The sequence below is a fragment of the Mauremys mutica genome, chromosome 2 (genome assembly GCF_020497125.1).
Source record: "Mauremys mutica isolate MM-2020 ecotype Southern chromosome 2, ASM2049712v1, whole genome shotgun sequence".
Taxonomy (NCBI): domain Eukaryota; kingdom Metazoa; phylum Chordata; order Testudines; family Geoemydidae; genus Mauremys; species Mauremys mutica.
The window spans coordinates 102,174,112-102,316,584 of NC_059073.1; the positions used below are offsets into that span (position 1 = coordinate 102,174,112).

General features: G+C 43.0%; 2 protein-coding genes across 4 annotated transcripts; one reads left to right on the plus strand and one right to left on the minus strand.

Moving 5' to 3' along the window:
- Window positions 1-16,203: 16,203 nt before the first annotated feature.
- LOC123363888 (cytochrome b5) lies at window positions 16,204-46,048 on the minus strand. Of its 3 annotated transcripts, none has more exons than XM_045005422.1 (6): window positions 45,810-46,048; window positions 29,577-29,705; window positions 24,110-24,139; window positions 18,665-18,699; window positions 18,147-18,302; window positions 16,204-17,550 (listed from the first exon to the last, which is right to left on the minus strand). In XM_045005422.1, the coding sequence occupies exons 1-5, from the start codon at window positions 45,945-45,947 to the stop codon at window positions 18,194-18,196; spliced, it is 441 nt and encodes a 146-aa protein (XP_044861357.1). In that variant the 5' UTR covers window positions 45,948-46,048; the 3' UTR covers window positions 16,204-17,550; window positions 18,147-18,193. The 3 variants fall into 3 exon arrangements, with proteins under 3 accessions (XP_044861357.1, XP_044861356.1, XP_044861358.1); XM_045005421.1 differs by having other exon boundaries at window positions 18,225-18,302; window positions 45,810-46,039; XM_045005423.1 differs by lacking the exon at window positions 18,147-18,302 and having other exon boundaries at window positions 45,810-46,025.
- Window positions 46,049-50,182: 4,134 nt separating this feature from the next.
- On the plus strand, window positions 50,183-121,387 carry C2H18orf63 (chromosome 2 C18orf63 homolog). The gene is made up of 16 exons (XM_045002838.1): window positions 50,183-50,304; window positions 50,777-50,892; window positions 54,139-54,308; window positions 55,089-55,167; window positions 56,492-56,548; window positions 59,905-60,016; window positions 62,563-62,604; window positions 63,507-63,583; window positions 79,510-79,619; window positions 79,731-79,827; window positions 79,945-80,030; window positions 82,777-82,960; window positions 85,200-86,279; window positions 89,384-89,496; window positions 93,705-93,800; window positions 120,942-121,387. The coding sequence occupies exons 3-15, from the start codon at window positions 54,175-54,177 to the stop codon at window positions 93,775-93,777; spliced, it is 2,244 nt and encodes a 747-aa protein (XP_044858773.1). The 5' UTR covers window positions 50,183-50,304; window positions 50,777-50,892; window positions 54,139-54,174; the 3' UTR covers window positions 93,778-93,800; window positions 120,942-121,387.
- The last annotated feature ends 21,086 nt before the right edge of the window (window positions 121,388-142,473 follow it).

Genomic DNA, 142,473 nt, shown 5'->3' on the forward strand with positions numbered 1-142,473 from the left:
CTGTTTTCAAGTCAAAAGGGCCTGATGGAAATACACTGTAGATACTTAAGGAACTGGCTGAAAAGACCTGAGCCATTAGCAATTATCCTTCAGAACAGTACAGGAGAAATCCCAGAGGACTGGAAAAGGGCAAATAGAATACCTATCTATAAAAAGGGGAATAAAGATAACACAGGGAATTATAGACCAGTCATCTCAACTTCAGTACCTGGAAAAATAATGGAACAAATAATCAATAAAATAATTTGTAAGCACCTAGAACATGATAAGGTGATAAGTACCAGTCAACATGAATTTGTCAAAAAAAAAAAATTAATTCAAACCAACCCAGTATTCTTCTTTGACAGGGTAACAAGCCTTGTGGATTGGCGAGAAGCAACAAATGTGATATATCTTTAGTAAGGCTTTTGCTACTGTCTCACATAACCGTCTCAGGAGCAAACTAGGGAAATATAGCTTAGATGAACCTACTAAAGGTGGGTGCACAACTGATTGAAAAACCGTACTCAAAGAATAGCTATCAATGGTTCACAGTCAAGCTGGAAGAGTATATCAAGTGGAGTCCTGCAAGGATCCGTCCTGAGTCCAGTTCTGGTCGATATCTTAACAAATGATTTGGATAATGGCATAGAGAGTACACTTACAGAATTTGTGATGATACCACCCTGAGAGGGGTTACAAGCTCTTTGGAGAACAGGATTAGAATTCAAGATGATCTTATCAAACTGGAGAAATGGTCTGAAATAAATAGGATAAAAGTCAATAAAGAGAAATGCAAAGTACTACACTTAGGAAGGAACGATCATTTTACACAAATACAAAACAGGAAATGACTGCCTAGGAAGGAGTACTGCAAAAAAGGATCTGTGGGTTATAGCAGATGACAAACTAAATATGAGCCAACAATGTAATACTATTGCAAACATTATTCTGGGATATATTAGCAGGTATGTTGTAAGCAAGACATGAGAAGTAATTCTTCCACTCTGCTCAGCACTGATAAAGCCTCAGCTCGAGTACGGTGTCCAGTTCTAGGCACCACACTTTGGGAAAGATGTGGATAAATTGGAGAAAGTCCAGGGGAGAGCAATAAAAATGATTAAAGGTATAGAAAATATGACCTATGAGCAAAGATTGAAAAAATTTGGTTTGTTTAGTCTGGAGAAGAGAAGACTGAGGGGGGGGACATGATAACAGTCTTCAGAGATTCTGTGTCCTGCGTTGTGCAGGAGGTCAGACTAGATGATCATAATGGTCCCTTCTGACCTTAAAGGCTATGAATCTATGATTCTAAGTATATTAAAGATTGTTATAAAGAGAAGGGTGATAAATTGTTCTCCTTATCCACTGAGGACAGGACAAGAAGCAATGGGCTTCAATTGCAGCAAGGGAGATTTAGGTTAGACATTAGGAAAACCTTCCTAACTGTCAGGGTAGTTAAGCACTGGAACAAATTACCTAGGAAGGTTGTGGAATCTCTGTCATTGGAGGTTTTTCAGAACAAGCTAGACAAACACCTGTCAGGGATGGTTTAGATAATACTTAGTCCTGCCTCAGTGCAAGGGACTGGACTTTATGACTTATTGTGTGCCCGTCCAGTCCTACATTTCTATGATTCTATGGCTATATTGGGACAAAGCATCTGGAAAGGCCCAGGTTTAGATGCTGAGGTGCTGGGGGGCAAGATGTGGTATGTGGCAATGCTTTAGCAATGGGACTCTTTTCCAGGAGCGCTCAACATGAGCCCATGCCTGACTGTGTTTAGATCATACTGGAACACAAGCCTTTTTGAGAACCAGTGCCCAAAGCAATTGACATCAACCAAACACAAAGAAATCAACCACAGCTCTCACACACTTTGGGAAACCAAAAAGTAACAATTTTTTTTATGGATTCTGATACTTAGATACCAAAATAATAGGTGCCCTGGAAATCAGGATGTATAATGCAGTGTATTGCTAAAGACTTCAAAAGTTCTGGAACTGAATTAGTCACATTATTCAGGAGGATGGTATTAATAATATCAATGGCATCTGCAATAGCATAAATTATTGGCAAAGACCTGATTGAAGGCAGGGAAAGGATCTATAAAACCTTCTGACAGTGTCCTCATCTATTTTCTGTTCTGGGTTTATTATATTTATAAAAAGCTACAACACAACTTAGTCATGAATTCCCAAACCAGCTGGGTTTACAAACCATCTCTGATGTGTTTCTAAAACCTTGAGAGTGAGCTGCCTTTTGTTCCATTGCACATGTTTTTTTTTATTATTTTAGCATAGGCTGATATTTTTCATTTCAGCTAACGTGCTATAAAGAGGCATGGATCACAAAAGTAGTCAGTGATGTAAGGGTTGCCAGATTCACTCTTGTTGGTTAATGAGTGGGTGCCTTAAAAAGGCGGGATAGTTCAGTGGTTAGGACACTAGGTTAAGACTCAAAAGAGGGTTCAATTCCCTGTTCTGACCCAAACTTCCTCTCTTTTGTTGAGGAAGTTGCTTAGAGTATGACTACTCAGCCAAAAAAAATCCCTGTGATAGCAAGTCTCAGAGCCCGGATCAATTGCCCCTGGTTTGTGGGGCTCATGTTGCAGGACTAAAAATAGCAGCATAGTTGTTCAGGCCCGGGTTGTCTGGCTTTGCGGTGTTGCTGTTCCTGGGAGGTGCTTACATGGTGTCAGAGGGTTTAGTGGGGTGAATGTGGAGGCAAGCTGTATAGTAATCCTCTTTAGGCTGTTCTGACTCGGGATGACCTTAAGATGAGGTGGATGATTAGGAGGCAGAGAATGACCTTATTTAAAATGACAAAGGGCAGACCAGCAAGATACACTGTGAAGTTATTCACCAAAATAGCTCTCCCAGAAGTGTTGAGAAGTCAGGGCTGGCTCTAGACCCCAGCGCACCAAGCGCGCGCTTGAGGCGGCATTTTGCCGGGAGGATGGCAGGCGGCTCTGGTGGACCTTCCGCAGTCATGCCTGCAGGAGGTCCACCGGAGCTGCGGGACCAGTGGACCCGGTGGACCTCCCGCAGGCATGACTGCGGAGGGTCCGCTGGTTCCGCGGCTCCAGTGGATCTCCCACAGGCGTGCCTGCGGATGCTCCACCGGAGCCGCGGGACCAGCAGACCCTCCACAGGCACATCTGCAAGAGGTCCCCCGGAGCCGCGGGACCGGCATGCTTGGGGCGGCCAAATTCCTAGAGCCGCCCCTGTGAGGAGTGGAAGGGGGTTGCAAGCTATATCAGTGGGGAAGACTGTGCATCTATTCCTCATAATCTCCAAACAAAAACTGATCAATTTCTCAGCCTTAGATTTTTGCTTTATCACACTTACAGAAAAAAAAACTATGGCTCTGAAATGATGACCAGAAGCATTCACTGTTACCAGCCTGCAAGGATGCATGTTACAGGGCATTTACAGGGGAGCTTTACTCTTTGTAGCTTTATGGACATGCAATGCCCATGTGTCTACCTCACATGAAGAGAGAACACGAACCAAACTTCTTTTCCCGTAATCAGGGCCGGCTCCAGGCACCAGCCCAGCAAGCAGGTTCTTGGGGTGACCAACGAAGAGGGGTGGCACATCCGACTCTTCGGTGGCAATTCGGTGGCTGGTCCCTCACTCCCTGTCGGAGGGAAGGACCAGGCACCAAATTGCTGCCGAAGACTGGAGCGGCAGCGGTAGAACTGATTGCGGCTTTTTTTTCCTGCTTGGGGCAGCAAAAAACTTCAGAGCCGGCCCTGCCTGTAATCACACTCTCAATAAACTATTGCATTTCACACAAAATAATGGTTTCCTCATTCAAATCTGCCGTGGAAGGGGGGATGGAGTAAAGGCTGTAACTAGGGTTGCCAACTTTCTACTCACACAAAACTGAACACCCTTGCCCCACCTCCTTCCTCTCCCCCTCCTCTGAGGCCCTGCCCCTTCTCCAAGGCCCCATCCCCCACTCATTCCATCACCCCCTTCCTTCTATCGCTCACTCTCCCCACCCACACACTCGCTCATTTTCACCAGGCTGGCTTAGGGGGTTGGGGTGCAGGAGGGAGTGACGGCTCATGCTGGTGGTGCAAGCTATGCTGTGGGGCCAGGCAGGAGGGATTTGGTGTCCAGGAGGGAGCTCTGGGATGGGGCTGATTGGTTCAGAGTGCGAGAGGGGGCTCTGGGCTGGGGCTTGGGGTGTGTGTGGGTGTGAGGGCTCCAGCTGGGGGTTCAAACTCTGGGCTGGGGCTGGGAATGAGGAGTTTGGGGTGCAGGAGGGTGCTCGAGGCTGGGACCGAGGAGTTTGGAGGGTGGGAGGGGGGATCAGAGGGTGAACATGCTGCTGTTTCCAGGAGCTGCGCAGAGCCACAGCAGGCAGGGAGCCTGCCTTAGCCCTGCTGTGCTGCTGACTGGAATTTTACTGGCCCAGTCAGCAGTGCTAACCAGAGCTGCCAGGGTCCCTTTTCAACTGGGCGGTCCGGTCAAAAACCAGACACCTAGCAACCCTAATTGTGACTGCCATTTTGAGGTGGTAAATGGGGACTGGGGAGGGAAGGGGGAGTGGACAGTGCTCCATGGGCAAGATAGCTGAAGGAAGGGGAAACGGAAATGGGTACTTAGGCATGTGCCTTCCATGCCATGGACCTGAAAACAGTCAGTAGTTGGGGCTTTAGCATGAGATGGAGGCTGATTGCCTAGCCAGAATAGCCACCATTTTAGAAAGGCATACCAGGGGGCCAAACGGACAGTATGGGCTACCCAAGGGAGGGAAGCGGGGACCTGGGACTTGGAAAGACTTCTAGCTTTCCTCTGCCTACCATGGCTGCAGCCATGAAGCATGGCAGTAAAGCACAGTAACAATTCATTAAAACTTAAATATTCAATTCTTTTAAATGTGTAAAAAGACTGGCATGCTGAGGTTCCCTCCATAGGATCTGCCTTCTCAGTCATGGACTGGGTTGCTGACTGGGAATCAGCATTGGTTACTGCAGAGCAGAAATCAGGCTTGCCTTCTACCTGGCTGTCATCAGGGTCCTCAGTCCCAAAGAGATCCTGGCTTTCCAGGAAGATCTCTTCAGTGTCCTCCTTGTGTTCCTTCTCTAATGAGTCTTGCTGGTCATCCTTGGGCAGAAGCTGGGGGAAGAGGAGACAGAGAGCAGCCAGCAGGCTCCACAAGCTTCCTGGGTTGAGCAACCATGTAGTTATGTAAAAGCCTATCCAAATCCTCAAAAAATGGCAGGTTACATGTCCCCTGCCAGATTTTTTCCTGTTATCCCACATTTTAATGTAGGTGCTCCTGAGCTGTTTGCTCTTTTTCCAGCACCATTTGGTGTCCCAATCATGGCCCCTTGTGGACATCTACCTACCAATGTCCACAAAAAGGTCTTTATTCCAGTGGCTGGCCACAAAAACTTACTGCACCAATGCTTCATCCCAGATGGTGATCAGCTCCAGGGTTTCAGCGCAGCTTCAAGCGGCTGCTCAAGGCACGCTGAAAGACTTTGGAGTATTATTGCAGCTACTGTGATAAACTGCAGTTCAAGAGCATATGGACAAAATCTGGCTATGTACCTACTTTATAAATGGGGGAGGAGACATCAACTGGATCCCAGAGCAGGGGAGGACGCACAGGTCAGACAGGTCAGTAACAGTTGCCTGCAAAGCATTGTGGGATAGCCATTGGAAGAGTACCAAAGTAGTTTTCAGCAGCATTGCACGCACGTGAAGAATATAGACTGGATTATCTTACTTCAAGACAAAGTTAGTTCATTTGAAACAGGATCCAGAGTCAGTGCACTACAATGAATTGTTCTGTGTACACACAACCATTTCAAACTGTATTAACTCAGTTTAGTCTGGTTTAAACACCCCGTGTAGACAAGCCCTCAGTCTAGTTTCCAACTGACATTCACCCACATCATAAGAACACTAAACCATGTATATTTGGCAGTGTCTACTTCTGAGCAACCCAGGACAGGAATAGCAGGCATGTTGCAAGACAAGAATGAGGCATTAGCAGAACTGAGTGGAAAAAGCTCACAGATTAACTAACTCTACTTAGGCACCTATGCAGGAACAGATTTAGAGGCAGGCGACCCAGGCTTGAGGTGCTGTATGGTATTCTAAACTTTAACAAATGGAAGATGTTTCTTGCCTGGAATGCCATTTAGTCTAGGGCCAGCCCTGCACTTAAGTCCCAGTTTTGGCTCCACCGCGATCCAGAAATCTCCTACCATACCCCTGTAGGCACCTAGGTTTTCAGGGTAAAAGTTTCCTTGATGCCTAAGTTTCTGCCTCAGGGCACATGCATTGCTGCCTCCTTCTAGGTATCTGAACACTTACCTTTCACCTAAGCTCCAGAGCAATTCACAAACTAGGGGAAGATAGGCATTCATCCACCTAAGTAGCGTGTAGGGCCCGATCTGGGAGGTGTGCTCAGAAGCCATGTAGCAGATCAAGTCCCATTCAAAAATCTGGCCACTATCACTGGAGGAGTTGGTGGTGCCACCCACTTTATAACTTTTAGACCAGTAGGTAGAGCACTCACCTGGGATGTGGGAGAGCCCAGGTCAATTCCTCTCTGTCTGCTGGAGAAGGAGAAAGGAGTTGTACCACGGTCTCCCACCTCTTAGAAGAGCACTTTAACCACAGAGCTATTCTGGTTTGGGGCTCCCGCATTCTCTCCTTTTGAAGCTGTTCCACTGTGGACAAACAATTAAAAGGTCACTGGAGCAAGGAGACTGGACCCTGAGTCTCCCACCTCCCAAGTAGGTGCCCCAGCTGCTGAACTACATTCTCTCTCTCTCTCTCTCTGTAACTCAATGACTATTAAGTATTTTTCCACAGTGGAACTATCATCATTATATAAGTGAGTGGCACCAATACCTCCGCCTCCAGCCATTTTGTGTGGAGTGAGGCAAGCATTTAACTCATTCCTGCAAGAGAGACCTAAGCCACTTGGCTCCTGGCAATGGATCACTTATGGGTAACTAAGCGGAAATAGGTGCCTAGGTCTGGGCAGCAGGGGGGCACCTATCTCCAAGACAGGGAGAGGGGCTTAGGACTTAGGTCATTGGCATCTCCCACTGGCTAGTTTAGGCAGCTATTTACCTAATGTTCTTGCCTTTGTGCATCGCATTCTATGGCACCTCTCTCTTCCTGTGTATTGTAGTGTGTGCCTGGACCCCTAACTCAGGCTTTATGGATCTCAGTGGAATTCCAGTGATTTTCTAGGCACCTAAAAATTACACCCTGGGACACTGAACATTGCAATGTCTCAATCCCTTTGTGGATCCAGGCCTAAGGCTCCAATCCTGAAAATACTTAAGCACAAGCTTAACTTGAAGCCAATGGGAATACTCACATGTGTAAAATTAAGCATGTGTATAATTGTTTTCAGGATTGGGGCCTAAAACAGAGATTAGTTTTATAGGTGATTATAAATCAAAATAAACAAACTGATTATACAGAGCTGCCTCAAAACATGCACCTGTAGATAGAAGTCCTATGGGCATATTTCTTACCATCCCACAGTACTGGCATTCCAGAATTAGTGGATGCCTCCAGTAACAAAGAGGCAATTACAATCTTGATCCAAAGCTCACTGAAGTCAGTGGAAAGCTTCCTACTGACTTAATAGGATTTGGATCATGCTCCCTATGTAGCATTACTCCAGACTGTCTGTGTTGACTCAGAACCCCCCAACAAAGCAAAGCATGAATTAAATGGAGTCAATTTATGTTCAAAGACATATGCTCAACAATTCTTTGTCTCATCGTTTCCTTGTGCTCCACCTCTCAGCCTGTGACACCTGGTGTCTTTAGCTTTATACTTAGATTGTAAGATCTCTGAGCACAATGGGGTTCCAGTCCAGGACCAGGGCTTCTAGGTGCTACAGTAGTTCAAATAATTGGGATGCTTGAAGGGAGAGTTCCTGCTTGCAACCTCCACCTTTGTGACAGGGTCAGCCAGCTCCCATCGGAATGGACTCTGCACCCTTCATGCTCTCTCAACAAGCTTCAGGAGACAATAATCAAAATACAAGTAAACAAAAATGTTTGAGGGGGTGTGAGGAAGAGAAGTTGGCTTGGAATCCCAGTAGGGTTGTTACCCAGTTGTGACAGAGTGCTCTTCAGTTGTGGGGAAGGAATGTGGGCTTTCATTAAGGTTCTGCAGTGACACCAGACAGCAGCAGCAAAAGCAGGAGCTCAGCCTTGGCCTCTCACTCAGATTTATGTGAACTTTACTGTCCTTACGACGTCTGTGGTAAAGACAGACTACCCAGGAATAGCAGTGCATAGCATTCTTGTGGTTCCTTTCTTCGTTAGAGTTGTAGACGGTGCTGGCTGAGCCTAAAAATCTAAACACTTTCACTTCTGCTCCCAGTTTAATATACTGAATGAATTACTGCTGCTTTATTATGCTAAAAATGTCTGCCTTTCTTTGTTCCTCTCCTTCCACTTCCAATCTCCTAATAAAATAAATCTTCTAGAGAATATAAGGCACTCTCTTCTCCCAAGATCTCAATTAACAATGAAGAGTCATTGGGCTCACCTTGCCTCTCTATCCCACATCTTGATATAAGTATATGCATTTTAATTATAGAACCCCTCTTTGCCAACTATTATATGTAAAGGCTCCTGCAGATCCAGACAAATGCTGCCCCTCTGTCTTCTGATGCTTTCAAGATGTTTGAGTTTGCTTTCCTTTGCATATACACGTTTGACATGCAGGGCTAGCTCAACCCATTAGGCAATTTAGGCAGTCGCCTAAGGCACTAACATTTAGGGGGCAGTGACCGCGGTGGCTGGATCTTCGGCCACCCCACTCGTCGGTGGTATTTCGGGGGCGGGACCTTCTGCCACCTCTGTCGGGGGTGGCATTTCAGGGGTGGGACCCTCCACCGCCTAGGGCACCAGCTCCTGTTGACATGGTTACACACTGATGCTCCTTCAAGAGAGTTGCACTCCATCACATCGCTTCAGAGTGACACTGAGATCTTACTACTACTGTAGTGGTATTCAGATCTGCCTGTGAGACATCCCACACCAGCATGCTTGCAAGAGGGAGGGGATTGATTCAGACTCCTGACATTTGCATGATTGAAACCCACCCCACCTTTAGACTGCATGAATAATTCACCTGGAGGATTCTAACCTATAGCTAGTTACACCACTGGCCACGCTGTGAGACAGCAGCTGTTTTGAATGAGCAGACCAGCCCTGAAAAGCATTGACAATGTAAGCATACATTTCAGATGTGCTTTTTTATTGTGGGTTTACAGAATTTCTCCCTATTCTTAATCTTGAATACATTAAAATAATCCTCCAAGGAATAGGGTATTAAACAGATAATGTGCCAATTACAGTCATAATCACAATACCCTTCTACTCACCAATGTGTCAGGTCTAACACACAGGGACCAACCCCACTCCGACTTTTATAGCCTGTGCACCTCCACCAGTCAGTGGGGGCTGTGTTGGATTTGATCCAAAAGATTTAATAGTGCAAAGAAATATTTTGCTACCCTCTGTTCAAAACTTCAAAATTAAAATAAAAAATAGAAACACTGATAAGACTGATCTTTATGGTTCAATTAATTTCCCTGCCATCCGCTTTCCATGGGAATCACAAGTGATCAGCAACACTGTAAATTAGGCCTAAAGTGAGAGAACACTGAAATGGAGCTTCTGAAATTCAGGTTGACCAACATAATAAATACACTGCTGTAATTCTATTTTAACAAAGAAGGCAAGAACTGGTTCAACCTCTATCCCACAGAAGACATTTTGTTCCTTTGTCAGTAACTATTTGGGCAAGAGAAGTATTCTGTGTTTCATTTTATAATCTGTGGTTCCACCCTTCTCAGTCCTGAGTGCCAGATTTTGGCAAAATTACAAAATCCAAACCCAAGTTCACCACACAACACAAGATATTAGAGACTTAAGAAAATAAAAAAGAAATGAAACCTACTCTTTCTTACCTAATATTTTGAGCTGGGATTTTCAAAGGCACAAAAAAGATTTAGGTGCCCAATGCCACCAGAGAGAAATCTCTCCCTTAGTTGCTTAGCTCTAGTGTTCACCAAATTTAGCTGTATTTAAAAAAAATTACATATATTTACATACCCCACACATGCACTCATATGTCTTTCATCCTGAAGGATTGACTTTAAATTGAGTTTAAAACTATGGATTGTATCCCCACTGAAGTCAATTGGAGTTTTGCATAAAGTAATGAATGACTAGACCATTAAAATCAATAACTATTTCATAGTCAAGCCTTAGAAGTGGTTTCGTTCCGAAACTCCCTTGTCCCCCTTTTTAAATTACTTCTCGCGCCCTCCAATTCTTTTGAGATGCTTGGTCTCTGAAAAAAGATACTTTGCAGGGAGGTGTATAAGCAAAATTGCTTCAACCAATTTTGAGTTAAGCAAGTGAGAGACAGAACAAACTACATGGCTCAAGCAAAGAAACGACACAAGGGATAATATTAATTCTGGAGGCAGGGACTGTTGTTATTCCGGGCACAGTCTCAAACGGTGAACTCTGTATTTTATTATTTGGATGTCCCTAGAGGCTAATGGTTCTAATCTACTTATGTTTTCCATCTGTAGAAGAAAAGTTGGGAAAGATTAAGAAACTCAAGTCTTATTACAGTCAAATTATTAAATGGAGGATTAAGAACAGGTCTGGCCAGTGCTCAGAGTGAACAGAAAATTCTACATTAAATTCCTATTGTGAACTGAGTAGCAAATACTTCTCATGAATAAAAAGAGTTTTGGCTGTTTCACCAACACAAGGAGAGGGTCATTCAAAGCCTGAATGTGTAACATAATAGGAATGAAAATGAATGTAATATAATATGGAAGGATAGAGATCACTTAATGTAAGGGTCTTAAAACAGGCCTATTTCTGCAGTGCTCAAAAGCAGCCAGACTTGCTTCAGGTCTTGTCTGTGCTAGAAACATGAGCGTTACCCCTTCACTTTAGCTTCTGAAACTCCTTTAAATTCAAGATACAGCTCCCCATAATACACCAATAATTCATTTGCACTGGACTACTGATTTAATAATCTTCAACCCTAATCCCTGGAACAAAAGACTAGTAGAAAGTACTGTGAACTGGAAGGTAATGGCCTTGTTTGTCAAATCCAAGAAGTGACTGCCATTTATTTATGTCTCATCTTCAAGAGGGCATTTTATAACATTCAGAAAATAGTCTGATAGTATTTTTATCCCCTTCTGTTTTTCCTGAACTACTGTATCATATTTTGCAGAACTTTGACCCTTAGTCCCTCACTCTTCTACAGTAGAACCTCAAATATGCGAACACCAGAGTTACAGACTGACTGGTCAATCTGACACCATGTGAAATCGGAAGTAACCAATCAGGCAGCAGCGGAGACAAAAACAGAAAAACCCGCAAACTTTGTACTGTGCCACTATTGCATCTTAAAGGTAGGCACATCTGGGCTGCCTGTTCCCACCCCTACTCCTGTGCACAGGGTACCCACTTATAGCTAGGAGTTGAAGACACAGATTTGCAGGCAAAGCTGTGAGCCCCCACTGCCAGCCCAAAGAAGCTGGAGCAGGAGTAGCACTGGAGTCTGCACTGCTTTCCCGTAAGCTATGGGTGCTATTTTCACCTCCCGCTCCTCTGGCTAGGAAGGGGGGGGGGAAAAGCTATTTTCACCACCTCCCCTCTCACACTCCCCACCCATGCAGGGAGGGGGACAAGTTTGCCCAACCCAGGAAAGAAGCTACCTGCAAAGAAACTGCCTAGCTGCCTCTGGTACCTGGCATGGATCGTGAACTTCTGGAGCTGCATTTTGTTCAGAGTTACGGACAACCTCCATTCCCGAGATGTCCATAACTCTGAGGTTCTACTGTATTTTCTTAGCCTTTGACCCAGTTGGAGAAAAACTACAGTAAAATCTCAAAAGGCACTATTAATGAAATAGGATCCTAACTAAAGACACTGAAATAAAAGGAGAAATAACATGCATAGGAGTCAAAAGGGAAATTTAATGAGAATCTCAACATGTCAGATAGCAAGGAAAGAAAAAATGGGTAGTACAGTGAACTCAATTGACTTTCAACTTAAGAGGGTTTAGCTATGCTAGTTTTGTTCCAATTACCGGAATAATAAAGTACAACTAGGAGTCACAAAATTCATGTTAGCACAGATGTGCCTAGATTTTAACAAGACTACTTAATTGTTAGAACCTCTAATTAGTAACTAAGACTGAGTGCCTTTCCAGAAAGCACAAGAGGAAGATGGAGATTAGCAGCAAAGTGGACTAGATCATGCCTCTGGATCTGTGCATGGTGATATCCTACACACACAGCTCTCCTTCTCACAAAAGAGGGACTCTGGTTGCATTGATCCCTCCCCAACACTATGCAAAGTCCTGTCTGTATATGCTGGGATTCATGCAGAGGAGGAGGAGGGTAAAACAAGTTGTTCTGGCTTTATGCCATCCTAGGATTCCCATACACAAGAGGAAACCTCAGTTCTTTTAGGACAGTTCCTGGCCACTTTGCAGTACCTGAGCGATGCAAAGGGGCCAGACAAGAGGGTAACGATATGGTACAAAAATCTCCAAATTCACCACTTCAGATTAAAATTGCAAGCAGAGCAAATTGTGAGGAATAATGCATTCGATGAAAAAAAAATGGAGCTGTCAGGGCAGCAGGCCAGTCCTGTAAACAAACGCAAAAATGTTACCTTTGATTTTTAGCTGTGCACCACTGAAAAGTTCCTGCAAGCAAAAATTAGTACCAACTATTAAAATCAAACTGTCAGAAGACTAGGGAAGGGATTTTCAGAAGGGCTTAAAGGGTTCAGATGCTCAACTATGATTTCCATTAAAGATCAGCTTCCCTTCATTCTCCTGCACTTTTTTACAGATAGAATCATAGGACTGGAAGGGACCTTGAGAGGTCATCTAGTCCAGTCTCCTGGTGTTTATCTAACCTGTTCTTAAAAATCTCCAATGATGGAGATTCCACAACCTCCGTAGGCAATTTATTCCAGTGCTTAACCACCCTGACAGGAAGTTTTTCCTAATTTCCAACCTAAACTTTGCTGTAATTTAAGCCCATTGTTTCTTGTCCTATCCTCAGAGGTTAAGAAAAATGTTTCTCCCTTCTCCTTGTGACAACCTTTTACGTACTTGAAAACTTATGTCCCCTCCTCAGTCTTCTCTTCTCCAGACTAAACAAACCCAGTTTTTTCAATCTTCCCTCATAGGTCATTTTTTTTAGACTTTTAATCATTTTTGTCACTCTTCTCTGGACTTGCTGCAATTTGTCCACATCCTTCCTGAAATGTGGTGCCCGAACTGAACACAATACTCCAATTGAGGCTTAATCAGCATCGATGGTCTAAAGATACAGTAAATACTATCACATTTGCTCTTGATTCCAGACTGAACATGTCCTACTTTATTCACCTGCAATTTTACTTCCTTGGTTATTTCTATGATAGCAGAGTAGTCATTTCTTATCAGGCAGTTTCTAAAAGTCAGAATTTAATTAAGATTACCACTGTTTTTCTTCCATACACACTTTAAATATAGATTCAAAAAGAAAGACAGGTAAAAGTTCTGACACATCATCTATACCAGGATACCCCAAAACACTTCTATTATTCTGTTTACTTTTTGTATCTCACCTTGTACAACAAAAAATATCAACTCTGCTTCTACAGAGGGACAATTTATACTCCATATCACAGACACGGAATTTTCACAGAACAGTGCAAAGAAGAGTTAAAATGCATCAAAACTTAATGCCACCATTTTCATTTGTTCTAAGTTTTCTAAAATATTTAGTTTAGTGTGTGTAAAGTGTGACTTGTTCCCCCTAAATTTGCACATAGAACTTAGCTCAGACACAGTAAATATTTGAGTTAGTAATATTTGGCACTTAAAAAAATGTTGATTGCCTAATTTAGACTCCCTTCATAGCATTATCCCAATCAAGCTGAACTACCAGGGACACAGACTATAGGCCTGGGCTCCTGCGTATATGCGACAGTAGAGGGCAAGCACTGTAGTCCTTCCCTTGGCACCAATGAAACGGGGTAACTTACAGTAGCAGATCTCCAAATGTTTCTTTTCCCAAAGCCCTTTCATACAGGTTTTTCTGGCTGAGCAGGGGCATGGTGTAGGAATTTAAGGTTGACAGCTTTTGGAGAGGCACATCTCACACACACACTAAATGTATCCACAACTTCTGGGATACATTTGGCAAGGTCACAGAGCTAGGGCCATGGCAGTGAGAGCTCGATCCTCTGGCCCTAGGGCCACAGAAGTTCTGTGCCCCCACTACAGCCCAGGGCTGGAGGAACTCACTGTCCCTGCCACAGGGAGCTCACACACTCTATTGTCTTTTAAAGACTTACAGTATGCCTACACAGCAACATAAGCCAGGCTTGAGCCTGGGCTCAAGCCTAACCCTTCCTGTGTTCACACACCAATTGTGCTTAAGGCTCAGGCCCTGCAGGGCTGGAGGGTCTGAGCCTGTTAAGCTGTGATCTAGAGTCCAAGCCCTATTGCTTTCTTACATACACAGTCCCGGCTTGACTTGGGTCCCAAAAATCCTCCTCCTCACTCTGGCACAGAGCTTTCCCAGAGCAGGGAGCAATGCTGACAGGAAGAAAGCAACTCCCGGCTGCCAGGCCATTCGTGGGGGGAGGATCCCTGCCCTGGCTGTTCTGAGCCATGAGTTCTGCTGCTCCTCTCGTTCCTGCAGGGCAAGCGCTTGGTCCTGATCCACTCTGGCCATTGCTCCCAGACATTCCCAGGAGCAATTGTGCAAGCACAGCTGGGCAGCGTGAACGATCAGGTCATGGAGTAGGAGCTAACCCCAAAACCTCACCACATTGAGGAACTAGCGCCATCACCATCATGCAAGGCTGCAGGTTGTTTTGGGGCTGACCCCCCTTTACTACCCGGGCACCCCTACACAAACAGCCCAGGAAGGGCAGGGGGGACCCAGGGGCCAGAGAGCAGAATGGGACCAAGTAGCTATCCTGCAGGGTGGGGCAATGGCAGAGTTCCCAGCTCAGCACAGCCAGGGGAGGGATGACCCCAAGCAGCCTGGCTGCTCCCCCTCTGCAAGGCAGCCAGTTGGTCCCACTCCTCTCTGGCCCCCACTGCCTTTCCTGGGGCTGCATGTGCAGGTGTGACCAGGCAGTGTGCACTGTGAAGGCAGGTGAGTGGGGGCCAGCCCCAAAATTTCCCCACAGCCTCCCAGTGGCAGCTCCAGTTCCTCCTTGCTGCTGTGCCGCTTGGCCAGAACTGGAAGCAAAGTTGACAGGCAGGAGGTGGCTCCCAACTGCCAGAGCATCGGGGTCATGTCTCCAGCAGCTGTTGTGAGCCAGTAGGTCTGCTGCTCACACTCCCTTTAGGGCAGCTGCTTGGTCCCTCTTCCGCTGTCTCCCTAGGGAGTGCTGGAGCACACTGCACCCCAAGGCCTAATGATTCATGGTAGCCAGCAACAGCCAGGCTGGAGTGTGTCTTTTTCCTGTGAAACTTACAATTTGCATCCAACTTAAAACCAGACAAAAATAAATTAAAAAAACAGAAACACCTTTAGTGCACATCCCATTTTAAAAATGAATAGCAAAGTTTCATTGTAATAGTTTGACAGCCCTGGATACAGATGTTCTAATTATCCTCAGAACAAGTGCACATAGGCATTTTCCTGCCCATGTGACTCAGTCTAGTGGAGAATCCAATCCTCAGATTAGATGGCAATTCAGTATAAAGTCGTCTCAAACTGCATTCACTCTACTGAGAAAGCCACCAAAATAGCTAATTATGCAGTTTACGTACTCACGTGCTCCTTATTGGCACCTGAGTCCCATCAATAGCACCATCAGTTAGAAAACATTTTCCCACAATGCAATCCATTTGTAGGGCTGGAGTGACGACACTGCGGGGTGCAGGGCACTAGACACTCTTGGATAGGGTCATTTTGATTCAGGTCAGTACACTGCAGTATGGACACCAGAGCCCCAGATTCAAGCACAGGTGAGAAAATCCTTAACCTAGGTTAACCAGTGTGGACACTCAAGCCCTGGATTCTGACATGAATCAGCGACTCAAGCCCACTAATCCTACTCTTACATTGCTGTGTAGACATACCCATAGAAAAATCCATCTGATGAGTTGGAATTAATAGATTTGAGAGACAGAAAATCCAATTTTATAGGAATATGGGAAGATACACCAGGGATTTGCTTTTATTCATGAATATTGTGCATACAAATACATAGAAAATATAGTAGCAGAAGTTAAAAACATTGCCCCAGAAAACGAAAACAGCAAGATTCCTATCCCAAGGAGTTATTTCATGATAAGTACAAGTTGTATGTTACCTTTTTTCCTTAGTACTAAGGAGCACAGTAAACTGAGTCATTAGTGCAGATTTAGATAACTAGTTTTACTCACTAGGAACCATAGCTTTAAATTGAAGATTTCCTAAAGATTTGACTCAAGTTGTAGGATAAGTTATAGTCATGTCAGTACAGAGCTCTGGTTGCTAAAAAGCAATATTTTGCTCCACTTAGAAAAATTACCTGTTGTGGAAATTACATAAAATATTTTCCCCCAAAAAGGCAGAACCAATAAAAGAGCTTTTGATTTGTATGTGGTTTTTTTTTTTCAAAATAGATAGGGAAATAATTGGGACATTTCATATAAACATTAACCTAAGTTTCATTTTCACTATGCTTCAGGTGATGGTTTTCTAAAGAGCAACTGAATTAAGCAATCTGGCTTTTTTATGGTAGCACTCTGTACCAGTCCTAGGTACCAAGATGTCAGGAAGCTTTTAAGTAGGCCATTGTACAGCCTGACATGTAGGTCCACACATTGTACAGGCTACACACTATGTATGTTTACAAGCTTTACAGACCCTTAGACCTACTACTACAGAGCTTTCTCCCTTTTATTTTTAAATAAAAGGTTAAAAAATGGAATTTGTTTCTTTATGTAGAAAGAAAAAACAATTGATTTGAAAGCAGTGCTAGAGTGCAAGCAAAGAATACAAGATTATGGGTAAAAGGTAAAATGAACAGTGTTTTCATGGACACATGCCCACCAGTTTTCATAGTTATTTAGGGCTGACGGATTCATATTAAATTCAGACAGAGCCTTAATAAACGTTAAAAGAAGCAATGTTACAAGTTTCAGGCTGGTACATACATGTCTGTTGTAATACAGAAATCAGCGTTATCTCAAATGGTTCATTAGAGAATAAAACAGTGTTATACAAAAGATTCACACTACCTTTAGCGCTTAAACAGTGAGTAAAAGGTAGCATTAAGAAGAAAGTGCACAGCAGAAAGTTATCTGGAAAAGTTCAATTTTAAAAATTTCTTTTCAGCTATTATTCTTTTGTCAGGAAGTGTAGTGGGTTAAGATGGCTTCTGTTTTCTTTCCCAAATCAGTCTCTCCTTGTATTGGTTCTCAGTAGGACGCTTACTCTGACATGTAGAAATGATACATCAGGGCCACAATAATTGCTGCTATTGCTGGGATCACCCAACTGGTCCACCAACTAGAAGGAATCAGTGAGAATTATTTTCATGCAATGTCTAACAGCTGCTAAATTACAAATGTGATATTTTATTGCTTATAAAGTTTACTTCGTAATCTCTTCCTTTTCCACCCTTCAAATGAGGATAAGAGCCTTTGACTGGGGGAGTATTTAGGTTAGTCTAGTACTAAATGCTGGTGATATGCTCTTGCCAGCCAACATGATAGTGTCCACGGTTAAACTTTGAAATAAAGTTTTTATAATTTTGCTGACTGGAGAACAAGAAGATTCCAGTCAAACTTAAAGCCATGGCTTGTCGCCACAGAACTGTGCCATCCATTGAAGAGCAGACACAGGTGAGCTTTCCCAATAAAACTTTTGGTACTTCAATTCCTCTATTGGAAGTGATGTGGAAGGTTCTTGAGTCACAGGATTCCTCTACGTAATGAACAGTATTAATGCATTAAGTTCTGGCTGGATTGTGTTGAAATGCCCGGAACATTTGTGCACATTTTTAAATTCTACTGTATGTGCTGCTCTACATTTAGCCCGAATCCTCTTTATATTTAACTTAGATGCAGCAACAATAGCAAAGACTTTTCTGAGCTGATACTTATCAATAAGGCATCCAGAGTAGCTAGCGACAGCAGCAGCACTAGTAAGATCACCAAGCATCTCCTGCATTAGTAGCATACCAGCTCTTCTCTAGAACAAGGTAACCTCTTAACTTCAAGATGAAGTGTAAAATCTTCATGGTAAGATGACAAGATGCCCTGGAGAGTTTTGAGAACAAACCTGGGATTTACATATGGCAACAGCCTTCACATGTCATCCATTCCTAGGGTCTGATTCCACAGGAAGTTATTCCTATGTGGATGCTCTTTATTCTAGAATGAGTGTGTCCACACAAGGGAGTTCATCAGGAATGCCTTTTTGCTTTAAATTCACTCCTTATCTTACTACAAATTAACTTCCTAGCATTGATAAGCCCCTAATATCCACCATCTTATTTGCTAGTAGTTTGAACTGAACAGTATTCCCCCCCCCCGCCCCCCCCCCACTTCATTGAATTAGGGAAGGGCAACCATGAAGCACCATTCTGTTTTAATTTATGACATTACAAGCCATACTATACCTGGAATTAGAGTCCACAGTGGTAATAAGTGTTTCCTGAAAAACAAAGTCATAACTAAGATACTGAACATAAGTGGCAATTTCCCCTCACCTCCCCGCAGAGAACTGGCTAAAGGAAATGGATTCATCATAACACTTTTATTTGTACCTTTTCCCAACAACTAGCCAAAGCAAGCCACAAATGCAGCTTTCATGCCTGGATGAAGGCAGCCTTATAGTTAAAAGCTTCAGTAGTAATTTGCTAATCAGATAACATTCTGATTCCATGTTTCCTGCTCATTTATAACAAAATGGTTACCTAAAATTGTTGCCAAGTAGTTTTTTTTAATGTCCCTCTCTTACTTGTTAGCGGTTGCACTAATGTCTGTAGTTAAGGTTATATCAAGACTCTGAACTGTTTAGATATTCTTTGGGGTCTAAACTTTCCATGCTTGTTTCAGTCTCAGGTAAACATTTCAAAGGTTGAATTATTGCAATAGAAAAACAAAATCATTTTAGGTCCAAGGCTTCTTGGTTGCCAATAATTCAAGCTAAATACTCCAAATTTGTATGTAAATATTCTGTATTGAGAATGAGGGTGGAGTGATTAATTTACATCATACTGAAGCTTTGTAAAACTAATTTGAAGTTTTGTGCTACTGCAACTTTAAAGTTTGTTTTATATATATAAAATTAAAATGCCACTGCTGTTCGGATATCTTCTTCAAACTTAAAGAAACTGCTACAGGCAAAAACAAAATATTGAACATTTAGACTCTGATCAATAGTTAAGCAGGTATATAGCTTTACTAACATGAGTAACTCTATTAACAGCAATGGAACTACCAATGTGCTTGAAGTTAAGCATGTGCATAAGTATTCACATCAAGGGTTAACACTGTATTCAACAACTTCATTAGTTACATTAGATTGGTGTCATGTCAAAAGCATATTGCTTTAGTGTTAGATATTTAGACTTCCAATACATTAAAATTACTGTGATTTTGAAATCCGGAGCCTAAAGTTAGGCTCCTATAACTCCTGGATAGGCATTAAGGGTGGGATTTTCAAAACACTTGAGACTTTGGAGCACAAATCTCAGTGAATTCAAACAGCAACTCCTAATGGAGAATATAGTCTGGTCAAAACATTTCAGTTTTCTTGATTTATGGAAGTGCAACACATCAGAAGATAGTGTTGGTTATAAAGATAGCACAGGCTATTTGCTTAATAATTTAGTGTTGTTCTCACAGGAAAAAAACAACAATGAGCTCCTGGACTTGTCGTTCAGCACAGATCTAAAACGTGAAACTTAGCAGAAAATCTATGGAAAACTGAAATTCCACTAACAATTAGGAAACAAGTACAAATTGCTAAAGGAGGTGTTTTAGGACTATATATTGGGAAGAAAGTAAAGAACTAGCAACATGGAAATAAAAACTTTAGCTTTTTAAAAATTGATGAAAAACTTTTCTTTATATCATGATTTTTTATCCACTCTTCAGAGTGGAATTAAAGACAGGTTATCAGCAACTGAAAAAAGTCACTAGTGAATATACTCAAGCATTTACCAATATTTTACAAAGCCCATTGATGTTACAAGGGATATCACAATGCATAGTCTTCCTTGTTCAACTAAAACACAGAATGCTGGGACTGTTCACAAAAGGAATACCAATTCTTATTGAAAGAGTGAACTATCTCTGTGTAAATCCTTCAGAAACAGAGCCTGGTCCCACACACCTGCATGCACATCTTCATAGAATATCAGGGTTGGAAGGGACCTCAGGAGGTCATCTAGTCCAACCCCCTGCTCAAAGCAGGACCAATCCCCAACTAAATCATCCCAGCCAGGGCTTTGTCAAGCTTGACCTTAAAAACCTCTAAGGAAGGAGATTCCCTAGGTAACCCATTCCAGTGCTTCACCACCCTCCTAGTGAAAAAGTTTTTCCTACTTCCCCCACTGCAACTTGAGACCATTACTCCTTGTTCTGTCATCTGGTACCACTGAGAACAGTCTAGATCCATCCTCTTTGGAACCTCCCTTTCAGGTAGTTGAAAGCAGCTATCAAATCCCCCCGCATTCTTCTCTTCTGCAGTCTAAATAATCCCAGTTCCCTCAGCCTCTCCTCATAAGTCATATACTCCAGCCCTCTAATCATTTTTCTTGCCCTCCAATTTTTCCACATCCTTCTTGTAGTGTGGGGCCCAAAACTGGACACTACTCCAGATGAGGCTTCACCAATGCCGAATAGAGGGGAAATGATCACATCCCTTGATCTGCTGGCAATGCTCCTACTTATACAGCCCAAAATGCCGTTAGCCTTCTTGGCAACAAGGGCACACTGTTGACTCGTATCAAGCTTCTCGTCCACTGTAACCCCTAGGTCCTTTTCTGCGTAACTGCTGCTTAGCCACTTGGTCCCTAGTCTGTAGCAGTGCATGGAAGTCTTCCATCCTACGTGCAAGACTCTGGACTTGTCCTTGTTGAACCTCATCAATTTCTTTTGGTCCCATCCTCTAATTTGTCTAGGTCCCTCTGTATCTTATCCTTACCCTCCAGCGTATCTATTACTCCTCCCAGTTTAGTGTCATCTGCAAACTTGCTGAGGGTGCAATCCACCCCTTCATCCTGATCATTAATAAAGATGTTGAACAAAAGTGGCCCCAGGACCGACCCTTGGGGCACTCCACTTGATACTGGCTGCCAACTAGACACGGAGCCATTGATCACTACTCGTTGTGCCAGACGATCTAGCCAGCTTTATGTCCACCTTATAGTCCATTCATCCAGCCCATACTTCTTGAACTTGCTGGCAAGAATACTGTGGGAGACTGTATCAAAAGCTTTGCTAAAGTCAAGGAATAACACGCCTACTGCTTTCCCTTCATCCACAGAGCCAGTTATCTCATCATAGAAGGCAATTAGGTTAGTCAGGCATGACTTGCCCTTGGTGAACCTATGCTGACTGTTCCTGATCACTTTCCTCTCTTTTAAGTGCTTCAAAATTGATTCCTTGAGGACCTGCTCCATGATTTTTCCAGGGACTGAGGTGAGGCTGACTGGCCTGTAGTTTTTAAGTGTTTATATTCTTTAATGATATTTTTCAAATGTGCTGCTGCCCTGTTAACCCACCCCTTAACAGTTCCTCCAGCCAAACAGCAGGAGCAATTGTGAGAACTCACTCATCCACCATCCCATTTATCTCAGGGACTTCTGGACTTCAAGATAATCAGTTAAAGTCAGAATTTTTTTTTTTTTAAAAACAAGATACTAAACACACAAAACTGCAATGCTAAGGTTACACATTTAAACAGAAAGTCAGAAAATAAAGTTAATGTTCTCATTAAAATCTGCTCAATGTAGCAGTTAGTTTACTAATTAAACTACTAGTAGCTGAAAGCTTGAGCAGTTGCACAGGGGTAATTCGTAAAGCCATGTGTCTAAAAGCCATTGAGAACTTAAAAATTGGATGGCCATGAATCCCAGTGATGATTGAAAACTGGTGATATTCTAAACAAAAAGATCTCAGCTATGCTTGTTAACTGTTTCCACCACTTAACACCAACTCAGACATTTTAGACTTCAGGAGTGATATTTAGGATTACTGTGTACACTGGTTGTTTTCTGTGTGGGTGGTTGTGCTGATTTGTCTATGGGTTGTGTTGTACTAGGAGAGTTGTATAGATTTGTACGGGTGGTGAATGAGGGGTCTATGATGCTGTGAGTGTTTAGATTGTTTTGTCTGCTGATTGTTGTGTGGGTGGTTGCATTGATTTTTGTCTTGAAGGGTTGTAATGGGAGACATGTTGCTTTGTGCAGGAGGCAGTTGGGCCAAGTAACCCACTAGCTGTACAGTCTCCCCCACACAACCACTGAAATTGCTATATGCAAATTAAGTGTACATTAACTCAGCTATCGCTCTAGGACAGCATTGCTAAAGTGGGGGGCCACAAAGCCCCAGGTGCCCCATGGGGCTGAAGGCCCAAGGCCTCCCCCATGCCAGGCAGCTGAAGCCCAGAACCCCAAGCTTGCACCCCATTTTCCCCAGCTGAAGCCCTGAGTTTTTATAGCATGTTGGGAGGGCCTCAAAGAAAAAGGTTGAGAACCCCTGCTCTAGGAATATTGACATGACATAGGTACATGCCTTACTGTAGCTATGCACCAGGTGGGTGTAATCTGTAAAGTCAAAGTGACGGAAAACTTAAAAACTGGAGGGTAACAGATCACAAAACCCAGTGATATTCTGAACACAAAAAAGCCCTCCATTATGCTTGCTGTTCCAGAGCTTCACACTGACTCTAGAGACATCATAGGCTTCAGAGTGACACAAAGTGACAATCCTGGAATCTTGTATAGAATACATAGTTTAGTTGTTAAACATATAGACAGTGGGTGAGTCAATGTTACTAGTTTACTTTTAAAATATTTTTAGAGAGTAATAGGAAATGTATACTTTTTTCAAAGCAAATTATTTGGGGGGCTCTCAAAGTTAGTGCTCTCTTTATAATTGCACCAAGACATCCCTGACTGGGTGGGTAAGTCTCCAGGAAACTAAGTTTTGGAAGTGATAATTAGCAAGCAAGACTACATAGTTTAATTGCCTAGTGGGCATTCTGCTGCACTTTCTACAGGTGTACTAGCATCAGAATCCAAACAAGCATCAGAATCCAAACAAATCCCAGAATTTGCTGCTGACTTCCAACTTGCTGGCACCACTTCTACTAATTACCGTGGCTTTATTTTAATTGTAGATACACCCAAAAATTATGGATGCATGTCCTGTAAATACAGAAGTAGCACCAAAAAAAATCCATGGTAGTAGTATTCTGTGTTTACCTAACCTAAAATGTTTCAGGTGTTGATAGAGAAGGTGTAATTAGCTCAGACCTGATGCAATTTTATTCGTTTCACCTTAATTGTGTACAGGTGTGGTAACTGTCATGCTTGTAATATTTGTGAGTTGTGCCCATTTTGCCAAGAGCTACACTGCAAAAGTTGAGGTAATTAGAAACCTGTCAGCTCTATCCACAACTGTTCATAGAAAACTGAAACAAAGACAACTTATTAACCTGCGCCTAAAAGTTTGACTTTTACACTTAACACTGAAGATTATTTTTATTTAAAAACTAGAAAGAATAGTTAATTTGTGCATTTGATGGTACTTTCTATACAGTGAAACTATGAGAGATTGGAATTAATTTTCTATTTTGTTTGGTGAGAGGGGGGATTTTAGCAAGAACAGAAGAAAACATTTTTAGACAATAGGAAATGTTTACCATAAAGCCACGCAGATTGACAGGGGGTCTCTCAGCAAGTACAGTACTTTAAACTACCTTAAGGTTTTATTTTTAAAGTAAACTTGACCTTCGTGTCCTTTTGTCTCTCGGTCTGTACACTGTGTGCAAAAAACCTCAGTGTCCAGATGAAACACTGGATTTGAGATTTCAGAGTGATGACACTTACCGTTGGTTTCTGAACTTTGTCTCTATCATCCTGCAAGAAAATAAGGGGAAAATGATTAGACAAGAATGAAGTGTACAAAAGAGGATTTCTGAGAAGGTCACTAGTTTCAGTTAACAATGCTGTGCCACTAATTTTTTTTCCACAGTATAGACTTAAGATCATGAAGCTGTATTCCACTGCCATAAGTTATCTAGTAGGTTGTGGGTCTGAGGACAGAATAGGCCCACTGCTCCTCCTGCATCTCGTAAGAGGCAACTAAAAGGGGGCTGCCGGGAGAGGGATGGGCTCCATCAGGTTAGAAATTTGCCCAAGACACAACATGTGATGAGCAAGTCAACCATGTCCATATCGGATTGATTGCATCCCAGTTTAATGACCGCTCCATCAGTCTCCCACCAGAGCGGATGCAACAAGTATACTACTGGTGTAACCCCAACAAAGAGGATCCGTGGAAGAGATAACATCACCATAGCCACATGGAATGTAGGGACATTCAGACAAATAGGGAGGTTGAAAGAACTCACATACAAAATGGAAAAATACACCTGGCACCTCCTAGGAATCTCTGAGGTCAGATGGAAGAACTTTGGAGAGGCACATAGAAGAAGGCTATGTACTTTATTACAGTGGAAAGGACAAACATGTCAACAGCACAGGATTTCTTGTGCATAAAGATATCAAGAATTCATTATTAGGATGCCGCCCAATGTCCAGCAGGCTTATTTCCATCCATCTAAAGGCAGTGGTACAAGTCTACACCCCTACAGCAGACTGACAATGAGCAAACTGAAGATTTTTACAATCAGCTTCAAAGACATCATGGATATACACAAGAAAGATATCCTGATTGTATAGTGAGATTAGAATGGTAAAGTAGGTACTGACACACAGGCAGATAGGGCCACAATAATCTTGCCATTCTGTAATGCGATAACCAATGAGAGAGGATTGAGGCTTTTGGAGTTTGTCAGCTATAACAATCTGGATCTTGCAAACACATTAGGAGCACATAAAGCATGCAGACGATCAACATGGCACACAGCTAATAGTCTAAATCACAGCCAGATCAACTACATCGTGGTGCAAAACCGATTTTGTTCTGGGATTAACAGAGCTAAAACAAGGAACTTTCCTGGTGCTGATATTGGAAGTGATCACGACCTTGTGATGCTAAATTTTTGGCTGCATCTAAGGAAAATTGTCAGGCCGAAATTCACCAGAACCAAGTTTGACTTGGAAAGACTCAGAGACCGAAACACTGCAGAGTCATTCCAAGCAATGATGGGCAGAAAATTTTGCCCCACTTCTAGCTCTAGAGGAAGACAGAAACAATGACCAACATTTTCAACACTAATGAATGAGGCAGCAATGGACATCCTTGGGAAACATCGCAAGACGACAAAACCATGGGTCACAAATTAAACACTACAGATGTGTGACATTAGACGAGAACTTAAGAGAGACAAGAACAGCACCGAGGGAGCTGATAAATACAGAGCGACTAGCAGAAAGATAAAAAAAGTAATGAAGGTGGCCAAGGAGATATGGATTGAAAAATGATCAATGCTCTAAAATTGGAGTGTATCAATAATAAAAATAGCAAATGAGCCTTCCAGGTTGTAAAAGCACCAAAGAGTCTAACAGACGTATTGGAGCATGAGTTTTCGTGGGTGAATACCCACTTCGTCGGATGCTTCGTATTCACCCACGAAAACTCATGCTCCAATACGTCTGTTAGTCTATAAGGTGCCACAGGACTCTTTGCTGCTTTTACAGATCCAGACTAACACAGCTACCCCTCTGATACTTGACACCAGATTGTAAAGGATCTGACAAAGGAAAGATGGACCAAAGCTAACGCAATTCAAGACAAAAAAAGGGAACGATCTTACAGAAGAAAGGAACATCATGAATAGGTGGACAAACTACTGCTCTGATCAATACAACCACCAGACAAATGGAGATCCTAGTGTCCTAGATAGCCCAGAGTCAGAGGAGGATGACTTTCCAGTACTGTGTGAAGAAGTGCAAACAGCTGTGAAATCACTCAAGAACGGAAAGGCTACATGTATTGACACTATCCCAGCCAAACAGATGAAATTCAGAGGAGAAATAGTAATAGATGTACTCACCAAGATCTGCAGCAAGAACTGGCAGACCAATGAGTGGACTCTACATGGACAAGTCACTAATAATCACTCTGCCAAAGAAAGACAATCTGCAACTGTGTCAAAATTACCGGACCATAAGCTTAATTAGCCATCCCAGCAAAGTGATGTTGAAAGTCGTATTGAACAAACTGAAGCCACAAACGGAGAGTATCACTGAAGAACAAGCTGGCCTTTGTGCTGGAAGAAGTACCACAGAACAGATTTTCAACCTTCATGTTCTATGTGAGAAGTACTTACAACACCAGCAGGACATCTACCATGTCTTTGACAACTTCAAGAAGGCATTTGACAGAGTATGGCATGAAGCTCTCTGGGCAACCACGAAGTAGTACAATATTAGTCCTAAGCTTATTCTTACCATTAAACAACTATCTGCCAAGGCCAGCAGTGCAGTTCTCGTCAATAGCACAATAGGAAAGTGGTTTCGCACCACTGGTGGAGTCCGGCAAGGCTGCCTTCTTTCACCCACACTGTAACATTTCCTTGGACACAATGACTGATGCCCTAGATGATCACATATGCACAGTCAGCATTGAGGGCGAACAATCTCAAATCTTCGGTTCGCTGATGACATTGACGACCTGGCAGGAAGCGAAGATGAACTAGCCAACCTTGTGAAATGATTGGATGAAACCTCTGCAAAATACGGCATGGAAATCAGTGCAGAGAAAACCAAGCTGCCAACAAACAAACGTGACTGGATTAGCTCACATATCCCCATCAGTGGACAAGAGCTAGAGACTGTAAAACAGTTCAAGTATTTGGGGGCAATCATCACTGATGAAGGATCAAAGGCAGAAATTCTGGCAAGAACTGTGCAAACAGCAGCAGCGGCAAAGCTAAAGCAAATTACAGGAATAAGAACATCTCCCTAGAATCCAAACTGAAACTGCTACATGCAATGGTCATCTCCATTTTTCTGTATGAATGTGAGACATGGACCCTTATGGAAGAACTTGAATGGAAAATACAGGTAGTAGAGATGAGATACTTTGGTAAAATCCTGGGCATCTCCTACTTCGACCACGTCACTAAGAGGTCTGTAACATCATCACTCAATGCACTGGGTCATATGAAGACCTCCTGACGACCATGAAGTGCAAGCGGAAGTGCTACAGCCATGTAACAAGATCATCTTCCAAGGGACAGTACACGGGAAGAGAAGAAAAGGTAGACAGAAGAGATGAATTGACAACATAAAAGAGTGGACAGGAATGGACTTCGTGGCGACTCAAGCACTGACACACAATCTTCAGGGGTGGAGACAATTAGTTGATTTCTCATCAATGATGGTGCCCCAATGACCAATGCAGCTATGGGAGTGATGACAACAACATCATTTGCTTATAAATAATTCCAAGAAGGTTTCCTTATTTAACTGAATGCAACTCTCCAATGCATTTCAAAATTCTATGCACCATCAGATTTACGTTTCCTATGTTTCTAAAAGATACATGTCTTTAGTCTACTGCATAACAAACTGAATTACCCTGATTTGATAGCTCCTTCCACCATTCACACACGTACAATAGATAAATGCAAACTAATCAAGGTCGATGTGCTTTGTGGCATTCTGTTGCAATGGCCCTGAATTATACAGCACCCTAAGGCAACAGATGAAAAGTTTGTGGCAGATTCAGGTACGTTTTTAAAAGGCAGTTTATAAAAGCATAAATTATGAACCACACATAGTATGATGCCAATGTTTCCTGTTTGTTATACCTCAGATAACTGTGTGCATAACAAAATCATAGAAGTTGTCAAGATGACAGAAGCTGGAGATTGGGAGTGAAGTGAGGGACAGCTGGGTCTTTTACATGAGGTGTGAAGCAGCTTAGGGTTAGCACCATGGGCTGCATATGTCTACTACAATACCCAAAAATAAAATAGTTAATGTTGATATTGTCATCTTTGTTTCAGAATAACCCATGATGACTGTCAGCTCACCTTAGATTTGTTCTTCCAAATTTTCTCCGGCCTCATGTATCATTTTAGTAGTAGTAGTAGTATTATCACAGCAACTAGGAGCCCTAGTTATGGACCAGGATGTCACTGTACAAGGTGATGTACAAGTAGAAGCAAAACAAAAAAGAAAGGTTCTCCAGAGACGGGTACAGACAAAAGGAGGATTACAAGGAAACTGGTCAACACAATAGGCAGTGGCATCAACACACCAGCGAACCTAGACACTGTCCAATTTTTCTGGGCATCAGAGCAAAGGAGTGTTAGGATAGGCCATGAAGGGCCTTGAAAGTAGCTTATGTTTGATGTGAAAAAGAAAAGGGAGTCAGTGAGGGATAAAAACAGGGTGAGATGGTCAAAGAGACGGTGGGCTAGGAACATGACCTTTGCAGCAGCATTCTGAATGGATGTGAATGGGACATGACCGCATGTGTCTGGGCCAGAGAAAAAGATTTTTTTTCAGTAACTGAGACATGAGTTGATAAGAGTCTGGAGGAATTTTAGCTGAGTGGATAAACAGGAATGGTTGTATCTTAGCGATGTCCTGCAAAAGAATCAGCAAAACTTAAACATAGCCTGGATGCAAGGAACCCATGAAAGATCTAAATCAAAGGTGATGCCCAGGTTATATTTTCCCTGGTGATCAAAAAAGAAGCTGGAGGCGAAGATTTATAACTCTGTTTTAACCATTTTATTATTTATACTCTCCTCATGTTTTCAATATTACCTTGACTCTAAAAGGGCTAGAAATATACTTTTTTAAAATAATGAAGCATAGATTCTGAAATTCACTTCTATTCCAACAAATAAATGGCAGATATGGACTACACAGGACCCTGTCCAATGTCAGCTTACATATCCTGTGCAAGATGTTAATGATCATTTTGAATACTTCCTTCAGTACAGTAGATGACTACTTCTTACAAAAGGTTTACACAAATTCACAGATATACTATTTTAAAGATTATTATCTTATCTTTAGGGAGATCATGATGTACAGATTGGAGAGTGCAGTATGATTTAGTGCTCTGTAGCATTATTTGTCAACCTAAGTTAAAACCCCAGCTGTAATGCATTTCAAAGAGGAGAGATAAACCGTACCCTTACTATGATTTGATACATTATCTGAGCACTTCAGAGTGCTCAACTCTCAGCTTCTACCTGAGCAGGAAAAAGCAGTCTGGCTTCACCCAAAGTTAGCTGGTGTGGTGAAATAATAAGGTATGGCTAGCATAGACGGTTACCAGCTCTATTTTTAGTGTGCTTATCATAGAAATGTCTAAACACTGAAAACTGTAGTGACATTAATATTTCTACACCAATAGTGTACTCACAGGATGAAGCTCCCCTATAATGAATGTCTCAGACAGAGTTCTGGCATCTGTGGAATGGCCAACATCTTCAAAGCTTTCAGTAGCATCTCCTCCAGCTTGCTCCCTTAGGACTTCTTCACCACCTGGATGCTGTGAGAGAATACAAATCTCAGATCTCATGCACTGTTACTAGTATTTTCCAGAAGTCACAGGAGGTGGAAGGATTTTTCAGCTGTCAAACCAGACCTTGATTATGAAAAAAAATGTGCTGGGCATGTTCTAAAAGACATTCAATTTTCTTCAATATTTTAAAGAGCCCCATGGGTTACACACTGAGTGAAAATAAAATCCCTTCCCTTATTTTTTCCCAATTACCTTTTGCAAAACTGATTTCTTCCCTACATTTAAATTATAATTTCTTCATTCAAAACTTCCACCTGGATGACTACAATTGCTAGAAGCAGCATCTGACATTCCTGACAGAACTAGTCAAGGCATAACAGAAAGTTAAATACATATGCAAATTAACTTTAAACAATACTACAACACTTTTCCTACATAGGGATTATTTACACTTCTGACAGTTGAAACAAATCCTAATGTACTACACACTATGGACTTCAATAATGAGGGCAACAAATGATTTTTTACTTTATTAAGCTTTATCTATCTTTAAAGTCTCTCTAGTATCTGTAAACCAAAACTAGACACCTTGCTTTTGAAAATGTTACCTCAAACTCTTATAGCTACACAATGTAACGCAAAGGAATGCTGGCATTCAAAATGCTTCCATCTTCTCAATTCTCCCTGCCAATGTGGTTTCACAACCAGATTTTCTTTATGAAAAAAATCTGCTACTGCTGTGCACAAGACCTATCAAATGTACTAATCCTGAAAAAGAGAAAAGAGTATGCTCTTCTCTGCCTTAGTTATTTCTGATAACTATAAGCAGTACAAGTCAGACCAGTGAGATTTCAGCTGACAGTGTCCAAGAACAGCAAGGTAGAATTAATCTGAAATGCACAGTTGATAACACTGTTTTAAAAGCAAAATCAGCGCTCAGGTAAGATGCCCTCAGGTTACTGGAGAATGAAGTCTTCTACTTAGTCACAAGAGAGGAGCAGAGCCAAAAGCAATGCAAGTTTCCTCTGACTTTTCATTTAAACTATTCTGGATGTACCACAGGGATGGAAAGAGAATGTGAACTGTTCTCTCAACATCCATTCAACACTTCTCTGCAGATATGGCCAACTGGACTTATATGTAATTGGTAATTAAGTTACACTGAACCCAAATCATAAACCAGTATCTATGACTAGGACCCTACCAAATTTATGAACGTGAAAAATGCATCGTGGACCGTTAAATTTGTTCTTCCCCACAAAATCTGGTCTTTTGTACTTTTACCTTATATTATACAGATTTCACCTGGGAAATCAGCATTTTTCAAACTGGGGGTGCTGACCCAAAAGTGGTTTGTGGGGGAATTGCAAGGTTATTGTAAGGGGGTCAGGATACTGCCACCCTGACTTCTGCAGTGCCTTCAGAGCTGGGTGGCAAGAGAACAGTGGCTGCTGGCCAGGAGCCCAGCTCTGAAGGCAGCAGTGCAGAAGAAAGGGTAGCGACAACATACCATACCATCCTTACTTCTGTGCCGTCGCTGCCTTCAGAGCTGCTCTCCAGCTGCCCAGCTCTGAAGGCAGTGCTGCCACTAACAGCAGTACAGAAGGGTGACAATACGAAGACCCCCCCTACAATAACCTTCTGACCACCCCACAACCCCCTTTTGGGATAGGACCCCTACAGTTACAACACTGAAATTTCAGATTTAAATATCTGAAATCATTACATTTACAATTTTTAAAACCCTATGAAACCGTAAAATTGACCAAAATGGCCCATGAATTTGGTAGGGCCCTATCTGTGACACAACATACTACTTCCTCATCCCACTCCCCTCAGAGACAGCCAGACACACACTCTTGAGGGTTCTCTAGGTTTCCTCAACAAGTGCTTACCAGATGGTAGAGATAAATCATGCTGTGAATCAAGTTGTGGGATGGAACTCAGCCATAATAAGAATAAGAGAACACCATGCTTTCCAATTCAGAAAGATTTTCTTCAACACCTAAAAGTATTCAATCTAATGTAAGTGATAAGTGTTTGCTGCTCTAGACTTAGAATTGGGGAAATTGCACCCCAGCAGTGAAGCAGCATAAATGATTAGATGCTAAAACAGCTTCTTAATTTAATAATCTACTGTTTAAACACTAGCACCTTGCATCACTGCAGTTAAAACATTTATTTTAATAGAGCCACAGAATAGGTTTTTAATACTTTATCCAATGGTGGGAGATATAGTAAGAGATACTATAAGCATGTGTACAGATGTAACATTCGAAACAATGTTAAAAGAACATTCAAATTGCAAAGTCAAGCACTCAGATGTTAGACAATGCCAGAATTAAGGTTGCCTGTGCAACCTTAAGTCACCTATTTTTTGCATATGCATGATGAGACATCTAATCATATGATCACAGTATGAGACACGTAAGACCAGATCTACCCAAGTGTTTGGCACTCATTGCAACCAAAGTCAGTTGGACCTAAACTCTGAAGATGTGCTATAAAATATTACGTGCTCTGAAAAAAATTAGGCGTTAAAAGTCTCAATTTGGGCTCTCTAAACTAGTGGACATTGATAATTTCAGCCTTAATCTCTTTAGGCCTTAGTTTCCCAACTGTAAAATGGAGATACCACCACCTAATTTCACAGAGATGTTGTGAAGATTAATTAATGTTCGCACAGTAGTCAGATCTTATGATCAGAGCATCAGAGAAATGCCTATGAAGAAATTATATTTGAATTCAGCAAAGTTTAGGTGATGTACATTAATTAAAGCTGGAGGCCAAACACTGAATAGAAAAGATGAAAAATATGGCATAACTAGCCAATCACAGAATGAGGCAAGGAGGGTGTGAGGAAAAAATAGTATATAATCATATACCGTAATGCAAACACACTAGGGAGCCAAATCAAAGTTACATAGGCAATCTAACCTTGAAGTGTTCGACTTGGCAAGCATAATGTTTTTAATGTATATTTGGGGATATAATTGTATATTATATAATGAAATATGAATTAACAACAATTACTGGCAGACAAGTTCCTTCCTGATGTCTGAGCTAAAATGGACAGAAAGGCCCTATAGCTTAAGCACAGCAGAAAAAAAGCTCTGTTTATACACTTTAGCAGCTCTGAGCTGTGTGTACCAGCATTATAGTCTACTGCCCATCTTCCGAAGTTAAGAAAATAATCCTGGCTCACACTTATCACAAGGAAACAGTTGCTGCTACCAGAGTTTCAAATAAGGTGGCAGTGCCAAAATACCCATAAATTGTACTAATTCTCATTATTTTAAATACATTTATTGTATAACTGTAGAAGTTCTTTAAAGAAGTCAGATCTGTGCTCATCCACAATGACTAAGCAAAAGAAGAAGCTAAAAAAGTGCAAAGAGTAAAGATTATGCATAGTAACTGAGCCAAAAAAGGTTAAACGAGGGTATGCAGAAGAGAGATTACACAAGGCAGATGTGGCACTCATTACAAATCCTGGCCATGAATCAGTTTTGATAACTATGTGGTGAAATGCCAGGACAAAGGTCTTAAATGAGCACTAAACTTGACTACCTTTGAAATCTACAGTATGTTTAACAAACTGAATCAACATAACCTGTTGGACAGCAAAGTTACTTGCATAACTGAGGGCTTGGCTACACTTGAGAGTTGCAGCACTGGGAGTTACAGTGGTGGTCGTACAGCTGTGTAGGGAAAGCGCTGGTGTGTGGCCACACTCACAGCTACCAGCGCTGCAGTGTGGCCACATTTGCAGCATTTGCAGCGCTGTTGGGAGTGATGCATTATGGGCAGCTATCCCAGCGTTCAAGTGGCAGCAACATGCTTTTCAAAAGAGGGGGTGGGGTGTTGTGTGACAGGGAGCAGGAGAGAGAGAGAGAGTGTGGATTTTTGGAGCCGACACTGTGTATCAGCTCCCTGCCTTGCAAAATCAGAAATTTTTCCTGACCCCTTACGCTTAACTGCAAACAGCCTACAGACCAGATAAGCAGCTGCTCCAATGGACTCCCTTTCTCCGCCCCGCCCCCGCTGTTTCTCTCGTCAAGCAAACACTCACTCATCCCCCTGCCTGCCTCATTCACAGGGTTTCTCTCATTTGATTGTTCACTGAGTTACAGATTGATCACAGCAAACAGGAGCTGTGTTTGTTTTTTAGATAAGCAGCTCCCGGAGCCCTGCATTCACAACAAAACAAAGAGAGGCTGCATAACAAAACAAAGAGAGTAATTAGTTAAAAGCATTCTGGGATCTCCCCTAATACTCTGGAGGCCAATAACAGCGCTGTGTGTGGCCACACCCGACGAGCAGCGCTGCATCACCAGCGATGCACTCGTTACACCCCAAGCAGACCAGGTGTACAGCCAGCGCTGCAGCCAGGGAGTTGCAGCACTGGATGTGCCTTGCAGGTGTGGACAGTTACTAAGTTGCAGCGCTGGAAAGCCTCCACCAGCGCTGCAACTCTCAAGTGTAGCCAAGCCCTGAGTATTCAGAAAGGGTTAATCCAGCTTTAAAAAAAGCTTTGAGTATTTTTACATCTACTATGCTTGGAAATAAATAGCCCCAAACAGAAAAGAAAACCACTTCAGAACTTCTTAGGCCCTAAAAGTAGGATCTCTTATCTACAGCAAGTAACTTAGGCCTTGTCTACATTTAAAAGGGTTTACCACTACAGATACAATGGTAAAGCCCTCCCTAGCAGAGACGCAGCTGATGCTAGCCAAAGAGCCCTTTTGCTGGTATGGCTTGAGCCAGTTCCCCAAATGTAATAAATTAAACCAGCAAATGGATCTTTTTGCCAGTATAATTGCATCTACTCCCAATTAGGGTTGTAATTTCTTTTTTTTCACATTACTGACAGCTATGCTGGTAAAACTTAAGGGTAAATTAAACCTCAGATAATCATACATACTTGCCAGCCATACAGCAGACAAAATACATAAGCCAGTGATTTATTTGTGCCTTGAACTGCTAAACATTTATTAAATACAAATGTTTCAAAACTTTACATGTCAGTGAAGCTCTTGCCATTTATCTTACTCATTAAATAAACAAAGTCACGTACCTACAAACATCCTCACTGAAGTGCTCAGTTCTCTGTAGAAGACAAAAAAGAAACATAATACTGCACTACACCCTCTTAACAAAAAAATGAGGGTGACAATTGTAAGGCCTTTTCCATTGGAAAGTCATTAAAAGTCAACTTTCCAAGTTGTGTTACGGTTCTCTTTTAGTTTACTTTAATAGCTTAATGTAACACCAGGAAGTTAATTGAGTCCTGCTTTATAGTAAATGATTTCAGTCTGATTATCTGACACTTTTCAGCAACTCAAGTGTAAACAAATGCTGCAGAGAGTTTTTTCCATTAATGGAGAATCTTGGAATTTCTTAATACATACTTTGGCCAGGTCTACATTAGAAAAGTTTTATCAGGAGAGCTATACCAAACCCTTGTAGTGTAGACACAGCTATACACAAATGCTTTTCCTGATATTGCTTATGCCAGTTCCCTAAGCAAAATAAGTTACATCAGCAAAAGCACTTTTATGATGCTATAACTGCATCTACTCTAGGGTTTTGGCAGTACAGAAACACTGCAAAATAGAAAAATCACACACCTGACACTACAATATCAGCAAAGTTTTCTACTTTAGACTTGGCCTTAAATTCCAGAAAACTCAATAATTTTAACAAAAGCATACAGTGATTAGAAATTTTTTATCAAATAATGTGAATTTCTGAAATATTGTTATCAACTTAGTCAACTGTCTGTATTACTTAATATTCTGAAACCCTCCAAGTGGTACAAGTCATTAATACTTTTCTATGTCAGAGTTCAAAGTTTCATGAAGTTAGCCACCCTAATTAAGCAACTTTTCCATACACCATGGGTTAAGGCAATATCCATGAATCTTCAGATCTGGGTCCAGCACTGAAGACGTGTTAGCAAGCTTGCAAAATTTGGATCCACAGTAGGGAAAAGGTCACTATCAGAATATTTGGGTCTCCACTATAGGGAATAAGGAGCAGGAAGCAGCACTGGCAGGGAGTCAGAATATCACAAACTCTTGAATTTTATAATAGCAGGCCCTTTGATTGCATTTGGGACAGATCTAGACTTAATCCACCGCCACTCACTTCAAAAGGATTGAAGGACTGCTCCCAGAATGACCGATTCCTCTCCCCCCTCACGGTATACTGTATAGCGTGCTTTTCCAAATAAAGTAGCTGACACTAAACTTATCTGATGAGTTCTATACTCAGCTAAGTTTTCAAAAGCCTGGAAGAATGACTTCCATTTTGTCTTTGTACTTTTAAACTATTACAGCTAGGCAGGGAGCCAAAGGAGAAACTGGATTTTTTTTTTTTTTTTAAATAATCCACCTATCAGCTGAGTCACCATGGACAAGTCAGTTCACCTCTGTGCCCTTTCCCCCATCTGTTAAAGGAGGAGGATAGTATTTACTCTTCTTTATAAAGCACTAAGAACTATTAGAAATAAGAGCTAAATATTACTTCTTTTAATTGAATCTGCAGACGTTTAGTAAGTCCCCACAAATGCTTTTCATGCTTCTTAGCTGCAGTTCTCATAGCTAGGACTTTGGAGTCTTCTCATACCATGCCCCATGCTTCATCAATATTTTAGTTATGTAATACAACTGAATGGTTCTACGGTCAATGTTAAGATAGCATGCACATGTTACATTCACAGACTGTTACATTTAAGCAGCACATGCCCCAAAGATACTTTACCAGTGTTCTTTTCTGTGCAGGTGGAACTAAACTGTACTTTTACATTACTGAATGATGCTATGAGTCCTGTAATATTGTCACTTAGGCCTTGGCTACACTTGCAAATTTGCAGCGCTGCAGCAGGGTGTGAAAACACACCCTTCTCCAGCGCTGCAAATTGCAGCGCTGCAAAGCGCCAGTGTGGTCAAAGCCCCAGCGCTGGGAGCGCAGCGCTGTACGTTATTCCCCACAGGGAGGTGGAGTACGGACATCTCCCAGCACTGGCGCTTTGACTACACTTAGCGCTTCAAAGCGCTGCCGCGGCAGCGCTTTGAAGTGCAAGTGTAGCCATAGCCTTAGGCTACCTCATACTTGGAGCTGGGTGGGGGGTGATTCCCAGCTTAAACAGACATACCAGTGATAGCTCTGCTTGCACTAGCATGTGAAAAATCACAGTGTAACTGGAGTAGTACAGGCTAGCTGCCCAAAGTATGTACCTGTCCAGGCCCTCTGCCTATGTACTCAGACAGCTAACCCACGCCACTGCCCATTCTACACCAGCTTCAGTGCTATTTTTGAGCAAGCTAGCTCAAGCGGAGCTAATATGGGTACATCTAAATGTACTGGGAATCATACCCAAGCTCCACTGTAGACAAATAGATTCATTCTGTCCATACCAATAAAATGAATAGTCATGTGGTGAGTTCTACTGTGTTGCGACATAGTACACAGTAGTCTCCTTCAGGGGCGGCTCTAGAAATCAGGCTGCCCCAAGCAGCGCGGTGCGCTGCGCCACCCTTCCCCGGTCCTGCGGCGGGTCCCCTCTTCCCGCGGCTCCGGTTAAGCTCCCGCAGGCATGACTGCGGCAGGTCAACCGGAGCCCGGGACGAGCAGACCTGCCGCAGGCATGACTGCGGCGGGTGCCGTGGTCCCGCGGCTCCGGTGGACCTGCCGCAGTCTTGCCTGCGGGCGGCCCAGCCGCGCCGCGGGACGCGCGCCCCCTCCGCTGTCTTGCCTGCGGCAGGTCCACTCGTCCCGGGGCTCCGGTGGACCTCCCGCAGGCATGACTGCGGCAGGTCCGCCAGCCCAGCCTCCCGCCCTCCCCGACGCCCCCTACATTTTGCCGCCCTAGGCACCAGCTTGTTTTGCTGGTGCCTAGAGCCGCCCCTGGTCTCCTTCCTGCATCCCGGTAACATTTTACTTTTTGTCTGTCATCTCCCCAAATCCCATTTTTGAGATAGCTGACTAGCCTCATCAGATGAATTTCCCCCAAAGTGACACAACAGCTAGAGCAGATAAGACAGTCACACAAAATACATTTTTTACCTTTGAAAATTATATTGCTAAAACAAACTTTTGGGATGCAAGTCCCTGGAGGTGATAATCAGATAATACGAACAGGAGACTGAAGATTAGACAAACATTAAAACAAGTGTAGTAGAGTGTTTCTACTATGGATCACATTTAGAGTCTTTGAAGGGAGAGGCACAATTCAGATTCAGAGTCTGCTCAACTGTTTCTCTGCCGAATCTGTCTCTCCAAGGGTCTGATCCAGTTCCCACTGAAGTTAATGGAAAAGCTCCAATTAACTTCAACAGGAGCTGAATAAGGCCACAATATGTTTCAGTCTCTCTTTTACAGGGAAAAAGTACTCTTCAGTTAATCACACCAGACTTGCAGATTGATAAGGGGATCACTATGCTTAGATATGGAAAAAGTCAAAAACCTGATAGGCATCCTTTAAAGACTGCTATTTATCACTTACCATATTTACAGAGTCTGTGCTACTCCCTATACTTTAAATGTAAAAATCACAAATATCTTAATTTAAAGAGCACTAGGTTCTCAAACTGGGGTCATGACGACACTGTTTCCTAAAGGCGAGACCTGAAACTATGGGAGAGGCATCTCAAATATCTTTTGTAATAGGGCCATAGTACTGAACAGGCTGAGAACCACTTAAGTGCAATATATGCATGTTTAAAAGCCTCAATTGTATCTATCACTTTTTTCAGCGAAAAATCTACATTGAGAATCCTGTCTCATACCCAGGATTTGCAGAGCAATAGCTCTCCACAAGCTGGAGTCTTTGCTGACCTTCTCTCATGGACAAGAGATAAACTTGTTCAATAAACCTGTTCATATTTCTGAGAATTCTCTATCATCCTAAACAGTTTTTGTTTTTTGTTTTTTTAAACAAAGCTGTTGGGTCTTCCTTGTCAATCTCCTCTAAGACCCAAAACGTAACCTATCCACCACCTCAAGGAGCCATAAGCAGTGTGGATTGATTTAAATCAACATGATTTATAAATCATAATTAAAATTGATTCTATCAGCAAGCAGGAAATCTTGATTTAAATAATAGATCTGAATCATGTTTTGCAGTTGTACTTTTTAGTTATTTTGCTAAAGAAAGGCTGATTCTCACTGGTTGATAACTATCAAAACATGTTGATATGCAACTAACTATATAGCAAGGGTTCTCAAACTGGGGGTCGTGACCCCTCGGGGGGGTGTCACAAAGTTATTACTTGGGGAGTCACAAGCTGTCAGCCTCCACCCCCCGCATTTATAATAGTGTTAAATATAAAAAAAATGTGGGTTTAATTTATAACGGGGATGGGGGGTTGCACTCAGGCTTGCTGTGCGAAAGGGGTCACCAATACAAAAGTTTGAGAACCACTGAACTATAGCCTTTACACTAAATATGGTGCTTTTTGCTAAGAGGATACACTACACATTTATTTAAGCAATTATATAGCTTAATGTACATTTATTCACATCTTAATTTTTATATTTTTATTATATTAGAAAATGGTGACTAATACATGCTTTATTTACTATTCATATTTCACTTGTGTCAAGATCTATTTTGGATGAAAACTCAAATTTAATTAATACAAAAAATTGCATTGTATTTTCTATTAAATAAAAACTATCATACATGTATTGGATATATAAAAAGTTTACTAAATCATGTTTTGCATTTGAAACATTCAATAGACAAAGGAAGTATTATCTGAGTTAATGTATTGAATTGATTGTTTCTTATTATCATGTCCTTCAGTGTTTTAGAACTAGAAGATCTCATCCCCTCACACCTTGAATCTATGGCTGTGGCTACACTTAGCACTTCAAAGCGCTGCCGCGGCAGCGCTTTGAAGCGCTAAGTGTAGTCAAAGCGCCAGCGCTGGGAGAGAGCTCTCCCAGCGCTGTCCGTACTCCACCTCCCTGTGGGGAATAACGTACAGCGCTGGGAGCCGCGCTCCCAGCGCTGGGGCTTTGACCACACTGGCACTTTGCAGCGCCGCAATTTGCAGCGCTGGAGAGGGTGTGTTTTCACACCCTGCTGCAGCGCTGCAAATTTGTAAGTGTAGCCAAGCCCTATGAATGAAAACTAAAAGGAAAACAAGCTTTCCAGCTTTTTTCAACTCCCAATTGGTTTTTTAACTTTGCATGAACTAGGCATTGAACTGAACTGAAATGCAGAAAATATTCTCTGCGCCTGCAGAAAAGGCTACGCTGTCAAAAACTAGTTTAGGGTACTTCGACGAACTTCGGTTCTAGATACATAGCCATAAATTTCCACCCCTTGAGTAGTTTTACTTTCTTTAAAACTTGACAGCAAATGTGTACTATTTATTTTAAATGATTTTAATAGAGAAGTTCAGGCTTCAACATAGGCTGTCAATTTAAAATTTAATTGTAAACAAGTTTTTTTAAAAGTGTGTATTGAACTTAAATTAACAAAGCTGATTTCAATAAACTGATTTTAGAAAAGAAATCTTTATCCACCCTACACATCAAGCATACAATGTTGTCCACTCCCAGTAATTCACAAGTGTTTGTAAGAAATTATGATCTTTTATTTAGGGCGTGGAACAGACTATGGTCTTTTCCCAGACTCCCTCTTTGACCTTAGGCAAGCTAACCTCTGTTCCAGCTTCCTCACTTTCACAATGGAATTATTTACTTAACTCACAGGAGATACCTAGCGGTTTCCACTTGTGTATTGGGTACTACTAGATTTGTATTAAAAACAGTTCCATTACCTTCCAATTGATTCATGCATTGCTTTTAAGCAAATTCACTCCCACAAGGAATTGCTGTATATAAGGTTTAGGCAATTCTCTCTCCTGTTAGCATGAAACAATTTATTATTTCAAGTTTCTGTTATGTAAGAGTACAGACAACCAAAACAAATTTAATAAATCTTATGTTGCAGAAATGTATTCTCCTGAACTACACCAGGTTTGATTTTGTAGACATGCCAGAAAACAATAAAATATTACTGGTTTTCAACATATTAAGAGTAATGCAGTAAATACTTTTTAAAATGTGTGTGGAGGAGGGTGAAGAAAGGAAGCTAATGGCTTGTGCTACACTATTACAGGTTCAAACCTGCAACAAATTCAATGGATATGAAGGAGCCCTCAGTATTTTTGAAGAGTAAATCCTGAACGGCCATCAAGATTTTGCTATGGTAGGATGTAACCTGAGTTTGAGTAACAGTGTTACTACAATGGCCCAGACAACTGAAAGATCAGGTGTGGCACATCCAATGAAAGCATCCACAGCTTTCCAGCATGTGGTAAAAATACCACAGAGCCAGGATAGTCCAATGCCCTATCATCTATCTATGTGATGTAATGCCTTCACAGAATCGACTGGAAGGGAGCTCGAGAAGTCAAGTCCAGCCTCCTGCACTATGGTAAGATCAAGTAACTCTAGATAGGTGTTTGTCCAACCTGGTCTTAAAAGCTTCCAATGATAGCGATTCCACAACCTCCCTTGTAAGCTTATTCCAGTGATTAGGAGGAACCATATCAGGGTACATAGTCTAGAGCATGTTAAGACATCAGATGAGCTGCACACAGAGAGGCCCAAAAGCAGCCAAGAAGAAATACAAATGCCACCAGCCTTATTAAATGATGCCTACTAAGGCATGATATTTTCCCCCAGCCTCATTAACCACACACAACTGTACACTCCAATACTGAATTTAGAACAATTAGTTCATATGTCCATTTCTTTCACTTGAATTTGTTTTTATTTACCACCTCAACCAGTAGTACCACTAAGGACAGCACTAAAGTCAATAAAGCTCAGTTTCAGAAACATCCATTCAAAGCTGTTGAAATACAACCTCAGAATTTTCAGACTGTGGTCCCAAACTTTTCGCTTTTTAATGACCCCGTAGAGCAGTGCTTCTCAATCTTTTGTACTGGTGATCCCTTTCACATAGCTAGCCTCTGAGTGCGACCCTCTTCCCTCCCACCCATATATTAAAAACTTTTATATATTTAACACCATTATAAATGCTGGATGCAAAGCGGGGGTTTGAGGTGGAGGCTGATGGCTCGCGACCAACCATGTAATAACTTTGCGACCACCTGAGGGGTCCCGACCCCCAGTTTGAGAACCCCTGCTGTAGAGGAAAATCTTTACTCTCGTTCAGGTTGCTGCATAAAATGCTCTCATAAAAGGCTTCTGTTTCTGTTACAAATAAACATTGCAGTAATTCTCCAGTCTCCTTCCCCACCAATAGGACAAATGCAGGATTTGAAACAATTACAGGCATATGTGAATGTAGTATCCTCCCAGGTAGGAGTAGTTCCCTTCACCTAGAACAGTGGTTCTCAAACTTTTGTACCGGTGATCCCTGTCACATAGCAAGCCTCTGAGTGTGCTGCCTCCCTCCCCCCCCACAAATAAATTAAAACCACCTTTTAATATATTTTACACCATTATAAATGCTGGAGGCAAAGTAGGGTTTGGGGTGGAGGCTGACAGCTTGTGACCCCCCCATGTAATACCCTTGCGACCCCCTGAGGGGTCCCTACCGCCAGTTTGAGAACTTCTGCCCTAGAATGATGTTGAAGTATTGAAGAGATATGGACACACTGCTGCAGTGGCGGGGCTACCAAGCTTTCAATCTTCATGATCAAACTGTGTTCTCATTACAGCGTTACCCAAATAAGCTTCCATACTAACAGAGTTGCAGTATCTTATAAAAACAGAGTTCCCAGACATGTGCAAGATGACTATTGTACTACATATGAACCAAGTGCTTAAAAAAACTGAAAGCATAAGGGAAACACCTATTACAAACAGCAGATTCAGTTCTGTAGAAAAGATGTCACTGTATTAAAAACTATTAAAAATTTTATTATTCGAAAAATGTGTACATATTATGAGGGTATCATCAAATTTTGCACATTAAAAATATTATATACAAAGATAAATAGCTGCCTATGAAATCCTCTCAGTTACACCAATGTAAGAGCAGAATTTGACCCTGAGCAACTGAAGTGTTCCTTTGCTGCCTGAATAACATTTCTAGTTGATCTTACAAATTCTGGTTATGGACAAGTTATTCTTTGAGACACACTATTCCTACACAGCTTACTCATCTTTTCTATGGATATTAAAACTGGAATCATTTCATTGTAAACAGAAAATAAGACATGTTAGTTTGAAAATGTTACAGAGGTTGTTCCCTTTAACATTTACAAATTGCATTACACACACACTGGGAAGACAGAATGATTTAAGCTGTTGTTTCTGAGCAAACATTTCATTTGTTGCCCGAAGTTCACTGGCTATATCTCTCAAAAGTTTTTCTAGCATTGCTACCTGCCAGGTGAAAATTGGCTTAGTCAGAAAGAATCACTAATTTCACTAGCTGCATGAAATCTCTCCCACTTACAGGATTTCATCATCAGTTACACATGGACCTTGTCTGCATAAGCAAGCATGATGGCCATCATTTACCAAATGTGCAGTTCCACTGGTGACAGCAACAGCAGGAGCTATAGTATAGACAGGTCTCATGTTCTCACCACAACATCTAACCCTACTCAGATTTATGCTACTTTAATCCAACCCCCCATCCCCAATGAGGCAAAGATTTATAGATTAACAAAGCTTGGGTTTCATCATCATCTAGATTGTACAGCAGATAATTTTTTCCCCTCTAATCTTTTAGTTGATAGTAATTTTAGGTAAAAAGAACGAGGAGTACTTGTGGCATCTTAGAGACTAATAAATTTGTTTGGGCATAAGCTTTCATGGGCTAAAACCCACTTCACTGGATGCATGCAGTGGAAAACAGTAAGGGAAAAAAATTAGCATGAAAATTAGGCTTGAATAAAGACTGGGAGTGGATGGGTCATTACACAAAGTAAAAACTATTTCCCCATACTACTTTTTTCTCCCTACTATTACTCACACCTTCTTGTCAACTGTCGGAAATGGGCCATCCTGATTATCACTACAATAGTTTTTTTCCTCCTGCTGATAATAGCCCGCCTTAATTGATTAGTCTTGTTATAGCTGGTATGGCAACACCTATTTTTTCATATTCTGTGTATATGTATCTTCCTACTGTATTTTCCACTGCATGCATCCGATGAAGTGGGTTTTAGCCCACAAAAACTTATGCCCAAATAAATTTGTTAGGCTAAGGTGCCAGAAGTACTCTTCATTCTTTTTGCTGATACAGACTAACATGGCCACCACTCTGAAACCTGTCACCAAGTTATTTTAGGGGTTACCTGCAACAGCAGATAACCCCTTTTTCACACAGAATATGACTCAGTACTCTGTTAAAGATTACTAATAAATACATGGAACTCAATCCTGCACTTTTGTAATCCTGAGCATTTTACTTTGTAAGCTTCACATACTTTTATATAATCTTTAAGTGTGTTTTAAGCCCCCATGTTTCAAACCATACGAATCTGAATTCTCTATGGCTGTCTACACTAGTATCAAGTATCAGAGGGGTAGCCGTGTTAGTCTGGATCGGTAAAAGCAGCAAAGGCATCTTATAGACTAACAGACGTATTGGAGGATGAGCTTTCGTGGGTGAACACCCACTTTGTCAAATACATGTCACTAGTCACATACACACTCACCAGTAATTCATCACTGATGCATACAGTAGTGCTGACTATTACTGTCGACATATGACTTGAGCATTTCACATATATAGTGGTGAAGACAACAGCGTTCTGTCTGCACTACAGCTTCTACCAGTAAAGCTGCACTGTAATTAAAGCTATAGGTACCTTTGTATAGACAAAATCTTAGAGTAATCTGCTTATGTCCTGAAGCACAAGTATTTAAAGCACATTTAAATACCAAAGCAGGATTTTGAAATAATTGGAGGCCTCAGTTCTACAGGCCCATACATATTCTGAGCCAAAGTCTATTCAAACTTACAGTAAATTTGGAATAACTCCCTAGAATTAACTGAACTCACACCTGTGCTTATTTTGAATAGCAGAGCAAAATTTTGGCCATCATATAGAAGTTGTATTCTTGGTTCATTCACTATGAAGTATTCAAGATGAATGCATCGCCAAATTAGATAATTTCATTTTAAAATCATCATGATGAAGACAATTTTTTCAAAAAATTTGTTAGGGAATTTGTACAGTGCACACTTGCTCTCTTTATTGCTGTTTTATTAAGTTACTGGAAACAATGTCATTAATTATGCACCAGCACATTCATTCACTAAATAAGTCAGGGGCGCTGAAAAAAGAAAGGTGACCATGCAGTTAAAGATCATTCTATCACAAGCCTACAAGCTTAACTGTTGAAGCGAGTGAGTGAGCACTTAACTTTATCATATTCACATTACCTTAAATGTAGCTTTTCTATGCTGTTTTAAGGAAGGGGGGGGGGTAGAGAAGGCACCAATAAAATGCACAGAGTGAAGGCAAGTTAAATTATATCCTAAGCCCTGGACACCAAGTTTTCAACACGTCAGGCTTTCAGGAGAAGGACTGGGACGTTTTGGGGACCCGTGTGTTGAAACCGGCAGGGTCCCGCGCGTCGGAGAGCCTGCGCTGAACTGCACAAAGAACGAGGCAGGGTCCTGTTTCTGACCTCGATCCCCGGCGAGCAGCCAAACCTACAGCCCTTCCCCTCTCAGGGGACAAAGGTGCTTTCTAGCAAACGCTGCACAAGAACCAGCTGCCATTTCCAAGCCCTGCTAACTCGGCCAGACCAGCCGTCTCCAAAGCGGCGCCTCCCCACGTCTAACTCCTCCGCCTCCACACACCGCGTTAACGCTTCACACTGGTTTGAGGGGATATCCCCGCGTGTTCCCAACGGGGGGCCGCACCCTTCCCCCTACGCGGGGACGCACCCTCTTTGCTCAGGCTCTGACCCCAGAGGCCTACGCGGGCGCGGGACGTTACGATACAGGTGGGCAGGAGTTTTGCGCCCCGTCCCCGGCTTGCCAGTGCCCAGCCCGCTGGGGCAGCGGGTGCGGCGCTTGGCGCCGGGACCCCTCCCCCCAGCGCTCCACCCGCCGCCAGGGGATTTAAACTCCCCCGCAGCCCGAGCCCAGCGCGCCCGGGACCCGGCACTCGCCTCCTCCAGGAACTTGGTGAGGTCGTAGATGCGGTGGTGCAGCAGGATCCAGGTGCTCTGGCTGTGGTTGTGCGCCTGGATCTCCTCGAGCCGGTAGTAACGGCCCCGCCACGCCTCGCGGGCACCCGCCGCCGCCATCTCCCCCGCTGAGCAGCGCGCGACCCTCCTCTGGTAACAGCGGCTCTCCACCGAGGGCCTCCCCACCCGTCTCGGGGCAGTCTTATCACCGCGCGCGCAAGCTGATTGGATGTCAGGCAGCGCCCGGCCTATCAGAGCCCGACTCTTCCGCCTTTCCACGCCGGCCCCTCATTGGTTGAATGATGAATGAGAGGCTTTTCCCAGTATTACAGCCTGTTTTTTGCCTTAATTCTAAGAAACTGTTGCGTCGCGGCTTGGTTACATCAGGGGAGGGGGGGGGAAGGACACAGTCTCGTGCCCTCCGGCCAATCCTCCCCACCACACGGCCGCTATTAGCCTCGGGATCACGTGACGCTGCAAGCGCTGAACACCGCCCCAAGCAGTACCTGAGGCTGAGCCCCGCCCCCTTCCCAGTGAGTCCTGCCCACGCGACTGTGTCCATCTCTGTCCCTTTTCTCCCTTCCTCCAATGACCGCTCCGCAGCCCACCCCCCGGCCCTGAGAGCTTCTGCTTCGTAGGGGAACAGCTCTCTGCATCCCATGTGCTGTTAATGTGGCCGATGCCTCCAGGAACCACCCCCCCCCCCACACACACACACAGGCGGTCTTCTCTTGTCACTTGCTCGTGGTGAAACCTCACTCCTCAGGCTGCTTAGGAGCTAAAGATAGCTCCCCTTCAAGCTCCCTTTTCCATAGGCCTTGCTGCTCTCTCATCTTCCAAGGCCATGTCTCAATTATCCTTGTGTACCAGTTCAGTACAGCGCATTCATAAATTCCCCTGAAGTATGAGACTAGGGGATGCCAGAGAAGGCAAGCGGTGGTGTAAGGCAGGAATTCCTCAGTTAAATCTGTAAGTAAGAAATCTCACATTAAAAATGGAGAACAACTGAGCATAACTTCAGAAGAAGTGAAAGAAACAGAATAAATAGTTCAGTGTAGGGGGCAGCAACCTATTGCCAGTTCAGAAACAAATGGATGTTACCACCAAATAAGCATGGTGTGCAGACAGCTACTGCCTAAGATGAAGTCTTATTCAGGGCCCCTACATTGATGGTGAAACTGGTTGAAAATGAGGGTAAAATTGCATGGAAATATTTTTGTCTGTTTTTCATCAAATTTTTCCAACCAGCTGTAACTGTTTAGCTTAGCAAAACTTAAATCTTTAGCCATACAAATACATTTCATTACGCTGAATTGTGAATTCTGTACTGGTGATTTGATCATCTCCTTAAATGTAATTTTCCTTTCCTCCAAACCAGTAAACACGTTCTGACCCTTGTTTTGCCATTTACAACTGTAGCCGGATTGTCACAGCTACGCAAATCAGTGAAGTCAAAACGCTTCAGTATCAATTAGCAGTAAACGCTTAAGTGAAATGAGGAAATGCAGTAATCATAAAATATTGCAACAGATATGTGTAATTCCCCTCCTACTACTAGGTAAGCTCATTTTGCTAATTTATTCAGGCAACTTCCATTAATTAAATTCAACCTATACTTCTGCAACACTATGGATGACGTCACCTCCCACTTATTATCTAGACCTGGCCTTAAGACAGTGTTTCCCAAACTTTAACAACCTGAGAACCCCTTTCACTAAAATGTCAAGTCTTGCGAACCCCCTCCTAAAAATGAATATTTCCAGGGATTTTCTCCTTTACCTGAGTATAAATTATAAAAGCAGTGATCTTGGAAATATGAAGTTTGTTTTTATGACATGATTATTACACACTATGATTAATTATTATTTATCATTGCAGTATTTTTATTACATTATGAAAATGGCAACACTCTTCCAAGATCTCACTTTAGTAGCTTGTATCACTTTGAATAAGCCTTTTATAAGACAAGGCTCCTATGTTTCATCAAGGAGTATTCGATGTGAAACAGCATGAAGGTATTTAAGAAGCCAACTCAAAGAGTTCCTCCTACACAAGCATTCAGGTCTTGAGCAGTCCAGGCAAATAACGCATGTTACAACAAAGCTTAAACTTGTTCTTCACAATAATTTAAAAAACAATACAAGCTGCCTATTTAATTTTAAAAACAGCAAAAAATATCCACCTCTCTTTCCATGTCTTATAAGGAGTCTTGAAGTTTAAATCTCATCAGTGTGATAGATATGCTTGCTTTGATCCGCTCAGCTCTTGGAAGTCCACGGGCTCTGGGCTGCTAGCCCCTTGCTGCCTGGGGTCCCTAGGGACCGCTCTGTCCGCCATTAGGGAATTTTCCCAAGAACCCCCTATAACATTTCAGGAACCCCAGTTTGGGAACCACTGCCTTAAGGGAATCCGGCAATTGTTAGTTTCATAGTTTCACCCACCCGGTGGTGACTTAGAAGTCCTCGGGGAGCCCCACAGGTCGCACGGTGGGCATAGTGCAGGCAGCAATTCGTTTCATTTCAATCTAACACAGAATGTGTCCCGTGGCCCTTCAGAACTATTTGGGGGCAGGGCCGGCTCCAGACCCCAGCGCGCCAAGCGCGTGCTTGGGGCGGCATGCCGCGGGGGGCACTCTGCCTGTCACCGGGAGGGCGGCAGGCGGCTCCGGTGGACCTCCCACAGGCATGCCTGCAGAGGGTCCGCTGGTCCCGCGGCTTCGGTGGACCTCCCGCAGGCGTGTCTGCGGTGGGTCCGCTCAGTGATGAGCTGCCAAAATACTAACAACCGGTTCCCTTCTCACCCCATGAGGGGTCATGCCCCCCCACCCCGGACTCCTGCCCCATCCAAACCCCCATGTTCCTTGACAGCCCCCCGCCCGGGACCCGTGCTCTATCCACCCCCCTTCCCTGTCCCCTGACTGCCCCTTGCCACCCCATCCAACCCCTACTCCTTCCTGACTGCCCCCCCGGGACCCTTGGCCCCGTTCAATCCCCCTGTTCCCTGCCCTCTGACTGCCCTGACACTAATCCACCGCCCCCAACTCTCCTGCCCTCTATCCCACACCTGCTCCCTTACCTTACAGTGCTGCCTGGAGATGGGGGCCCAACTGGGCTGGGGCCGGGACCGGAACCACCCGGCGGAGGTCGGGGCCTGGCAGGAGCCGCGCCGCCCGGCTGAGGTCAGGGCCAGACCCGGGGGCCGGCAGGAACTGCGCCGTCCGGCCGGACCTGAGCAGGAGCCGTGCCGCCGGGCAGGAACCACGCCACCCAGCCGGACCCGGGGGCCGGACCCGGCGGCCGGGCAGGAACCGCGCCGCCCGGCTGAGGTCGCAGCTGGACCCTGGGGGTAGGAGCCACGCCGCCCGACCCCAGAGTCCTGCCACGACCTCGCCGAGCGGCGCGCCGCCTCCTGCCCTCCTCCCGCTGGCACCCCCTCCCCCCGGCCCCAGCTCACCTCGTGAAAGCCGTTGCTTCCTTCTCAGCCCTCCCAGGCTTCCCGCGCGAACAGCTGATTCGCGGGAAGCTGGGGAGGGGGAGGAGAAGCCGGAGGAACTTCAGCAGAGGAGGCGGAGTGAGGTGAGCGGGGGCTGGGGGAAGGGTAAGGGGCTGCTAGAGCTTTAGTTAAATTTAAAAGCCCTTTTGGAACTAGTTGTCCCTCCAGGAACAACCGGTTCTAAGCGGGCTTCTAAATTTAACAACCGGTTCGCGCGAACCGGCTGCAGCTCACCACTGGGTCCACTGGTCCCGCGGCTCCAGTGGACCTCCCGCAGGCATGCCTGCGGATGCTCCACTGGAGCCGCGGGACCAGCAGACCCTCCGCAGGCACGTCTGCAGGACCGGCGACCGCCAGAGCGCCCCCCGTGTCGTGCCGCCCTGCTTGGGGCAGCGAAATTCCTAGAGCCGCCCCTGTTTCGGGGGGAGAGAGGGGCTTTAATGTGACTTCTCTCCTGCCAGACATGCCGTGTGGCATAGGACGGCTTGGCCTGTCGGGGCGCTGTGTGGTCTCTGCTGTCCTGATACCTGGCCTTGGGCGAGGAGAGGGGAAGCTGAAATCTTGGCGGGAGAGCGGCGAGGCGGAGCTTCGTAAGCGCCACTACAATCATCTGGGGAGCCAGGTGACACCTGCAGCAACTTGCTGTTAGCACGCAGGGTCTGCAGGAGGCTGGTGTTCTCGTCATGTGCTGGGCTACATCTGCGGCGCATGTTTGGACTCCCCTGTACAGCTCCCCATTAGGTATATGCTTTGCATAGGGAGGGATCTCAGCGGCTCGTGCCAACACCCCTGCGTCTCTCGCAGCCACACCCTAGATGCTGCTTAGCTGCCAGCGCAAGATGGGCTGCCGGCGCCCGCGTGCGCAGCCGCCTCGCGCACCTGCTCCGAGCCGCGCGAGCTGAAGGCGGCAGGTGGCCGCGGGAGGAAAGGCGTGAAGCGAGTTGAGGGGGCAGCGCGCGGTTTGCACGCCGAGTCGCCCCCTCCCGTGAGAGCGCCGTGCTGAGGCGGGGAGAGGCCGGGTCCAGGCGGGGCAGCCCTGGCCTGGTTCCGTCCCTGCCCCGCCATTTGACACCCCACCCCGCCATTCACTTGTCACTCCCGGGCATGGGCGCGGGCTTGGTCCTACTCCCCTTTGCCTACCTCAGCCCCTCAGCTTTATTGCGGGAATAAAGTACTCCACAGAGCTAACCCCACCCACATTGTGCAGAAAGAGGAGGCTCAATAGCGATCTGATAAATCTCTCAGCAGCCCCCCCCGCCCCCATCCCCATTCCTCATGCTCTAAATCCAAAGCAAAGCGTCCCAAACGCTGCTCCTGTGGGCTGGAGGTTGCTCTGGGCGGTGGCCAGCTAGGGGCAGTTTTCTCCAATGTAGGAGGATCTGGGGAAAGAAATAGATGGTGTGAAATCATATAGTTGGGGCAAACTAAACAGTTGTTTGAACTGTATTTATTTGAAGGGCATCCGCAACCTGCCTTCCATCACTGAACCCTGCTGACAGTCTGTAAACAGCCTGTGCCACGTTGGAGGTCCAGTGGGGCAGAGCTTTCCTCTTTGCAAGTGACTCATGAACAAGTGAGTGTTGCGGGGGAGGGTAGGGAGTGTGTCTTATCTGCAGTTTGTGGGGTTGGCCTATTGGACCGTGCTTCTCTTCATATTTGGTATTTATATGGATTATGTGGCTACCTGCAGTTATATTAGGGTACTTTTTTTTTTACTGTGATCCAACCACTAACTGACAGGGGATTGGAAAAAAAATCTCTATTGGCAAGATATACCATAATTGTCTAGTATGGGGTTACCTGTACCTTTCTTTGAAGTATTTGATACCAAGAGAGACAGATTACTGGACTAGCTGGGCCACTGGTCTGATCCAGTAGGGTAAGTTCTATTAAAATGTTCAACCACAAATCATCTTCTAAGACTTAAAGTGCAGTTTTCATACTGACATCACTTTGCATAAAACAGAAAACTGAGTATCAGGGTGACTATGTGACCAAACTTGGTTTTTCCTATCTGAAATTGTTTTGGCTCTTTGGTCCACTGATGGGGAAGTAGGGAAAAAGAGAAGGGACCTTGTGAGTGCGTCCACCAGCCTGGGATCCCTCTTCTTCTGATTTTTGAACACTTGGGTTGGCAATACTGTTTACTTATTCAGCTCATGTGTGACTCTGCTGAGGTCTTGTCTACTCTACCCTGCAGTTCGCACTATGGGAGTGTGACTAGCATTTCACACCAAAGTGCTGTGTTGTAATTCCTGCATGTGGACACTATGGGCACAAACTAAAAGGTTGCTGCTACACATGAATGTAATCCTCTTCAAACAGCTTCAAAGAAACTGTTAGTTCAGACTTGCAGCATCCACTTGTGGGAGCTACAGCACAGCATTTGGTGCACACTCCTATTCAGACCCCTGTAATCCAAACTTCAGGACAATTTAGATGTGCCCTTAGTTTCAGCTTTCAGTCTGGTTGAGATTGTATGATGTGTAGCTCCACATCTTACCCTGCATGTTATTTGCATGGGATTATTTAATTGATAAACTGCTGGTCTCTCAGTTTTTGGGCCACAGATTTAATCATACTTAAACTCTTTTTAGATAAATGTGGTTGGATTTTAAGCAAGGTATACATTAGAGTAAAATTACAAATGTAACATTAATCTGTAACATTTATTCCTTAATAAATGTTTGTCCAGATTTCTTAAAGTCATAATTTACAAATCTTTTCAGATGAATTGTAACTTTGCAGAATTTTAACACGGGACTTGCATTATTATTGTTACTATTTCTTCTGCTCTGATAAAGCCATTTCATCCTTCATGATCATTTGGGGAGTGGGAGGCAAGTATGAGGACAGCTATAATTATCAGGCAATACCTGGAGGAGGGGTTGGATATAAGTAGTCTTTCTTAGTTAACTATTTCTTTTTTCTGTAATATTTCTGTTAACTGAATACGTTTTCTTTGAGCAGTGAAATAGCTGTTCATTAACTTTTTGTGTCATAAGTGTTCTAGTTCCAAACAGCCTTCAGACTTTATCTGGTCTGCAGTGCAATAATTAAAGGCATAAGGGCAAATCTTCATATAATGTACATTGTTATAGCTTTCATTGATTTTAGTGAAACCAGTGATAGTGTATACCAGCTGAGGCTAATATTCCTAATCATCCATTCCTATGGGAAAACTGGCACAAGGGAGCTGAAGAGGAGGAATTCTCAGCATGGATCTCCTTGCTTTAATATTGGCCTTCAGCGCTTAAGAAACTCCAGCTGCATGTGTCTTTTAGCAGCAATATAATAAGGATAAAACTCATCTTTGCCAGAGACATAGCTCTCTCAGGAGTAATGTGAGACTGTGGAATAAATTCCTAATGATCATCACAAATCTCACCACCTTCCATTCCTTGTGCAGGGCACACTTTATTGATCGTGCCTTCTGTAACATAAACATAGCTGCATGTATATTAAAAAAAATCCCTACCAAAACAAAACACTGCACTGTGCATACTTCTCCTTCTGGGTAGAGGATGGAAACAAATAATATGTGACAGATGCTGAATGTACTAGAAAATGCTCAGGTACTTGATGAACATGGTATAAGAAACTAGATAGAATATAATATTCCCCTATAGTTTGAAAAGGGGGACCAACTTTGCTGGAGGACACAGAAATGTAATAAAGCCCCTAGGATATATTACATTTCCAGCACGGTGCGTGAGGAGGAATCTTTATGTGCGTCTAGTTGTGTGGCTTGCAATCTCTTCCTCAGCCTGCCTATTACCATTGCTTGACTCAGATCCCTACTGGGATTCTGGGGTAAGAAAAAAGAGTACAGTGCAGAGGCAAATGACTCCCCTTTCCATGCAGGATGGGAAGATCCTGACAGAGAGAGGTCTTCACTCATGGATCACAGGGGCTTGATTGGTCTAAAATGTTGACACAACAGAGTAATTTAAGGACAATGTCATTCTTGCCTTAACTCTGAGGCTTCTTGCTTTTGTGAACATAAGATGGGCCCATAACATTGTTTTAACATCGTCTGTGAGGTTTATGCTTACTGTGTTATAAAATGCATGAAATGTGATAAGTTGTCCAAGTTGACTAAACTATTATATGTTATAAACTCCCACCTAATGTTAATAGGAATATAGTTGTATTGATGAATTTGTTTGTGTAACCCTTCTGCCCGTCAGAGTTGGCAGCAACAAGTATCAGTATCTAGGGGTTCCGTTTCAATAACACAACGCAAAACCGGCTCTAGCCCCCACCCAGTGCCCTGGGACAATTGCATACCACTCCCCTGGGTGCCTCTAAGAGGCAATACTTCCCCTCTTGCAAGTACAGAGTCTGAGTGTAGCAAAAGCCTTTTAATAAAGGAGGGAAACAACGTAGCATTATGTTGGGAAAACACCGCAAACAGGATTTATAATATGAAGCATGAGCAAAAGACCCACCACCAAGTAAGTTTGGCTCAGTTGAGGCCGAGTCTCGCCATCATAAAATACCAAGTACAGTTCTACTGTCCTTGATTCACATAACCAGGATAATACACTTTTTTACTCCTGCCCCAATAACACAGAGACTGGGGATCCCACAGCAGCCAAAGTGACCTTTTGGGCAAACAGCCCCATCATGCAAGGTGGGGTAGGTGTGCCCATACAAATGAGATCAGCTCCTGAAGTCCTTTTCCACAACTCACCACCAGATGTCAGGGTAGAGCTCATTCTGATACTGCTTACATCTGCATTATTTCATAATTACACAATATCCTAATAATAGCTCCTCTTTTTGATAATGAAGTCCTATTTTTCTTTTATTAAAGACTAAGCTGCTGAGCTGGGACAGTTAACAAAATAAGATGAATGACACAAGACACCAGTCGCTGTTCTTCGTCAGTCTGCCTGAGTTACAAAAACTCTGTGCCGTTAAGGTTACACTGAGTTCTAAATTGGCAGAAAATGAGATTAGGAATACACAGATGAAGATTTGCAGGTAAAGGCAAATAAGGATTGGCATTCTCAGAAGTTATTTTATTTTATTTTTTGTTAAAGTATTTCATTAGTAGTTAACTGTAACAAGATCAGTAAAGTTCCTAGCAGTTATGACATACTTATTAAAGAATACATTTTTTGCCCCTGTGCCAGTTCTGGTAAGGTACATGACAATTGTTTAAAAAAAAAAAGGCAACAAAATCCTTTATAGCTTGTAAAGGTGTTCAGTTTTAAGTCACTTGTTATGAGTGGACCACTGAATTAGTAAGGGAATAATAAATGATTATAAAAGAATAAAACAGAATAAAAAGAATAAAAGTTAGTCCATAGTCCTATGCAAAGCTGTAACTCTTTGAATGTATCACCTGAGATATTACAGTGTTTTACAGAGGTTGAGTTGAGGAATAAAGTGGTAGTTCTCTCCCAAAAAACACACTCACATTCCCAACATACTCCAGTTACCATGCCTACCTACTCTTGTTTTGTTTCACATTTACCTTCCCACCTTCTGGGAGAGAGTGAGTGCCAATTCTGAATGTGGATTTTGTTTCTTCTCACAAAGGTCTCCAAACAATTATCAAATAACTTTGTGACTGACCAGTCTGGGTGGGATGTGAATCAGTAACTTGAGCTATCCAACACTTTCCACTGAACTACTGGAAAATGTAGTTAAGCTTTAGAAAAATATAACTAAAATAAAGGTAACCTAATGCTGAGATGTCAATCCCAATTTAGAGGAAATTCAGTTCAGAATTAATTTTGAAAAGTTTTATCTTTGTAGGCAATTGTTATTTCTTCATCAAGACGTCCTTTCCTCACCTGTCCCTGGAACACTGAATCAAATTTCAGTTGTAATGGCGGTCAGTAATAAAATCTCTGATACTTACAGTATTTCTATCTGTATATTCCAGCTCGTTTTGTTAGCAGAACTACTATAAGTAAATTGATATCATTTACATATAAATTGTTGTTAATGCAAAATACGTAAATTAACACCAATAATGTATGTGGCATATTATTTCTTCCATGGAAGAAATGGCCCTTTGAAAGGACAGTGGTGAGTAATGTGTATCTTCACTTCATAAAGAGAAGTACAGTGAAATGTGCCTTAAGCATTGAGGAGGAGTGAAATCCTGGCCCTACTGAAGTCAATGGTAAAACTGTTGACTTCAGTAGGTCCAGGATTTTACCCAAAATGTTTGGTGATGCTTTGGGAATGTCTTTTACATAATAAGGGCAATCTCTTAACTTTCACTGTAAACTAAATTACACAATTATTTAATGTTATATACTACTATATATTTTATGTATTTTTAAAATATTGTGCCTGGTGTTTTTAAACTATCATTCACTTCACATATTAATGAGATAGTTCTTATAAAAAAAAGATGCTGTTGGGCCAGGCCTGAAGTCTAACACTGAAAAATGACTTTATTTAATTTATGTATTCATTTTTTAATGTATAAAAAAACTCTCATATCAAGATGAATATACAAAATCTAATAAAACATATGATTGTTGCTCCTAAACAGCAAAAATTCAAATGGACATAGCTGAAAACTTTTCCATGTAATTTAAATCATGTATTTTTCCTATATAAATACCAGTTTACATCTGTCACTTAAAAATATCCTCTCCTCCTTCCCCAGCATCATGAGCAAGAGCCTCAGAAACTGTGGTAGGGGGAATATAATGGGACCCTGCATGTCATGAGTTGCACAGAGCTGTACAAAAATCTAGAGTCAGCCCTGTCTGAAGACATTTTCATCCAACTGCATTAATTAAATATTTTATGTTGGTCATTGGTTAGGGACAAAGAAAAATAGCTCTTCCCCGCTGACCTTGAGAACAGAGTTATCAGACAGGGAAAAGACCAACAGCAGCCATCCTGTGTCCATTATGGATCTTTTCAGTCACCAGCCCACTTCAGGACAGTTGGTAGTTTCAAAGCAATTTTATTAGAAATTTCTGCCATAGTGGGGCCTGGTCCATGACTAGGGCTTCTAGGCTGTATAATAATACAAAACCCCCACCAATAATAACAACAAATTAAGACAGGTAGATATCAATGACTTGGCTCTGGAAGAATGGTTAGTACAGAATGTGGTAAGGCTGCACAAGTAATTGTTGAATACTCCTTTTAAGTTCAAAAGGTTCAGATAATTCTTTTTTGTTTTTGTTTAGATATCTTTTTACAAAACAGGAAAATGTCAGGCTTATGTAGAGAAACATGGAGCTACAGTAAGTGATTCTTCACACTGTTACACTTATTCATTGTTGCCAGTACTTGTGATCCCAGTAATAAAAACTGATGTTTTTCATAGTGCTTGCAATTCCCATTCCAACAGAAAATCTCCCCCCTACTTAAATTTTGCACAAAATGCGTATGCTGTGTATTATAGGATTGACTTACAGTACCAAATAATGCAAAGTATAGAAAACTTTGTGAAGCCCTGTCCGTGACCTGTTTTTGTTTTGTTTGCAATGTATATTATGATTCTGTTGTGCTACGTTGCCTGTGATACAACATTTGCATTTGTATGGCTGAGTGTGGACTTTCAGAAACTGCTAAGTATGAAGCCAGTAGTTATAATCAAAACCAGTTTGTAATCATGCATTTGCATCTTCATAGTGGCCTACCTTTCTTTGTTGCTAGATGTATGACCTTGCATTTGACTGTATAAAAAGACCTTTTGTTCAGATGAGCCCGCCTTACTAAGGGTATGTCTACACTACGAAATTAGGTCGATTTAATAGAAGTCAATTTTTTAGAAATTGGATTTGATACAGTCGATTGTGTGTGTCCCCACTAAGCGCATTAAGTCGGCAGTGTGCATCCACAGTACTGAGGCTAGCGTCGACTTTTAGAGCGTTGCACTGTGGTAACTATCCCACAGTTCCCACAGTCTCCACCCCCCATTGGAGTTCTGGGTTGAGCTCCCAATGCCTGATGGGGCAAAAACATTGTCGTGGGTGGTTCTGTGTACATGTTGTCAAGCCCCCCTCTCTCCCTCCCTCCGTGAAAGCAATGGCAAAAAAATCATTTCTCGCCTTTTTTCCTGGGTTACCCGTGCAGACGACATACCACGGCAAGCATGGAGCCCGCTCAGCTCACTGTCAGCGTATGTCTCCTGGGTGCTGCTGGCAGATGCGGTACTGCTGTGCTACGTAGCAGCATCCCCTTGCCTTGCCTTGCGAATGGCAGATGGTGTAATATGACTGCTAACCGTCATCATCGTCCCATGGGTGCTCCTGGTTGAACTCGGTGAGGTTGGTCGGGGGCGCCTGTACAAAAATGGGAATGACTCTACGTCATTGTCTTCTTTAAGTTTCGTCTAATGGAGATTCAATCCTGCCTGGAATATCATGCCAGCTGGAGGCTTCTGCCTCAGGCTGCTCTCCCAGTCGGCAGCACCGCACGGTTGCACCTACCCCACCCTACCCCTTGCTCCCATGGCTCATGAAGCGTGGACATTAGTAAGGAGCAGTTCAACGATAGGCTGAGCAAGTGCAGAATGGTGGTAGAATGTGCCTTTGGATGTTTAAAAGCTCGCTGGCGCAGTTTACTGACTCGGTTAGACCTCAGTGAAACCAATATTCCCATCGTTATTACTGCTTGCTGTGTGCTCCACAATATCTGTGAGAGTAAGGGGGAGACATTTATGGCAGGGTGGGAGGTTGAGGCAAATCGCCTGGCCGCTGATTACGCACAGCCAGACACCAGGGCAGTTAGAAGAGCACAGCAGGGCACGCTGCGCATCAGAGAAGCTTTGGAAACCAGTTTCATGACTGGCCAGGCTACGGTGTGAAAGTTCTGTTTGTTTCTCCTTGATGAAAACCCGCCCCCTTATTTCACTCTACTTCCCTGTAAGCCAACCGCCCTCCTCTCCCCCCTTTGATCACTGCTTGCAGAGGCAATAAAGTCATTGTTGTTTCATGCATTCTTTAATAATTCGTCACACCAATGGGTGGGGGGTAACTGCCAAGGTAGCCCGGGAGGGGTGGGAAGCACAGGGGTGGGGTAGTTGTAGGGGCACCCCCAGATTGGCATGCAGCTCATCATAGAAGTGGCATGTCTGGGGCTCTCACCTGGAGCGGCCATTTGCCTCTCTGGTTCTTTGGTAGGCTTGCCTGAGCTCCTTAAGTTTCACGCGGCACTGCTGCAGGTCCCTGTTATAACCTCTGTCCTTCATGCCCTTGGAGATATTGCTCCACAATATCTGTGAGAGTAAGGGGGAGACATTTATGGCAGGGTGGGAGGTTGAGGCAAATCGCCTGGCCGCTGATTATGCGCAGCCAGACACCAGGGCGATTAGAAGAGCATAGAAGAGCTGTGCATCAGAGAAGCTTTGAAAACTAGTTTCCAGCATTTTGTCTTTTGGAACAGAGTTTGGATAGCACGGATTCGTCTCCCCATACAGCGATCAGATGCAGTACCTCCTGTTCGGTCCATGCTGGAGCTCTTTTGTGATTCTGGGACTGCATGGTCACCTGTGCTGATCAGCTCACCACGCTGGCCAAACAGGAAATGAAACTCAAAAGTTTGTGGGGCTTTTCCTGTCAACCTGGCCAATGTATCTGAGTTGAGAGTGCTGTCCAGACCAGTCACAATGGAGCACTCTGGGATGGCCAATACCGTCAAATTGCATCCACACTACTCCAAATTCAACCCAGTAGGGTTGATTTCAGCGCTAATCCCCTCGTTGGGGAGGAGTACAGAAATCGATTTTAAGAGCCCTTTAAGTCGACAAAAATGGCTTCATTGTGTGGATGGGTGCAGGGTTAAATCGATCTAACGCTGCTAAATTCGACCTAAACTCATAGTGTAGACCAGGGCTAAGTGATCTATGTCAAATTGTATAACTAATCTGACCCCATCATTATTTACCACTCTACCATTTTTTGTGTCATTTGAACATTTTATTAGAAATTATTTTATATTGTCTTCCAGATCATCGATAAAGGTATTGAATAGCATTGGACTGAGAACAGATAGGACCTCACTAGAAACATCCTCTTTGAGAGCTATCAGCTAACCAGTTTTTAATGTGTTTAGTATAGGCTACATTGATTTTTGTCTAGAGCTATTTTTAACAGATTGTCATGTGGGACTGAGTCACGTGCTTTACTGATATATAGGTATATTATGTCAACACAATTATCTTAATCAACCAAACCTGTGGTCTCATCAAAAAACATCCTTGATCTCAGGCTAGACCAGCAGCTGGGTTTGATGTATGTGCATGTTGGGAATCACTGGTTAGAGTTTGGAATGAGGTATAAACAGTATCCATTGAAAAGTACTATATATAACTCATTCAGTCATTGCTTTCCCCACAACCTTCTGATCCTCCAAAAACCCAGAATGCATTAGAATGCACCCTTAATGTTGGTGTCCAGTAAAATGCCAAATCCCAAGGGTCTCAAATCTGTTGCAGTTCCCAACTAAATAAAGGGTACAGGGGCTCAGCATCTTTCAGGATCTGGCCCAAAATGACAGTATGATTATCTTTTATAAAATCTTGATTTAATTGCTTTAAAATCTACTTATTATATAATTATTTAAACCTTTTTTTCCCCTTGGTTAATATTACTAGATTGAGGCTCCAGAGAGAGTTGGCCCAGCCATCCTTCAACCATGTCTCTGTTACACGCTTATAACCCGACTTGCCCCCAGCTGGAATAAGGCTGGTCATCTGTTGGTACAAGGTATTTTACTCAACTGGGTCAGAGCCTGTCCCTTTGACTTTCAGTACTTTATTATTTTTAATTATATTTGCCATGCATATGCTGCCTAGTCTTTGATTATTAGTTTTACATTTTTGTTTGTGTGTATTTCTATGATTGTTTCTTTATCTCAATTCAATTTTTAATGAATAATATAAAAGGGCAAGTAATTCAAATTTTCTCTCTCTCCTCCCCTTTGTGTAATTGATTTAATAACCATGTAAATTGACCATAGCATATTCAGTTAATAATTTCAAAATCAAATTTTGCAGTACAGCAAATAATTTATGAAAATACAGTAAATAGGTTTCAAAATCAGCTGTTCATAATCAACACTTCTGTTTCACAGAAGTTGCACACTTCACTTACATAGGATGACAGTGACATGCTTTACGACCATGTCTTTCCACCAAGTTTCATGAGGCTAGATCTTGTTATTCTTACCACCTAACAATGTTTCCCCTACTAACTGAACAAGGGGAGAAGAGTGGCAAATTAGCAAATGTAGAAGACCAGACACCAGTGGATGTGGTTCTAACACAACCACATGCTATTCATCCCTTACAGAAATTGTATGGATTTATTCTACAGTATAAATTAGGATAAAAATCCATTTTTCTGTTTTAGTTCCAGTCTCACTGTCATCAGAATCTTTTATTTTATTTTGAATCATTTTTTCTTCATTGACTATTTTCAGAACAGATTTACATCCATTTAAAAGCAAGTCAGTGTATTCAAGAAAAAGAATTAAAACCAGCGGGCCAGATCCTCAGATGGCGTGAAATTGGTTTACTCTTATTGAACTAAATTTTTAGTGTTTGTTCTGGGGTGTATAGCCTATCTGCCCAAAGGATGATATTGCTACAGTAGTTATTTTATATTTCAAAGTTACACTGTATCTTGTTATGTATAGGTATGCTAATAAAGAAGAGTGTTCAGGACAGCTCTTTCCTCCTTCCACAGTGTACTGCATGTGACCTAAGCAGAATGTTTCCACAAGCTTTCCATGGCCAAGGGGCATGGCCAGCTGGTTGGTATGAGGGAGAGTGGAGACAAAGTACACACTAGCCCTTCTTCAACCAGTATGAAAAGCACTATCCAGCACCTTTACCCGCAACTCCCCTGGGTACTTTCTGAGACATTCTACCCATCCGTTGTCAGTGGCCCCTCCTTATTGGAATCAAGGCCACTATTTGGTTCTTAATTTCATAGTATCACTTAGACTAAAACTTTTTCTTGTGAAACACACATGGTAGCTCTGGGGTTGCTTCTAATCTATCAGCTGGTTTGGGTTGGTGGAAGAAGACAAAGCAATGTTTCTATCCAGCTCTCCTTTTGAGCCTGAGGATTTTGTTCCAGACATTTAAGAACAACAAGATGTGAGTAATGTGGCTTTTTAGGCTGCAACTTTAGTAACTTAATTCATCTGGGAATTATCAGCAATAACTCATACAGTGCAGGTTATCATTCTTTCTCACTCATTTCCACGTGTTTGTGGAGGGCTGCCATCAGCCCCCACCCCTCCAACCTTGATTTCAACCATTGCTGGGACCCCACTACCTTTCCCTCATATGAGGGTTAAGGGGCTGGGGAAAGGGAGTTGTCTCCTCACTGTACCAGACATTAGGAGCCCCAGTCCTGTTCCCCAACTTCTTTAGGGGATACCTTCCCCTAAGTCCACTTCCAACTCCAGTTAATTAGAGAACCAGACTCCCTGTGGAATAATTACCTGCACTGGACACTGCTACCAACCACATTGCAACAACTTTAACCTTACTTTCTGGCTGACCCAATCAGGTCCTGAAGGTGTGTGGAAGGTGAAAAATCCCACACTATTCCAGCCAATCTGATGATAAGGGAAAAAATCCTTCCCAGTCCTGAAAAAGGCAACTAGCACAGTGCCCACAACAGACCACAAAAACCCAGTTCTCCACTTGTCCAATGGGTGGGAACTGCTGATCCATGAGAGAGGGTTCTGTTTGGCAGAATAGAGCATATATACCTTTTCCCTCCCCTGCAGGAGGACAGTGGCTTACCTTACCCCCTCTGGCCAGCCCTAGCTTAGGTAATGCCTCCCTTTGCCTACCCACCTCAGTTTGAAGGAGGGGAACAACCTTAAATGAGCCACACCCTTTTCTTCCCACGTATCCAGACAAAGTGCCGTCCCCCGCCCAAACACACACACATATGGTGGTAGAAGTTGCATTATTATCTGTTACCTAATGAAAAGCAATTCTGTGTACAAATTCCTTACTGAGAGATAAACATCATTTATATAGTTGTTGTGCTTTCATGCATATTTCTGTGTTGATTTACATGCCACTTCTAATTCAATGAAAACTTCACTGATACAATTTTTTTCTTTTCTGTGAGAGGAACAAACTACACAGGAACCCTGTCATACAAAATAAACTATGCACTTTATACATTTCTGCTACATAAAATACTTCTGAGATAAAAGTCTTAACGTATACTAGGTTTTTGCATACATTTTATAAAAATAATACATACTTATTTTATTTATTAAGGAAGCAATTTTTTGTCTCATATGGGAAGGCAAAATGCTGTTGGTAAGTACAATACTGTGTTAATATTGTAAGTATATTAGAAATTAGTTAGACTGTACTAAAGCTTCTATGGTCTTAGTATATCAGCCCAATATCTTTTCATTTTGCAATCTACAAATAACTTCAATCATATGATACCTGCTGGCAGATTCTTCTTTAAATTATATGGACACTTTTCAAATTAATTGCACCTCTATAAGAGAGAGAGGAGTATTTTTATACTATTAATCTTAACCTATGACCATAGATTGACATATATGGTTGGAAGAACCTGGTTATAACAGTTAATTTTAGGCAAATGTAGTTCAGACTGCACAAGTGGTATGGAGGTTTGATGAACGTGGGTAAAGTAAAATGAATAACTATGATTAACTGCCTTAAATTTACAGTTCTCAAATCATCAGGCCACAGTGGGGTTGTTCCTTAGTATGTTATGAATAAATATATAGAAAATATATTTATTTTATTTCTATACCTCAAATATAATTTTTAAGAACTAAATTTTAAAACATTGGCACTTAAATTTGCACCTGGAAAATATTTTCAGGAGCAGGTAATTGCCTGTGCAAATTGGTATTTGTGCATTCAAGTGACCATTTGGACATACAACTGTGAGCTTTGTGCAATTATGTATGTTCACATACATTTTACAAGTGAAATTTAGTCATTGATATTAGGAATTAGCCAGACAATGCTTATTTTGATTTACAAAAATTGAAATATAATTCTTTATACGTGAAGAGTAATTCTTCTTACCTTTTGGTACTGCTACACTGAGCATAATGGTTGGAGGGTTGTTTTTTGTGTGTGTTTGGTTTTTTAAATAAGCATCTTGGCTTTACCTTTTCACTTAATAGACAATTATATAGATATACAGAGTGTTTTTGGTTTTGATTTTATTTCAGTCATGGACCTCAATGTATCAGAGACCCAACTTTGCATCAGTGTAGAGGTTTGCACAATTCGACTACCGCCAACCAAGGTACAGAACAGTTCTAATTTCTATGGCTAATTTTGTTCCTCCTACTTGCACTTTTTTATTGGCTGTATTTTATCTTGGATGCTTTATTTGAAAAGGACATGGTGGATCAAAATGTTTACTCCCAATTGCCATTGGACATGCACTATGTTAATTCCTTATCCTCATCTTGTACTAAATATATATGCCATATATTATTGGATATGGCTGTACTCACGAAAGTCTGACAGTCATTCCAATCAGAATGTCAGAGCTGTGAGATTTCCCTACAGTTACTGTTTGAAGAGAATTTCAGGGAAAATAATAACAGAGCATGGGAAAAGGGAAGCGCGTGCTGGTAGAACTATTTCCCCAAAGATAGTAGATTTTTCACATGAAACGTACATCCATTTGGGACTGTCAGGCAATGATGTTACAGAACAGTCCTCCTCTGGAGAAGAAGATGAATTAGTAGCAATAGAGGCAGATGAAGCCACTGAGATTTAAGCACTGTATCATTCACACACACCAAAAACCCTGTTTGACACCAGGGTTTTTGACCCCTTCCTTGTAGTCTCCACAGAACAGAAGGACATCTACACACAGTGCATGATGATTACAATGGATGGACGTCTTTATGCCACTAGGTCGACTTATACCATAATATTCTCCCGCATTCCCCAGGAGATAATCCTTCTTTCACTTTCATCCTATAACTTAGAGTAACATCTTATATTCAAAACCATCTATCAACTTTTAGCCATCAGAGCTATCAAAGAAGTTCTGTCTGAACAGCGCTTCTTTGAAACCTGCTCCATTTTCTTTGTGATACCCCAAAAAAGTTGGGAGCAGTTTGGGTCATGCTGGACATGAGCATGGTTAGCAAATATATCAGAAACCATACTTCAGTATTAAGAAATGAGCATCGGCTCTGATAGCCACCATATCACCTTAACTGATCTGGTACAATGAGTACTAAATTTCTGATTACTTCTTTGCTTACAAAAGCAAGCATTTTCAATCTATTTCTATCCTTTAGAATATCTTTGGCTCTCAGGAGAAAGAAATTCCACTTTCCCCCCTAGCTAGACAACATACTAATCAAAGACAACTTTAGGGTAGCCTTGAAAATGACACAGGCAGTGATGATGTAGTTAACATGATGTAGTTTCATTATCAAAAATCACTATAATCCCATTGTGGTCCATAATTTGCTAGTCTGAAGATAGACACAGCAATGGAAAGGGCTTTTCTGTCACTGGATGGACACAACCCATGACAAACAACAGAGTCAGAAAAGAATGTTTCTCCAGGTCTAAGAATGTCTATGGCTTTAGCTCCAGCATGTCTTCTCTCAGAATATCTGGGCATCTCTCTTGATATTTCCAAGAGGCAAAGGCATATAGCTTCTTGGTACCCTTGTTGGGATCTTTTGCTACCTTGGTTATTGTGGTGCAATACTGTCACTAAGTTGTCTAACATTAGAATATGTTAGTTTCTGAGTAGAATTTAAAAGTACTGCAGGGATAGAAAGGATGTTCTTCTTCGAGTGATTGCTCCTATGCATTCCAGTTAGGTGTGCGCGCGCTGCGTGCACGGCTCTTCGGAAGATTTTTACACTAGCAACTCTGGCGGATCGGCTGGGCGCCCCCTGGAGTGGCGCCGCTATAGCGCTAGATATATACCCCAGCCGGCCCATCCGCTCCTCAGTTCCTTCTTACCGCCCGTGATGGCCGTTGGAACAGTGGAGTGCTCCTTTGACCTCCACATCCCTAGCTTATCTCTGGTTCTTGTTGTATTTAGTGTATATAGTTATTTAAAATAGTTAGTTTAGTTAGTTCGTTAGTGGATTAAGGGGAATCGGGGGGGCTTAGCCCCTCTTTTCCCGAACCGGTGCGGGCTCATGCCCAAGGCACCGGGGTTTAAGCCCTGTTTGGCTTGCCAGCGGCCCATGCCGATTGGAGACCCTCACGACTCCTGCCTGCGCTGCTTAGGAGAGTCCCATCGTGCAGATAAGTGCCCTATTTGCAAGTCGTTTAAGCCGAGGACAAAGAAAGAGAGAGACTTTCAGTTAAAGCAGCTCTTGATGGAGTCGGCACTTAGCCCTACGGTGCCGGCACCAGCAGCTCAGCAGTCCTCTTCAGTGCGGAGCGCACCAGCGGTCCCGAGCCGGTCCGGTACCGAGACTTTGAAAAAGCAACAGCCGGCACCGGCGTCCCGGCACCGTTCCCTCTCTCCTGTGAGGAAGCATAAGGCGGCGCAGATGGCGCCCAAGCCTCCTGCACCGGGACCGCTCGCCCAGCCACCACCAGCACCCCCGGCACCGACTGTGGTGGTGCACAAACCGTGCACAGTACCGTCGACTCCGGCACCGCAAGAGCCGTTGAGTCCGGTACCGCCCTGCTCCCCGGTGCAAGCCGTGGTCGAGCTGCCTCTCCCGTCGACACCCGAAACTTTCTCGACGTCGAGAGAGCTGATAGAGCTCACAGAGCCACCGTGTCTCCAGCCCCTGGCACCGCCGGTGCGGGCTGTGAAGTCAGTGGGCAAACCGGCCATCATGAGGCCTCCTTCCCCTGACAGATGGGATAGAAGGCATTCCAGGTCCCGGTCCCGATCCCGGAGACGTTCGCCTTCTCGCCGATCCAGATCCCGGCACCGGTCACAATCCCAGTACCGTTCTCCATCTCGGCGCCAGTCGCAGTCCCGGTACCGCTCCACATCACGGTACCGGTCGCACTCCCGGAGACGATCCCGGTCCCGGTCACCCGACCATCGGTACCGACGAAGGTCCGGATCCCGGTACCTCTCGCGGTACCGGTCATCTCGCAGCCGCTCCCACCGACATCAGTCGAGATCTCGGTCGACCTCCCGGCACCGGCACGGTCGATGGTCCCGTTCTCGCTCCCGGCACCGCGACGACCGGCACCGTCCAGGGACAGACCGGCGGCATCGACGGCACAGTCCCACAGTGCCTCTGCCCCCCCGTGGCCTTCCCGCCAGCCTTCAGTCTCCTCCCAAGCGGGCAGTGTGGGCGATCTCCGCGCCGACCCCAAGAGCAGGACCACGGCCCCCAACAATGGGGCTTCTGGACCCCCTGGGCCTATCACGAGGCTCAAGGGTTCCCCTTCACTCAGCAGCCCAGGACTTCCGACCACAGGGCGCCAGAAGCCACGGTCAGTGGACCTCTTCCATCACCGTTGGTGGAGGAACCGCCGCCACCTGTAGTGGGAGAGCATCCCACAGACGCGGAGGCCTCGCAGCGCATGGACGAGCCCCCACCGGAAGCCCTGACCCAGGGCCTGTCATCGTCTTCCTCACCAGATGAGGCGGTGGCGGGGGCATCGGCATCGGGCCCTCCACCAATTGACCTCCGGGCCCACCAGGACCTGCTTCGACGGGTGGCCCAGAATATTAACCTCCCTGTTGAGGAGGTTGCTAAGGACGATGACCCGGTGACCAGCATAATTGGAGCTGAGGCCCCGCTGCTCCATCAGTCTGACCCCATCATTATTTACCACTCTACCATTTTTTGTGTCATTTGAACATTTTATTAGAAATTATTTTATATTGTCTTCCAGATCATCGATAAAGGTATTGAATAGCATTGGACTGAGAACAGATAGGACCTCACTAGAAACATCCTCTTTGAGAGCTATCAGCTAACCAGTTTTTAATGTGTTTAGTATAGGCTACATTGATTTTTGTCTAGAGCTATTTTTAACAGATTGTCATGTGGGACTGAGTCACGTGCTTTACTGATATATAGGTATATTATGTCAACACAATTATCTTAATCAACCAAACCTGTGGTCTCATCAAAAAACATCCTTGATCTCAGGCTAGACCAGCAGCTGGGTTTGATGTATGTGCATGTTGGGAATCACTGGTTAGAGTTTGGAATGAGGTATAAACAGTATCCATTGAAAAGTACTATATATAACTCATTCAGTCATTGCTTTCCCCACAACCTTCTGATCCTCCAAAAACCCAGAATGCATTAGAATGCACCCTTAATGTTGGTGTCCAGTAAAATGCCAAATCCCAAGGGTCTCAAATCTGTTGCAGTTCCCAACTAAATAAAGGGTACAGGGGCTCAGCATCTTTCAGGATCTGGCCCAAAATGACAGTATGATTATCTTTTATAAAATCTTGATTTAATTGCTTTAAAATCTACTTATTATATAATTATTTAAACCTTTTTTTCCCCTTGGTTAATATTACTAGATTGAGGCTCCAGAGAGAGTTGGCCCAGCCATCCTTCAACCATGTCTCTGTTACACGCTTATAACCCGACTTGCCCCCAGCTGGAATAAGGCTGGTCATCTGTTGGTACAAGGTATTTTACTCAACTGGGTCAGAGCCTGTCCCTTTGACTTTCAGTACTTTATTATTTTTAATTATATTTGCCATGCATATGCTGCCTAGTCTTTGATTATTAGTTTTACATTTTTGTTTGTGTGTATTTCTATGATTGTTTCTTTATCCCAATTCAATTTTTAATGAATAATATAAAAGGGCAAGTAATTCAAATTTTCTCTCTCTCCTCCCCTTTGTGTAATTGATTTAATAACCATGTAAATTGACCATAGCATATTCAGTTAATAATTTCAAAATCAAATTTTGCAGTACAGCAAATAATTTATGAAAATACAGTAAATAGGTTTCAAAATCAGCTGTTCATAATCAACACTTCTGTTTCACAGAAGTTGCACACTTCACTTACATAGGATGACAGTGACATGCTTTACGACCATGTCTTTCCACCAAGTTTCATGAGGCTAGATCTTGTTATTCTTACCACCTAACAATGTTTCCCCTACTAACTGAACAAGGGGAGAAGAGTGGCAAATTAGCAAATGTAGAAGACCAGACACCAGTGGATGTGGTTCTAACACAACCACATGCTATTCATCCCTTACAGAAATTGTATGGATTTATTCTACAGTATAAATTAGGATAAAAATCCATTTTTCTGTTTTAGTTCCAGTCTCACTGTCATCAGAATCTTTTATTTTATTTTGAATCATTTTTTCTTCATTGACTATTTTCAGAACAGATTTACATCCATTTAAAAGCAAGTCAGTGTATTCAAGAAAAAGAATTAAAACCAGCGGGCCAGATCCTCAGATGGCGTGAAATTGGTTTACTCTTATTGAACTAAATTTTTAGTGTTTGTTCTGGGGTGTATAGCCTATCTGCCCAAAGGATGATATTGCTACAGTAGTTATTTTATATTTCAAAGTTACACTGTATCTTGTTATGTATAGGTATGCTAATAAAGAAGAGTGTTCAGGACAGCTCTTTCCTCCTTCCACAGTGTACTGCATGTGACCTAAGCAGAATGTTTCCACAAGCTTTCCATGGCCAAGGGGCATGGCCAGCTGGTTGGTATGAGGGAGAGTGGAGACAAAGTACACACTAGCCCTTCTTCAACCAGTATGAAAAGCACTATCCAGCACCTTTACCCGCAACTCCCCTGGGTACTTTCTGAGACATTCTACCCATCCGTTGTCAGTGGCCCCTCCTTATTGGAATCAAGGCCACTATTTGGTTCTTAATTTCATAGTATCACTTAGACTAAAACTTTTTCTTGTGAAACACACATGGTAGCTCTGGGGTTGCTTCTAATCTATCAGCTGGTTCGGGCTGGTGGAAGAAGACAAAGCAATGTTTCTATCCAGCTCTCCTTTTGAGCCTGAGGATTTTGTTCCAGACATTTAAGAACAACAAGATGTGAGTAATGTGGCTTTTTAGGCTGCAACGTTAGTAACTTAATTCATCTGGGAATTATCAGCAATAACTCATACAGTGCAGGTTATCATTCTTTCTCACTCATTTCCACGTGTTTGTGGAGGGCTGCCATCAGCCCCCACCCCTCCAACCTTGATTTCAACCATTGCTGGGACCCCACTACCTTTCCCTCATATGAGGGTTAAGGGGCTGGGGAAAGGGAGTTGTCTCCTCACTGTACCAGACATTAGGAGCCCCAGTCCTGTTCCCCAACTTCTTTAGGGGATACCTTCCCCTAAGTCCACTTCCAACTCCAGTTAATTAGAGAACCAGACTCCCTGTGGAATAATTACCTGCACTGGACACTGCTACCAACCACATTGCAACAACTTTAACCTTACTTTCTGGCTGACCCAATCAGGTCCTGAAGGTGTGTGGAAGGTGAAAAATCCCACACTATTCCAGCCAATCTGATGATAAGGGAAAAAATCCTTCCCAGTCCTGAAAAAGGCAACTAGCACAGTGCCCACAACAGACCACAAAAACCCAGTTCTCCACTTGTCCAATGGGTGGGAACTGCTGATCCATGAGAGAGGGTTCTGTTTGGCAGAATAGAGCATATATACCTTTTCCCTCCCCTGCAGGAGGACAGTGGCTTACCTTACCCCCTCTGGCCAGCCCTAGCTTAGGTAATGCCTCCCTTTGCCTACCCACCTCAGTTTGAAGGAGGGGAACAACCTTAAATGAGCCACACCCTTTTCTTCCCACTTATCCAGACAAAGTGCCGTCCCCCGCCCTAAACACACACACATATGGTGGTAGAAGTTGCATTATTATCTGTTACCTAATGAAAAGCAATTCTGTGTACAAATTCCTTACTGAGAGATAAACATCATTTATATAGTTGTTGTGCTTTCATGCATATTTCTGTGTTGATTTACATGCCACTTCTAATTCAATGAAAACTTCACTGATACAATTTTTTTCTTTTCTGTGAGAGGAACAAACTACACAGGAACCCTGTCATACAAAATAAACTATGCACTTTATACATTTCTGCTACATAAAATACTTCTGAGATAAAAGTCTTAACGTATACTAGGTTTTTGCATACATTTTATAAAAATAATACATACTTATTTTATTTATTAAGGAAGCAATTTTTTGTCTCATATGGGAAGGCAAAATGCTGTTGGTAAGTACAATACTGTGTTAATATTGTAAGTATATTAGAAATTAGTTAGACTGTACTAAAGCTTCTATGGTCTTAGTATATCAGCCCAATATCTTTTCATTTTGCAATCTACAAATAACTTCAATCATATGATACCTGCTGGCAGATTCTTCTTTAAATTATATGGACACTTTTCAAATTAATTGCACCTCTATAAGAGAGAGAGGAGTATTTTTATACTATTAATCTTAACCTATGACCATAGATTGACATATATGGTTGGAAGAACCTGGTTATAACAGTTAATTTTAGGCAAATGTAGTTCAGACTGCACAAGTGGTATGGAGGTTTGATGAACGTGGGTAAAGTAAAATGAATAACTATGATTAACTGCCTTAAATTTACAGTTCTCAAATCATCAGGCCACAGTGGGGTTGTTCCTTAGTATGTTATGAATAAATATATAGAAAATATATTTATTTTATTTCTATACCTCAAATATAATTTTTAAGAACTAAATTTTAAAACATTGGCACTTAAATTTGCACCTGGAAAATATTTTCAGGAGCAGGTAATTGCCTGTGCAAATTGGTATTTGTGCATTCAAGTGACCATTTGGACATACAACTGTGAGCTTTGTGCAATTATGTATGTTCACATACATTTTACAAGTGAAATTTAGTCATTGATATTAGGAATTAGCCAGACAATGCTTATTTTGATTTACAAAAATTGAAATATAATTCTTTATACGTGAAGAGTAATTCTTCTTACCTTTTGGTACTGCTACACTGAGCATAATGGTTGGAGGGTTGTTTTTTGTGTGTGTTTGGTTTTTTAAATAAGCATCTTGGCTTTACCTTTTCACTTAATAGACAATTATATAGATATACAGAGTGTTTTTGGTTTTGATTTTATTTCAGTCATGGACCTCAATGTATCAGAGACCCAACTTTGCATCAGTGTAGAGGTTTGCACAATTCGACTACCGCCAACCAAGGTACAGAACAGTTCTAATTTCTATGGCTAATTTTGTTCCTCCTACTTGCACTTTTTTATTGGCTGTATTTTATCTTGGATGCTTTATTTGAAAAGGACATGGTGGATCAAAATGTTTACTCCCAATTGCCATTGGACATGCACTATGTTAATTCCTTATCCTCATCTTGTACTAAATATATATGCCATATATTATTGGATATGGCTGTACTCACGAAAGTCTGACAGTCATTCCAATCAGAATGTCAGAGCTGTGAGATTTCCCTACAGTTACTGTTTGAAGAGAATTTCAGGGAAAATAATAACAGAGCATGGGAAAAGGGAAGCGCGTGCTGGTAGAACTATTTCCCCAAAGATAGTAGATTTTTCACATGAAACGTACATCCATTTGGGACTGTCAGGCAATGATGTTACAGAACAGTCCTCCTCTGGAGAAGAAGATGAATTAGTAGCAATAGAGGCAGATGAAGCCACTGAGATTTAAGCACTGTATCATTCACACACACCAAAAACCCTGTTTGACACCAGGGTTTTTGACCCCTTCCTTGTAGTCTCCACAGAACAGAAGGACATCTACACACAGTGCATGATGATTACAATGGATGGACGTCTTTATGCCACTAGGTCGACTTATACCATAATATTCTCCCGCATTCCCCAGGAGATAATCCTTCTTTCACTTTCATCCTATAACTTAGAGTAACATCTTATATTCAAAACCATCTATCAACTTTTAGCCATCAGAGCTATCAAAGAAGTTCTGTCTGAACAGCGCTTCTTTGAAACCTGCTCCATTTTCTTTGTGATACCCCAAAAAAGTTGGGAGCAGTTTGGGTCATGCTGGACATGAGCATGGTTAGCAAATATATCAGAAACCATACTTCAGTATTAAGAAATGAGCATCGGCTCTGATAGCCACCATATCACCTTAACTGATCTGGTACAATGAGTACTAAATTTCTGATTACTTCTTTGCTTACAAAAGCAAGCATTTTCAATCTATTTCTATCCTTTAGAATATCTTTGGCTCTCAGGAGAAAGAAATTCCACTTTCCCCCCTAGCTAGACAACATACTAATCAAAGACAACTTTAGGGTAGCCTTGAAAATGACACAGGCAGTGATGATGTAGTTAACATGATGTAGTTTCATTATCAAAAATCACTATAATCCCATTGTGGTCCATAATTTGCTAGTCTGAAGATAGACACAGCAATGGAAAGGGCTTTTCTGTCACTGGATGGACACAACCCATGACAAACAACAGAGTCAGAAAAGAATGTTTCTCCAGGTTTAAGAATGTCTATGGCTTTAGCTCCAGCATGTCTTCTCTCAGAATATCTGGGCATCTCTCTTGATTTTTCCAAGAGGCAAAGGCATATAGCTTCTTGGTAGCCTTGTTGGGATCTTTTGCTACCTTGGTTATTGTGGTGCAATACTGTCACTAAGTTGTCTAACATTAGAATATGTTAGTTTCTGAGTAGAATTTAAAAGTACTGCAGGGATAGAAAGGATGTTCTTCTTCGAGTGATTGCTCCTATGCATTCCAGTTAGGTGTGCGCGCGCTGCGTGCACGGCTCTTCGGAAGATTTTTACACTAGCAACTCTGGCGGATCGGCTGGGCGCCCCCTGGAGTGGCGCCGCTATAGCGCTAGATATATACCCCAGCCGGCCCATCCGCTCCTCAGTTCCTTCTTACCGCCCGTGATGGCCGTTGGAACAGTGGAGTGCTCCTTTGACCTCCACATCCCTAGCTTATCTCTGGTTCTTGTTGTATTTAGTGTATATAGTTATTTAAAATAGTTAGTTTAGTTAGTTCGTTAGTGGATTAAGGGGAATCGGGGGGGCTTAGCCCCTCTTTTCCCGAACCGGTGCGGGCTCATGCCCAAGGCACCGGGGTTTAAGCCCTGTTTGGCTTGCCAGCGGCCCATGCCGATTGGAGACCCTCACGACTCCTGCCTGCGCTGCTTAGGAGAGTCCCATCGTGCAGATAAGTGCCCTATTTGCAAGTCGTTTAAGCCGAGGACAAAGAAAGAGAGAGACTTTCAGTTAAAGCAGCTCTTGATGGAGTCGGCACTTAGCCCTACGGTGCCGGCACCAGCAGCTCAGCAGTCCTCTTCAGTGCGGAGCGCACCAGCGGTCCCGAGCCGGTCCGGTACCGAGACTTTGAAAAAGCAACAGCCGGCACCGGCGTCCCGGCACCGTTCCCTCTCTCCTGTGAGGAAGCATAAGGCGGCGCAGATGGCGCCCAAGCCTCCTGCACCGGGACCGCTCGCCCAGCCACCACCAGCACCCCCGGCACCGACTGTGGTGGTGCACAAACCGTGCACAGTACCGTCGACTCCGGCACCGCAAGAGCCGTTGAGTCCGGTACCGCCCTGCTCCCCGGTGCAAGCCGTGGTCGAGCTGCCTCTCCCGTCGACACCCGAAACTTTCTCGACGTCGAGAGAGCTGATAGAGCTCACAGAGCCACCGTGTCTCCAGCCCCTGGCACCGCCGGTGCGGGCTGTGAAGTCAGTGGGCAAACCGGCCATCATGAGGCCTCCTTCCCCTGACAGATGGGATAGAAGGCATTCCAGGTCCCGGTCCCGATCCCGGAGACGTTCGCCTTCTCGCCGATCCAGATCCCGGCACCGGTCACAATCCCAGTACCGTTCTCCATCTCGGCGCCAGTCGCAGTCCCGGTACCGCTCCACATCACGGTACCGGTCGCACTCCCGGAGACGATCCCGGTCCCGGTCACCCGACCATCGGTACCGACGAAGGTCCGGATCCCGGTACCTCTCGCGGTACCGGTCATCTCGCAGCCGCTCCCACCGACATCAGTCGAGATCTCGGTCGACCTCCCGGCACCGGCACGGTCGATGGTCCCGTTCTCGCTCCCGGCACCGCGACGACCGGCACCGTCCAGGGACAGACCGGCGGCATCGACGGCACAGTCCCACAGTGCCTCTGCCCCCCCGTGGCCTTCCCGCCAGCCTTCAGTCTCCTCCCAAGCGGGCAGTGTGGGCGATCTCCGCGCCGACCCCCAAGAGCAGGACCACGGCCCCCAACAATGGGGCTTCTGGACCCCCTGGGCCTATCACGAGGCTCAAGGGTTCCCCTTCACTCAGCAGCCCAGGACTTCCGACCACAGGGCGCCAGAAGCCACGGTCAGTGGACCTCTTCCATCACCGTTGGTGGAGGAACCGCCGCCACCTGTAGTGGGAGAGCATCCCACAGACGCGGAGGCCTCGCAGCGCATGGACGAGCCCCCACCGGAAGCCCTGACCCAGGGCCTGTCATCGTCTTCCTCACCAGATGAGGCGGTGGCGGGGGCATCGGCATCGGGCCCTCCACCAATTGACCTCCGGGACCACCAGGACCTGCTTCGACGGGTGGCCCAGAACATTAACCTCCCTGTTGAGGAGGTTGTTGAGGACGATGACCCGGTGACCAGCATAATTGGAGCTGAGGCCCCGCTGCGGGTGGCCTTGCCCTTCATTCGGACCATACAAAGAAATGCCAATACGGTGTGGCAGTCACCGGCTTCCATCCCTCCCACCGCTCGAGGGGTGGAAAGGAAATACTCAGTTCCACCGAATGGGTATGAGTATTTATACACGCACCCAGCTCCGGACTCCTTAGTAGTGCAGTCCGTTAATGACCGGGAGCGGCATGGGCAACCAGCTCCAGTGCCAAAATCAAAAGAGGCGCGAAGGATGGATCTGTTGGGCCGGAAGGTCTATTCGGCCGGTGGCCTCCAGCTAAGGATTGCCAATCAACTGGCTCTCCTCGGTCGCTACACGTACGATACCTTGGTGTCACTCTCAAAGTTTACGGAGCTGGTACCAACAGACTCCCGACCTGAATTCTCAGCCCTTATTGAAGAGGGCAAGAAAGCCTCCCGGTCCTCCCTCCAGGCCTCTCTGGACTCAGCAGACTCAGGAGCCAGAACTCTGGCCTCGGGAGTGACCATGAGAAGAATCTCCTGGCTGCAGGCCTCCACCTTGCCGCCCGAGGTCCAGCACACCATTCAGGACCTACCATTCGACACCAAGGGCCTCTTCTCTGAGAAAACGGACTCGAGGCTTCAGACTCTCAAAGATGGCCGAATCGCCATCCGCACCCTGGGCATGCACACGCCGGCTACCCAGCGGAGATCCTTCCGGCAGCAGCCGTACCGCCAGTTCAATCAGGTCAGGCCACGGCCTGATAATAGGCGCAGAGGCAGGGTGAACCGCCGTAGACCGTCGGGCAACCGGGGTAATCAGTCCCAACGCCCTCCAAGCCCCCTCAGGGGCCTAAGCAAGCCTTTTGATGGGACGCCCAAGGACGGCCCATCAGTGTATTCACCGGATCCTTCCCCGTTATTTTTCGACCGTCTTTCCCACTTCCTCCTGGCGTGGTCCCAGATAACAACGGACAACTGGGTACTTCGCACGGTGGAGTCTGGTTACCGCCTTCAGTTTGTTTCGCCCCCTCCCTCCCAGCTACCCTCCCCGTCCCTCTTCAGGGACCCCTCTCACGAGCAATTCCTCTTGCAAGAGGTCGAGACTCTGTTGAGTTTGGGTGCCATAGAGGAGGTGCCAAACGACATGCGAGGCAGGGGATTTTATTCCCGATATTTCCTAATCCCCAAGGCGAAGGGAGGTCTATGACCTATACTAGACCTCCGAGAGCTCAACAGATACCTACTCAAGCTCAAGTTTCGCATGGTAACCCTGGGGACCATTATTCCTTCCCTGGATCCGGGAGACTGGTTTGCCGCCCTCGACATGAAGGACGCGTATTTCCATATCGCGATTTACCCTCCTCATCGACGCTACCTGCGTTTCGTCGTCAACAACATGCACTACCAGTTTACGGTGCTACCCTTCGGCCTCTCCACCGCGCCGAGGGTCTTCACCAAGTGCATGGCAGTGGTTGCCGCAGCCCTCCGCCGGCGTCGCATACATGTGTACCCGTATCTCGACCACTGGCTGGTCCGCAGACCATCCCGCCAACTGGTAGCATGTCAACTAACCGAGATCCTAGCCCTGTTTCAGCGCCTAGGACTTATGATAAACGCCGAGAAGTCCACTTTAGCTCCATCACAGAGGGTGGAGTTCATCGGAGCGGTCCTGGACTCCAATTTGGCCAGGGCCTGCCTCCCTCGACCTCGGCACCAGACTATGGTTTCCTTCGCCCGGGACCTACAATCCTTTCCCACAACAACGGTGTGGTCCTGCCTCCGACTCCTGGGCCACATGGCGTCATGCACGTTCGTGACCATGTACGCGAGGCTGCGTCTTCGCACATTCCAAACTTAGCTTGCATCGGTGTACCGCCCGCACCGCGACTCCATAGACATGGTAGTCACAGTCACGAAACCGACCCTCGACTCGCTCAACTGGTGGCTGGACCCAGAGGTCGTGTGTGCCGGAGTCCCATTCCGCCCTCCTCGCCCGTCGGTCACCCTGACCACGGATGCCTCGGCATTGGGGTGGGGGGCACACCTCGGCGACCTTCACACCCAGGGTCTCTGGTCGCCCCGAGAGCTCTCCCTCCATATCAATGTCAGGGAGCTGCGGGCAATCCGCTTGGCGTGTCAAACCTTCCACGCCCATCTCCAAGGGCGCTGTGTGGCTGTTTTCACGGACAACACGACGGCGATGTTTTACGTCAACAGGCAGGGCGGGGCTCGCTCCTCCCTGCTTTGCACGGAAGCGATGCTCCTTTGGGACTTCTGCATAACCCACTCTATTCACCTGGTAGCGTCGTTTCTTCCAGGAGTGCAGAACACGCTGGCCGACCATCTCAGCAGGTCGTTCCTCTCCCACGAGTGGTCCCTTCATCCCGATGTGGTGCACACAATTTTCCAAAGGTGGGGGTTTCCCCAGATAGACCTGTTTGCCTCCAAAGAGAACAGGAAATGCCACCAGTTCTGTTCTTACCAGGGTCGCTCCCACGGCTCCCTGTCGGACGCATTCCTGTGCCCCTGGACGGGTCACCTGTTATATGCTTTCCCTCCGTTTCCCCTCGTGCTCCGCCTGCTACTCAAGCTCCGGAGGGACAGGGCCTGCCTCATACTCATCGCTCCGGCCTGGCCGAGACAGCACTGGTACACCCTGCTGCTCGAGCTCTATGTACGGGATCCCATTCCCCTCCCATTATGGCCGGACCTGATAACGCAGGACTTCGGCAGGCTCCGCCACCCGGACCTGCAGTCCCTCCATCTTACAGCTTGGTACCTACGTGGCTGACCCGCGCAGAGCGTGATTGTTCGGCTGCGGTGCAGCAAGTCCTGATGGAAAGCAGGAAGCCTTCCACTCGCTCAACCTACCTCGCAAAATGGAAGCATTTCGCACTCTGGTGCGATCAGAGAGGCCTTAATCCTTTCGTAGTCCCTATTCCTACGATCCTGGACTACCTCTGGTCCCTTAAGGAGCAAGGACTCGCGGTCTCCCCCTTGAAAGTACACCTAGCAGCCATGTCCGCCTTTCGACCGGCCGTAGGAGAACGGTCCATCTTTTCCAATCAGATGGTTTCCCGCTTCCTTAAGGGTCTAGATCGCCTGTACCCGCCGATACGGCGTCCTACCCCGTCCTGGGATTTGAACCTAGTTCTAGCCAAGCTTATGGGAGCCCCCTTCAAGCCCTTGGCCACGTGTTCCCTGCTCTATCTGTCATAGAAAACGGCTTTTCTCGTCGCTATAACTTCAGCGAGACGAGTTTCCGAGCTTCGTGCCCTAACGGCTGGTCCACCGTATACCATGTTCCATGGAGACAAGGTGCAGCTTCGCCCACACCCGGCCTTCCTCCCTAAGGTGGTGTCGGCCTTCCATGTGAACCAGGACATTTTCCTCCCGGTCTTTTTCCCGAAGCCGCACGCCTCAAGTCGTGAACAACAGCTTCACACCCTTGACGTCCGCAGGGCGCTCGCATTTTACATAGAGCAAACGAAACCCTTCCGGCGTTTGCCCCAGCTATTCGTAGCAGTTGCTGATCGCATGCAAGGCAAGCCAGTCTCCTCTCAGAGGATTTCCTCCTGGGTAACATCATGTATCCGGACATGTTACGAGCTTGCTCGTGTGCCAGCTAGCCGCCTCACCGCTCACTCTACGAGAGCGCAAGCCTCGTCTGCCACCTTCCTGGCCCATGTCCCCATCCAGGACATCTGTAGAGCGGCCACCTGGTCTTCTGTCCACACCTACGCGTTGGTGCAACAATCTAGAGACGATGCAGCCTTCGGCTCAGCAGTCTTACACTCTGCCATGTCTCACTCCGAGCCCACCGCCTAGGTAAGGCTTGGGAATCACCTAACTGGAATGCATAGGAGCAATCACTCGAAGAAGAAAAGACGGTTACTCACCGTTGTAACTGTTGTTCTTCGAGATGTGTTGCTCCTATCCATTCCAGACCCGCCCTCCATCCCCACTGTCGGAGTAGCCGGCAAGAAGGAACTGAGGAGCGGACGGGTCGGCTGGGGTATATATCTAGCGCTATAGCGGCGCCACTCCAGGGGGCGCCCAGCCGACCCGCCGGAGTTGCTAGGGTAAAAATCTTCCGAAGAGCCGTGCACGCGGCGTGCGCACACCTAACTGGAATGGATAGGAGCAACACATCTTGAAGAACAACAGTTACAATGGTGAGTAACCGTCTTTTCTTAATCTGAGGACATTTATGTTGTCCTCCTGGATCTAGTATCCTTGCATGTTAAAGTACCTCCAGTATGACCTATCAGCCTTTAAGTCGTTTACATCTTTAGCCAGTTCCTGAAAGTATAGGTTTTTAAAATTTGAAACAGACTCCACCATGTTATAATGTGAATATAATTCTAAAATTAGCAGTTTGCAATGACTGATAAGTGAATATTCATGTATAAGTTTCAGTAGTACATTTGAATGCACGTTAGTATGCTGCAAAACTTCTGTTAGTCTATAAGGTGCCACAGGATTCTTTGCTGCTTCTACAGAACCAGACTAACACGGCTACCCCTCTGATACTAGATGTTTTGCATGTTCCTTTTTCACTTTGTATAAATGAAGCAGTATTTGAAAATAACAAAACACTTTTTTCTATTTAAAGCTGGAAGACTTTGACATTTCAGCAAACATCTTAGAAATATTTGACAACAATAAAAATACAGTCATTCAGAGACACTCCATTTTAAGTAACTGGTGCTATGTCTTGCCAAGGTAAAATTCTATTTAATTTCCAAGAAAAACAAACAGTTTACCAAATAACTGTGTTTTCAGCTATGCTGTGGGTTGTATCTAGCATTCTGTCTTTGCTTTACCCCTGTACAGCATGAAAATGGGTCAGATCATAAGTATTAGCCATATAATTCCACCAGAGTCTCCTTTTCATTCATACAAAGACTTTCAGATGCACTGGAAGAATCTGGTAGGAAAGAACATGATTACATATGATTTTTTTTCCTTTTGTGTCTTTTTTGAATGTTTTTGTATTAATCACTTTGTTTAAAATAGCATTCCATTTATATGTGTATTTTATTTTTAGTATGGGTATATCCTTCCAGAGGATCATGGAGAGACAAAAATATATTGCAGTGTTTACTTCAAACTGATAGGAGAACGGCTCTTTACATATCCTTTATAAATATTTTCTTTTGTGTTGTACTGTCTTCTCCTTTACCATGCTAGCCAAGATCCAAACTCTAATCCAAATAGAGGGCCAAATTCACTGCAGTTGTAATTCCATTGAAGTGAATGAGGCTATGCCACCAGAAAATATAGTCCAAAATATTTAATTCAGTCCTTCTGTGTTATTAATGAATAATGTCAAATCTGGGCTTCCCTATTTTGCCGGAGATGTTTCTTAAAGGATCTTGAGATATTGATTAGAACTCTTGTAGGCGCTGGGATGCCAAATCTTAGAGAGAATAATTTTTCTTCAGCCTGTTTGTTCAGGCATATGGGTTAAATAGGCTTTAACAACAAAGACAAAAAAAGCCCATTGAATAAAAATTAGGTTTTAGTAAATCTTAATCTGAATAAAATTACTTCACCACACAGGCCCTGATCCTGCTAACATTTACTCTCATGCTTAAAGTTCAGCACTGTCCGAAATAGATTGCGGTCCGTTAAGCTTGGTATTGAGTGAGGAAAAACAGGCAGGACCAGAATAACAGTGAAAAGCCAAGTGGCTGCGTTTATTGGGGGATAATTACAACTTGGGCCGGGGGAGTAGGCAACTTTGGCTGGGATGGTATCAAAAGTACAAACACACCCCAAAACACAGTAATAATACACTTTATACTGCTCACCACACCACACCAAATAGGCAGACACACCAATCACACAAGATGGGAATCGGGTTCGTCAGGGCGGTGCCCGGTGCAACACAGAAAAGAGACCCACGGGCCACTGCCTCAGCCGCCCTTGCTTTCACACTAAGGGTAAACCCAGAGTGTGGTGCGGCTGCAGCTGGGCAGATTCCACTCACTCAGACTGCGGGGACGGGAACCCCTTGGTCTGCTAATCTCCAGGTGGAGACAGCTCCCAGATTCATGCACTCTGGACAAAGACAGAGCAGTGATTCACACACATGAAACAGTTTGCAATTAACAATTCACTAACAACTAGAACAACTATACAAGCTAGCTAAGCAATTGTGCAATTCTGAGCTCATTAATACAATCCTGATATCCTGAATAGAGGCTTGGTACAGAGTTAGGGAGGGGAAAAATAAGAGGCTAGATGAGCTAACTGTCAGATATCAAAAAGCAAATACCGCACTCCAGGCGCAGCTGACCAGCAGAACAGACACCGGAAGCATGACGAGCTGACAGGGATCGGGTCCAAACGACAACGAATCCAAACGATATGACACGAGCGTGCTTTACCGGGAGGAGACCCTGGCCGAAAGGTTGATCAGGTCCTTCAGCTAACACGTGGATGCTCCACACAAATTTTGGGGGGAAAAATTTTATTGAGAGTTTTATTGAGAGGTCTCACTCCCTCGTGTCGGTATCTGATTGGATCCCTGGTCCCTCCTCCCTCCAGGCTTCGAGCTGTTGCCACCCCACGTTAGCAGGATTTGCACACGGCACACTGGAGTTGACAAGTAAACAAGCTTGACCCTTAGATGACTGGGTCCAAAAAGAGCGGGAAAGTGAGTCGCTGGGCAGGATTAACCTGACCTCCAGATGACCGGCCCCAAAAAACAGGTTGCCGGGCAGAATCAGGCCTTCACACACAGAACTAGCCTGATCTTTAGATGGCCCAGCAGGAGAGAGAAAACAACAGGAGAACATACACAGCCAGTGTTGCTGGGCAGGATTGAGTCTCTGCCCTCTCCTATATACAAGAACCTAGTCCAAGATGGAGGCAGTCCTGTCCTTTTAACAGGACAAGATGGCCGTGGACCGACAATTGGCCATTCAAAGCCATATCTTCATATCGGATTGTGACAAGCACATTTTAAGTGTTTTCACAATTGAGGCCTAAGTCTGGTTTCACCCCAATAATATCTGTGAAGTTACTTGTTCTTCACAATCAACAAGAGTCTTCCAGGAAAAACAGGCTAGACGACCTATGACTTTATAATCTTAAAAACAAGCAGAAAACCCCCCTTTTTATAAAAATAAATCTTTTCAGGCCTCCTTGATAGAGAAACAAGAAATGGCCCTTACAGAATATTTTTCTTTGCAGGTCATCCTTTACCAGAGGCATTATCAATTAGTTTAGGCCTCATTTTTCCTTTGCTTTGCAATTTGTGCAATCCAGTGAAGAATATCCTCCATATTCTAGGTTTACTTTTTTAAATGCACCTGTGCGTCATTGAAATACTGAAAAAATAATACTTGTTTCAGACATTTTATGCCAGTAGAGTGTGTTCACATTAATTAGGAAATTCTGATTTCAGAACCATGCTCACAAAGAAAGAAATCAGACTAAAAACCAAGATTCATATTGAGTTGTGCTTTTAATGAGAAAATAATTTAAAATATCCAGAGAAGGAAATGAAGAAAACCGGGAGGATATTACAAATAAAGCACTAGTTTCTATCACTTTTACTCATGTTGAATAATACCTTATTCTGCAGGAAATCCCATTGATTTTGGTGGGACTGCTCAAGCAATAAAGTACTTCTCAATGGGAATGAAAATGGCTTAATTTAGCTTAATAAGAGTAAAACTTTCAAATCTCTAAAACCATTAAAACTACTAAAATTTTGGTCCCTTTAAAAATAGTAAAGCTGCTTTTTTTATTTTAAATTCTTTTGAAGAAATTTTAGTGTGTATTTAAGCTTTTACTCAAGAAAAGGATAAACAGTTTCATTATACAAAATGCTAAAAGCCATCTTACATAGCCCTTAACACTTGTTCAGGTACCCTTTAAGTTGCATAAGAAGCCAACCAGTCCAATATTTTAATAGAATAGATTTAGAAGGTGTGTTAAACTCTTTTCTTTCTGACCTAAAGTCTAAACTTCCTCATCTATGTGGATTTCCAGTAAAAATGACAAGTAAAGCATTGTATGCCACAAAGGAACTCATCAAACATCCCATGCATGTAAGAAGTATTATGTTTATATTAATATTTATATTGATGGGCACAGTGTTGTTCATGATAATATGTGCTCTTTCCCATGTGAATTTTCAGAAGAGTATAAAAGTATTTCTCACCATGAATAATTGTTAATACTTGTGTTTTTCTAGTTAAATGGGTTGCCTGACATATTACAGTTCACATCATAACTGTATAATAAGATATGGAAGTGATATGTAGCCAAATTAACAGTTCTGTTGGAATCTAAGGTTTCCTTTTCCTGAATTTTTTTTATCTTAACTCTGCTACCATAATATCACAATAATATTTTTCTCCTTGTTTTGAAAAGGAAAATTAGAGAAAATAAGTGGTCTGGACTTATTATCACAAACATTTAAATGGTTCCAGTCAGGCTGAAGTTCACACTTCAGAGGTGAAGAGGATGGGAAGGAGCAGAATTTACAACTATTTTAGAATAATCGGTTATATGAAATACAAATTTCAGCCTTTGCCGAGCAGTAGCACACATGCTGATTATCTTGTCAGTGAAAGAAGAAAAACTTAATTTTTTTAAAAACGAAGAGTAGAATTTGAAGAATGCAGTAGAAATTGCAGAGTTTTGAAAATGTTAAGATCTGGTGTTAAGATCTCCTGTTTCTCTCTTTCCAGCAGCTGCAGCCCCTAATGGAGCAAGTTAGGATGACTCCTTATTTCCTATAGTTTTCACAGACATCCAGGCATTTCTTTGCTATGAAAAGTCTAGATGTTTGTAGAAGTAACTAGAGACAAGGATAGTCAGCCAGCTCTGTGTGGACCACTAGAAATTGCTGTGCAGTCCACAGTTTTAGAAGTACTCCTCTAAGATAATGACTGAGGATTAGGTCTTCCCCTTTTGAGAAATGTAGCAATCCAAAAAGTGCCTCATCAACCAAATGTAGCTCATAATGAGCAGAAAAAGGGGAGACTGGATCCAGTGAGTTTTGTCCCTCATCCCTCAAAACCCACAATCAGAGTTCTTTGAGATTTCAGGTGGTTTGTCAGCTTGGTGTGAGACAGAGGGCATAGCCATAGCCATAGTATTACCATCTGTGATAACTGTGCAATTGAGGAGAATGTCCTAATGCAGTGTTTCCCAAACTTGGGGCGCCACTTGTGTCGGGAAAGCCCCTGGCGGGCCGGGCCGGTTTGTTTACCTGCCGCGTCCGCAGGTCCGGCCGATCGCGGCTCCCACTGGCTGCAGTTCACCACTCCAGGCCAATGGGAGCTGCTGGAAGCAGCGTGGGCCGAGAGACATACTGGCCACCACTTCCAGCAGCTCTCATTGGCCTGGAGCGGCAAACTGCAGCCAGTGGGAGCCGCGATCGGCCGGTCCTGTGGACACCACAAGTAAACAAAACAGCCCAGCCCTCCAGGTGCTTTCCCTACACATGCGGCGTCCCAAGTTTGGGAAACACTGTCCTAATGGAAGATAATTGTAATCAGAGCAAAACTAATTTTGAATGATAGCAGCTACTACTCATTTAAAGAGAGGGTTGATTGAACATATCTGCTGATTAGGGAGTCAAAGGCATCTAGGTTTCCTGTGGCACAATAGGAGCACTGAGGAGCAGCACAGAGGAGTTTGCCCTGCATGCAGATGCCATAATATCCTGAAGGGTGGAACTGGATCTCTCCCTATGGGCTCTAGACCCTTTTCCTCAAAGAGGATATTGTAGCAGAAACTCAGTGTGGCAAGTCGCACAGAATTTTCAGAGTAATTCTTCCCTTTCATTGGATTTTTTCCATGAGATGGAATAAAATGATCTGATATAACAGATATGAAAGGGGCACATTACTGAAATGGTTTCTCCACTTGTATTTGTAACAGAAAAAATTCCCTTGTTTATTGTTGCTATGTGATGTTAAAAGGTTGCTGGGTTCCATTTCAGTGGTGGGTGAAGTAATCTCCGTATATAGCTTGTGGCATGCTTTTTTATTCTTGCTTGAAAGGATATATATTGTGCAACATATTTGCCATCTTGACAATCAGATATTTGCATACATATTACTTTTCATTTATCAAGCTGAAAAAGTCTTTCCTTAAATGTTTTAATAGCAAGCATACAATGTTCTTAATTCTAGGTTGTTATTAAAAACAGAATTGTAAAATAACCAACACAAAAATGTGTACAGTGTATGTTGTATACAGACTAAGTTATTGTAGCATTGTAAACTAACTCTCTTCATTCAGTTGAATCAGTTTGGCAGCAGCTGTGTGTTTCAGGGAGTAAGTGCCAAGCCTGCAAATCTGACTGGCAAACCGATATGCAAGGTATCTCTGACTCAAGCACCTCCAAGGAGAGAGACTTTGCAGCAGACTTCTTCAAAAGGCAGTTCAAGAATTAGCCACAGGATGGAGCTTTTGATCAATCAGCCAAAACAATGTATTTTCTCAAATCTCATTCCGTGTCCAGAGGATTCTGTTGCTGAGGCCATGAAGAAAACAGTACATAGTAGACAGCAGCAGCAGACTCCAGGAGCATCAGGGGTACCAGGTCACTCAAATGAATCCTTAAGAATGTCTAAGAATTCATCTGTGGATTCTCAAAGGAACAATGCCACTAGAATTATACCTATTTTCAAAGGAAAGTTGTTGCAAATGGATGTAAAGGCCACAAGAGCCAATGAAGGAAAGAAAAAAGTGAGTGTTTTACAGCATTCTCCAAAAGTAGTTAGAGATGTCACCATGTCTAAATTAACTGTATGCAACCCAAATGTAAACCAGGTATACAAACCTGTCCAAATTGTGTCATTCAAAAATCCTACTAATGGCACTGTTGCTCAGAGAATGACTGGGAAAACAAGTGTAAAAAGTGGTAGACCTATATGTGACCAGAAAAAAGAAACTAGTAAGCAGCTGACAAATTCTGCTTTTTCTAATAGCCCATCTTCAGGTAGGAATTCAAGTAGAGGCAAACCTGAGAAGCCTTCTTCATTATCGGCTCATGACAAATCAGTGCTTCAGATATCAAATGCCAATCTAGGTTTGAAAAAACCTGCACTACTCAGTTCTACTACAAAAAAGGGGGGAAAGTTATCAAATCAAAACACCACAAAAATACTCGGGGAAAGTCACAGTTCAAAGAAGGTACATATACAGATTTCTGAGTCAGACAAAGAAACCAGCATATCTCAGCATCAAACAAAGAGCCCAACTGAAGGAGCAGGGTTAAATATTCTCAGATTGGTTTTAAACAGTACAGTGCACAGAGCCAAAAGAGAAGAACATCAACAATCATTAATACCATCAAAGGAGTATATCACCAAGACAACCAATCACCATTCACAAGTCAGCTATGAGCAGGTACAGTAAATAATAGGTTTCACCTATACTAGCTCTCACCAATTCTGTGTGTGTGTATGCGCTGAGGTAAGTAGACTATTCATTGCATTTGATGCTGTATCTTAGTTCTGCCAGGTAGATTGTGTGTTTCTAATATTTGCTGTAATTTGTATTAAAATCTTTAACCATTGCCTTCTTTTACAGTAAAATACTATAATTTGTTTTATCATCTGAGCTGTATGCTCTTGTAATTGTGACTTTCTGAAAGGAAGAGTAATTCCTTTAAATTTCATTACAGATTTTTATTTAATGGGACTAGCAAAACTTATAAACAATAATATGCTTCCATTTTGTATGTGTCAGTCTGTCTTCACATAAAGTTGTGTACTACAACCAGCTATTGGATGTATATCAGATCAGCTCAAGTATGTGATTGTATCACCTAGTAGCTGTAGACTGCAGAATATGTAAGCCCAGTGCTTTTACACAAGCTTGAAACTTTAGCAGGTACAGTTATTACAACACATTCATTGAAAACCTTTGCATGTATAATAGCTGTTTAGATTACAAGTTAGTAAAAATTAGGGCTGTCCATTAATTGCAATTAACTCATGAGATTAACAAAAAATGAATTGCAATTAAAAAAATGCATCGTGATCAATCGCAGTTTTAATCACACTGTTAAACAATACTAAGTGAAATGTATTAAATATTTTTGGATGTCTTTCTACATTTTCTAAGATATTGATTTCAATTACAACACAGAATACAAAGTGTACATTTCCCCCCCTTATATTATTATTTTGATTACAAATATTTGCACTGTAAAAATGATAAACAAAAGAAATAGTATTTTTCAATTCACCTCATACAAGTACTGTAGTGCAATCTCTTTATCATGAAAATGCAATTTACAAATGTAAATTTTTGTTACATAACTGCATTAAAAAACAAAACAACGTAAAACTTCAGAGCCTACAAGTCCACTTAGTCCTACTTCTTGTTCAGCCAATTGCTAAGACAAACAAGTTTGTTTACATTTACAGGAGATAATGCTGTCCACTTCTTATTTACAAAGTCACCTGAAAGTGAGGAACAGGCATTTGCAGGACACTTTAGCAACTGGCATTGCAAGATATTTACATGCCAGGTAAGCTAAACAATCATATGCCTCTTCATCTTTCCGCCACTGTTCCAGAGGACATGCTTCCATGCTGACTACACTCGTTAAAAAAATGCATTAATTAAATATAGGACTGAACTCCTTTGGGGAGAATTATATGTTTCCTGATGTTTTACCCACATTATGCCATATATTTCATGTTATAGCAGTCTCAGATGATGACCCAGTACATGTTGTTCATGTTTTAAGAACACTTTCACTGCGGATTTGACAAAATGCAGAGAAGGTACCAATGTGAAATTTCTTAAATATGGCTACAACACTTGACCCAAGGTTTAAGAATCTGAAATGCCTTTCAAAATCTGAGGGCTACCAAGTGTGGAGCATACTTTCAGAAGTCTTAAAAGCCCAACACTGTGACATGGAAACTACAGAGCCTGGACCACCAAAAAGGAAAATCAACCTTCTGCTGGTGGCATCTGACTCATAATGAAAATGAACATGCATCGGTCCACACTGCTTTGTATCGTTATCTAGCAGAACCTGTCATCAGCGTGGACATATGTCCTCTGGAATGGTGGTTGAAGCATGAAGGGACATATAAATCTTTAGCACATCTGGCATATATATATCTTGCGACGCCGGCTATAACAGTGCCATACAAACGCCTGTTCTCACGTTCAGATGACATTGTAAACAAGAAGTGGACAGCATTATATTCGGATATAACGCGGTAAAGCAGCGCTCGGGGGGGCGGGGCTGCGCACTCCGGCAGATTAAAGCAGGTTCGATATAACGGTTTCACCTATAATGTGGTAAGATTTTTTGGCTCCCGAGGACAGCATTATATTGGGGTAGAGGTGTACTTGTATTAGATTCATTTTAAAATACTATTTCTTTTGTTTTTTACAGTGAAAGTATTTGTAATAAAAAAAATATAAAGTGAGCAGTGTACACTTTGTATTCTGTGTTGTAATTGAAATCAAAATATTTAAAAATGTAGAAAACATCCAAAAATATTTAAATAACTGGTATTCCATTATTGTTTAACAGTACAATTAATCACGATTAATTTTTTTAATCGCTTGACCACCCTAGTATAAATGCAAGTTGTTAACAGCATTTGAACTTTGTGCTAAATGGCACACTAAGAATAATTTAAATAGAGTATGATACCTCCTCTTGAGTTTTAATGAAACAAGCAGTGGTAAACTGAGTTCAGTGCAATAACAGTGATGAATTTAGCACCAAGTTTTTTCAGACTTTCAAGAACATAAGTTGTGTTTTGAATCTCTTAATTTGGCTTTTAATTTGTGTCTACAAAGGCTTTTAACTTTAAGAAAATTATCCAGACATTTTTGTTGCACTTTCTTTACAAGATATACTGTAGAACCTTTTATTGCTGCTATTTAAGAATGCTCTTCACCAAAAGAAAATGAAAATATGTTTTATCCTAAAAACTCCAGGGAGTGCGGCACAGGGTGTGAAGTGGTATTTTCCTTCCCATGATTTTCTTAATCTAAAAATATGAATGTGGTAGACTGTAATTATTTTCAGCCTGACTTTATTATTGTTGGGGTTTGTTTGTTATAATGTGTGGGGTGGGGGTTGATGAAGGGGGTTGAGCAGAGAGGGGCTCTTGCATATTTTCTGTTAGCACAGTTCTTCATTTATGTCTACTGACTTTTAAATACCAAAGTCTCTAAAATGTTAAGCAGTAGGCTATTAATGCCTCACAGACACAGGTTAGCTGCTAGAGTGAGAATGTACATCAGTAAGAAAGGGTATATATTGATAGTGGTCTGTTCTTTGGACAGTGAGTGATAGATTTATCTGCATAATTCACATTGGTGTTAGTGTTGTTAGAAGTTACACGTGAGGGTGGATTGTAATGGTGAGATTCAGTGGCCAAAAAAAGTCGATCAGAAGTCCTTTCATGATAACCATTACAATAGTACTGGAGTTTTAGCTAATTAGGATATATCAATTTTTGTATTTTAAGATGTTGACAGTGAATGATCCCTTGCACTGTGGAGCAGTGACCTCAAAACAGATTTACTCAAAGATGGAGACCCATTTGAAAACAACTTCAAAGAAAAGTTGTGGCAAAAGAAGGCAGGTAAAAAACTCACCAACGTCCAGACACTCAGTGATGAAAAAGACAATATGTACTTTTTGATTTTAGAATAGATTCCCAAAACAGGGAATACAAGAAATCCCTTACGGCCTGGATAATGTAAAACTTTTATTTCATTCCTGTATTTTCAGAATCTTTTTGCCAACTTTTAAAACTTTGAAAACATACTCCTTCAGAAATTAAATATGTAGTAATGCTAATAAGGTTAACAATATTATTTAATGTAAATATTTTTGGGGGAGTTATGAAAATAATTTTTCTGATTCCACATAAAAATCTTGTTAGGACATTCACAGTACCATACAACTTATTTCTGGGATTTATTAATCCACTTTATAATGGTTATATAAATAAGAATCTTCTGACTGCATGAAAGCTTTTCCTATTTGATGAAGTGTATTCAATCAATTTAGAACATCCATTTCTGCACTGTGGCAAACCCAGGACAAATGGCTACAAAGGGAGGAGTAGTAATTAGTCCCAGGGGGGTTAAAAGGCCTCTCCCTATCCACTGAGGAGAGATAGCCATGGGGAAATAAGGTTCAGCTGGAAAAGGAGTTACCTGGGAATTAATTAGGTTCAGCTGGCCCCAGCTGCTGGAGACCCTTTTAAACCCTCCCTGGCATGGAAGCAGAGGGGAGAGTGAGAGAAGCAGCCAGCAAGTTAGGTACAGTAAGGTGCTGAATCCAGGGCCGGCTCCAGAGCCCAGCGGGGCAAGCACCCGCCTGGGGCGGCCCTTTCCCGGGGGGGGCGGCAGGCTGGGCCGGGCCGGCGGACCTGCCGCAGTCATGCCTGCGGGAGGTCCACCGGAGCCCCGGGAGCAGCGGACCTGCCGCAGGCATGACTGCGGAGGGGACGCTCGGCCGGCGGCTCCAGTGGACCTCCCGCAGGCATGACTGCGGACGGTTCGCTGGTCCCGCGGCTCGGCTGGACCTCCCGCAGGCATGCCTGCGGCAGCTCAACCGGAGCCGCCGGACCAGCGAACCGCCCGCAGCTGCGGGAGGTCCAGCCGAGCTGCGCGACCAGCGGACCCTCGGCAGTCATGCCCCCAGGAGGTCCGCTGCTCCCGCGGCTCGGGGGCGCCTCCCGGGCATGACTGCTTGGGGCGGCCAAATTTGTAGAGCCGCCCCTGGCTGAATCCTTCCAGCAAGGAAGCACTCTGTCCCCAGAAGGGGTGAAACCCAGCACAAGGGAGAGAGGGATGGACTGACTGACTGATGGACGGACGGATGGACGGAGGGATCAGCCAGACCCTGTGTGACCTGGAAGGATTTTGCTTTGCCCAAGCTATCTCCAAGGCTAAAAAGGACTGAGCCTGCTGAGGAGAAGCAGGTACTTTGCCACAGCACATGTATTTTACTTTGTTTAATCATAATTCAAAGAAACTTGCAGAAAATGTAAACTCTGTTTATTTCAAATACCAACATGTAATTACAGTGAAGACTGATTAATTTTATAGTTCCATACAGTCATTTCTGTTTGCAGATAATCCAAGTATGTTACAGATTGCCAACATCTCCTTAATCCAAAGTATTGAGACATTTAAATTGAGGTGCATAGCTATCAGCTTCATTGATCATGTTGTCAAGTATCAGAGGGGTAGCCGTGTTAGTCTGGATCTGTAAAAGCAGCAAAGAGTCCTGTGGCACCTTATAGACTAACAGACATTTTGAAGCATGAGCTTTTGTGCATGCATCCAACAAAGTGGGTATTCACCCACAAAAGCTCATGTGCCAAAATGTCTGTTAGTCTATAAGGTGCCACAGGACTCTTTTTGCTGCTTTTATTGATCATGTCAGCGCTTCATAAGTATCCACGTAGCACTAATGAGGTATATAGTAAATGCTTTATTACATTAGGCCCTGGTATATTTAGTCCAATATTCCATCTTCAGTGGTGACTAGTAGCTAATGCTCGAGTGGAAGGTGCATGAATTCCTGAAATGGCCCATCAAGACAGTTTTTTCTTCCTGCCCCAACCTGTTAGTAGGTGCCTTATGCCCTGCAACACAAGATTTGTATCATTTATTATTTGTATTGTTTGTTTTAATGTAGCTATGGATGATCTCATTAGTTATATAAATCTTTTTTTTTTTTTTTAAATTTAATACTGCTAAACTTTTGGATTCAGTAATATCCTGTGACAATAAATTCTATAGGCTAGGTATGCATTGTGTAAAACATAAAAAAAAGTGTTTCCTTTTACAGGTTTTAATTCTTTCTATCTTTGTTTCACTTTTAATCCATTTACTCTTGTAGTATCAGAAAGGATCAATAGGAGCACCCAAATAACTTCCAGATACCATTCATAATTTTATGTACTTTATATCCCCTTTTATTTGTCTCCTCTCTGAATAAAACTGTCCTAACCTTTTCTCTCGCTTCTGATGGAAGTCTTTCTATGACTTGTAACCATATTGTTGCCTATCTCTGAACCTCTTCTATTTCTGCTACATCCTTTTTTTATATCTAATAACCCAAAGGGAAAAAGTATTAAATATAAAGGAATACCATCCATTTATATTGTGGTAAATATTTTCAGTAGTATTTTCCATTCTTTTTATGTTTTAACTCATAGTTTTCATTATGAGTACTTGCAAACTGGTGGGCAGTTTCACCACCAGGGAACATAAATAAGGTCCAAACCTCAATCCTTGTAAGACACTTCTATAATAAACACGAACAATTAAATGGACTTAAAATCACTGGAGAATAATTCCTCAAATGCTTCCTGCCAGCCAGGAGAAAAGGCACACCTTCTTAGCTCCCCTTTGACCCAGCTTTTCCCCCAACTCCCTTTCATACTCCACCCGGATGCAGCCATGTGACCAGCTGGGCCCTGAAGAGGTTGCAATGCCTTTACCTTTTCACACCACCATGGCACATAACTATAAATGCTCAAGAAAAAGACACAATTATTTATTTCAGAACCTAGAAATGTGTAGGAGTATTTCAAATTATTCCTTGTAATTTACATTTGTCAACAGTAAATGTCATCTGCCATCTTGCTGCTCATTCACTTAGTTTTGTTGGGTCCCTGTGGAGTTCATCGTAGTGTTTTCAAGTCTTGACTATTCTAAATATTTTTGCAACATCTGCACATATTGCCCCTTATTAATTATCTGGAAAAAAAGTGAAAAATTATATTGCCACTAGTCCTATTGTGTTACCCAGGGTTTTCAGAACCCTCAACACTGGTAACTTAACTATTTCACTCCAGGCGGTGTCAGGAATAAATCAATAGGAACACAGTGATTCTGCCTGATCAAGGATTAAATGCAAGTAAGCATGCTCTTGTCCAAGCAGTTTATTAGATTTAACCACACACAGACATAAGCAATAGGTTTAGAACATCTCAGATATTTAGCTATATTCTGAGACATTATTGAGTAATGACATGTCAGCGCTGGCCAAACACCTCTCTGCTGGGGAGTAAAGATGTCAGGAAAAAATGTATCTCCCGGGATAGCTCCAGAGAACAGCTCCCAAGTACACTCAGTTATAAAAAGTTTAGATAATCAACTTCTACAAAACACAGAAGTCATAATGATGCTTACTGGATCATCACTTTTCCTAACTTTTAATATCTGAGGCATCTAGACTGCAGGTTGTCCATCCACATATCTTCTTTCATTCTTAGTTATTTACTTTTCCTTTTTCCCCCCTCCCATTCTGAGTAATAAAACTGCCAGTAGTTATGATCTTGCTTCTGAAAGCCTGTCTCCAAATTAACCCTTAACTATGTGGTGTTCTATTTCATTAATTATAGCGGCAGAATGCACTTAATATGCCCTCAATCCAGGGCAACATACGTATCCCTGGGAAATCACTTTTAACCTAAGCACCCATCCTCTGAAAGTTAGGCCCCTTTAAGGTATCAGAAGTTGGGTGTTCAGAAGTCACTAGTTGCTCTTGGAATGCTTGGCCATTACTTTTGATCCAACATTTTTAAAGGATATTTTCAGCAGTTTTGGTTTTAATTTAATCTTCTGTTACATACGGTACATTATCCCCACATTTTGAACATTGTTTAATTGATCTACAAAATGTATGCTTATTTTCTATTTCCTGTACTGTTCAACCAAATTTCTTATATGCAGAAATGACATTTGTTTGTTAGTTTAACTGTTGGCTTAGTGTTACTCAGCACTGAGTGCATTAATTTAACTCGCTTTATTACTTGTTAGCAGGAAGAAGGAGGTTATTCAAAGTCAAAGAAATCCAAAACAAGTAAGCCTGCTATCTAGAATGTGGATGTAGAGGAGCATAGAAAGAAAAATCAGGTATGTCTGTATTACATACCTGAAAGATTCTTCTCTTTAATGCTCTATATGCCATCTCCTATTCTTAAAATCACAATTACTTTACAAACTGTCTGTCCAAAGATCGCCTTACACCAGGGGTGGGCAAACTTTTTGGCCTGAGGGCCACATCGAGGAATAGAAATTGTATGGCAGGCCATGGATGCTCATAAAATTGGGGTTGGGGTGTGGGAGGGGTGAGGGATCTGGGGTGGGGCTGGGGATGAGAAGTTTGGGGTGCAGACGGTGCTCTGTGCTGGAATTGAGGGGTTTAGAAAGTGGGATTTGGGATGGGGCAAGGGCTTGGGGTGTAGGGAGAGGCTCAGGGGTGAAGGCTCCAAGCGGCGCTTACCTCAAGCGACTCCCGTAAGCGGTGGCATGTCCCTTCTCCGGCTCGTACATGTGGAGCGGCCCCCGACCCTGCTAGCCCTGGAGCAGGGCCATGCGACTGCTTCTGGGAGCCGCATGGTATGGCCCCCGATCCTGGGCCCTGGAACGGGGCCATGCTGTGGCTTCCGGGAGTCGCATGGTGCGCCCCCGCTGCCCCGGCTGGAGCGCCGGAGTGGAGCAAGCCCCAGACCCTGCTCCCCAGCGGGAGTTCACTTAAAACAGCTAGTGGGCCATACTTTGCCCACCCTTGCCCTATATAAGAACCTGAATGCTAAGGTAAAATACTAACATACAACAAAGCCAGAATTCTTGGTTTCTTTCAAACACTTGCAGATAAGTGGTCTTTTCATTTTGCTTGTCTGGCCTTTTCTGGCAAACAAGCTGTACATTCAATTATAAAAGATTCCTGCCCTTAAAAGTGCTCAGACTTGGCTTAAACTCGCATATGATTGGATAATTTATCTTTTTTTTTCTCCAAACCAAATGAAACCTAGTTTCTGTGAGTTGCTGAGTGTAGTTTTTAACCTAAGTTATAGTTAAAATCACAGGACTGTATTCAGCTGAAGTTTTGTGCATTATTTCCTGTAAGGGTGAGCATGATGGCTTGGCACTTGGGCAGCAATAAGACCTAATAAAAGGACAAACTGGCCTGCCATGCAAAATATTAAAGATTATACAGTTCTTCAATCAGAAGACTGAGATACCAGTGCTCAGAATGTGGGGGGTTTATGTTAGTATTAGTCTTTGAGGGAAGAATATTCTTGTGCATTAAGGATGCAAAGAGCATGCTAGAAAAAGGACAGTTTTACTCATGCAGCCAGTTAAGTTATCAATCAAAACTTACAAGAGGGAGCAGACTCTGTGATTAATAATCATAGAAGTAAATGAGTCCAAAATAAAAATATCAAAGTAATAAACAAAAAAAGGGAAATGAATCACATAGATCATGGCTGGACCAAAAGTACAGTGTATACATCAGGGATAGGCAACCTATGGCACAGGTTCCGAAGGTGGCACGTGAACTGATTTTCAGTGGCACTCACACTGGCCGGGTCCTGGCCACCAGTCCAGGAGGCTCTGCATTTTAATTTAATTTTAAATGAAGCTTCTTAAACATTTTATAAACCTTATTTACTTTACATACAACAATAGTTTAGTTTTCTATTATAGACTTATAGAAAGAGACCTTCTAAAAACATTAAAATGTATTACTGGCACGTGAAACCTTAAATTAGAGTGAATAAATGAAGATTTGGCACATCACTTCTGAAAGGTTGCCGAACCCTGGTATACGTCATACAAACAAATGGGGAATCACAGAGTCTTAAAGACAAAAACACTTAAAGAATGTTTCCTTTTTAATTCAGTTTCTGGTTTCAGCATAAGTGATGATAGATAGCCAGGCATTCAATCTCTGTCAAGCAGTGCATTTCATGCCTCTTTGTTCCCTGAGGTGGATGCATTCCCTGAAATGACATGAACATCAACTCTTTATTCTGCCTGGGGAAAGCCCATTCCCTAGATGAGCACACCCTGTGTATGTAGTGCCTTTAGACCTCAGGTCCTCTCCCAGCCCAGTCTTTAGATGTGATATTTGATTAGTCGTTTGCCCCTGAGAAGGAACAGAGTAGTTCAGCTTCAAAAGCCGGCAACTGAGGCATGTCCCCATCAAAAAGAAAATCTGTCCTAAGAAGATTCAACATCCTTGTCTGTAGTGCTGAAGTCTGTGAGTGGCCCTGAGGCGTCAGTACCAAAGATGTTTGCTCTGAGATGTGAGATTAGCATTGTCAAAACTTTGTACTGAAGCTGATTTAAACTTTTTATTATGTGTGTACCAGTAGGGCCCAGCTTTCCCAAGCAGGATCAGGGCCACATTGTGATAAGTGCTGTATAAACACACAAAAGAACAATCTTTGTCCCAAATTGTTTAAAATATAATGATTTCTAAGGATCCTGTTAGTGTGGGTTCTTCCTCAGTGCTGGGAGCTGCTTAAAGAAGCCTACTGACAAATTAATCCTTATCAGTGTAGTGATGCCAGAGTGTCTGGCCCTAAAAAGTCTTGGTCTACAACTTCTTTTTATAGTGTACTGTCCTGTTGTGCCATTGTTGTACCCATATTCAGCACTTACAAATGCTTGTTTGCATTTGACATTTGTTCTCTTGAGATTTACTCCTGAGCCTTTAAAGTTGATCATGTGGCAATATATTGTGATGAGATGTTTTTAAAATAAAATAATTGTTGTCTTCAGGAGGAGGTTGGCTTCACAACTTATCACTATATAAACATTTTTATTTACAATTTCATTACAGAAAGGGGATAGTTTTTCTGCTGATTAGGAGCCAACATCCATAACCTCCAGTATCTGTCACAGAAAATCAGACGTTTGATTTTCTTCTCACTTTTTTTGTTTTTGGAAATCGGGAGTATCTCCACTAAAGTCAATAGAGTTACACTGGTGTAAGACCAGTGTGAGAGGAGCATCAAGTACAGTGTTTAATAAATCTTGTCCACTACATATAATATCACCTTCTCTTGAGAGCAGGATTCAGGCCTTTCCTTGGGACAATAGGAGAAGTTAAAGATTAAGAGTTAAATTTAACTAACGTTGTTGACTTTTTATAGTTTACCTAAAACCTGTATGACCAAAATTTTTAATAATGGTTTATAGACCATTTCAGCCACTTTCAATTCATTTTCTAAGGTACAAATTAAATTGGGAGCTATTCAGTATTCCACTTAGTCTTTTATACAAGGAAGTGAATTGCAATGGTTTTCTGAGTCATATAACTGATGCTGAAAAGAAAATTGGGCTTGTAGGGTAGGTCAGGAGAGGTGCAGAAGGTTCTTAACAGAAGGAGGGGAAAGAGTTACAAGTATAAAAGGAGTTAGAGCAATAACTATATTAAAAATAGCAGAACACACGTTCCCAAACTGCTGTGAATTACACTTGATTCTCAAAGCACTTTCTGTTCTGCAGAAATCTGCCTTTTCACATGGAGCTGGTTTTCTTCCTTAGTTTTAGTTGCTGAATTTCATTTAAAGAAGCTTAAAATATATTAAATACTTCCAAAATATTACTTTTCCATTGAAGCAATTGCTACAGATACCATAGGTCTATGTGATGATGAAGGGGATTCACATGATCACAAATAGAAAGGGAATTAATCTCATCAGTAAGGCATGTTTTAGTCACAGGTATTTTTAGTAAGTCACAGACCGATCATGAGCAGTAAACAAAAATTCACGGCCCGTGACCTGTCCATGACTTTTACTATATATTCCTGACTAAAACTAGGCGTGGGGGAGGGCGGTGGCGCATGGCCCAAGACCCCTGCTGGTGGTGGAGTGGGTTGGCAGGGCCGGCAGGCTCCCTACCTGATTCCACACCTTCCCCTCCACCCCCACCCCCAGCAGTAGCAGCAGAGTTTGGATGTGGGAAGGGGCAGGGGGTTGGAGCACAGGATGGGGTGAGGTGGCTCTGGGGGGTGCTTACCTGGGCAGCTCCATGGAAGCGGTGACATCCCCCTCGCTCAGCTGCTAGATGGAGGCATGGCCAGGCAGTTCTGCATGCTGCCTCTATCCAGAGCACTGGCTTCGCAGCTCCCATTGGCCAATTACTTACTGCTAAATTTGATTATCCAGTCCATCTGCCCATCAACACAGGATTTTTCTGATTTAACATTACATATGTAATTACTAAAATACATTAGTTTTCCCCTTTGATGCCATTTTTGCAGTGTCTTGTTGATACTGTTAGCCCTTTTGACCTAACTGGCTAGCCAAATTCAGGGTGTTCCAGGTTATTCCAGTCATGGTGACCAACATTTTCAAAGTAATTTAAGGGAAATTTGGGTTGGGAAGCCCTGGAGGGAAGCCTGCACCGCACTCACCTTGTAGCAGCGGCTCCTTGTCTCACAGGGCTGATCCGGCTCCTCACTCCATCCCCTTCACTCTGGCTACAGTATGCACTACTGCAAAACAGCCTGTTGTATGCCTTTCCATTAAGCATTTGCATCTTCAGAAACATTATTGCCAATATATAAGGTGGGATCTTTAATCTGAATGAGTACTATTTCCATTTTGAATTCTGTAAAAATAATTGCACGCTGGATGCATCTATTCTTCCTTCCCACACTGACCTAAAGTTTTAGCAAATTAAATCTATATTTAATTAAAGGATTGTTTATTTTGATGCTTTTAAACCTTTACTATTGGTCTAAATCTTCTTTTAGAAGTGTATGCAGGGGGACAAAGCTGTCTATATTAAACTTTCATTGCAAAGTGCATCATTTTTGGAGTGCAGGCAGAGAAGATTAAAGTAACTTGCTCTTTTCTGAGAGCATTATGGCCCTCAGACAGTTTCTGGTTTGAAAGCTGAGGAAGGGAGGAGGAGAAAGTGCCTCAAACTTATTACAATAACTGATCAAATCTCAGTGTCACAATGAAGTGAGGCCCCAGCCCATCAATAGCCCTCCCCACCTATTTCTGACTCCAATCCAGAAGACCTAGGCCCTCCAGATCTGAGTCAAACCCAGTTTCACTCTCCTTTCTGACCTTTTCCCCCCAAGCCCCTTCTCCCTCCTTGCCCACAGGGGAAGGCGTCAGACACCTCCACCCCCAGTGCGCCCTGCTTTCCCCAGCTCCACTCCTCTTGGGCTGTCCATCTCTCTCTCTCATATACCCACAATTCCTACCTCAGCAAATAGCAAGCCAGCATCATTCCAGTTTCACAAGGTATGTGCCAGTGGAGTCACTTAATGTTGAGCTATGTGATCCCAGATGTCACACCAATGACCTCCCATTCCAGTGACAACTGACACTCTCTAGCCACAGCATGCAGGCAGAGCCCTGCCCATGTATTCTCCTGCAATGACCCCTTTCTGGCCCTGGCACCACCAGATGACCTGTCCTGAGTTCCCCTTTCTACATTGTGGAGAGAAAATTATTAAATCAGGAGGTTTTTGTTACACACCAGGAGACTGGGTCAGTCTGGTTCCAATTAGGAGAAATTGGTGAGAGTCAGGTATTTTATTTAAGCAACTTTGTTTATTTACAAAGACAAAGTTCTGTTTACCTGACCACAGAAGGAATCAAACAGCAGGCAACAGCGTCCTTGCTCAAAGATCCAGACCTCTTTCAGTCTGCAGGCCAATCCAAAACCTCTGTCTAGGCTTCTCTTCTGTCTGGGCCCAATTACCAGCACTTCTGTTGTTGTCTGCTTGGCTTACTGGCTGCCTCTGTTCTGCTTTTCCCTCACACGCATACACACCTCTACCCAAACAGTGCCCAGCAAAAGCCCTCCACCTCCATTGTTCAAATTCCTGGTGAACTCACAAATGCCATGGTCTTAGGTGGAAGGTTTCTTAACTGTCTCTCACAACTGCAGCTGTTGCATTCAACCCATAATGACAAGGTTTAACCCAACCCACAAGAAAACCGGAAAAAAGTGCTATACAATTGACCATTACAAGGTACTGAAGAGTGGTTTCTTCATCTCCCTTCTCCCACTTTTCTGTATAGCCAAGTGTGCCACCACCCTACCTGGTCTTCTCCTGGTCTGGTGAGCCTGAGTACAATGCTGTTCCACAACCAGTGAACCTCCATACAGCAACACAACAACTGGTTGTAACCTTTATGTGGGACTGTTAATCGTTAATTAAATATGCACTCAAAACCAGATCTACAGAGTAAAATAAAAATTAATATAGATACCCATCCACCTTAGGTGTACAAGAGCATAGAACTTCTTTATTCTCATTTTACATAATGAGAAATTGTAATTAGTACATTATAGATGTTGACTTCGTAAATAGAATCCAAACTAATATTGGAGCAGAAATAGTGACATTTTCTTGTAAGTTGACTGTGTAGTTCTCTTTTGTAAATTGGACTTCTGTTTTGTGTTTTTTGGAGTTTGAATCCTCAGAAGAGGATTAAAATTAAGGATTTCAGCTCTAATGGTGTTATGTTCTGAGGTGCAATTCAGACCAGTGACAGGTTGTGTCATCACTTGTCCTAGCCCTGAGTGCCTTAAAATGCTCTGCTACTGTAGCTCCATGTCTGGATGTTCCCAGACAGCATACAAGCATGCACTGAGTATCTGTGTTGAGCAGCCATGCTTCAGTAATTCTGACTACAGCAGCCTGCTTGTTACACCACAGTCAACTTCTGGTCTCCCCCAGCCTTTGATATTATTAAAGTGACCCCAACACACCCCCACTCCCAAATTTCCCCAAAACTATCTGTCCAGCCCTCTCCTGGAACATTCAGAGGAGTAATAAGTTCCATTGCTCCTTTAAAGAAAGCACAGAAGTTTTTGCTTTAACTGGAGTTAATAATCACTTCAAGTCAACACAATACTCAAACTGTGGTTCTCAAACTTATTTGATCACACCCCTCTCTGTGTTTGTAGTAGTTTACATCCTCCACTCACCACACAAGTTCATATACTGATGAAAAAATCAACATACAATTTTCACTAAATATTAAAAACAGGAAGGTATTGATTCAAAGAGAATCAATGATCCATAGTAATAAGAGCAAAAACAAAACTGAGATTGTGGTCGATGCTTACAATTAAATGTGCACATTACATCATAGCAAAGAGATTAACATACAGATGGCAATGACTTTGTATAATGGTATGCAAGTGTAACAAAAATCTGTCAAAATGCACAGCACCATCTAGAGTAAAATGTACAGCACCATCTGTAAATACATGACACAGTAAATGCATGGTCCATCCCAAACCGCTCAACAGGCTGCAGTGTCACACAAATGACTTTTCCACATCAAGAGTTAGCAGCAGATAAATAGAGAAGGAGGACCTGATATGTCTGGAGGAATCATCTTTGCTAGTTATTCATTGCTGTGGGTAAAATGTATGCAGTAAGTTTTTTGTTCCCCCCCCAAGGCTTCTCTCACACTCCACAATACATTCAGTGCCCTCCACCCTTCCCTCCCCAGTTTGAGAACCTCTGAAAAAGTAAAGCAAGTTTATTAACCAAAAGAGAGCGGTTTTAAATGAGTTTAAGTACAAGGGATAAAGGCAAAAATGGCTACAAGCAAATAAAAGTAAAATATGCTTGCTGCTTTGAGTGCTTGCAAATGTTCATTCCACTGTAGGTGTGTGCGCACACTGAGCTCAATCACCAGAAATTTTCCAGTTGTACTCATTAGGTCAGTTCTGGTGCCCCTTAGAGCCATGTGCTCACAGCACCAGTAGAAGGGGCCCGACCAATCCCACGCCCCTCAGTTTCTTCTTACCGCCCAGGACTATTGGTGGAACTGCTCTCCTTGCTATGGCAAGCTGTTCTCAGTGGTCTTCGTTTGTCTTCATTTCTTCATATTGTATATACTTATAATTGTTAGTTTAGTTAGATAGTTGGCGCTTCTCTGTCAGTGGAGTTTCATCCATTCACAGTACTGAGGGATGTCTCAGTCGCCAGGCTTTAAGCGACCTGCATTCTGTTTGCCTAAAGTGCTTGGGTGAGTCTCACTTTGGAGATCACTGTCAGATCTCCTGAGAGTTTAAATCTTGTACAAAAAATGACTGGGAGGCCAGGTTAAAGTTCCTATTTGTGGAAGTGGCACTCAGACCTTCCTCCAAGCCAAGCCAGTCAGACTTGGAACCAAGTATCTCAGCATCAGTGCAGAGTGCTCCTTCCACCGTTCAGGATTCCTGGCACCAAGTAAGAAGCATAAGAAGCAGCTGGCCAAGAGGGGACATTCCCCAACTCCAAGGAAGTCCAGGCAAGAGGAACAGAATGGAGTGCGAGCTAAGTCAGACCATTCCTCTGCCTCAGCATCACAGGCAGCACTATTGACTCCAGCACGTACGCACGCACCGTTGACTCCAGTCCCGGATGAGCTGTCAGCATCAGAAGGACAGTGCAGCACCAGCACCAACAGGGTGCCGTCTGCTCCAGAGACCTGCTGGCATTCTCAGTACTGCTGTCACTGGCAGTACAAGTGGTGGTGGCAGCATTGATGGGCAGGAGGGAGCATGTAGCCTCCAGCTGCTGTCTGGTTCTGGATTCGGTAGTACTTTCTACAGGGAAACCGTCCTTGCTGGCCATGGTGCAAGCCTCCCCTCTCCAGCACTGATTTCCAGCACTGGTAGGAACTGCACCGCCATGGTCCCTGGAGGAGGGCTCATCATCAGATTCAGAGGTTGGGTCGCACTCCTCTCATCTGAGGAGTCACACTTGTTATCCCTCCAGTCATCCCTACCTGCTGTGGACCCTGGCATGGGAGTGCCGTCAAGTGCTTGGCTGAGCGATCACTAGCCTATGCCAATGTAGTGGCCCTTTTAGAACCTGTGGGAATTGCCCCTAATGCCAGGACCCCATTTGAGATGCTATTACTTGGTGGCCTCCAAGAAAAGGTTGCCTCCTTCCTATTCGGCAGCGCCTGATCTGGACCTCGGGGAATAGAGGTGCAGTGCAGGTGGGGCAATGGGGGAAGAGGCTGAGGGGGAGCTGGGCCTCATTGTGGAGCATAGGCGGGGCCACGGTTCGGGCGCTAGTGGCACACCCACTTCTCAGGAGCTTCAGGCAGCTGTGCTCCAAAAGCAGCAGGCCAGCGCACCTCCAAAGGGAGGTGTGCCACATCCGGCAATTCTTGCCCCATTTTTGGAGGCTTAGCCTCCCCAAGCTTCTTATACCCACCACCAATGCACGACCCCCTCCTACCCTCTTTTGGCGTTGGCCAGAAAAAGAACTGAGGGGACATGGGGTCAACCGGACCCTTTATACCGGCGCTATGAGTGTCCAGCACCAAACAAGGTGCTGGTTTCCCTTGTCTTCCTAAGTGAAAGATAACTTGGGCTTCTGTGCCCCTCTCTTTTATAGTCCAGCGAACTTTTGAAATATATCCTCAAAATTTAGTGCTCCTGCTGTGAGGAAAGGTGCCATGGCATCTGATGGAGAAGGTTTCCTGCTGGTTTCTTCCCCACTGGTGCTTTCTAGAATGTGCATTGATCTGTCCTGCAACCTCCGATATGCCAATGAATGGCCACTTGACTGTGATTGCCAGTTGTCTGTGGTTACACCTGGATGGAGGCTCTGGCCTTTTCGGTGTGTGGAAAAAACCTGTCCCCCACTTCCCAGACTTATCTGGATCAAACACATTTTAAGAACGTCATATAGAGGGAATTCATAACTTCACACATACAACTAACACATGCATTTTACAATGATATTAATAACCAGTGTGTTATTAGCTTTCATATATGTACAAACAATATTACAGAAGTATGTAGGGTGTGAATACAGAGGTGGCTAGGGTCAAAAATGGGCATTGTGATCTCTGCTCTGTTTTCTTTAGTGTCAGTGGTACCTGGTACAAGATAAAAAAAATGAACATTAAATACCTTTCAATACAACTGAGTCACTGTTCAAATTTCCCCTCTTGACAGTTCAAGTCAATAAGCCTCAGAAATGGATTTGCACATTTAGTTAATTATATCGGGGTAAGTCCCATTATTTGTATCTAAAACTTGTCACTTTCAGAGATTAAGTATTAAAATACCTGCTAGCAAATTTAAGCTTTCTCCCAAACCATTTGTCAGTTTAGTCACAATCCTTGTGACAATTAATTTTTGCTCTTTGTCCAACCCCCCAGGCCTCTTTCCTTCTTTACTAAACTTACTATATGTTAAATAAGTTATTTTCTCTGTCTAGATAATGGCTTGAAACAAAATCACCATTATCTTTCTTGGGGGACTAATCAGATTCTATGTTTGATGCCAGAATCCTTAACTCTCATGGTTTCTAATGAGTTTCACTTCTTTGGAATGTCCATCACTAAGTAAAAGATTTATCTAAGTCCAGTTGTTGATAGCCTTCTCCAGCAAATCACAAGAGAGATGGATATCTGCCAGAGACATTTGTGTAATTGTATCAGAATAAATGTTACTAAGGTGAGATACTATATGGATTATTACATTCCGTCTCCCCTAATATGCTTTTTAATACTTTGACCACTTATGTATGAAATAGAAGAAAATAAGAAACTAGTGTCACAATGCTAGCTCCTATAACTTTTTGAGGCATTGTAGCTCAACATTTACGTGAGTGAACGCACTCTTTCACCTTGGGACTGATTCTGTTGGAGTCTAATGTGAACATTTTGGTATATATCATTTTAGTATAGCTTTGTCAGGGTGGTGTTTTTTTTTAAAGACATTTTTGATTTTGTGAGGATTCTATTTAATTGGCATTTTAATTTGTTTAGGCACAGGACAGAACAGATGTCATTGTTGGCATTTGTCTCATCGTGTGGAGAGGAACTTTTCTGCCAGAACCATAAGAAAGTTTGTTTGTTTGTTTCCTTGTTTGTTTTCCACCTCATTTTTTTTTCTTTTTTAATGATAAAGAGTCATCAACATAGTTTCAATTTATCTATGCCAGTTCCCAAAGGTAACTAGGCACTTGAACAGAATCTGACTTACACACAAATTAAAAAAACTAGGGCCCAAGTAAGTTCACAGAACTGGGAGTGAAATCACATTTGTGACTGCTGAACATTACAATGCAAAAGAACTTTTCAGATACTGCAGAAGAGTCATCCCTACACAGTTCTGACTACATTTGGTAGTGTAGGTTTCCGCAGTGAAACAATTAGACAAGATGGGGTGCAGAGTGGTTACGTTTCCTTTCTGCTAAATTATCAGTTATTGTTATATCTGACTTAGTTGCTGAGAGTTGTTACCCCATAAATGTTCTTTGTTTCCATGCACTTACATTCCAATTGATTGCCTTAGAAATTATTTTTGTATTTTAAAAAGTGCATGTTCTCATTTTGTGTGTTCTATTATGTTACTCTAAATCCAGACCAATAAAAGTTATTGTAGATCCAATTTGCTCAGTTTAAAATAAATTATAGAATAATCCACCATTGGTAAATTGTCATAAATATTTATCAGCCCGGGGGGAAGAACTATTAGCCCACCTGTGATTTAGTTTGTCTAGCATGATAACTTCATAAATTCATGATGCTTATTATTCATGGTTCTGTTTTCCTCTTGGTGTTCACAAATGTAAGCCAATGTGACTACTCACATACTTAAAATTAAGCACATGCTCAAGTACCTTGCTGGACTGGGGAACAGCGTTTTACAAATTATCCTCAAAGTACTACAATTAATAGGTATTCTTTAAATAAATTAGAATAATAAAATTAATACATTACAGAAATTTGACATCTTAATTACATGATAGGAAGCCCAGATTTTCTCCCATTGAAGTCAATGGGAGTTATGCCATTTATTTCATTGGGAGGAGACCCAGTCCAACTTTGATTGTGTACTTAATACTTGGTTTTAAAAAACAGTCAAATTACGTACTGGAATAGCTGTTTCAGAGCCCTGGGAAACTACAGGGTAAATCATTTGTATTTAAATTAATAATTTTAACAGTTTAGTCACAGCCCTGAGTAAGGAGCAACATGTAGGTCTACTACCTCAGCAGGATCCCTGGGAGCAACTGTGACTGAGGCAGGACACTTTTTGACACCCTTTGTGTTACTGGGGCAGGGAGAGGCAGTCCTGAACAATGTAGTTTGTGGAGAATCCATTCCATGATCCATGCTGGTCTTTTAGCGTACCGAGTATAGCAGCCAGGTCAGGAATCCAGTCCAGGTGTTGGTTTGGACTAGAGAGTTCAGTTAGCTACAAAGGCAGAAGCTGTATGCTGTGTTCTGTGAGCTCTACAATTAAACTAGTGGTCTGTGGAATCTTACTTTAAATCTATATACAGAAGCCGCCTCCTAAATTAATTAGGACACAACAAAAAGAGTGCAGCTTACTTCCCCCTGTACATCCAGCCAGTTCCAGGGGAAAGGAGAGCACAGAACTATGGCTTAGCCTACTTCTCATCCCCTCCACCTCCTTGGAGGGGTGTGGGGGGGTGTTGGAGAGAAGAAGAGAAACAGCTGCTATGCAGTCCCTGTGCTCCATGCAGAACCACACCCAACATCTAGTCCTAATGCAGGGAGTCCTTACTTCCCTTCACTATGGCAATAGGGCTCAGGACAATCTAATCTTATGCAGTTTACCCAATTGATCAGAATGGTTCCAAAAGAGCTTTCGAGACTATTGAGCTTCTTGAGAGCTCTGATATTGTTTTTCTTGGAGATTTTTCACTTTTCTAAAAAATATTAATAAAGAAAACAATTGCATATGAAAAACAACATAAAAGATCATTTAAATTTGTTCACATGTAGAAATTTTCAAGATGTTTAGACCTTAATGTGTCTTCTCTTGTTGCAGTAGGAAATTCCAGCTCCTGGAATCAAGGTGTTAACTTCAAGAACAATTTTAATTTTATTAAAATTTTATTACAGCTAGACAGAAGTCCAAATATATAAATACACACACACACACACACCATATTTTATTACAGATGTTAAAAAATGTGCAGAGTATGTAGAGTAAGTAAAATGCTGTTTTAGTACAGAGGTCACACTGGCCAGCAGCTTTTGGTCACTCCTGGTTGCCAAATTACGTAAGTGCTGATATATGAGGGATAATTTCCATTTTGTAGCCTAGATTCCCATGTCAGAATCCATGGGACATAATCCCATTTTCATTTAAGGGGACAGGCTGCCAAAGCTTAATTGGCTTTAATTGTGCTGCCCTAATTAATGAGAGCATATTCCACTATTTAAATAAATGAACTATTTAAAAATACTTTAGAAGTCCTGTCTTGCACATTTACTATGCAACTAACATATTAAATCAGAGGGAGTTATGCCAATGTAGTAATTTAACTAAAACATATGTTAGCTCCTTTCACTGAAAGATCTGATCCTCTAAGTACTTGTTCATGTAAGTATGTTTATTTATCTGAATAGGCCCCTTGAGTTCACTGAGACTACGCATATGAGTCAAGTCAGTCATATGATTAAGTGCTTGCAGGACTGGGCTCTAACACAGTAACTTGCTGTTCAAATGCACTAGTCCAGAAAATCTATTTTTCCCTAATAATTGTGCATGTATATCATAGCATGAGTATTAGCAAGCATAGACCCTGATCAAGAAAAACACTCACAATACGAGTGTAACTTTAAATAGTGAGTACTTCCATTTAAGTCAACTGGCACTGCCCACATGCTAAAAGTTACAGATGTGCTTAAGTATTTTGTTGAATCAGAATCCTAAAGAACAGGTTAGCCAGTTGTGAAGCTGCTGTCTAAAAAGTTGGACTGTGCAAGCGCAGAAAAAAGGATGCAGATATCTGTTTAAGTTCTTATACGACACCAATTGCCATAGTATCAGAGCAGTAATTTTTTATTGCATCAGGACCCACATATTTATAGAATATTTTAAAGCTGCTGTATTTCCAATTTGAAGAAGTGAGGCAAGTTTCCACTCATGCAAAAAGAACTATTTTAATGTGCTGTAGGTGTACAGAGGGAAATCAGAAATAAAGAATAGTGTTGCCTTCCTGCAGTGCAGTTTGTAGGTTCCCTGTCTCTCCTTGTAAGTTTGCAACGAGTAGTGTAAAGTCCTGTATGATGTGTACAAATTCAAACACTTATCAGTTGGTGGTTCTCTATTGTTCTCAGTATTTTAAAAAAAAACAACAGAAGACTTGTCCTCTTAATTATGATTCAGGATTTCAAGGCTTGAGTTCCCATGAGGGAAAATGCTTTGTAGGCTAGTAAAAGTATTAAGTTTTACATCAAATCTCGTATCTCCTTCAGGTCATGTGTTATCTTATGGCCTCACACACATGTTGCTTTGTCCTGCTGGTTTTCAGCTTTATATGACTAACTAGATATTCTGCCACTGAAGTTTTTTTATAAAATTTAAAAAAGGAGAGCAATAGAATCAGAATTCTGCAAATTAAAAAAAATAGTAGAGTAAATGCACTGCTGCAATGGAAAATCCATGGCTCCAAATACATGGGCACCAATCCAAGCCAGCTTGAAATCAGCTATATACATCTTCGTTGTTTCTCTAGTTAGAGACATATAGGCTACAGCTACACTTTGAGCTAGGGGTATACACATCTCTCGCTGAGATAGCATGCTAAAGGTTGAAGTGTAGCTTCAGTAGAATGGGTAGCCGCAAACAGGAGCACAAGCTGGCTCCCCCGCGTACAAGCATGCTTGGAGCCAATGGGTATGTACTTGGGATGGCTCGTGCCACCACTCACTGCTGCCTGTGCTACCACAGCTACACTACTATTTTTAGTGCACTAGCTCTCTGAGAGCTAGCACAAGTCTGTGTCCATGAGCTGGGAATGACACCCCAGCTCGACGTGTAGATTAGATAGATATTAACCTGTAAGCTAAAGTAGAGTAAAGAAGTGTTTAGCTGATAGGAGTTTGAAAAATATTAAATCCAGTTTTAAAATTACGAAAGCATTGAAAGGTGTTGTAGCAGAAAACTTTTTTTCTGCTTTGTAACTTAAACACATCTAAACTCATTTTCTTTTTCAAAATTTGTCCACCCCAAAAAAATCTGCTTCTGTGATGATATTTTATGCACAATGTTTCAACTTCAGATGACTTTTTATAACAGCCTTATGAACTGCTAAAAAGAAGAATATAGGATGGTAATACTGTCAGGTAAATAACTAGAGCAGTATAAATTCAGTGGGGAGTGTGGTGGAGTGAGGTGGGTGATGCTCTTCTGGTGAACCTGGTGATGCCTTTCTATATAAAGAACATATTTATCCATGCCTTCTTAGCTAGACTGCTATCCACCATGTTTACTACCATACCAATAATGAGGTGACAATAAAAATATGCATCATTAAGTTTTAAGACGGGCAATGTTAAGAAAACTATCAGACATTCACAGTGTAATAGACCTGTTGGCCGCTTTTTAGCAACATATCATTTTTATTTTCAAGTGTCTGAAGAGTCAGTTTCTGTTCAGGTCTCAACAATACTCACTTTATAATGCAGTTTCACACAGTACCTCAGGGAAATCTGAGGCAAAGCCTAACTTGTTCAAATCAGCTGTAAATGCTTAATGCTGCATAATGGAGCAGAATTCTTAGAAAAATAACACAGCCTCCTTTTTAATGTGTGTAGTATTAATAAAATAGTTCACTGCAAAAAAGTGCATGTTATTGTTTCCCTTTGCATAAAAATTGAATAAATATTTATGTAACAATTCACTATTCTATTGCATGCATTATTAATATTCATTATGTTAATTATAAATGGCCACATCAGCTAGAAGGCTTGGTAAAAGCTGGAAAGCCAGGTAATATCATTGAACATATTCATTATGGACTAGCTTGTGATTTGGACAGTATTTGAATGCTTGCTCAGAGACTGTGCCATTTTACACTGATTATTGTTTGTATTAAAGAAGCATCTTGAGGTCCCAACCTAGATTGGGACTACATTGTGTTAGGCACTCTACAAACACATAAGCTACGTCTACACTACAAATGAGGAGTGTGATTCCCTACTCATGTGGACGTACTCATGCTAGCTCTCATCAAGTAGTGTATCCGCAGCAGGAGAGGCATGGCTTAGCTGTGCCTCTGCTAATTATACTCGCACTAGCAGGATGAGAGCTAGTGAAAGTGTGTTCACATGAGCAGGGAAATCACACCCCTCCCTCAGAGTGTAGACATAACCATAGCGAGACAGTTCCTGCCCTGAATAGCTTGCAGACTAAATAGGCAAGTTAGACAGCACAGACCGGTGAAGTGATCATCCAAGAACACACAACTGGTCTGTATCAGAACTAGGAACAGAACCCAGGTCTCCTGATTCCCAGTCTAGTGCCCTCCACACTAAACCATGCTGCCTCTCTTGTTTACTATTACCCCACTACTGGAACAATCAGTAGCATTTAATTCAGTATTATTTCTGTCATTCCTCGATCCCACAATTTTATGGATGCTCTGCCCTGAACAGTTATGAACATGCATTAAAATGAAGACCATACCCATCTGTTTTATAAACTTCAGTATGCTTAGAACTCCACCCTGAATGATGCACTTTGGGGAATATGCTGTAGAAAGTAATTAATGTGGTTGGCTTTCATTTCAAGGGAGTCAAGTTTGGGTCAGGATCTATTTGCATAGAGTTTGGGAGCCTCATTCTGTTGCCTACATGAACACTAATGCCTATGAGCAATCACTGTAGTGCAACAGGGTGTCTCCTAAAAACAGGTAATAATATTTATTGAGCATGTAAATTAAATTACTATTCTTTTTCCCAGCAAGATCATGGCTTTTCAGATTAATGTCTTAATTTATAGCTGTAGTAGCAGGACTGATTATATCACCTTTATTTATACCCTTTATTTTGAAAAAAAAAATCTTTTTGACCCAGAACAATCACGCTGTGCACGTAACTAATCTGTGTGAACACATGTTCCTGTCACTTTTACCCTCATGCTCCATTCCCATCACCTCTTTTTCTTTGTTATACCCACTTGTAATGTGTTATCTTATTAAAATTAAACTGTAAACTAGTCAGGGCAGAGACACTTATGGTCCCATACTATAATTCTTTGTTCAGGTAATTAGACTCAATGGGAGTTTTGCTTGTTTAAGGACTGCAAGATTAGTTCCTTATTGTAATGGGCTCTTTCATTGTGCTTTGAGTTTGTGATTTCACATGGAGCTACATTCTCATGCCCCTTAATTTCCCACTTATCAAAATGGCTACATTAACCTAAAATAAATGTCCCTAGAAAGCAGAATTTGATGTTACAAAAATACTCCCACAGCTTGTTTGAAAGGCATGTGAATATTCCTAACATACAATCAAAACAAAACCCAAATGACTTGAAAAGGATGATGTAATATTCTTTACTTTAGTATGCCAAGATTGAATTGATATCTGCTGCAGGCAGTCTAAGAAACATTTGATTTGGTACCAGCATATGCTGCAGAAAAGGTGTAGCACATTACTCTTTTTGTAACCTTTTTGTTATGTGAAAAGGGCATAACTGTTTAATTGCACAAAGTCTTTATCTTAATTGAGTCCTTTACAATAATTCAGTTACATACATAGTGCTTTAGCTTTGCATAGTATTCTAAAAGAATGACAGTTAGATAACTGTTTTTAACTATTAGAAGAAATCCCAATGTCTAGATTTTTGTCATTCAATTTTAAAAGTTCAGTTTTGGAATTCATGTCACATAAAAAAATACCAATTTCTAGTTTAGTAAAGAAAGCCAGCTGCAAAGGTGATTTTGCTGTGTTTAATTATTTTGGGGGTTTGTTGCTGCTGCATGCCCTGTGGCTTTCAATCTGTCTTTACATTTCTTCCTGTTTAATTAATCTCAAAGTTTGGTGCTGCTATAAAGTATTCCTTTACACTGTTTTGTGTTAGTATATATTTAAGGTGGCATTTTCAGGGTCCAGTTTTGCAAACACTCCATGGATGGAACTACCTCCATTTTGGTAACCCTAATGGGTGACTAATCTTAAAAACGGCAGAATGGGTTATACTACAGAATTATTTCTGTGATCCCAGTACACTTCCGGTAAAGCCAATATCAAAACTTCCATTGACTTACAAGGGGATACACAAAAGCCAAGGGAGAAGCCACCTAAGGTATTCAGTGGAAGATGTTAATGACAGGAGTGTGTTCTAAGCACTGCCCTTCTCACGGAGATAGGCTTCTAAGTCCAAGCTGCAAAAAGGCGCCCATATATGCTTAGTGATCAATGAACAGGAACCCCTCCCCTTAAGTCAGATGAATTAGACATCCAAATAATTTCTTGTGGAAATAAGTTAGGTGCCTGCCTCACTCACAAAGTGGCCTGAGGAGGACGAGGAGGAGGAAGCAGTGTCAGTTTATAACTTTAAGTCCAGTGGTTAGAGTACTCACTTGGGAGACTCAGGTTCAATTCCTTCCTTTGCCAGAGAGGGAGAAAAAATTTGAACAGGCTTCTCCTACAAAAGAGCTCTAAGCACTGAGCTATGGGATAAACTGAAGTGGGACTTTCTCATTCTCATTCAGATCTGAAACTCAAAAAAGAGTCTTATAAAAAGTGGAAACTAGGTCAAATTACAAAGGATGAATATAAACAAATAACACAAGCATGTAGGGACAAAATTATAAAGACCAAGGAATAAAACAAGATTAAACTAGCTAGAGACATAAAGGGTAACAAGAAAACATTCTATACATACATTAGAAGCAAGAGGAAGACCAAGGACACTACAGGGAAGGCCCATTACTCAATGAGGGGAGGAAACAATAACAGAAAATGTGGAAATGGCAGAAGTGTTAAATAACGTTTTTGTTTCAGTTTTCACCATAAGGGTTAGTAGCTAATGGATGAGTAACATACTGAATGCCAGTGAAGATGAGGTAGGATCAGAGGCTAAAATAGGGAAAGAACAAGTTAAAAATTACTTAGATAAGTTAGATGTCTTCAAGTCAAGTGCCTGATGAAATACATCTGAGAATACTTAAGGAGCTGACTGAGGAGGTGTCTGAGCCATTACTGATTATCTTCGAAAAGTCAAGGAAGATGGGGGAGATTTCAGAGGACTGGAAAAGGGCAAATATAGCCCATCTATAAAAAGGGAAATAAGGACAACCCGGGAAATTACAGATCAGTCAGCTTAATTTCATTACCCAGAAAGATAATGGATCAAATAGTTAAACAATCTATTTGCAGACGCCTAGAAGATAATAAGGTGATAAGTAACAGTCAGCATGTATCTGTCAAGAACCCATAGCATTCCTTGGGGTAACAAGCCTTGTGGATAGGGGGGCAGCAGTAGTTGTGATATATCTTGAGTTTATTAAAGATTTTGATACTGTCTCGTGTGACCTTCTCATATACAAACTAGGGAAATACAACCTATATGGAGCTATTATAAGGTGGATGCATAACTGGTTGGAACCACCATTCCCAGAGAGTAGTTATCAGTGGTTCACAGTCAAGCTGGAAGAACATATAGAGTGAGGTCCTGCAGGGATCAGTTCTGGATCCAGTTCTGTTTAATTTCTTTATCAATTATTAGATAATGGCCTAGAGAGAGCACTTACAAAGTTTGCGGATGATACCAAGCTGGGAGGGGTTGCAAGTGCTTTGGAGGATAGGATTAAAATTCAAAATGATAAGGACAAATGCAAAGTACTCCACTTAAGAAGGAACAATCAGTTGCACACACACAAAATGGGATATGACTGCCTAGGAAGGAGTACTGTGGAAAGGGATCTGGAGGTCAGAGTGGATCACAAGCTAAATATAAGTCAACAGTATAACACCATTGTAGAAAAAGGAAACATCATTCCGGGATGTATTAGGCTACACTGGCACTTTCATTGCTGAAACTTTTTTGTGAAAAAACACACCCCTGAATGACAAAAGTTTTAGCGATGAAAAGTGCTAGTGTGGACAGCACTTTGTCAGCAGGAGCCATGCTCCCGTCAATGAAGCTACCACCCTCATTGGGGGTGGTTTTATTTTGTCACCAAGAGAACTCTCCGGGCAATAAAAAGCGGCCACACAGCACACCTTACAATGGTGCAGCTGCAGTGGCACAGCCGTGCCATTGTAAGATGCATTGTGTAGATCAGGCTTGCACAACTTGTAAAGCGGCGAGGGCCATATTACTCCAAAGAAAACAGCTGAGGGCCAAAACCCCCTGGCCCCACCGAAACACCCCCCTCAGTGCTGCCAAAACACACATCCCAGCGCTGCCCAGCTCCCCTGAAACACACACCCCGCCCCAGCGCCGCCCAGCCCTGCGGAAACAACACTCCCCCCAGCACCGCCCGCCCTGTGAAAACAAACCCTCCTTCCCCACAGAAACAGCTGTGGGCCGAAAAGGAAGGTGTGTGTGTGGGGGAGAAATGGCATGCATAAGGTGACCAGATCACAGCAGTAAAATAGGACCCGCCCCCTCCCCACTCAGCCCCACCATCACACCCCTCTTCAACCCCCCCAGGGGTCACTATATTACTGCACACAGTAGTACCAAAAATTAAAATACTGAAATGGATGCCCCACTCCAGCCACTGACTCGCTGCTTGCCTCCTCACACCCCCCCCACAGTATAAAGCCTCTCTGCCACTGCCCGCCCACCCACTCGGCTCGTCATACCCCCATGAAATAAGAGGAGGGGAAAAGGGGGACAGTTTGAAGGGATTTTCTGGGGCTATGAACTAAGGGAAGGGGTAAGGGGGGCAGTGTGAAGGGATTGGATGTAGGGTGACCAGACAGCAAGTGTGAAAAATCGGGACAGGAGGTGGGGGGATAATAGGAGCCTATATAAGAAAGAGACCCAAAAATTGGGACTGTCCCTATAAAATCGGGACATCTGGTCACCCTAATTGGATGTGACTGTCCAACACACAAACACAGGGGCTACAGGGAGCCCGGGGTGGGGGTGCAGTGTGATAGGGGCCAAGGAGGGGGAAGGTTCCTGGACTAGGGAAGGGGGCAGCAGTCGGGGTAGGGCAGGTGCAACACACACACACACACACACACACGTCTCCCCTGGGGATTTCCTGACTGACCACAGACAGTTTACCCCCCCGCCCCTCCGATCACTGTGGAGGCTGCCCTGGGACCAACCAGTGTAGTAGTCGCCCTGCCCCCAACCAAAGGGGAGGTTTGGGGGGTCTCTGCCCAGTCGTTCCTCCCCCCACCGAGCTGCGGCTCGAGCCCAGGACGGGCGCCCCTCCCCTTGCTCGGCACTTACCGGCTCTGCCTCGTGCCCAGCGCTTCCCGCCTCAGCAAGCCCCGGAAGTGACGCACCCGCTGTACGCCAGGCGGGGGCGGGGAGTGGGAGACAGAGACACGTGCGGTTCTGGCCGTTAGGGTAGTTGGAGCACGGGGCGAACCCAGCAGCCCCACTCTGCCGCTTGTCCCCGGGCCACACACTAAGCCCCTGGGGCCGAATGTTGTACAGGCCTGGTCTAGATAATACTTAGTCCTGCCATGAGTGCAGGTGACTGGACTTGATAATCTCTCAATGTCACTTCCAGTCCTACAATTCTGTGGTTCTCTCCTGTTGAGGCTGTTCCACTATGGATAAATAATGAAAGAGTGATTGAAGCAGGGAACTGGACCCTGGGTCTCCCACCTCCTACAGGATGCCCTAACCCATGGACATTAGAGTCATTCTCATTCTCTCTCACTGATCCAATGACTGTTCCACTGTGATTAAATACTGAAGTCCTTGGGCCAGAGAGAGAGAGTGAGAATGACTCTGTTGCCTGGCGGAAGACTCCTCCAGCCCCCAGTATTCTTTCATTAGTTCACCACAGTGGAACAGTGTCAAGTGGAGAGACTGAGGAAACTCCACCTCAGAATATCCCACAGCTCAATGGTAAGAGCACTCTTCTAAGAGGTGTGGGAGAGCTCTGTTTAAATCCTTTCTCCTTCTTTCATCCCGCACCCCCTGGCAGAGAGAGGAATTGAATGTGTCTCCCACATTTCAGGTGAATGCCCTAATCACTGGGCTAAAATTGATAAAGTGGGTGATACTATCACCACCTCCTTTTTCAGTGGTGGCCAGATTTTGAATGGGACCTGAACCAGTAGGCATCCTCTGTGCATGCCAGCCAGATTGGGCCTCACAGATAAAATAAGTGAGTGGTCTTCCCTCAATTTGTGGATTAGATTGGATCCCGCACGAGAGATAGGTGGCCAAATGCTTACAAAGTTCATGGATCACTCTGGGGCTTAGGTGAGAGATAGGTGTCTGGATGGATAGAGTGAGGCGTCAGTGCATGGGCTCAGGGGCAGAAATTTAGGAGCCGAGAGAACTTTATACACTGAAAATGTCGTCACTAAGTGAGTTTAGACACCTACACAGTTTGACAGTATTACAGTGGAGCCAAAAGCTTGGATTTAGGTGCATAAATCAAGATTTGGGCACCTAAGCACCTTTGTGGATTGAGGTTTCTGTTCCTTTGTGGTGGCAGGGCAGGGGACGGGTAAATGTTGCTTTCTCTGAAAAACAGTTAAGATATTACTTTTTCATTAATTTTGGAGGGGATGGGGTGAATTTATTGCTGGTGAAAGAGCAACTAATCTGCCTCAGTTGTAAAGAAATTAGAAGGAAACACTGTCTCTGAGTCCACTAGACTTTCTGCTGAGCCTGCTCACAAAAGTGCCAAGTAATATCTAATGGGTTTAGAGATATGAGCACTTGTCCATTAGGAATTGAACTGAGACAATCAAAGCACTAAGGCTACTAAACAACCTTCAGATTGTAATGAATTTGTAGTCAGTACCAACATTATCAAGAGTTGAAACACTAACCTAGATGTGAAAAGCTTGGTATCCTTTGTTCCCTTGAACCAATTAGCCCCTCTGATGATCTTCATCTTGAAGTTACAATGCAATTGTGACCTAATCTTTAGCAGGTAGATTTGAAATGCTACCAAAGTTCATATACAGCATCTTGAAATACCAGCATTGTTGTTGTTATTTTATTATTATTTCATTATCCAAAGCAAAATAAAATAAATAAATTGATTTTTAATGTTGCCAATTCTTGTTAATGCCTCATAAACTAGAGGAACTTTCAAATATTTATATGTAATGGAACCTATCACAGAGTGTTTTTTGCCTTTAACATTTTTTGCAAATAATAATAAATGAATCCTCATAAATATCCCTGTGAAGTGGGAAAATATTATTGTCCCTGTTTTAGATGCAAGGAGGCAGAGAGAAGTTAAATGACTTAGCCATGGCCACAAATCAAGTCAATGAGAGATAAGGTCAGAATTCAGAGTGCCTGGATCCCAATCAAAACCTTTGTCTGATAGACTACTTTGCCCCTGGAAAATGTACACATTGTACGTTGTGTAGTGCATGCTGCTTTACTTCAATCTATAATATACTTTAATTTAATCCCATGTGAAATACATTTAAAATAGGTTTGTTTGAGACTTTCTGGAAGTTCTCTGGGACCAGAAATTTCTCAACACACAATAATTCAGGGTATATCTTTCCTAGAATAAAGGGTGTTTTGTGTGTTTTAGAATGTTCTATACTAGTTTCTGAAACTAGTATAGACAAAGCAAGTTGTAGTTTATTGTGTACTAGTTGGTCAGATTGAAGCCTCAGTTCTCGCCAGAGTTGTCTGTCATAATAATCATGAGGTCACATGTGTCACGGGTATCATCCACATAGGTATCAAAACCTCTCATGGCAATAACTTATGAGACTCCACCACTAGGTTTAATAGAAGCTCTGGTCATCCTGATGAGAAGTCAAGGGAGCCTTTTCTGAAGTGAATAGAGTTACGCCAGATCTACACCTGTGTTAATGAGAGCAGGATTTGTCTATCTGTTTTCTTTCCAACCCTGGACTCGCCTATCAAGTGGAGAAAGCACTTAGCAAACTGCCCTTTAATCAACTAGTTCTTCCAAAATGTATCCCCCCCTACATATTTGCTCCCAAAGGTTGCATTTTAATTTTTTGATAAAACTGAATTATAAATACAAAATTAAATTATGAGTGTTATTAGAGCAAAAAAATCATGAAACTTATGTATTGCTCCAGATATTTCTGATATTAGTATTCATTCAGTACTACATTCTGAAACCCAGCAAGCAAGCTATATTATGAATTGTTCTGAAAGACACTGCAGCAAACAGTATGAGCACAGAAAAAAATACACATTAATCATGATTCTGTGATGGTAGTTTTGATAGCAAGCACAAATCCCATAAATCTCCTAGATTAAAAATGCATATATGAATGGTGTCTCTTCTTCAGTCTTCAATTATTAAAGTAATAATAATTAAAACAAAGGTTTTTGTAGTTTTTCACTCATAAGAACATTATTTTTAAAATATTGCGAGCAGTCTGCAGGCTTTGCAAGACATTTTTATAATGTTTCTCTTGCAAAATAGGTACATGTTGCAATTTAAGAATTGTACTCTAACAATATTAATTATATTATTATTATTATTTATTTTATTACAAATTCAGTTTGCTGGCTTAGTGAATTGCTATGCACTGAATTTAGAATGAGAGGCCGGTTTGTGCCTTGTTATCAGTACACAGCTGCTTGCCTTATATGACTAACTTCTGAAACAGTTTCCTGGCATGCCTGGAATAGAATATTTTATGTGCAAATAAATGAGTTTGTGAAAATCTTTAATTATTTTACTTTCATGAAAGGATAAAATCTTCAATGCTTTTTCTCTAAGCCTTTTTGGAGCTTTCAAGTTAAAAGAATACAGAATAGATAAATCCTTTTTTTTTTTGCTAACTCAGAACAAAGTGTATTTTCTCTTTTCACCCCTAATTTTAAAGCCATCAAAATCTCAATCCCCCCTGTGCATATCTGAAGTGTACAGCACCAAATAAAGATTAAGGGCCTGATCCAGAAAAATCTCCTACATGTATGTTTAGTCTTCTACATAGCTGTGTCAATCAACTTCAGTGGGACTATGAGCCTGTTCACAGCCTAGCCAAAACTCTTCCAAGTATGTTTAGTCTCATATGTAGCTCCACTGCAACTGATATAACTAATGGCCTGGTCCAAAGCCTAGTAATGTCATTGGAAAAACCATTGATTTTAATTAGCTTTGGAGCAGGCCCTGGTTGAAGGAGAAAGGCTCCAGGTAAGCAAAACACTTAGGCACAAAACACTTGGGCTTAACTTTAAGCACATGAGTGATCGCATCCATTTAGGCAAAGCACTTATATGTGTGCTGAACTTTGACTTCAGTAGGACTTAAGCACACGCATAAGTGCTTTGCACAACAGCCACAGAACTATGCAGCCTGGAAAAACCTCTGGTCAAGAAGACAAGAGATGCAGGTCTCTGCCTAAGAGAAGTGACGGCTGAGGAGCCAGGAGCCGAAAAGTGGGTGTCCTTGCTAGACTATGAGTGTATACAAATGTAGTTGCCCTAAACTGTGACACAAGGAATATCTAGTTTGAAAAGGAAAGTAGTGCTTATAGGTGGGTCTTCTACTGTTGGACAGATTTCAATTGACTGCAATTAGAAAAGAAGTGAGGGAGGGGGGAGGGATAGTTCAGTGGTTTGAGCATTGGCCTGCTAAACCCAGGGTTGTGAGTTCAGTCTTTAAAGGGGCCACTTAGGAATCTGGAGCAAAATCACTCCTTGGTCCTGCTAGTGAAGGCAGGGGGCAGGACTCAATGACCTTTCAGGGTCCCTTCCAGTTGTATGAGATAGGTATATCTCCATATATTTCTTGTACAGGGCTTGCAAACTACACCACCATCACTTTAGAAGGGAGAAGAGTTGAATTTGGCACTTTTTTTTTACAAGTAATAAAAACAAAGTAAACTAGACCTTGCTGTATATTATTAGATGTACCTGAGAAAGTCTTATTTTAACTCTTCAAAAAACTTTGTCCAAACAGCTCACCTAATGAAAGCCTAATGGCTGCTGTAACTTATGCCCGCTGCTAACTTGCCTAAATAGCTAAAGTGCAGCCAGGGTTATCCTGGCCATGCCCCTGTCCTCGGACCATGCCCCATTTTCCCACCCAGGTCAGCCCAAGGGAGGGATTGTAGGGCAGGAGCATCTATGCTGGCTCTGCACCATTGGAGGATCCCTTCTGCACTGGCTGGGCCGGCTCCAGGCACCAGCTTAGCAAGCAGGTGCTTGGGGCGGCCACTCCGGAGCGGGGCGGCACGTTCAGGTATTCGGCAGCAATTCGGTGGAGGGTTCCTCACTCCCGCTCGGAGCGAAGGACCTCCCGCTGAATTGCCGCAGACCACAATTGCAGCTTTTTTTTTTTTGGCTGCTTGGGGCGTTAAAACCCCTGGAGCTGGCCCTGTGCACTGGGGTGTTCCTCCTGGTTCCATATACACCAGGTTAAGGCCAGATTGTCCCAACTAGGTAGTGCTAGTTTCCCTCTCTGTGTAAATTGTTACTGTTCTGCTTCCCTTGCAGAGATCTTTAAAAGAAATTGAGCAAAGAGATGCAAAAGAAACACAGGCATATTATAGAGTCCTCAAATGGCCAGGGCACCCAGTTTCCAGCCCTGCCTCCCAGTGGGAAGGGCTTTCAGTCCAGTTTCTAACCCTTGTATGTGGCTTAGCTTCATCTCAGGGTTTTCAAAGTCCTTGCCATCCCATTACTGGAGGGGGTGTGGGGTGGAAGTGAGACTTATGCCCTCTGTCAATAAGGGCAGTTGGTAGGGGAGCCTAGGCCCTCCCCCTATACTGGGCTCCAAACCAAGGCCCTCTGAGAGCTAACACCTGGAATGCCCTGCTAGTTGCCTCCCTGGATCACTTCCTACCATCCATCTCCCACCACGTCTCCAAGTCCAAAGATAGAAAAGAAAAGAAAAGAAAGAAAAAACAGCTAAACCTTCAGCTCCTGCAGGGCTCAGCAGGCATCTTCAGCGCCCTTGTTCAGGAGCCCTCAGTATGGGTCTGTCTTCCTCCTCAGCCTCCCCCTTCTGAGCTTCCTCTCCAGATGGAACATGCTTTGCAGGTCTGGGGGGCGGGGCAACCTGGGGCCAGTATTGTCCTTTAACTTCTTCAGGGTTTGTTTGTACATCCCATCCTAAGGCACAACAGGTAGCATAAAGCAAAACTAAAACAGGCACACAGTGGCAGGAGATAACAAAAAGAACTAAAGGGAGGGAGGAACAGTACCTAAAAAGGGCAGTTGATAGGTGTGTAGGATGGTCAGAGAACAGGGGCACTGAACTTCACCTAGGTTCAATTTTTGACTCAGCCACAGACTTCCTGTGTGATCTTGGGGAAGACATTTAATCAACCCTGTGCCTCAGTACCCTATCTGTAACATGGAGATAACTTCCCTTCCTTACAGCATGTTGCAAAGTTAAAATCCATGAATAATGGTGAAGCACTCAGATACTATGGGGACAAGGGTCATACAAGTCCCTAGAGAGAGAAGAGGAAGCAAAAAAGTCAGCAAGAAAAGAGCAACAAAAAAGGATGTAGAGGGGAAATCTTCCTTATTGCTGGGATTTTGGAAAAGCTCATGCCTTCATGGGAGGCGGAAGATGATTGATGTGTTTGCCATGCAGCCCCATTCGGGTAGCAAGTTGGTGAGGGCCTTGAGACTGCCCAGACCCCCGCATACATCTGGGAGGATGCAGGGGGAGGCCCATGCAGAGTCCATTGTAAGATCATGACCTAAGCTCTTAAATTTGTTTTACTGGATTCTGGGTAATTTTGATTGTTTACCAGTGGGGTATAGAATTAATGTTACACCATACTAATTAGTGAATCCCTTTATTGGTGATGGAGTGCCAGGAAATTGCTTACAGCCCAGATTGCTGTAGTTTGTACTTTCACTAATGTATGAATTATCCAGAATAAACAATAATGAATTATCAATGATTCATAAACACTTATCCAAAGCTAGTTGATTTTAATGTGTTTTGATTTGTAAAAAAAACTACTGTAATTTCCTGCACATTTTTGAAAAATATTGTATAAAGAACAGAGTAAAAAAAACACTTTTATTTATGTAATGGACTGAATGGTAGAACAAGAAACCTTGAACTGATTTTGACAGAGGTGTTTCCCATAGTGTTTTTAAAGAATCTCTTTTATTACTTTGATCTTTATTATTGGTAAGATGATATTTTGTTTATTACTACAATATTTTAATTACAATTATTATATAAATATTACTTGCTATCCCTACTAACATGAGTCATAATTATAGTACCATAAGGGTGATATTAAAATATAGTGTTAGTTTGTTACATTGTTACAAATATACTTCCCAGCAATAAAGCACCCTCAACCGTTACCTGTGGAATTCTGTGTCCAGCTACTTGCATTGGAATGTGTGGACTTGTAAACATGCATAAAACTCAAGATAATTTTAAATCTAATATTAAAGGAGCACTGAACTTTTTGAAGCAATTAATCCTCAGAATCGTTCTACAATTTCTGGTAGATTACTGTATGTTTTCGCTGGCTCTGTTCCATGCCTGTGAATAATTCATCCTAACAATTTAGTCAATGCCTTCATATTAAGCAAACTTCCTGTGTTAAGTTTCAAATTCTTTATGCAGTGTTCCAGGTATTCTCTAATGGTATCAGTGTGAGACTCCTTACTGTGACTTCACAGATAGGAGAGTGTATTTCCATCTCTTTCATCCAAAGCTGGCTCTTTTTCACCATTTATTCTCTTTGATCACATCCAAGATCACGGTGTCTATGAGAAACATTGAGGTGAATGGAGTGATCCAAGCACAATCCAACAGAGTTCACCACCACCTTCCTTTTGTAATGTTATCTCCAATTTATAAACTCAGATCACAATGCTGTATTTGCTTCCTCATGAAAGTAAGATGGCCAGTTGTTCTCCACTGTAATTTTTTCATTCTTTCGAGTACTGTGTAGTAGAGGGATCCTGGCCAAACAAGTCACCACTGCCTGATTTTCAAAATGTTCCATACTGCAGACCACAGGAGAGCAACAGACCATAGTTTTAGAACCACTGTGTTGAGCAATAGCTTCTGCGCTAATGTGCTGTGCAGGGTATATGTTGTCACAACAACAAAGTAATGCAAACCAGGCACAGAGGAAGGATGGTTTGGTGGTTAGGGCCTGGAACTCAGGAGGAGAACTGGGCAGATGTTTGATTCTTTCGGGTCGGTCAGCAAATGGAAAAATCAGTAGAAATAGTCAGTTCAGTTCAGAAATATTCCAAATTTGTCAGCAAATTGGGAAAGTTCATTTCAGGACAAACAAATGTGTCCCTTTATTACCATGATTAGGGCACTTGCCTGGGAGACCCAGGTTTGACTCATCACACTACAGCAAGGACTTGAACTTCCCTCTGCCCCCTCCTACATGAATGCCCTAACTATGAGGGCTTAGGCCATTCAGGTTCTACCTTTGTATAAATACTGATATTTTATTTATCAATACACTATTTTAAATATTCTTTGGGCCAAAGTTAAAGAGAGTGAGAACATCTCTATAGCTTAGGGGTTCTCAAACTAGGGGTTGTGAGGTTATTACTTGGGGGGGGGGGTGTTGTGAGCTGTCAGCCTCCACCCTCAAACCATGTTTCTCCTCCATCATTTATAATAGTGTTAAATCTATTTAAAAAAGTGTTTTTTATGTTATAAGGGTGGGGTGTCTCACTCAGAATCTTGCTATGTGAAAGCTTGAGAACCACTGCTATAGCCTGGTGATTAAAGTACTCACCTGGGGGAGGGGAGTGAGACTTGAATCCACATCTCCTGCCTCTGAATCAGGCAAAGAGATTTGAATTCAACTTTCCTACCTCACCCCCTGAGGGATACCTTAATCTCTAGGCTATAAAGTCATTATCTTGCTCTTTGGTACAGTGAATTGTTAAGTATTTATTCAAAGTGGTACAGCTTCACCAGGAGAGATTGAAAGTTACTCACCTCAGAGCAGCTTATTGCCTGGTGGTCAGAGCACCCACCAGGGAGAGATCTGAGTTCTAAGCCCCTGTTTCTGTGACCTTGAGCAAGTCACTTAGGGTCAGATATCAAAGATATTTAGACACCTCAAGGTGCAGATAGGCACTTAGTGACCTCAGTTCCCCATCTGTGTGTATAAAAAAAAAAAAAAAGGAAGGGGGATAATAGACTCCCTTTCCTCACAAGAATGGTGTGAGAGTAAATCCATTAATGTTTGTGAGATACTCAGATACTATAGAGATGGGGTCCTGTAAGTTCCCAGGCAGATAACAAGGCAAGCACTTGGCAGCATGAAATATGAAAAAACCTCACATTTAAATCTCCTAAAAATAAATAGCCAACCAACATGTATTTTATAAAATATCTGTTTGTTTCAGTCTTTAGAAATCAGCCACTAACCCTGGGATTCCGTATGGCCCCGTTTAACAGATGGCAAAATCAGTAACCTCACAGGGCTCTCTTGTAAAGCTGAGTAAATTTTGCTGACTCATTGTGACAAATGTAACTTCTTGGCTCACCAGGATATAAAAGAGGTGGTGTAAGCCTCTGGTCAGAAGCTATGAGGGGTGGAAATACAGAGATTCACCAGGAGGGGCTAAGAATGGCAAGGTTTGGGGAGAAAGGGCTGAGATTTGTGTTCTTTTGTTATTAAGGAAGGCCAAAACCTAGGAAGTAAGATATTAGATGGATTCTATATTCTGTCTGGAGAAAGGTAGAAATGCCATTTGCTCACATCCTGTTATTCAAAACCAACTTGCCTCTTTACAAGACATCCACAAAAGAATTAACACGGATCAGTGATCACGTATTCTTTCCATTTCTAACTGCCTTGAGCAGTAGTACATGTTGTGCCAGATCAAAAATGTGTATGCAGGGCCAGAACCTGAGTTGGTGTAAATCAGTGTAACTCCATTGAACTTACTGGAATTATGCCAGATTACAGCAGGTGACAATCTGCCCCACAATTCCTCTCCAGGTATCCATCTTAGAGTCAATATGTGCAGTGGAACAGGGTTGTTTAAAAAGACTTCCTCATCTGAAGCCTCCACTAAAATTATTCCCTGAAATTAGAGCTAGATGAAAATTTTCTGTCATCTTTTTTCTATTTTCAGTTAGCTTGACATTTTCTGTTTTGAAAATTTCTGCAAAAAAAGGTGGAAAGTAATCAAGACTCTTCACTTTTTTCAAAGTTTGTTGCCAAAAATGTACCAGCTCTACCTAAACCCTTTTGTGAGAGGCTGCTATAGGAACACTGTCTTTAAAGCAGTGATTGTCAGCCACCCAATATGGACCACGTAAGGGTGAACAGTTTGTGCATCTGCTTTGACTAAGCATGAAGTCATTCTGCCAGGATTAGGTAATATGTCACACTTCCACCTTTAAACACTTCAGGCCAAATCCTCAGATGGTGTAAATAGCTGCAATGCCATTAACTTCAGTGGGACTGTGTCCATTTACGTCAGCTGAGGTTCTGGCGCGTGAGACATGACTACTGTACATTTGGGTGGGGGGTGGGGGGAGAGAATGAGATGTTTACATGACATAAAACTGACAAGTAAACTATATTCAACAACAAAAGTGGAGCAAAATGAAGCTTACTTTTTTCCTGCTGCTGTAGCTAACAATACAAATCTACCTCTCTTTTTCTATCCTGTAGAAGTACTGCTCAATCTTAACACAGATTACACTTTATAACGTGTTAAAAATCTCCAAGGGATGCCATTCCAGGAAAAATTTTAAGGCGAGTGTCAGATATTTACAGGTTATGACAAAATTAGACCAAGACTTCAAATATTAATCCCAGATGTTTAAAGTCAACATGCCGTAGTCAATGGTTACAAAATAATTCATAGCCAATTTCCTGTGAAGCTTGAGACGCACGTAGTGAATGGATCACATGAAGAAGTTTGACAGAATTCTTTGCTGTGGCAATAACATATGCTAGCCCAAGATAATAAAGCCTGGAATGTATTACAGATTCAGGGAATAATGCCAGTGATTTCCAGCTGCTTACTCAGTAGCTGACAATATCTGTAATTCTTAGCAACGAGCCTTTTATTTTTCTGTGAATTCACTGTTTCAGAGGGACTCCTCTTTAGCAGATGTTGTTGTCGAATTATTTCAAAGTGCTGCAAAGAACATTCCATCCCATCTTCTAATCAATAAAATCCGCATTCCACAAATGCAGAAGGGCAGCTATAGGGAGGGATATTGGTTATCCTTATTGATTACTTGTAATAAACTACAACCTAAGTTTCCTGCAAGCCTAAGAGTACACCCAGGTAAAATGGAACTAGATGGTAATCCAGAAGCATGTCTGATTACATTCAGCTAGATGGCCACTGCAGCTCAGTGAGAGTAGTCCTGGACTGTCCAACTCCACTCCTAACAGGAGAGTCACAAGCAACATATAGAGCCCTGGGAGAGGACAGTACCACAGACCATGAGCCTGGCCATTCTTGATAAGCTAGGAATAGATTCATAGACCATAAGACCAGAAGAAACCATCATGATCACATAAACTGACCTCCTACATAACACTGGCTATAGATTTAATTAGTGAGTCCTGCATCTAACTCAGCAATGTAGTGCCATAGTGTAGACGCCTCCTACATTGACAGAAGGGGTTTTTCCATTGATATTGTTTATCCAGCTCTCCGGGAGGTGGTAGAACTCTTCCACTGACTTAGCTATGTCTATATTGGGGGTTAGGTCGACCTATGTCTCACAGAGCGCAACATATTTCACAGCCCTGAGCGATGTAGCTTGGTCAAATCTAATTTTTAGTTGTAGACCAGGCCTTAGAGTTAATAGCGCTGCTGTTTTTAAAGATGCATTTAGGTAAGCTACATGAGGGGTTCAGGGATGGATGAGCTGACACCAACTGTCTGCACTGGCTGAGATGTACTTAGAAGCAGAGTTGCTGGAGGAGAAGCAGATGGAAGAAGAACTAGATGCAAAGCCACTATAGTAACCACTACAGCAGTAGCAGCAGCAGCAGGTGGGAAACAACCAAAGGCACTGGAGAAAAGTAAAGGTAGGAGCAAAGGAAAGAGGAGACCATTCACCCAGGACACAGTGGGAGCCACTTGTTGTCTCAGATTGAGTTTCTGCTGTGGAAAAGTAGGGCAGACATTTTTTCTGGACTGACATTTGGGAATTAATGCTGACTATAAACAAGTCTGTGAGCTTAATGAGGCTGCAAGGAACATATCAGGCATGGAGAAGGGGTAACCAGCCTACTGAATTCAGGACTATAGAAATTGTGCAATACCTAGAAGCACTCGTACAAGGCTGAGCTTTATTTCTTAACCCAACTCATGTGATGTGGGTCAGGTGTACAAAGAGTTAATTGCTCTTGTCACGTCAGAAATATCTATTGACTCCAGTGGCTACTTCACTTATAAAAAGTAAAATCAAATGTGAATAAAACATATTAACTCAAAATAACTACCCTCCTTCCTTTTACTATTCTGCTACTTAGGAGACCTTGCTGACCTCTGAATTAACCTTCAATTTCATTTTAGATCTATCTGGGGAATATGGTTACTTGGAATTATAAACTGATAGGACGCATTGTGTGCTGTAGTGAGCTCTTTCTAGTTTATGGTTTACTGATGAATTTTAAGAAGTGGACATTGCATTCTCAGTGCAATTTATGTTGTAACTAGGCTATCTATAAACTGCAGATGCCTCATTAAATTCCATGGCTGATTACAAGAAGCAGCCATGCGCAAAAATGTTCATCAGGGGCTTCATGATTTGCATTAAGAACGAGGAGTACTTGTGGCACCTTAAAGACTAACAAATTTGTTTGGGCATAAGCTTTCATGGGCTAAAACCCACTTCACTGGATACATGCAGTGGAAAATACATTGTCATGCTTGGTTCCTTCTAGTAACAACACTGGTTTTTTAGCACTGGCTCTGTACCATTGTGAGCAGGACACAATAACAGCAGCAAGATTCCAGTCTTCAGCTAACCATCCAGAAGCCAATGGCATCCAGCCAGTTATTGATTTACATATTGACATTTACCCCTTTTTATAACTGTGAAAGCATGTTTGCGGCACAACTGTTGGCTTCTTTCAGTAGTACATTAAAATGACTATGAATATGACGAAAAAAACTGTGCAGCATAATATTTTAATTACCATTTTGTGGCTTTCTTTTTCCCTACTGATAGCTGGAAAGGGTTGCTTTATTTTATATAATTATGTTAGAGAGAGAGAGAGAGAGACTGAGAAACTTTGACAGTATTCCCAGTTCTGGTTAAATGGCTTGGCCGGAAGGCAAGATGGATACATGCCCATTTCTTCTCAGCACAGACATGTTTAAAAACAACAACTTGGCATAGCTGCTGTAAAAGAATTTCTGTATCAGCTATATTTAGTTCTTCTTTTGGGGAAAAGCAAGTGTATTCAAGCCTCTAATAATGGTGATACGCTATGTAGAACAATACTATCTCTTGTACAACGGATAGACAGAGAAATGGTAGGGTGAAGGTCTCTTAGAAGGGATCTCAGTATCATTTTATAATTTACAGATCTTATTCTCATATGTACAAAAGCCCTGAAAAAGCCAGTACCTATGGATTTGGCATTATTCTTTCTCTTTAATGTCAAATGATGCTTTGCCCTAATCTTTCCTCGGTAACTTAATTTAAAATTTGATAAAACTGAACACAAACAACTCTTCCTTTATCCTTTTCAGAGAAACTCCAGGATTATTTAGCTATTACTCAGTGCAGTCTATTTGTCTCCCCATTAAAAAGCAAATAGTATTCAATTCACCTATATGATCTTGTTTTGAACAGACAATATTATGAAAATAGTTTTTTCTCAGCAATGGCTGTCAACAACCCCTGGGCTACAGGAACATGGAGAAATTAAGGCAGCAAGAACTTTGATTTTACTGCATTTGTTTCTTTTATTATCCTTCCTGATAGGAATGTAGTGCCTCTCAAAGATGCCAGACCTGCAAAATGAAATGATCTTTTATTCTCATACAAGGAACAGAATGGAGAGTGGCAGCATGAGCTTCTATACACACACACACACACGCATACCCCCCTGACAATGTGCCTCCACTTGGAAGGACCATCTTTAGTAATGAAAAGCTAATTCCATCCTCACATCCTTCCAGTTGCTACCTTTTTTAATTAGACTGAGAAAGGTGCCACTTTCAGACAGTTTTGGTAGTGATTTTTGCGATGCAGACATCTTTCCCACAGGAACTGAGCTAAAATCACCATAGCCCATAGAGCAGCGGTTCTCCACCAGGGGTCTGCAATCCCCTGCAGGGCTGAAAGCAGGTTTCAGGGATCTGCCAAAATAAACCAGGCTTCAGTCCTGGACAGTGGTACCACCTCCACTCCCTGGCTCACCTCAGCGGGCCAACCAGCCTATGTGTCAGTACCAGCAATGAGTTTCATGTTGAGTAAGGAAAAAATATATAATATTCAGTTTTTTATTTTTGTACCTATATTATCCTTTTATATTTTATATTATATGTGTGTGTTTAACTATATAACTAGCAATTTAATACAATTTTAATCTACTTGTTAGGCAGAAAAACAATTGTTGTGGCATAGGCGGGCCATGGAGTTTTTATAGCATATGGGAAGGGGGCTCAGAAAGAAAAATGTTGAGAGTCTACAGAGAAATTCCTAGATAGCTTTTGGTCACTACTGAATTTGAATCAATGAACCACTACTGATTTTGAACCTTTCTTAGAGCAGTATAAAACTACACAGATCACTGTCAATGTCCTGAGCCATCTAGCCCTGCTGCTGCCTATAATTTCTTCTTAGTTCAGAAGATTTTTTTTAAATAAACCCTCTTTATTTCATGCTTTCAATTACATTTCCCTTATGTCCAATGGCCTAAATTTTCAAGACTGATTAATGCTCTTGGGTGCCCAACCTAAGATATATTAAAGAGGCAGAAATTGCTGAGCACCTGCCCTCTGGAAACCAGGCCTTTTTAAGGTGCTCTGGGTTGGACACCCAAATGATTAGTCACTTTTAAAACATTGGACCAACAAGTCTTGACCAGCATCTATGGTCAGGTCTTGGTCTTGATCTGCCTCTACATGCCTGCACAGGGGCATACAGAGGAGAAAGCTATTCACACCCACCTATCCCAAGGTGATCTTACCACATCTCTGCTTCAGATGCAGGGAAAGACTAGTAGCTGCACACCCAGTACTTCCTCCCTTGTCCTTGAGTTGGATGAAGAGGGGAAGGGGAATGAGGGGTAGCTCTCAAGCAACCAGGTCATGGGTAGTCACACTCAGTGGTTGGAGCAGCAATCAGCACCAAAGGTCAGGACCAGGTTACCTGGAATGAGGCAGGGACAGGACTAGAACCAAGCAGACATAGAGCCATGAGCAAATGCTTTGAGCAGCCACTGGGCTTAAGCACCAGACTGCTGACTCTTCCAATCAATCATGCAATGCAGCCAATCAGGCAGCCTACTACAGGCCAGCTGTGCTCATTAGGTAGCCTGGAGACTGGCTTTGCTTCCAGACTGGCTATGCTGCAGGTGCTGATTCCTGATAGTAGCAACATGCTAGTTGTAGCATACTGCCTTACTTGGACTCCTTTTGGAGTAGCGCAGCTATGTGCTGCCTCTTGCATAAGGCTATGAGCTGAAAGGAAAGGACGATCTGGCCTGTAACATGCCATGTAATTTAAATTAGATGATTATCCACATGACTCCTACCTTTTTCTCTTAAATATATGGAACTTGATCCTGTTGTCACACTGCTCTCACACTGATGTAAATCAGGAGTAAATAAAGTCAAAGAGTAGTTACACCAGTGTAGAGTGAGATGAAAGTCAAGCCTAAATGCTGGATTTTCTCCCACGTGTCACACGTGACTTGATAAATGTATTTATACAAAAGAAAGATCATACGAATAGGATAAAGTGAGGCTGAGGATATGGCCCAGGGTATTTAATGCAATTTCTATTTTATAGGTATTTCTATAGTGCTTATCACTATATGATCTGAACCTTGGCTTCATTTCTTTAGTTTTAAGGGCAATGGATGTATACACAGTTTACTTGCGTTATGTGAAGCCTGTTCAGTGATATTACATTGGCCTAATTAAATACAATTCATCTGATATTTTGAGAGTGTTTTGATAATGACATTCGTTGGATCTAAGTCTACTATTTTACACCTCTGAAAATCGTGATGCAAGTGGGTTTTCACAGGTGTAAAAGAGCTGAATTTGGCTGAGTATATTTCATCATTACTGTTCATTTGTCATTATTTATATTCAATATTTTATGTTCTTGTAGCCATTTTAAATCTCATTTTAAATATGTTTATTAACCACACTAGGGAAAATGAAAGTATTGCAGCATTATTGATATCCACTATCCTGCTGTTTTTATGGAGTTACTGTAAGTGTGTGCTGTGCTTGCTTCATAGGAATTAACTTCCTTTGATTACTTGAATGTTGAAGGTAGAAGATGAAGGCCAGGGTTATATAGCTCTTTAGAGATTTTCTCCTGAGAGTGGTTCTGTTTTCCTGCATATATACAGCATAACATACAAGAACTTGGTGAAGAGTCAGCTGTAGTCTTAATTCTTGGGAAAGAGCTGCTATATACACATCTTCCATAGCATTCATTTGCACATACATAATATTGGGTCAAATGGGAAATATCTGTATTTCTATTTTGTAACTCCTCTCCTGGGAGGATGCCTTACACGAGGGTTTAGAGTAGAAGATAGACTATAGAGGCCAGCTTGTCAGAAGTCAACAAGGTGGGTGGGTGCTCAGCCCTTCTGCTCATCAGGCCCTAGATCCATATAGCCTGATGAGCTATACATATAGATCCCATATATGTAGCCATTGATAGCTGTCCATGGGTAATTCTAAAAGAGCAGAATAGTGTTTTTAATAACCATGGACCTGAGAGACAGACTTAATTCTGTATATGTCCTCTTATGCAGTTATTTTGTTGCTATAGTGGAAGATGCCAATGTTCTAAGGGTTAACACACAGCCACTTCTTCTAAGCTTAACAAAATTGGAAACCAATGAAGAGATTTCAAAATCAGGTTTGGAAAGAACCTGACTCTATTAGGAAATTGGGATGTAAAGTTCTGTATCAGATGCATCTTTTAATAGCACAACCTGGAATGCCCCAAAATAAAGTCCACTTAGAAATGAAAAAAACCACCCAAAAAACCCAACTATCTTGCATGAACATGCAGTTTTGGAGTGGTGAACAACTTTCTCGTGTTTGAATGGAGAAGCAGCCCAGTGCTGTTTTTTTTAATTATATAAAACATAGAAGCATAAAATAGACAAGAGTGTGCATGGAGTGGCCAGACAAGTAATTTTTTTTTCAGATATTTGCATCCAGCTGAAATCCCCATTTTTTAAAAAGAATCAACCTTTGCTCTTTTCTGTAACTTAGATGCTGCTGATGTGGGTTTGTGATACATGAAGGGGGTGGGGGGAGTAGCTCCCCCAGTGGACACCCAGCCAACCAGTTAGCAGTAAAATCCCTCTTGGTGTCTCTTCTCTGCTTGCTTTACCTGTAAAGGGTTAACAAGCCCACAGGTAAAGCAAGCAGGGAACAGACACCATGACTGTCTGGGTGTCCATCAAAGGGAGCTACTCCCTCCCTTCATGTATCACAGGGTTATATAAATAAGACAGATTCATGTTTGTGTGGGATCTGGGAAAGTGAGTTTAATAAATTAAGGGGAAATGAGAAAGGTCTGGCCTGTGTTTTTCCATGTAAGTTAACTACACCAAGCAATCTAACTGAAATGTTCCAGGGATGTTTTGCTTACAAGGTAAATTCCTTAGGGCAGGGACTGTCTTTCTGCGTAGTGTTTGTACAGCTCCTAGCACCAGTGGAGTCCTGGTCTATGACTGGGGCTCCTAGGTACTCCTGGTAGAACAAATCACGAATAACAAGGTGTCGAGTTTTCAACCACTGGCTAATCAAATCCCTAGTGATTTTGCAATATCATCTGTGATGTGGCAGTTAAATAACAAGGTACCTCTAAAAGAACCCATAATCAACTCGAGAAAATTTGGTCCTTACCTGTTATAGAATTAACCATGGAGAAATCATGACCAACTTAAATGAGATGGGAGTTATGTTTCTAACTCGGTTATAGTTCTAAGTCATAAGGAAGGAGCAAGGAAAATGAGAGGTATTCATAATATACTTTTGGATTATATGGATTATATTTTAAAAGCACTAGCAGCAGATACTTTTGAAATGCGTTGAATCATATGCACTGGATCATATGCACATCATCCTGGCAGCCTTCACCATTTATCATACACAATTTGGTGTTTAAAAAATAATCACAGAGTTTAAAAGGATCAGATCACTCACTCTACTCTTCAGGGGTCCAAGCCTGGATAAGATTATAATGCATCAACACTTAAAAAAGTATACAGTTATATAGAATCATATAAATGTAGGATCTTGAGAGGTCATCTAGTCCATGCCCCTGCACTGCCATCCCTGACAGAGGTTCTTTAAAATCTCCAATGATGGGGATTCCACAGCTTCTCACTGTAACCTATTCCAGCACTTAACTGTCCTTCTAGTTAGAAAGTTTTTCATAATCTATAATCTTAAATTTCCCTTGCTCCATATTAAGCTGTTTACTTCTCGTCCTACCTTTAGCGGCTCTGGAGAACAATTGATCCTCATCCTCTTTGGCACAGCACTTAACATATTTGAAGATTTTCAGGTCCCCCTTCAGTCTTCTTTTCTCAAGACAGAACATGCCCAGTTGGGCTTGATATGTCATTGTCTTTCAACTTGCACAGCTATTTACACCTATGAGTAGTGGGTGTAAAATGCTCCTATTTGATTTGGCTGCATTTTACATTCACTTTGCACAACTGTAAGTGGCTACACAAGGTACAAGCAATGAGAAGGCCTATTTCCCTCCCCTGCCCCATCCTGTGGAGCCACAGGGCCTGGTTTTTCCACTGCCTTGCATCTTTAGTCACTTGCTCTGGTGCAAAGCAAGTGTAAAACCCCATGCAATCCATACTGGCCATTTATGTGACTGGAAGCACGGTTTCTCACTTTGCACAGATTTAAATGACTTCACAAAGTGCTGGACAATGGAGAATCAGGCCCATAGTGTTCTTACAATCTGTTAGGTTCTCCTAGACTTTCCAATTGCCAGTGAAGTTTTACCAAAACCCAGGGAACTGGGGCCTGCTGCTTTAGTTTGAGGCAACCTTAAAGCCCTGCCAAGTGCAAATCATCCATTTGCTTTGTTACTCAATATTCTCTGAGGTATTGATTGTTCATGAGGCTTGTTCTCTGTAACCTGAAAAGACTAAACAAAACCTAATGAGCTGGGGAAGAATGTGATGAGTTGGACTGAGGTCCATGGCAGGTGAAGGTGGCCTACAGCTCAGCCCTCAGAGGGTCAGAAAATGTTCATAGGTGATTTCACTTATTAAACTCTATCAAGGAGAGACAGTCTCCTGGGGAACCAAGTAAGGCTTATTCCAAGATCTTGTTACTGTGGGCTTGGCTATTGTTTTGTTTTAAGATTTAAATATCCATTTCAACACTTGTTTCGCTCCATTGCACCAAAAGCAAACCTGAGGCTATGAAAGGGAACCCACAATGGTAAACGGTGGAGTGTAATATTGCCACAAAATGTCAAAAATTGATTTTGTTGTTGTTGCTCCTCTATTGTATTTTCTGGATTCAGAAAGAGAGAAGGAAATGATGATAATGGGGAAACCAGTCTGCCATGGGGTCTGTGCTCAGGCTCTCTGCAGCGTTGGGGTTGGGGGGGATGCACAATAAACTGCTATTGATCTTTCTAGGTCCATCATTGCCTCTTGCTGTGAAATACTGGCAGTTTTGTTGGTGGGAAGTGTAACAAATCGGTGGCTATTTATGAGGCCTGATCCAGCTCCCATAGTTGGGTCAGGGCAAAGATCTCTACTGCACCCATGCAGCATGGGTAACAGAGCTCTCTATCCTAGTCCTAAAAGCCCCAGTGCCATTTGAGCTAACAGTTCTCTGCCCCCATCCCCATCTCGTAGGGTACGTCTACACTACAAGACTATTTCGAATCTACTTAATTCGAATTTGTGGAATCGATCTTATGAAGTCGAATTTGTGTATCCACACTAAATACACTAATTCGACTGTCTGAGTCCACAGTAACGGGGCCAGCGTCGACTTTGGAAGCGGTGCACTGTGGGAAGCTATCCCACAGTTCCCGCACTCCCCGCTGTCCAGTGGAATGCTGGGTAGAGCCCCCAATGCCTGCTGGGGGAAAAAATGTGTCGAGGGTGGTTTTGGGTAACTGTCGTCATTGAACCGTCACTCCCACCCTCTCTCCTTGAAAGCGCTGGCGGGAAATCTGTTCGCGCCCTTCTCTGGTCGGTTACAGCTCGGACGCCACAGCACTGCGAGCATGGAGCCCGCTGCGATCATTGCTGCACTTATGGCCTTTGTCAACTCCTCGCACCTTATCGTCCACCTCTTCAGCTGCTGAGAAATCGGGCAAGGAGGCTCCGGCAGCGCGGTGAGGACAGGAAGTCACACAGTGGCACAGACCTCTCACAAAGCAGGGTACGCTGCGCAGTGGAGATCATGGTGGCAATGGGTCAAGTTCATGGTGTGGAACGGCGATTCTGGGCCCGGGAAACAAGCACGGACTGGTGGGACCGCATAGTGCTGCAGGTCTGGGATGAATCACAGTGGCTGCGAAACTTCAGGATGCGTAAGGGCACTTTCCTTGAACTCTGTGACTTGCTGTCCCCTGCCCTTAAGCGCCAGGACACCCGGATGCGAGCAGCCCTGACTGTGCAGAAGCGAGTGGCCATAGCCCTCTGGAAACTTGCAACGCCAGACAGCTACCAGTCAGTAGCGAACCACTTTGGTGTGGGCAAATCTACCATAGGGCTTGCTGTGATTCAAGTAGCCCACGCAATCGTTGAGCAACTGTTCTCAAAGTTAGTGACCCTGGGAAACGTCCAGGTCGTCATAGATGGCTTCGACGCGATGGGATTCCCAAACTGCGGTGGGACTATAGATGGCACTCACATCCCTATCCTGGGACCGGCCCACCAGGCCAGCGAGTACATTAACCGAAAGGGCTACTTTTCTATGGTGCTGCAAGCACTGGTGGACCATAGGGGACGTTTTACCAACATCTACGTCGGGTGGCCGGGCAAGGTTCATGACGCGCGTGTGTTCAGGAACTCTGGTCTGTTTAAACGCCTCCAGGCAGGTAGTTTCTTCCCGGACCACAAAATAACGGTTGGGGATGTTGTGACGTTATTGATATAAACGGGGACTATATAGAACATGGGTTGCAACCAAGGTCCTGTAGTGGCCCCAAATCTTAAGTAAAGGGGGTCAAATAAGGTGTCTAAGATCAGGTTCTGGGTTGCTGGTTATGATTATGCTGTCTGTATGTCTGTGTATCCTTTTGTAGTTGAAGTTATAAATATTGGCTCTGTACTGTCTGTATTTTGTATTATGCTCTGTTTCTGGGAAAGATCCCAGACCAGCTGATGTTAGCCCTGCCTAGCTGGCTTGATGGCCCATTAAGGGCCATCAGCTACACAATTGACCCATGGAGAGAAGGCAGATACGCCTTGTGACTCAGCAAAGTGCAGGGACTGGCCCAGGCTCCATGTTGCTGTAATTTTCCACAGTGAAGACAAAGAGATTCTTACACCTGGAAAAGTCTATATAAGGCTGATGCATCATCTCCATCTGGTCTTCAATCCTGCTTCTTACCTCTGGAGGGACTTTGCTACAAACAGAAGCTCTACTCAAGGGACTGACTGACCCATCCCAGCGGGGATGTATTCCAGAGACTTAAATTGAACCTGCAGTTTACTCCATCACTGCTGCAAGCCTGAACTAAGAACTTTGCCATTACTGTATGTAATTGATTCCATTTAACCAATTCTACCTCTCATCTCTACCTTTTTCCCTTTGGAAATAAACCTTTAGATTTTAGATCCTAAAGGATTGGCAACGGCGTGATTTGTGGGTAAGATCTGATGTGTATATTGACCTGGGTCTGGGGCTTGGTCCTTTGGGGTCGAGAGAACCTTTTCCTTTTATTGGGGTGTTGGTTTTCATAACCATTCATCCCCAGGACGAGTGCACTGGTGGTGATACTGGGAGACTGGAGTGTCTAAGGAAATTGCTTGTGTGACTTGTGGTTAGCCAGTGGGGTGAGACCAAAGTCCTTTTTGTCTGGCTGGTTTGGTTTGCCTTAGAGGTGGAAAAACCCCAGCCTAGGGCTGTGACTGCCCTGTTTGAGCAATTGGTCCTGATTTGGCACTCTCAGTTGGGTCCCGCCAGAATCACTCCGTCACAGATGTGCAGATGCCTACAGTGATCCTCGGGGACCCAGCCTACCCGATAATGCCCTGGCTCATGAAGCCCTATACAGGCGCCTTGGACAGTGAGAAGGAACTCTTCAACTACCGGCTGAGCAAGTGCAGAATGGTGGTGGAGTGTGCTTTCGGACGTCTCAAGGGGAGATGGCGGAGCTTACTGACTCGCTCGGACCTCAGCGAAAAAAATATCCCCGTTGTTATTGCTGCTTGCTGTGTGCTCCACAATCTCTGTGAGAGCAAGGGGGAGACCTTTATGGCTGGATGGGAGGTTGAGGCCAATCGCTTGGCTGCTGATTACGCTCAGCCAGACAGCCGTGCCGATAGAAGATCCCAGCGGGAAGCGCTGTGCATCCGGGAGGCTTTGAAAGATAGGTTCCTCGGAGAGCAGGGTAACCTATGACTCTCCAGTTGATTTACAGAGAAGCTGAACCTGAGCCTGTTTCAGTGACTGTTGACTTCGATCTGCGGTTACATACCCCGTTCTCCAGGTTTCCCCCCTTCCAACACACGTTTTAAAATAACTTTAATGGAACACTGATTATTAATAAAGTTTTCTTTAATTATGAATTCCTGTTCAAGGGTTGAAACATGGACGCGGACTGTGGTGGGTACGGTGTGCACTGATGTCCAGACCGCTTCTACACTAGAGGAATGACAGGCTCCTGCTCCTACAGCAGCCTCTGGGGGGAGGACGGTTGCAGGTGGGTGTGCAGGAAGGGGTGGGTTTGCAGGAAGGGGTGAGGGGTGCCGTCTTTGGGACGGAGTTTGGATGCAGGCTCTGGGCTGGGGGTTGGGGCGTAGGAAGGGGTGAGGGGTGTGTGGGAAGGGTGAGTATGTGTCCGTGGATGAGGGCTCTTGCTGGGGCTCAGGGCATCAGAGAGGCTCGTGGCTAGGGTGGAAGGGCATGGTAAGGGCAGCCTGCCTTGCCATTTGTGGATGGCAGGCGCTAGGACCCTGGGGCAGCATACACCTCACAGACTGACCCGGGGCAGCATTCACCTCACAGAATGACCCTAGTGCCTAGTGACTGCAGTCTGTGTGTGTCCTGCTGTTGATCCTGCCCCCAAGTCTGTACCCTGGTAATGGAGGCTGTCCTATGCAATTAAAAAACCCCTCCCCCCCCCTTCACACAAAGTCTTCTGACAAGGAAAACGTGACGGAAACAGTGAATAACAACAAACTACTTTTAATACTCAACTACACAGTGGGGGGATGAAACTTGGATTTGGGACTGGGTGATCCAGGAAGGAAAGCATTTCTCATACTTTAGGGAATGAGAGCTGTTTGGTACATGAGCGCTCTGCTGGGGTGGAGTGACAGTTTTCACGGCCCCTAGCACCCATCCTTCTTGTGATTTTTGGTGAGGGGGGGACAGGACTTTGTGGCGGGGGAAGGCGGTTGCAGATACAGTTCAGGGGGGCTCTCTGCTCCTGCCTGCGGTCCTGCAGAACATCTACAAGGCGCCGGAGCATGTCCGTTTGCTCCCTCATTAGCCCAAGCAGCGTTTGAGTCGCCTGCTGGTCTTCCTGCCGCCACCTGTCCTCCCGTTCGCTGTGTGAGCGCTGGTGCTGACATAGGGTCTCCCTCCACTGTCTCTGCTCGGCCGCCTCGGCTCTGGAGCAATCCATCAGTTCAGAGAACATGTCGTCCCTAGTCTTTTTCTTTCACCGCCTAATCTGCGCCAGCCTCTGTGAGTGGGATGCCGGGGCAGTTCGTGAAAGAGCCGCAGCTGTGTGATGGGAAAAAGGAAGTGATTTCCTTGAAAAGATACATGTTTGCGAACACTGAACACAGTCTAGTCAGTTTCTGTGAACAAGACCATACAGGGCACCTAGTCTCACGAGCTCTCAGGACAAGTTCGAGATTTCGGAATACGCTTTCATTGGCTGCGGTCTTGCACAGGAGATCGGACAAGCGGGGTGGTACAGCTGAATCCGTGTAGCAGCCAGGCCTGGTAAGCACTACACTATAGGCTGCTTAACAGTTAATGGATAGCTGTGCCCTCCCGCTGAAGGCAATCTGTAAAGCATAAAGTCTGACCCTGTTCCAGCCCCTCGCGGCTGTGGCCGGGAAAGATCACTGTATGCTTTTCCTCTGCGGCCTCCAACACGTGGCTGTTAAACGAAGGTCATTGCTATGCAAAGTAAAAGTCAAGCATTCACAATAGTAACAGTACACTAATTGCCCTAATTAGATGCAGCAGTCACCGAACGAGATTACCCTGAGGCGGGTCACTCGGAGAGAGAGAGAGAGGATGCTGCTAGAATCCCTGCACAGACCAGGACCGTACGCTGCAATGCTGGTGGAGGCAATGATTCCGCTGTACATTAGGATGGCCTGGCGCGGAAGAGTGTGCTTCCACGGAGCACCAAATAAGGCACCTCTCCCCAGGAACCTCCTGCAGAGACTTTTCGAGCTGCTCTCCGAGAGCTTCATGGAAGTGTCCCAGGAGGATTTCTGTTCCATCCCTATATGTGTGGACCTTCTCTTTATATAGTTTTTTAAGGAAAAGTTTTTATATAGTTTTTACATATTTTTTATTCCTGTTTTTTAAAAAAATAAATGTTTCCATGTTTATAGCACTTACCGACTGATCCTTCCCCTGATTCTGAGTCCGGGTTAACGGCCGGGGAGGGTTGGTAGGGGATCTCTGTGAGGGTGATGAAGAGATCCTGGCTGTTGGGGAAAGCGGTATTGTAAGCGCTGTCGCCTGCGTCGTCCTCCACAAACCCTTCCTCATCTTCCCCATCGGCGAACATCGCCGAGGAACTGCCCCTCGACACTATCCCATACTCAGAGTCCACGGTCACTGGTGGGGCAGTGGTGGCAGACCCACCTAGAATGGCATGCAGTGCCTCATAGAAGCGGCATGTCTGGGGCTGGGCTCCGGAGCGTCCGTTTGCCGCTCTGACTTTTTGGTAGCCTTGTCTCAGGTCCTTGATTTTCACGCGGCACTGCGTTGTATCCCGGCTGTATCCTCTGAGTGCCATGGCTTTGGAGACCTTCTCGTAGGTCTTTGCATTCCGTTTGTTGGAGTGCAGCTCCGAAAGCACAGACTCATCGCCCCACACAGCGATCAGATCCAGGACTTCACGGTCTGTCCATGCTGGGGACCTCTTTCTATTCTGGGATTGCATGGACTCCTCTGCTGGAGAGCTCTGCATCGTTGCAGGTGCTGCTGAGCTCGCCCCGATGTCCAACCAGGACATCAGATTCAAAGTGCCCAGACAGGAAAAGGAATTCAAATTTTCCCGGGTCGTTTCCTGTGTGGCTGGTCAGAGAATCCAAGCTTGGACTGCTATCCAGAGCGTCAACAGAGTGGTGCACTGTGGGATAGCTCCCGGAGCTAGTAAGTTCGATTTGCATCCACACCTAGCCTAATTCGAGATAGCCATGTCGAATTTAGCGCTACTCCCCTCGTCGGGGTGGAGTACCGAATTCGAACTAAAGAGCCCTCTAGGTCGAATTAAACGGCTTCCTGGTGTGGACGGTTGAGCGGTTAATTCGAATTAACGCTGCTAAATTCGATTTAAAGTCCTAGTGTAGACCAGGCCTTAGAAGTAAGGCACCTTACCTTGGCCAGTTGTGAGAGGGCAGCATTACACATGGAGCCAACCAGAAGCTGAGCTGTATATTTTTTTTAATCTATTTTTCCCTGACTTTTCCTTCGTCCCTTTTCCCACCTTCTTTCTATTTATGGTACTTGTTTGGCCCCCGTTACACCTAGATCTGACCACCTCACAATCTTTAATGCATTTGTCTTGCAGTTGTCTCTCTTTGATTCAGTTCAGTGATTTCAGAGTTTCATCCTATTTGATTTTGTTTCTCCTCAATCAGTTTCATTACAGTTTCTAATGACATCATGGGTGACCTCAGCTTTGTGACAGGGCTTGGGCTTTTTGGTACATTTCCTACTTCATCTGAGGATTATTTTTTTTTAAATGTCTGTTTGATCTCTTAGAAAAAGTTGTGGATTAAGCAAAGTTTTACCAGCCAAGGATTTCTGAGTTCTAATCCTGGCTCAGTTCCCTGGCCTTGCCCTGGGCAAGCCTTTTAACCTCATTCTCTCTGGTGTAAAACCTAACATAATTTGAAAAACTACTTAGGACTTACATGATTTAGCACCTAATATAGACAGGATTTAACACCCTTATGAACATGTTAGCTGGTCATGAGGAATCCTAGTCTTCTCCTAACCACTTAACGCATTTTTAGGTGCTAAGAGGTGTTTAAAATCACATGAGCTAACACTCTTTAAAAAGAACACCCATTTCCTAGTTAGACAAGACCTATGGATAAAATAGTTCTGCTGGCAGGCTTCAGGGCTGTTGTGAAGACTAATGTTTGTAAAGCAGTTTCAAAGAGGAAAAAATACTGGGATGTAAATCTATCCTACATTTGCCTGATGTGCGTTAAGGGTATGTCTACACTTAATACGCTGCAGTGGCTTAGCTGCTGCACCATTGTAATGCTTCATTGTAGACAAAACAGCAGTAGGAGGGGTTCTCCCATCACTGTAGATAATCCACCTCCCGAGAGGCAGTAACTAGGTTGACAAAAGAATTCTTCCTGTCTACACTGGGGGTTAGGTCAGTTTAACTACATCTTTCAGAAGTGCCTCTTTAAGTTTTCAGTGTAAACAGCCCTCAAAGTGTTCATATAAACAAGCCCCAACAAGTGTTATTATATGCCCCCAACCCAGCACTGCCAGATTCAAAACTGGAGAGTCCCATCTGACGATCTTTTAGTAAAAAAATGTGAAATGTTTGTTTTTGAAGGTTTCTGCCTCATTTATGCAGTCCCATAATCTGCCAGCAATGGCAGACAGGCATAGCACCAGTACAAAACTGAGACAGCTTCTAAACTTGTCTTTTAGACTCTCCACAGCTAGAGAACTTTAGAAATCAGCATTAAGTTCCTAATCCTGCAATCCCTGTTCATGTCACTGGTCCCACTGACTGCAGATCATGACTTTTCATGCAAAATTCCTTTTGTTACTAAAATACCACCATAACGCCAAAAAAAAGTGCATGCACTAAATAAAAGCCATCAGTAATCCCTGCTCTTTTCCACAATCCCTTCATGATTGTGAAGGGAAGGAAATGATATGCTACACTGTGGCCTGCTAAAGTGTCCCATCTACCTCTCTCAAAATGAGATAAACTAAACCAGAAAAGAAATGAGTGTTCATATGTGGAGTTATACCAGTATAACTATAGCAGTATAATTTTACCACTATGATTATGCTGGTAAAGTCTCTGTTTAGACAATCCCTAAGCATCTTGATGTATTTTCTTTCAGCAGTGTTGGCTAGGGATCTAGTTGCATTAAATAATGAAAGGCAATGCCTTTGAGAGCAGCAGCAGCAGAAGTCTATACAAAAGCAGTCATGTGTCTTCCCTACTGGCAGAAGCTGTCTGTTTGTGCGGAGTACTCTGTCCTGAACCCTGCCTACCAGTCCCTCACTCTGTGGTGAAATAAAAGGACATCTCATGCTTCTCTTTTAAATTAATATTACACTTTTCATTTTC

Coding starts and splice junctions, on each gene's coding strand:
- LOC123363888 (XM_045005421.1), bottom strand. CDS start 45,947: ATGGCGGCGGCGGGTGCCCGCGAGGCGTGGCGGGGCCGTTACTACCGG. Junction 29,706..45,809: donor TCACCAAGTTCCTGGAGGAG/GCGAGTGCCGGG, acceptor ATTCTCTCACAG/CATCCAGGTGGTGAAGAAGT. Junction 17,551..18,224: donor CTTGTTCTAGAGAAGAGCTG/GTATGCTACTAA, acceptor GATTCCTTCTAG/TTGGTGGACCAGTTGGGTGA.
- C2H18orf63 (XM_045002838.1), top strand. CDS start 54,175: ATGAATGACACAAGACACCAGTCGCTGTTCTTCGTCAGTCTGCCTGAG. Junction 79,620..79,730: donor TGGTGCTATGTCTTGCCAAG/GTAAAATTCTAT, acceptor ACCCCTGTACAG/CATGAAAATGGGTCAGATCA. Junction 82,961..85,199: donor TCATCAAACATCCCATGCAT/GTAAGAAGTATT, acceptor TGTGTGTTTCAG/GGAGTAAGTGCCAAGCCTGC.